The sequence below is a fragment of the Ascaphus truei genome, chromosome 1 (genome assembly GCF_040206685.1).
Source record: "Ascaphus truei isolate aAscTru1 chromosome 1, aAscTru1.hap1, whole genome shotgun sequence".
Lineage (NCBI taxonomy): Eukaryota > Metazoa > Chordata > Amphibia > Anura > Ascaphidae > Ascaphus > Ascaphus truei.
Window position 1 is genome coordinate 511210964 of NC_134483.1, and position 111724 is coordinate 511322687.

Sequence of the window (111724 nt, forward strand, 5' to 3'; positions counted from 1 at the left end):
CACAGCAAAAAGACAGGCTGGCGGCAGTGACTGCGTGCAAAAGCTTTATTCCGGCAACATTGCCATTAAAAACAGGACAGGTTCTCTGACGCGTTTCGTCTAAGAGACTTTTTCAAAGAGTGCTATACTGCAGCCAGGGATGTTCCCTAAATACCCACAGACACCCACGTGATCAATTAGAAATCCCCGCCCCTGGCCGGTAATTTACAGGCCACTGGATAATTATGTAAATTAGAAGGGTGCTGCCCATCAAATCCAATGGAGGGGAGTTTTAACCATATGGTTCCTGAATACATTTTGGGAAACTAATACTGTAAGGGTAGCAGGTCTATCCTCTGGCTGCCATAGCAAACTGATATGTGGAGAACATAACATGACATTTAATCTTATTTAAAATATATACATATTAATATACATTAATAGGTAATGCATCATCTGATAATATTAAGCATATTTAGAATGACCATTTAGCTTGCAAGAGATTATCCTAGAGAGCTAGATGTACTTAATTCACCTATTATGCATAAAAATAATACAAAACAAAAAACATGTTTAAGACATGTCACAAATCTAAATATTAAAAAATAAAATAAGAACAGCCACACAGAGAGAATATATAAATTGTCACATCATCCTAGATGAAAGTTCAGGCATCAGACAATGATGGATACATAGAAGACTGACACTGTTGCATTCTATTCTGCATTCTATTTTGTATCGTAGCAACAGACCACCCAATAATTTTGGGCATAACCTCATATTATTGTGATACAGAAGATTATATTAGTACAGCCAAAGTTATAACAATAATTTTTTAAACAATAATTTTAAAGCCTCTAAAAACAATAAAGGCAAGAAAGCAAAAGAGCAGCAGAACAACGGCAGAGAAATATCATAAGTACCGGTCTTATATTCAAACACCTAATATATAATTTTCCGTTTTTTGTTTCAATATTTCAGATTTAAGTATTTTAGTATTTTAGTAGACCCTAGGTACTTCAACCAGGGGACAAACAGTTCATCAGCCCATATATCCATATATCTCTCTCTATTCAGCAAACAGTTGACTGTGATACACAGGGCTAGCAGTCTATAAAAAATGGGACAGCTCCCAATCCACATTTAGACCTTGTGGGTGGAGACTGTCCGTACAAAAGATCCATGACATCTCTTTTTGGTTCAATATCTTAAGTCTATTACCACCCCTTATCATATTAGGGACATGTTCAAGTCCCAAAAAGGAAAAGCCATGTAGGCCACCTTGTCGACAGGAGGAAAAGTGTCGAGAGACCGGGTGCAACAAGTCCTTTTTCTTAATTAGCCGTACATGTTCCTGTATTCTCGTTTTTAGCGCTCTAATTGTACGGCCAATATAGGTCTTGTTGCATCCGCATTTGATCATGTAGACTACATGACTACTGTTGCAGTTGATGAACATATGTATGGGTTTTTTAATCTTTGGTTTTAGACAATCAATTACCTTAGTTGGTCTAGCATACTGGCACACATTACACCGTCCACATGGGAAGAACCCTTTAGGTATATTACTAATTTTTTCCACACTTTGGGATGAAAAGAGACTGGGTGACAAATAAGATGATAAAGGTTTTGCTCTACGAAAGACCAATTTGGGCCTTTCCTTTGTGATGTTTCCTAGGTCACAGTCTAGTGTAAGTGTTTCCCAGTGTCTGGCTATAATGGACCTGATGTCGTTTGATTGACGGCTCTGTCTGGTGATAAACAGGGGTACATTTTGGATGCGATCTCCCTTATTCCCTTTTGTTCTTGACAGAAGCTCCTCCCTTGACATTGCTTTAACTATAGTAAATGTTTTCACTAGATACTCTTCAGGATACCCTCTGTCCTTGAATCTGTTAATCATTAGATTTGCCTGGTTGATGAAATTTTCATCGGTTGAACACAACCTTCTGAGGCGCATAAGTTGCCCCTTTGGTATACCTTTCTTGAGGGGCAATGGGTGATTACTATTCGCCATAAGGTAAGTGTTCCTGGAGTTGGGCTTCCTGTACACGTCAGTCTGAATCTCTCCCATTAAATCAACATAAATAAGGATATCCAAAAAGTGTATTTGATTACTACTGTGCTCATGTGTAAAGTGTAGGTTATAATTATTAGAATTTAAAGACTGGATAAAAAGCTCCAGAGTGTGAGTGTCACCCTCCCAAATCAAAAACAGATCGTCGATATAGCGGCGATAAAACAAAATGTGTTTCCTAAATAAATTTAAATCGCTATAAATAAATAGTGATTCCCAAAACCCCATGAAAAGATTCGCATAAGAGGGTGCAAAAGACGTACCCATTGCAGTGCCAGTGAGTTGCAAATAAAATTGTGAATCATAGCTAAAGTAGTTGTGCGTGAGCAAAAATGTGATAGATTCAATTAAAAAAATACAAAGTGCAGGGGAGAGATCAGATTTGTTAAGAAAGTGCTGTACAGCCTCTATGCCCTGCCTGTGGTCTATGATGGAGTACAATGACTTCACATCCATAGTCACCCAGACACAGTTGGTAGTCCAATTTATTGTTTGTAAGTCTTCAATTAAATGTCTGGAATCTTTAGTGTAAGAGGGCAGGCTGAGCACTAGAGGCTGTAGAAAAAAATCAACATAACGTGATAAAGCATCTCCCAAAGATCCAATACCTGACACAATTGGCCTACCTGGAGGTTGCGTCAGGGTTTTATGGATCTTTGGGAGATGATAAAAAATAGGTATAATTGGGTCTGGTGTGTACAGGAAGCCCAACTCCTTAGGATCCAAAATATAGAGGACTTCACCCAATTCCAGGTGTGACCTAAGCTGGACGAGGTATCTTTGAGTAGGGTCGGAGGGAAGTTTTTTATATGTAACAACGTCTCCTAGCTGTCTGAGAGCTTCCTTGTTATAATCTTCCGAGGACTGAACAACAATTGCTCCTCCCTTGTCTGCTTTTTTAATGACAAGGGATTTATCTTTTTGTAAATTAATTAGCTCTTGTCGTTCAGTCCTCGAGAGATTATCCCCTTTGGGGTGACCAATCGTGATCCCCTCTGCCAGTATTCTAAGGTCCCTCTCAACAAGTTTCTCAAATGTAGAGATAAAGGGACCCTTAGAGTTATTGGCGCAGAAGATTGACTTTCTTTTAAAATTTGTATGTTCGTGTTGGAAGAAATCCATAGAAAGTGGATTGGGAGCTGTCCCATTTTTTATAGACTGCTAGCCCTGTGTATCACAGTCAACTGTTTGCTGAATAGAGAGAGATATATGGATATATGGGCTGATGAACTGTTTGTCCCCTGGTTGAAGTACCTAGGGTCTACTAAAATACTAAAATACTAAAATCTGAAATATTGAAACAAAAAACGGAAAATTATATATTAGGTGTTTGAATATAAGACCGGTACTTATGATATTTCTCTGCCGTTGTTCTGCTGCTCTTTTGCTTTCTTGCCTTTATTGTTTTTAGAGGCTTTAAAATTATTGTTTAAAAAATTATTGTTATAACTTTGGCTGTACTAATATAATCTTCTGTATCACAATAATATGAGGTTATGCCCAAAATTATTGGGTGGTCTGTTGCTACGATACAAAATAGAATGCAGAATAGAATGCAACAGTGTCAGTCTTCTATGTATCCATCATTGTCTGATGCCTGAACTTTCATCTAGGATGATGTGACAATTTATATATTCTCTCTGTGTGGCTGTTCTTATTTTATTTTTTAATGTTTAGATTTGTGACATGTCTTAAACATGTTTTTTGTTTTGTATTATTTTTATGCATAATAGGTGAATTAAGTACATCTAGCTCTCTAGGATAATCTCTTGCAAGCTAAATGGTCATTCTAAATATGCTTAATATTATCAGATGATGCATTACCTATTAATGTATATTAATATGTATATATTTTAAATAAGATTAAATGTCATGTTATGTTCTCCACATATCAGTTTGCTATGGCAGCCAGAGGATAGACCTGCTACCCTTACAGTATTCGTTTCCCAAAATGTATTCAGGAACCATATGGTTAAAACTCCCCTCCATTGGATTTGATGGGCAGCACGCTTCTAATTTACATAATTATCCAGTGGCCTGTAAATTACCGGCCAGGGGCGGGGATTTCTAATTGAGCACGTGGGTGTCTGTGGGTATTTAGGGAACATCCCTGGCTGCAGTATAGCACTCTTTGAAAAAGTCTCTTAGACGAAACGCGTCAGAGAACCTGTCCTGTTTTTAATGGCAATGTTGCCGGAATAAAGCTTTTGCACGCAGTCACTGCCGCCAGCCTGTCTTTTTGCTGTGCTCCAATGTCCTTGTTTCTCCCCTCCGTGTATTTGTAAATGAACACATAACGGCTTAATTAGTAGGAATTGGAAATATTAATACGGAAGTAAAGGTCGGGGGGCCTTTTCCTGGTGTGTCCAAAGGACCAGTTTGGGCCGTTTTTTCTTCCCCCATAGTCTTCTGTAAGAATTTGTAGCCGAAAGCAGCACGGGCGTACGAAGAATAACCACATAAAAGTGCAGTGCTTTTGTTTTAACTATTTTTTTTAATTTGCAATAAACCCGACCAGTATAAAATGTAAAAGCATAGCATGCGTTTATTATTATTGCCACATAGATATGTGAGAACATTCTTGAAAAATCACCTGGAAATGTTAAAAGAGCTTTGCCTTTTAAAAAAACAAAAACACACTGTCCCTCCCCTAGGTGTAAAGCGGGCAGTCTCCGCAGATGAAGCGCATTAATTTCCGCTCCGGGGACCCTCTGCTTCGTGAGATAATTACATCGGAAATGTGCTGCCAGTATCTGCCCTGTTTAATGAGCCCGCTGGGCCTTCACATGGAGCTTTTCTGTGCCCAGCCAGGGCGGCTACCGGCAGCCCCTTCTGATGCATGTATATCCGGAAGCAGGGGGTCCCGGGGCTGAAATTAACGTCGTTCAGCTCCGGAGACCCCCCTGCTTTAAACCTAGTAAAAGAAAACAAAACCTTCGAGGTGAAGCCACTTTTATGTCTGGGAGCAGGAATATTGCTTTCCGACTATTAGAAACGAGTCTGCATAGGGGATTGCTGCTTTTGTATGATACATGCATGATTGTTAGAAACTCCCCGCTCGTGGCTGTATTTAGGAGACAAAGAACAAACTTTACTGGATAAAATGACGTAGTCAAAATATATTACTGTTAGAACTTTACTGCATCTTACTCATTTAAATCCCATCTGGTTAAGTGAGGACAATCCCAGGAATTGATACGCCCACAAACAGCCCACCCATTTTTATAAAGTACAAACCCTTTTTTCTGTGTTTTTATCATGCAGCTGATTTACCTTAAAATGACGGCAATATTATTCCCTACGTCCGACTTCTGGCACCCTGTGGTGACACCGGCACTGACTTTAATGAGCCAGTTACTGACGAAGGTAAGCGTAACCTTTGCATTTATTTCATATAGCGCTCTTCTCCAAATTCAAGGCTCTTTACCAATAGAATTGTTGCGGGACGGAGCGCTGTGCATAGAATCACACTGGCCCAGTCACTGCCCCAACAAGCTTACCGTCTGTTTTGGTGTCTGAAGCCCAGGGCGATGACGTGAGATAAAGCCGACACCAGAGATTTTATTCCAGGCTTCAGTGCCATTATTTTCAGTCTGTGCGTTTATTCACTGAGCCGCCAGTCCTCATGTTCTGTGCACGCAACTCCTTATGTCCTGCGTGTATTTTCTCTGCTTGTTTCCATTGATAGGAAGAGCACCTCCCTTTTATTATTTTTTTTTTTTTTGTGATTGTGTTTTTAAAACAGTAGGAAGTGAGCAAAAAAGGCGGTGGATGCAAAGCATTATGGGAAACCACTTTGGAAGCTACTGCTGTAATTGACGGCTACCGTATAGCACCCACACTAGGTGCAGTTTGGGGTCTTACTAAGTGCGCTGTCCCCACCCAGGCTCAGGAACCCAGTATACTGTTGGATCTGCCATTACAGATTTTATTTTTGGCGACCCCCTTGGAGACAGCATGAGAGTCATTAAGTTATAATTAAGAGCAGATTGCCTTCAGCTTCTGTAGTATTAAAAGGTTAATTATCTGTTACAACTGCAGCCCGTTGACACGCTTCTGAACGTGGCTGCTTTTATCATTCACCTAGGGGTGCAGCATTTACGTGGTGCATGGCTGGACTCATAAGGGTTTTCTGCTCTTCACCGCTACAGTGAGCAGTCATTCTCTGACATCACGTACACTGAAGTGTGCTGCGTTCTGGGGTTTGTTTATGGAACACAGCTCCGCTCTGTTACTTGACACAAAATACCTGACTGCTGGTATTGATGTTGGGCAAATTGCCCACGTAATCTAAGCAGCCCCTGAACATGGGGGTGGGGGGGAGTGAAACAGAATATAATATTTGCAATACAAACCCAGTAATAATACATATGTGAGTGTATAATTAATGTCTTGTACTACAGCCACTAATTCATTTTATTCCTATATAATGAATACCCTTTTATTTTCTTGACCCTTTTGAAAAATACTAAATACACAAACGGTTATTAAAAAACAAACAAAAAGCACATTCAATCAGCGAGTATGTAACTGAATGCTATATTTAAATAATACAGGTGCTCCATTAATAAATATTCCTGCCTGTGTGTAATATGTTACAGCCTGTGCATGTGTTTTTATTGTGTGTTTGCTTTCTCTTATCTCTCAGTGCCAAGTCCACGTGTTAGAAGATGTCACTGCTGGGCTGTTTGTGTGCTGTTTGTTTCTGGAGTATGTGTCTCTCTCTCGGAGATTTATACCAGAGCTGGTGAACTTCCTCTTGGGAGCTCTTCACTTGGCTGTCCCAAGCAAAGAATCCGTAGGTATGTCCTCGCTTTACTACAGATATGCTACCAAGCCGAGAACCACAGTATCTTACGTCTGTTCCATAGCAGCTGCTTTAAATTGTGAGGGACATCTAATGCAGCAAAATCATTCACTTGCTGTAAGATTAGATTTAATATCACTGCAGATAAATTGGGGTCTGTTCCACTATAAAAATAAAAATTTAAAAAAAAAGGTTGTATGGAACCATTATTTTGAATGTTACTTTTAGGAAAATGTATGCATTTTGGATACATTGTACTATTCATAATTGCACCTTTCTCTTGGAAACGCTTCCATTGTATTCAGGCAGCAACCCCAGGGGCGTAATGTTGGAAGAACAGTTTAGATTTAGCAACCTGACTGCAGCAGGATTGGGAGTGATGTGTTTCAGAGGGAATGTTTACATTGCACAGGGTTCCGCGATCTCGTATTCAGGGGAGGAGAGCGGTAACCTGACAGGAAAGGGTAACATAAGACAAACTGTATATTACTCTCCTTGCGCATTACGTATGTCAGATGTTACACACTACAATGCGGCTGTCTTGATCATTTTTTTTTTCTGGGAAGTTTTTTTCCCATGTAGACCCAAATTGCACCGTGATGGGCAGTGATCTGTTTAATAGGCGACAAATAAGGGATTGACGTCAAGTAAAACATACACATATAAGTACATTTGAAGTAATTCCTTTTGGAAGCTTTTCTAACCTCCCGTTTGAGGTGGGTTTTACTTCCATTGTCTGTCCTCCGAGCTTGTAAGTGCTCACCTGGCAGAGAGGGTTCACCAGTTAACCTCTCGTAACCCGGTGGGTTCCCAGAGGAAGAGGAGCCAGGGCTGCTGCTGTCACACAGTCCTGCAGCTGTATGAAATCAGTATGAATGCAGGTCGTGGGCCTGGTTTCAATAAATCTGTATGACATGTTTAGACATTCCAATGACATTAGTGTGTTCAGAGTAATAACCATCCCGGTCCAATTACATTTGTTACTTTAAGAATGTCAATTGGTTAGGCATGTTTTCCCATGTGTGTGTACCGTGGGAGCGAGTGCCGCATATGTGTATGGGGGGGGAAGCATGTGCCGTATGTGTCCCCTCCACCCCATTCCCTCCTCCCCCCCCCCCCCCCTGCCCAATTCAAACCAAACCTCCATCCTCCTGGCAAGCAAGAAACCAAAGAAGATATTCAATGTAATGATGTCTCTTTCATATGGGGGTATCTCCCCTGCACGCTCCTCCCCAAACAGTTGTTTTCCTTAGATTTTGAAAGGCTGTTGCTGCATGTCCATCCTAAACTTCCTTGTACTTTACATGTATGTATGTCTTTATTTATATAGCGCCATTAGTGTACATAGTGCTTCACAGTAGTAATACACGTGACAATCATAAATAATACAAATATCAGATCATGCGAAGAAGTTCTTCAGACAAACATTTGCCAGAGCTTCTCTAAATTCTCTTTCTGCATTTAAAAAGGACCTTGAACTGAACTAGAGTTGTACTTCAATGAATGGTAATGGTTTCTTGTCACTGCAGTTTGGTCCATTTCATTTCTGGCTTTATGATATCCCCTCAGTGCCCCAGGTACATGCAATGCATGATTTTGCTTTCGTGTTAGTTCTTTACGACACTGGTTTTCAGGGGTACAAAGTCTTTACAGATGAAGCAGCACTTACTGTCTCTGGGCCCGGGCAAGCTGCGTGACTACGGAGGAGTATGGCTGTGTTTTATTTGCTGTTCTGGAAGCATGGAGCCCCCACAGCCATGTCGCAGCAGACACAGTCTCCGTAGTTTTTTTTGCTTTTTAAGCCGGGGCCCCTGAGACAGTGAGCCGTGCTGCATCTGTGGCTATGTAATCCTTCCTTACCAACAAAGGATCTGTAAGACTTTAAGGTGGTGGATAAAGAGGAATATGACCGCTTGGTTCTGCTTGTGTTCAGGTGTATGTACCAACACAATATTATTATTTTTTGTTGCCTTCAACTACACTGCAGTAATAACGTCTGCAAGCTCCTTGGTCTATTTCCTCAAAGTCTAGCAGAAGGGCGGCATGTGTTCGCACATTGGATGTTCACCTCTCTGTATCCGCGGTTCCTGACAGGTTACACACTGGTGCCGCCGTTTAAATCGCATGGGAGAAATTCAGAACTGCTGCTGGTTAGTGATAAGGAGGACACGCAAACCTGGGAGAAGAAAAGTCTGCCGTTAGAAGCAGTTCATTGTCTGAAGGACAGGAGTGAAACCGAAATCAATCACTTCAAGTGAGTCTCTTGTCTTGGTGGAGTGTGTTGTGTAAAACAGCTGCAGCTTTGTAGCCTATGTTGTGTTACATAACGATGTGTAAGGGATTGCAGGAGCTGCTTCACTAGAAGTTTAATACTTAAAGCCTTAAAGGAAAATATCCAACATGATGGATAACAGGCCTGGTATTCGTTTACAAACTTCAAATATCATTTAGAGTTTTAAATCGCTGGCCGCTGTGCTAGGCTATGGCCCCGGTAACTCCGCTGCAACGCGCGCCCGCGAGATGGGCAGCGCGTGCTGCCGATTCCCTGGTCTGCAGCTCACTGCAGGAAGAGAGACCGGGGGGGGGGGGGGTGCGTGGCGGGGGAGTGACGGGGGCGCGGCCATGACGTCACCCGGCAGGTTCGCCCTCATTGGCTGAACCGCCGGGGGGCGTGCCGTATCGCTCGTCGCGAGTCCTGCTCTCAATTCTATTGAGAGCAGGAGCAACTCTCGCCCCAGCGCTGCAGCCCCCCCTCGCAGCGGGCCCGGCGCCATTGAGGGGAGGGCTCTCGTCCATGCCGCTGTAGTAGGCAGCGGGGTCAAGGCCTTATGGTCTACATTGTACGAGCTAATGTAACACTGCCTCACAAGGGCAATTGTGCATGTTTGTTGAGAGAGACTTCAGTTTGTTCACGCTCTACACAGCCGTACACAATGTCAGGAAACTTGACTAATTTGTGTAACCAAACTGTTTTGCCCAGAGTCACTTTCTGCTGTGGTTCGTTATGTTTTGTCACTGATTGCACTGGGCCTGTAAGAGAAATGTTGATGGAAAGCAAGTCATTGAACAGTCAGCTGCTTGGTATTTAAAGTGTGAAGAAAATTTGACACAATCTATGGTGCTTAAGGGCTGGGACCCGCTGCGCTCGGCGGCGCGGATGGCCGCGCGAGTGTTCCCCACCAGCAGGGGAATCCTCCGTAGCCGGTCCCAGTCCCCCCTCGCTGACGGCTCACTACGCACTGTGACGCGTCAGCCGGCAGGGGATTCAAGAAAATTGTGATCCCGAGCGGTGACGCGTCACGTGGTGCGCTGATGAGCCAATCGGGGGTAGGAGCAGGAGCTGTCATCAGGCAGCTTCAAGGTAGTGTGTGTGTTTTGTGGCAGAAGGGGAGGGAGCTGCTTATCTTACAGCAGCCCATAGCAGCTCCCTCCTGCAGCCCGTGGAGGGAGGGAGGGGGGGGAGTAGCGGGTCCCTCCGCTCAAGCCACGCCCCCACTCCCGCCCACCTCCCGCTCCCGCTTCCTACAGACCGCATATCGCGGTCTGTGTCTGTCAGCGCCCCGCCTGTCTGCAGTGCGGGCGCGCTGACTGAGGGAGCGGGGCCTTAGCCTAACACATGATACATCTGTTAATCCTTTGGTCAACCTCCAAATAATCCTAATGAATCGCTTAACTGGCCAGGAATGTGTTATGTGCTGGTAACATAGTACAGTATATACCATTTTCATGGTCTCAGAACACAATCTTTTAGTCATTTTATATATGTTTTTATTTTTTACACGTAACTTTTTCAGTAAACTGGTTTAAAAAGAAAAGAAAAAAAAACGGCTCGAACGTTTACCTGTGATGCCGTTCATTTGCAGGTTGACGTGTGTGGCTGTGTGTTTAGATCTGGTAAGAAGGTGTGTGGATATTTATGGGTGTTTACCAGCCTTCCGAGAGATAATACATCCAATTACAACTCTCCTCAGTAGGCATCTGCCTGCAAGCGAATATCCCAGTCAGATTCAGGTGAGTCTCAAACTTGTGTGTATCTATATAACACAACCCTGATGAAGGTCTTACTCTAAGGACCGAAACGTTGTTTTTTGTGTATAATGCACTACTGTTTGTTGCATCAATCTGCGATGTGCTGCTTCTTTCTCTTCAGTCTGGGTAAGGTGCATTTTTTTCCCCCCTATGATACGTTCACTTGCTTATATATGCCAATTACATATATTGCTCCGCTGTAAGGTGGTCCTTGGGTGCTTGGATATCAGCCTGAAAGAAAGGATCTACACACTCAAATTCCTAATGTAAAAGTTTTCAATCAAGGTTTACACATCAGCACTGGGTTATAGCGCTTACTTTTGTTGTGGTGAAATCTGGTGTTACTAGTGCGGTCAAAAAGAAATACAGTGGAAGAATCCCTTTTGATGCACTCAGTTATACTGAATATCAAAATAATAAAATGTTATTGATAATAGAAAACAAACTAATTAAATCCTCAAAAAGTAGCGCCAATCTTTGACAGCCAATGGATATAGTGTCAGTTATCAAGAGATAGTAGCATGAGTGCTCATGATTATACATCCTATGTAATCCTACACAAATGTCGTATCACAGTACAATACGACCACAGTATGACATTTGTGTAGGATTACATAGGATGTATAATCATGAGCACTCATGCTACTATCTCTTGATAACTGACACTATATCCATTGGCTGTCAAAGATTGGCGCTACTTTTTGAGGATTTAATTCGTTTGTTTTCTATTATCAATAACATTTTATTATTTTGATATTCAGTATAACTGAGTGCATCAAAAGGGATTCTTCCACTGTATTTCTTATCTCCACTATCCATCCCTGATAGCGCCACTTTTAGTTTCTATCACTCATGTAAGCAGCTGAGCAGGGCTTTCCCAACCTCTTTCCCCGCCACCCTCTCATATCGACGAGTGCAGTCAACGCCATATAGATTGTTTGCCCCCCGGAAATGTATAACGAGTTTACGTGTTTTTACACCCTTCTCCCTTTTTTCATATATCATCCTGAGACAGACCATAAAGGGTTGAGCAGTGACGCCAAATTATTTTAGCAATAATTAATGGTAACTTGCAGTCCAGGAGGAGTAGAGATTTGAGTGTAACATTTTATATTTAGGACACTTTTTGTGTAGCAGCCCCAATGGTTTAATGGTCCATGTGTACTAAGCGGTGCTATTCTATGAGACGCTTCCTGGCGCCAGTAGACACTTTCCAGCCCATTCAAGTGAATGGTGTCTTATGAAGTTGTGACTGCTTAGTAGATGGCAGCCTGTATGTACGTATGCAGAAGTAGTTGGTCTAGCAGTGAAGATAACGGCTTAGATTGTGAGACCATTGGGATGGTTTTTTGTGGGAGGAAATAACCATTCTCCCAGCCGGGCATGCCCCAACACCATAAAAAAACAAAGAAAACCCTAAGAATTATTATCTTATTAAAGCAAATACCATACTTGTGATGTATGGGAATAAATATTAGCTATCAGTTGTGTAAATAGTTAATGGTTTATACCTTTTTAATACACAACAACTTGTACATTATCAGCTACGAGGACCCCCAACTCCTCCCGGGTTCCCGACATACCTATTGGTAAAGAGACCAGTGTTACTTCCTGTCTTTTAAATCTTCCATGTCGTAGGATGTTGGCCCTACTTCATTTATGGTTTTGCCCCTTGCGTCTTCGTATTGGCCTGCGTCATGCTGGGGATTTAGACCATTGGTGGGTAACGAGCCACCTGCGGGCCACATGCGACTGGCCACCCCAGCAGTCCACTCTCCCTCTCTCCCCTGGCCAGAGGCAGCGGAGATGTTGCTAGTGTGAATCATAGCTTCTTCCCCCTCTCTGTACTAATCACCAATGAGGTATATCATGTATATATCACCTACCACTGATTTTAGGCCTTCATAAGGTACCCTCCCAGGTAAGTATCTCCGCAAGAAAGGGGTCCCCGGATCTGAAATCAATGCGGTTCAGCCACCAAGACCCCCTGCTTTCTATATACATGTAAAAAAAAAAAAAAAGATTAGGTGAGACGGACCAGAAGCTATCCAACTCAATAGCAAACTCAGTACAGTTAGTAACATACCCTTCCACATGTCTTCATATCACAGTGTAAAACACAGCAGCACATGGGACTGGTACATGAGGGCAGTGGCAGATTTCTCGTTAGGCCCGGGCCTAGGGCGGCAAAAATATCCGCCCCATATACATTTGCCGCGCTCTCGGCCCTGGTGGGAAGGAGCTTACGTACGCCGGCCGCCTCCTTCTGATTTGTTGCGTCAAATTACGCCACGGGCGTCACCAACGTGGTGTCACACACGTCATCTCGTTGGCATGGCAATGTGACGTCGCGGCGTCAAATGATGTCGCTATACCATGGAAACGTGACGCTGTATGACGTCACTTTGGTGATGTCCGCGGCGTTATTTGAAACGGAATCGGAAGGAGGAGGAGGGCGGCAGAAAGAAGGCGGCCGGCATATGTATGTGCCATGGGGTGGGTTTTTCTAAATCCGCCGCTGCATGAGTGTGACATGCTGTTACAATATATATTATCTACACCAACTAATAAACCCTTTTGAAGGAGATTTCCCTGAATCAGAAGACTTAAAACTTCCTGTAGTCAGGTAGATTTGTATTTTTTCTTGCTGCCTTTCAGGATTTGCATAAAGACATATTGTCGGAGATTGAGAGAAAAGAGAAGCCTTACACACCGCTAGTGTTTGAGAGAAAGATGCCTGTGCCAATGAAAATGTTTACTCCAAAGGTTATGCCTGTGTGAGTATCTGCCATGGGGGGTTATGTTATTTAGTCTTCTGCAAGTTTTCCGACTTTTAACATCATGCTGGTCTCTGGTCTCTGGAAGGGGGCCAACAAAAGGGGAAAACCTGTTGGAAACTTGCACTGAGAAAAAGGGCGTAATAGAGCTTGCACTCCTTTAGTTATACACTGTACCGGAACAATTTAGTGATGCACCAATTGCTGTGAGGGGGTGTGATCCTGTGGTACATCCCGATGTGTGAATAGTTTCTATAGTAGAAAGGCAGCGGCACTCGTAGAGGTGAAGAAAACAGTTCTTTATGGAATTTTACATATTCCACCTACGCGTTTTGCTCCCAGCTGGGACCGAAACGCGTAGGAAGAAATATGTAAAATTCAATATATACATTTTTTCTTCACCTCTACGAGTGCCGCTACGTTTCTACTATGGAAACTTGAACTGTACATTTTTGCAAATAAGTTATGAAAAATTTTGGTTGACTATTTCAGACTTATTTGTGCTCCTCTAAAGGAAAAAGTTACTGCTTGAAACATATTTTATGGAATGGTTTGCAATCGATCTCCTATTTGCCCCCCTTATGTGTCTGTTTGAAAGCCAAAAATAAAAGGATAGATTGTAATAAATTTTTAGCGCTGGCAGGAACTAGAGTTTTTTATAGTTGGGGGGGGGGGGGAGTTTTCATAATGAGAAAAGGAAGAGGCACAATTCCGTCAACTCGAGCTTTTTCATAATACATAACAAAGTTTCAATAAACTAGATGGGATTGGACCTGTAAAAGAATATTTCCTGTGTTCTTGAACACAAATTTAAAAGATGCAAGGTAGATTGCAAGCTCTTTAGGGCAGGATTTAATTGAGTGTACTTGTTTTCTGGTGCTTGTGGATTACTCTGCAAGGCCTCATTGGGCCTGCACAATTCTGTGTATATTGCTGCTATATAAGGGGAAAAAATATACAGTATAAAAAAGAGGCAACTACAGTGCAATCTTGTCCTTGCACGGGATACATGGAACACGCAGGTACCAGCTTGTGTCTCTGTTTCTCATTGGTGAGAGACAATGTCACATGGTGCATTTCCGCTGCAGGCTTGAGTTTGGCAGAAACCAGGGATGCAACAGAGTGGAGCGAGAGAGGAAGAAGCTGGTTCACAAACATAAGCGGGAATTCAAAGGAGCCGTTCGGGAAATTCGCAGAGACAACCAGTTCCTGGCTAGAGTTCAGCTGTCCGAGACCATGGAAAGGTGAGCTAATCCCGGTCCGGTGACAGCATTGTTGTTCTTCCAGAAGAGGGGGGAAAACCCATTGCTTTTGTGCGAGTTCAATAACCCCCGTCCCTTCCAGAGGGACCTGTAATGCATTGCATCGTCTTAGAAGGGTAGGAGTTAGGAATGGTGATGGTAAGCGATGGAGACACACGACACACTATATTGATGGCTTCCCATTCCTTATAACCATTAATATCTCCCTTCTGTGTGTGGGAAGGACCCTTCTGTTGGTATGTTTCTCCCCTCCCCCCCCCCCCCCCACACTGCCATCTCTCCCTGTAATGGATATGGGGAATTTGGAGTTGCTTACGACAAACATTTCAGCCACACGGTTGCTCTGTAGATTTTGAATATTTTCAAGGCGCAACCTACTCTCTGTAAAACTTAATTATTTCCTTCTTTATCGTTGAAAGTCAGTCTGAAAGTTCTCGATGCCTGGGATAGAACACGGGATGCCTGGGATAGAACACGGGATGCCTGGGATAGTACACGGGTTGCCTGGGATAGAACACGGGTTGCCTGGGATAGAACACGGGTTGCCTGGGATAGAACACGGGTTGCCTGGGATAGAACACGGGATGCCTGGGATAGAACACGTGGCTGGAATTAAAGCTTTACCGGCTTCTATTCTGTTGGGTGAGGCCACTGCTCTCAGGGTGGGAGGGCGAGGCGGGCAGGGGCTTCCAGGAGAAGAAATAGCAACCAGAGACCCCTGGATGATAGCACAATGTAAAACCTGCTTGTGACTTGGTAGATATTGATATTATTACTAAGGGTAGTCTTTGTAAATGGCCACTGTTTTGTATCTTGTGTATAGGTTAATGAAGATATTGGATGACAAAATAAATCAAAAAGGGACAATTCATAAAAAAAATATGCATTTTATTTTTAAGAAAAAAATATATGGACTAAAAAAAAAACCCATTTCTATCCATAAAATAATTTTTTCCAATTAAAAACGACTTCATTTTGTTAGTAGGAACTAAAGTATACAAATAAACTAGAAAATATGCCCTAGTCGAATTGTTGCGGATTTTAATACTTTAAGGAATGGGTATTCAACTCCAGTCCTTGAGACCCCCCAACAGGTCAGGTTTTGAGGATATTGCTGCTTCAGCACAGGTGGCTCAGTCGAAGACTGCATCAGCGATACCCTCAAAACCTGACCAGTTGTGGGGGTCTTTAGGACTGGAGAAACCCTGCATTATGGAACCAACACTGGGATTCTTCATAAATGAAGAAGAGATCTGACATTTCGATTGATCTGTACGCTATTGATTTCATTTATTAAGAACCCTAATAATTTTACATTTGGTCTGCTTCAGTCAATCTGAATTGTGAGTGATAATGGCCAATATGCTTTTGACAACTGAATACCTTTGGGTTGACAAGCAGGGGGGAATAAACACTGCTAAATTATTAAAGGCCGCACTGCACAGTGCCATTTTAGCTGTGGTCCCAGGTCACCAAATAACTGCTATCAAACTGGGCTTTTCAATCTGACCCCTCTGTGGATTAGCAGAGGTAAAGTATCCTTGTAACCTTGAAAAGCTGCAGGTATAAGAAGACTTATTTGGAGGCTTAATCATAGCACTTTATAGCATCGGACATAAACACAGGAAGCATGCAAACCTGTTGTTATGCAAAGTCCTGCCCGGGATAAAGACCCATAACACTGAACAACCCACATCCCCCCCCCCCCATCCTCCTCCTAAACGTAACCCTCTGATCTTTATTCCCCAGGGACACTGAGCGGAAGAGGAAAGTGAAAGACCTTTTTAATAGTCTATCAACGCAAGAGGGTGAATGGAAGGCCCTGAAGAGGAGGAAGATGAAGGGGAAGTAATGTGGACGGACATTATTCATAGCATCAGACACATACGGCTAAATACTGAAGTAAAACGCTTCAACACAGTCATGGTGTCTGGTGGATCGTAATTTCCTCTCCATTATTGCAGAGAACGATATAGCCGTTTCCTCTTTGTGGGAACATTGTGAAGATAAATATATTTGTTTTCAAACTTCCTGTATATATATATTTTTTTTTTAACCTCTTACATTGAGCCTGTATGGAAATGTTGACGTGCTGCTTAAGTATTGTAATTGAAGGAGCGCTCACAGAAATGTTTGTACCAAACATGTACACAAGGGTTTTAGAGAGCTGGCACCGCTGCACTAATGTCACAGAACAGGCAGCAATAGAAAGTATGTGACGCCTAACGGGTTTTAATATCTGTTCAGTTATTGAAAAGAGAAATGTATATCAATAATACGCGTTACCACCTTTTATGTGTGGAACATATTGAAGTTCAAACTGCTACCAATGTGGTGCTTTTTCTTTCTCCCAAAACATTTGCATTCAGTTTTTAAATGAGTAGCTGGAAATGTTTACTGGCTTGTTCCTCCACTCCCCCCCCCCCCCCCCGGATAATTAAAAGAAATCTTTGCACAAGTGTTTATAGGCTGGTCTGACAATGGGTAATCTTGCGTCCAAGGTGTGGGGTTTTCGTTTGAGCAAATTAAACAAACCAACAGGAGCATGGTGCATGTCTCTGCCTCCCTTGTCCACTTCCTGTACTCCTGCTGTCAGCTCCTTCTCCTGTAAGGGATACAGAGTTCACACCTCCAGAGGCTCCCTGCTGCACGCCAAGCATTGGCTGACAACAGGAAACAAGCAGGCTACTGGTCCTCTTCAGACTAACAATGCGCTTTGTCAGGGGCCTTGTGTGAGTGAAATGTGTCGTTTCTTCCTGCAAGTCCATTTACGTGGTTATAATAGGGATAAAGAAGATTGGATCCATGATTTTTCACGGTCGGCACGTTATTGTAACTGCACTTTTCCCTCCAATCTCTTTAAAGACCGACTACACAGGAGGAATTCTGCTGGGGGACATAACTGCAGACCTTTTTTCAACTGAGTTCAACCTTTTCCTGCTTTTTAATTTTTTTACACCTTGTTTGGTGTTTGCCGTATAAAAAAAATATTACCTGCCGTAACACCAGAATGCTGTACATGTGGCAAAAAAATAATACTGTACACATGAATTTAATAGTGTATTGACCCCTTAGTAACGTGTGTATGCACAGGTGATTGCATATATAACCTTGTGTAAATTGGCACGAGTGCCCTAGTTGTATTTTTTTTCCATACACGTTACGCCTATATTGTGACCGTAAAATGTTTCCATGTGATCCCCATGTCCATCACTTTGCTGGTTTTCTTATTCTGTCTTATTTGTAAATAATTTTGCAGTGAGATGTTTCTCTTGGCTCCTCCTGGTTTTATGCTGTCTACACGTTAAGCAGGGACTCTCCTTGCCCTATGGCATGGGGTGTGGCACTCCGGGCCCTATGGCATGGGGTCTGGTCCTATGGCATGGGATCAAGCATTCCGGGTCCCTACGGTATGGGGTCTGGCATTCGGCCTTCTAGTTATTGGGTCTGGCACTTGGGCCCCTACAGTATGGGGTCTGGCACTCCGAGACCCTACGGCAGTGATTCCCAACCTTTTTTGTTTGCAGGAACCCTTTAAGTATTTTGTCAAATTTAGGGGAACCCTTATCTGGATGACACATGTTTGACAGGGGTAAATCACAAAATAGACGTGTAAAGCAGTGGGGGTAATAGATAATAATTAACTCATACTTTTGAATAAACATGTATATATTTTGTTGTAAACATCACCCCCCCCCCCCCGCATCTCACATCATCCCCCACTGATCAATCGATCGCCCTCTCTCCTCTCCCCTTTCTCCCTCCTCTTTCCCCTCTCCTCACCCCTTCTCTCTCCTCACCCCTTCTCTCTCCTCACCCCTTCTCTCTCCTCACCCCTTCTCTCTCCTCACCCCTTCTCTCTCCTCACCCCTTCTCTCTCCTCACCCCTTCTCTCTCCTCACCCCTTCTCTCCTCTCCCCGTTCTGTCTCCTCTTTTTCTCTCGCCCTCTTCCTTTCTCCCCCTCTTCCTCTCTCTTCCTTTCTACATCTCTCCCTCCTTTCCCTTCTCTCCTCTCTCCCACCTTCTGTCTCTACCTCTCTCCTTCCCTGTCCTCTGTCCTCTCTCCATCCCTCTACCTCTGTCCCTCCTTCTTGCCCCATCCTCCCTTCTCCCCCTTCTCTGCTCTTTACCTCCTCACACACACTCACTCACACTCACACTCTGTCACACTCACACAAGCAACGTTGAGCAAAAGAAGCAGCATCTCTTCCCCCTCCTCCCGTAGCTCACATGAAATGTTTACAAAAAGAAGCGGACACCACAGATCACCTCCCCTCTCAGCTCACAGGCACGATGCAGCGAGGACTGCACGTGCGCGCCGAGGAGGCGGGAGAGCCAGGGGCAGCAGTGAGTGCGGGCGGCCAGGCGGAACCCCTGGGACTGCTCCACGGAGCCCCGGTTGGGAATCACTGCCGTACGGCATGGGATCTGGCACTCCGGGTCCCTACGGCATGGGATCTGGCACTCCGGGTCCCTACGGCATGGGATCTGGCACTCCGGACCACTACGGCATGGACTTTGTTTTAGCTCGTTTTCTCGGAGAATGAGCGCTATCTAGCATGCCAGGAAACGGAAGATTCCTCTTCTGCCAACGTAATAAGTGACATACAGATCACGTGATCTCTCTGAGAATCATTATCGTGAGGGGCTGGAGGGGCTGTTCTGGTGACGCAGACCCTCCTGCCCTTAAAGGGTTAAACTACTTGTAAGCAGGGATGTGGAGAGTTGCCCCCTGGTTCACTTTGCGAAAGTCCATGATTTGCACAGCTGTGAACATTTTGTGCAGATTTTGTAAGGACATTTGCCATTATAAAAGATTGCTTCACTTCAATTTTATAAGAAGCAATTATTGCAAGCATTTCATACTTTTGCAAGAATAACCACATTTTGGAAAAGCTGCCAAAAAAACAAAACTCCAACAAAGCCCTGTGATTGTATGGGTAAATTTTAATCTCTAACTTTTTTAACCTTTTTTTCTGGTTAAGGAACCAATTGTGCGGAACCCAAACCCTCTCTAATAGCGCTTCTGGATCAGATGTATTGTAATGAACCCCAACCCTTTCTAATAGCGCATGTAAGAAATCCTGTTCAGTGATAATTACAGGCAGTCCTCGGTTATCCGACACAATGCGTTACTCAAAATGGTTTAAATGAAAGGTTCCGTTCCAGAAGGCATTTTTAAAACTAAAATACACCAAATATTTTACGCAGGCAAGATATGCAGCACACACATCTATATAAGTCTGAAATAATGTTTTTGTGTGTACAGGCATACCCCGCATTAACGTACGCAATGGGACCGGAGCATGTATGTAAAGCGAAAATGTACTTTGAAGCACTACCTTTGTCCCACTTCTCGATGCATGTACTGTGCTGCAATCGTCATATATGTGCATAACTGATGTAAATAATGCATTTGTAAAAGGCTCTATAGTCTCCCCGCTTGCGCACAGCTTCGGTACAGGTAGGGAGCCGGTATTGCTGTTCAGGACGTGCTGACAGGCGCACGCGTGAGCTGCCGTTTGCCTATTGAGCGAGATGTACTTACTCGCGAGTGTACTTAAAGTGAGTGTCCTTAAACCGGGGTATGCCTGTATGTCTTCTCTGCGTGATTGGCCCTGTGTTCCCCCTGTGTCATTGGCCACGGACGCACCCCCCGCCCCCCTCATCCCACCCCTCACATTGCACCTCTTGCCCTCACTTGGATTAGGAATCTCACTTAGCAGGACCATCCACACCACTACCACCCGCCGCTCCTCGGCGCCGGCCTCACCTCTCCCCCACCACCAACACCTCTCCCCCCGGTCACACCACTGTGTCCCTGTCTCCCGCTGAGGTCCCCTGCCCCTGGGTATCACCTCCACCTGCCGCACACCCCCATGCCCCCCCGGGTGTCACCCGCCCCCCATACTGCCCCCTGTGTCGGTCCACCCCGGACCATTACCCCCACCCCTTTCCTCGGTGCCCCTGTCACATGCGCGTTGCTGCGGCTCCAGCGGCCTGGCGGTGCGCACACACTGTGGCTCCAGCGGCCTGCGGCTGCTCCCGCTCATCAGGCACTTCAGCCTCCTCCCGACGCCGGCTCGCGCCCGCTCCGGGTGGCCGTGCACTCGGTGGCCTCCGCTGCATGCTCTGCCCCCACACCCGGGACCGACCGGTCAGAGCGCCCGCACAGGAGAGGCGCCTTCTGGACCGGTGGGAGCGCGGAGACTGAACGGAGGTGGCTGGTGTCCGCCGGTGGGGGGAACGGGCGGGTCCTCACTGCAGTTGTGGGTGCCCGAGGACATTTTTGTGTGTGTGTGTGTGTGTGTGTGACACTGTGTGTGTGACACTGTGTGTGTGACACTGTGTGACACTGTGTGTGTGTATGTGTCTCACTGGGTTTGTGTGTGTGGCACTGTGTGTCTCACGGTGTGTGTGGCACTGTGTGTGTGACACTGTGTGTGACACTGTGTGTGACACTGTGTGTGTGACACTGTGTGTGACACTGTGTGTGTGACACTGTGTGTGACACTGTGTGTGTGACACTGTGTGACACTGTGTGTGTATGTGTGACACTGTGTGTGTGTATGTGTCTCACTGGGTTTGTGTGTGTGGCACTGTGTGTCTCACGGTGTGTGTGGCACTGTGTCCTGCGCGGGGGGGGGGGGAGGACCGGAGCAGCGCTGGGGGGGGGGGGGAGAGGACCAGACCTGCGCGGGGGGGCGGGCCTGACCAGAGGGGGGAGGACCGGACCTGCGCGGGTGGTGCGGGGGGAGGACCGGACCTGCGCGGGGGGAGGACCGGACCTGCACGGGGGGGGAGGACCGGATCTGCGCAGGGGGGGGGGGAGGCGGAGAGAGACGAGGGGAATGGGGGGGGGGGGGGGGGAACGGGAGGTTTTGGTCCCGGGCAGCGCCGGGTCTCTCAGCGAGTACATTATATAGTGTATATACTGACATATATATATATATATATATATATATACTGTCATTAAGGTTATGGTGGGTAAAAAAAGTGACAAAAACCCTCCACAGTAAAGCATAAAGCAACTGTAAATATTACTGTATGTTCATTTGCATGTCTTAGACAGGTCTGCAACCCTGTCTTTCCCCATTGTCACCCAGCATATAGCGCTTCCACTGCAGCAAGGGATTCTGGGAAATGCCGTGCAAATGAGCACTCAGTGCCACCTTTTGTCTCAAGCTCATATTACACAAGTGTAATACGAGCTTACACAAGTGTAATACGAGCTTGAGACAAAAGGTGGCACTGAGTGCTCATTTGCATGTCATTTCCCAGAATCCCTTGCTGCAGTGGAAGTGCTGTATGCTGGGTTACAATGGGGAAAGACCGGGTTGCAGACCTGTCTAAGACATGCAAATGAACATACAGTAATGTTTACAGTTGCTTTATGATTTACTGTGGAGGGTTTTTGTCACTTTTTTTACCCACCATAACCTTAATGACAGTGGTGATTACCTAGTCTAGTCTCAAACCTGCAAGCCATTAAGACCAGCCTCACACTGATGATACCCATCAAGGTTGAAACATGTATGTGAGTAGGTCTAATGGCTTTGCATCTCATCCCAGCCTCTGTTTAAAAGCTGTGTTTAAAACAGCATGCATTGGCTTGAGGAGTGGCTTGTGTAATACGAGCTTGAGACAAAAGGTGGCACTGAGTGCTCATTTGCATGTCATTTCCCAGAATCCCTTGCTGCAGTGGAAGTGCTGTATGCTGGGTTACAATGGGGAAAGACGGGGTTGCAGACCTGTCTAAGACATGCAAATGAACATACAGTAATATTTACAGTTGCTATATATATATATATATATATATAGTGGTTGACAAATCACCAAAAAAATCTACTCGCCACCTAGTACCAAACGTGTGCTGCTTGGGCCAATATTTACTCGCCCGGGGCGAGCAAATGTATAGGTTTGTCGAACACTGTATATATATATATATATATATATATAACATAATATATAGTATAATATAGTATATATATACGCTCTTACGACGCTTTGCAACGTTGTTTATGTGTACACACACAAACAACGTTGCAAAGCGTCGTAAGAGCGTTGGATAAGCCGTTTTGGCGTTGTATAAATGAACATAGGTATGCATTACATAGCGTTGGATAAGCCATTCGTTGTAAAACGAAGCGTTGTATAACGAGGACTGCCTGTATAATTGTAATATGTGTGAATCTAGTTTCAAGACAAAATGTCAAAGAATACAGTATATCATATCTGATTTGCAATGATTCTTTAATACATATATCGCACACATGATATTCTAGTGGTGAGTTGATATTCTCTGTAGATTTTACAAGGATAATGTCAGAATCGTATATAGATCTCATTACACGTGAAGTATTTTAAGTAAAAGAGGTGTAACTAACGTATTCTAACAACCAGTTTGAGTTACAATCAACAGCCAGTGGCATAGTTGATAATAATTTCTGAAAATAAGCTTGAGTTCCTTATATGTACCTAAGGAGATATTGTATGACAAGTGTTAAGATGGAAGAACATGTTGTGTCTGTAAAGCGCTACGTAAAACTAGCAGCTCTATACAAGAACTATTATTAATACTTAAAGTTAAGATGGCTGACTGGGTAATTTGTCTGGATAAATGTCCAGCAGTTTTAGCGAGAGACACACAAGGATTACACCAAGATGAGAGGCACATAAGGATGGAGTCCACCATGAGGAGAGAAACCATTTAAGACGAGAGATGAGGATCACGATCCCAAGATCCAACGGAAGGATTCTACTCGGAGAACTATGCAACTATCTTTAAAAATAACATAACTTATTTGGAACGTCACCACCATTTTGTATGTGAGTATTTATCTTCAAAATGAACGTTTCTTTTTATGTGATGCTACTAGAATTACTGAGGGCTGTTATTCTGGAGTAATTATGAAAGAGATGTAAAGGACATTTTACAGCGTGTCTGAGGTCAGATGCATTATAAATTCTTTTCTATTTAGTACCATTTTCAAATGACCTGAAAATTGCAGGATACCATTTAGGGATGCACTAGAAACCCTGGTTGAAAATCACTGCTCTAATTCATATAGTAGCACATAGATGCCAATTTTGCTAATGTACACTAATAGTTCACATGTTATTCCTTCATGGGCATGCAACTTTACTTTATAGAACCAAAATCTCGAACACTGAATAAATATGCAGGACGCTAAAACGTATGGTGCCCTGGTCTGCAAAACTATACTTTGTGAAAAGCAAGCATTGAAATGTGTAATGACTGGCAACACAACAGAGCAGTGAAGATGGATACAATTTTCCAGATGGGTGAAACGTCTTTGATTTGGTGCTGATATCGTTGACTTTGGGAGCTTGTGACCACGTCGTGTCCGTTTCCACCCAACGCATCACAGCTGTTTTTAGCCTTCCGTGTTCTCGCCGCGGACTTTAAGAAGAAAAGGAAAACGCACACAAGTGAAAAAAAATCATCTTGGTCTGAAAGTAATGCTTTTACATGATACGTTTTTATGTTCAAGGAGGAGTGAGTACGACCAGGGGCTTTATGTTTGGGTTCAAGGAAGGAAACTGCGTTAAAGATCACTACAGGCTGGGTTTTTTTTATTGTGGTTTTTAAACAATTGGGATATTTGCAAAACATTTTTTTTAATAACCTTTCATTCAAGTCATTTCGCCAACAGTGAAGGCGTAATAGGAGGCTTTCTACTGCTGCGATATGTCTGCAATATTTGTAATGTGGTGTATACAAATGAGCCTATCCTATCTGTTTTGTAATAGCCACTGGATAACTATACACATTTTCATTGGTACACGGGTGGGTTCTGTAGATAGAACACACACTGACACATTTGTCCACAGTCATTTCCATGTGTTTACATATTACAAAGAGACCAGTTTTAACAAGCGAATGTTCAGCTATTGGGGAAGTAACAAGAGATTTTGGGTCAACATTGTAGAATCTAGGATATATCACTAAAAGATTTATATGCAGGCGTTTCTCAAAAGAATGAACACGAATTCAAATACATTGCGATTAACAGGCCACCACTGCTCAGTTTCAGACTAATTTTGCACCAATAAACTTTTTGATGCTGAATCTACTCAACAATTTGTATTACTTTGTGTGTGAATATGATAACTTTGACATGTCTTCCACATATTTTGCCATCTGTTTACATCCACAACCCAGCTCCCACACCCCTACTACCCACAACTTCGAGATTGAAAACTCTTTGGGGTTTTCAATCTGTCCTCCCTGTATTTGTTTTTATTTGTGGCGCCCTTACCCCTTGCATTGTATAATAAACGATTATTGAATTCCCTGTGTTTTGGGGTTTTGTAGCTTGTTGCTAATAAATAGTACACAAAACTCTTACCATCACTCTCCGGATTCATACCGAGCCGTTGTTCCTCTCCTTCCAGCAGTTTCCTGTAGACGGCAATCTCTGCATCCAGTTTGAGTTTGATGTTGAGCAGGTCTTGGTAATCCTGTAGGTACCGGGCTAAATCTGTCTTTGTCTCCATTAGTCGGCATTCCAGCTGGGTAATAATTTCCTGCAGCACAGCCATTTCTTCGAAATGCTTGGCTCCTATATCCTCCAGCTGTTTCTCCAGGACTTCATTCCGTACCCTCAGGGCGTCTATTTGGCTTTGAAGGTCAGAAACCTGAGAGAAGTACTTGCTAATATCTTCTTTCAAGGTCGTCACCTTCTCTTCGCTCTTGGACACTTCCCCCTTCAGACTATTGAACTTGGACTTGTACCACTTCTCTGCCTCTTGGATGTTTTTGGTGGCTGCCTGCTCAATTTGAACGCGCAAATCTCGCAGGGCCGCCGCCAGGTCGGGGCGACTGCTATCCAGCTCCACATTCACCTTGCACTCCTGAATCTGCTTCAGTAAGTCAGCAACCTCTTCGTCATGAATCTTCTTGAGGAACTCTATCTCGTCCATAAGCTGCTCAACTCTCCTCTCCAGGTCCAGCTTTTGAAGGGTGGCATCATCTACATCCTGGCGAAATTCTCTCAGCGTCTTCTCTGCCTCTCCTGTTAACATTAACAGGCATATGTTATTTGGGGTGTAACACTTTCTCTTACCCTTCCGGCCATCTTATAAAAACCTCAGGAGATCTGATAATTTTCTAAAGGAATTACGGATTTTTTTCATAGTAAAAAATAAAAAATGATATGTGTTTTAGTGAATTTTGATGATGCCTCCCTCAGTTATAGGAGCAGTGGGTCAGTATGCTCTTCAACTTTATCATACCATTTTTTCCTCTACTTTTTAGTATAGGTAGGTAGGGTCAACAAAGCATGGGCTACATCCTGTTGTTGACCCCTTAAGCACTAAAGAAGCTACACCCCAGTTAAGAAAAACCTTAAATGTTTTCATGTAAAGTGATACCTTTGTGCTTCATATAAAAAGAAAGGACTTAGTATCGATAACATAATAAAATAAGCTTCATCGTAACAAGTACTGGAGTTCATGGTGTTTCTATGAGTGCTGCCATGTTCAGTGATCTGCATCTCTCTGCTCTGTCACTTTGTCACTTGATGTCATTAATGGCTCTGCCTGTGAGAGGGACCATTAGATTACAGGAGGAGGGGTTACATAATAGATAAGGTTGAAAAAGAAAACATGTCCATCAGTTCAACCTGTTAAATTTAGGTGACCGGTAGTTATCGGTTATATTAACATCATCCAATGATGTCTCATAAATTCCCTCCCAATAATGGCTGTCGGGTTTCTCCTTGGATCAACACCCTTCCCGTGTTTGCTTATGTGGTTGTTTGAAGAGAGTGATTTTTATATAAAGTTTTCATTTGAGACTGAGTTTCATTATCAAGATTTATTACCAGGTTAGACATATCAATGGCGCTAGATAACTACCACAGATTGTGTCCATAACTGACCACCCGGGTGACATCAATGGAGGGGGAACACGATCAACCCCTAGAAAACGAGAACTTTTATGATGACATACACTGCACATGGGTCTCTGGTGTGGCGCGTCATTTGAGCACTCTAAAATGTAGGTTATATCGCATCTACTGTACCGGTCATCTGGGGAGAGTATAAAGTTATGTGAAATTACATTGATATCTATGATACTGGAAACTTCCTGTACCATAAATGACATTACCAAAGGGGCAAAAGGGCGGCCTGACAGAGGAATTCCATATTTTAGGGTGTTAACTACCTTCGAAATCTTATTCTCATACACCTTTTATCAAAATGACATTGAAAAACTTCAAACATGAAGATTTTAATAAACCTGAACACGTGTTGCTGATCAGCACGATCTACTGTATATTTTGGAAAGTTGTTTGTCTGGCCGCTATGCATTTGAACACCTCTTAAGATAACGTAGCCACATTTTGCATGATGGTTCCTGAGATCAAGGAGCAGGTTTTTGTATATGTTTGGATACAGTTGAATTACATTTTGAATCAAAATGGCAGACTGAACCTTTCAAAACTGCACTGATTTAACCAAATTCGGCAGGATTGTAAGTAGCTGGACTGAATTGACAAAATCCATGTTTGGCACATGGGCAACTTTATGTTGGATGCTCCAGAGTGGGAGCTAAAAAAAGGATTATGTTTTTGCACCTGATGAAAAAAAAATTACGATAGAAAATTGATACCCAATTTACCACCATTTTCTTTTCCTGTAGAGTCCATCCATGGCAGTGCTCACCAATACCCTCCCAAAAGTTATTATGTCTAAGATGATATTAATGTTTCTAGTTACTGTATATATTCAGCTTTTGTACTGAGACTACCTTGGGAGGAAGGGAGGGGTTCAGGGCTGCCAAGAAGGGGAGTCTGCCGGGGTTGGCGTCCCTGACCCGGTGAGTCAGGCCGCCCGGGCCGCCAAGAGGGGGGATAAAAGATAATGGCTGCCGGTCGCGGACGGGCCCCAGCTCTGCACCAGATGCAGGCCTTCCTGTCCCAGCCTCAGCTTCCGGTGCGCGCTGACTGGAAGCTCGGCGTGGGATACAGAGTGAGGAGGCCTGCATCTGATGGCTGGTCGTGGCCGTGCCCCGACTCTCTGCAGGACCCCGCAGCCACCGGACCCCACAGCCACCAGTCCCCACCATCCCCAAGGTATGTCTACTTTTTTTTATATGTATTGTGGGGGGGAGTGGGGTCATTTTATATGTATTGGGGGGAGTGGGGTCTTGTTATTTGTATTGGGGGAGTGGGGGTCTTTTATATGTATTGGGGGGAATGGGGGTCTGTTTATATGTATTGGGGGAGTGGGGGTCTGTTTATATGTATTGGGGGAGTGGGGGTCTGTTTATATGTATTGGGGGAGTGGGGGTCTTTTTATCTGTATTGGGAGGGAGTGGGGGCTTCTTTATATGTCTTGGGGCTTTTTTATATGCGTTGGAGAGCTTTTATACTGTATGCAGTGGAATTTTTTAATATGTATTGGCGGTCTTTTTAATATGTACTGTATTGGGAGGTTTTTTGTATGTATTTGGTGGGGTTTGTATATATTTGGGGAGGTGGGGGTTGTATATATTTGGGGAGGTGGGGGAGGTATATATTTGGGGAGGTGGAGGTTGTATATATTTGGGGAGGTGGGGGTTGTATATATTTGGGTGTTGCGGATTTTTTTGTATGTATATGGGGGTGGGAAGTTTTTTGGTATATATTTTGTGGGGGGAATTATGTGAGGCGGAGGAAATTGAGTGAGTGGTGTAATTGACGGAAGGCGGAGAGGGAGTGAGGAAAAGAGGGAGTAGAGGAGAGAAATACATGTGAGGCGGGGGGGCAGAGATTGAGTGACACTGGGGTAATTGATGTAGGGGGGAGTGAAAGGTGAGATGGAGGGGAGAGAAATACATGGGAAAAGGGAGGGAAATTGAGGGGGCTTGCGAGGAGTGAAATAGGGCTCGCAACACTGCCATTTAAGTAAGTAAGTTGCGGTAAGTATCTCTGGAAGCAGGGTGTCCCCAGAGCTGGGATGAATGAGGTTCAGCCTCGGAGACCCCCCTGCTTCAATCCTATAACAAAAAAGCAAGAAATGCAACCTGGATTGCTGCTTTAAATAATAACAGATAAGCACGGGGAACCACCTTAGCCTGATTCAAGGTGCCTGTTTGATCTCCTAGCTCCGAATGCATCTTCATTTACAATCCACTCCCATTCTGCTCTTATAATATTTTCTGCAAGAAAAATTATATTGAAGATAACGTCTAATCATAACGAGCTGGATTTTACAGCTGAACTTGGATAGCTGGTAGTTATTGATGTCGTGTAAAATCAGTTCTTCATATGTTTTATTGTATTGTATGTCTTTATTTATATAGCACCATAAATGTACATAGCGCTTCACAGTAGTAATACATATCATATAAATAACAAATAATATAAATAACAGATCATGGGAATAAGTGCTTCAGACATACTGTAAAAGTAACATTAAGGAAGGAGTCCCTGCTCCGAGGAGCTTACAATCTAGTTAATTTTTGTTATATATCTACTCTTTTTAATTGCTTCTTTTTTTTTTTTAGAATTTTCATGATATTTTACTTTAGTTGTCTATGTATTTGTTTTTCGTGGGAATGTAGAGGGTCTCTGGTCTATCATGATTAAAGCAGCCTGCAACCCCACCACCTTCTCTGCATATCCTTTATACCAAATGGCTAAAACCAATATACAGGTTCAATCTTGCTATGTCTAGGGTGTTAGTAGTCCTTTAAAATGAAAAAGTAAAGATGAAAAAGAAATGGGTTTGCCATACGTTTGCATAATTGCCCTTATGCAACTATTATCTTGACAGACAATAAATAACCTTGAAGTCGGATAAGTAGGAACTAAACTTAAAATGCCGATCAAGAATTATATCTCCTTTATAAATATGCACCACTCGTGATAACCTATATTCGTAACTATGGGAATGAGAATTTGAGCGTACTGTAGGCTGAGATTTTAATAGTATTCCAGACATCACCATGGACAGCCTATTCAAACATAGATGTTGTTAATCCATAGCTCAGGCAGTATTCAAATCAACGGTTTCTAGTATAAATCCCATATACCCGTGGAGGGCATTTTACCCCACAAGCAGACTATTTATTAATATCCCCTAGCTGGGTTAATAAAATAACAATAATAAGTCAATGCCATTTATTTTCAGCAAACAATTTACCCAATAGTCATATCCGATCATGCAATGACCCACATCAATATATATATATATATATATATATATATATATATATATATATATATATATATATATATATATATATATATATATATATATATATACATACAGTGGTTGACAAATCACCAAAAAATCTACTCGCCACACAAATAAAATCTACTCGCCACCTAGTACCAAACGTGTGCTGCTTGGGCCAATATTTACTCGCCCGGGGGTTAAATCCACTCGCCCGGGGCGAGCAAATGTATAGGTTTGTCGAACACTGCATATATATATGAAACATTCCTTGGGCAGTTTACCTCTCATTTACTGTAACTGAGGCTCTGCCTTTTACTACTGTATAATGCCGCGTTTATAGTGCCGACGGCGACGCAACTGATGACGTCACCCGTCACCATTGGCGAAAGTTGAACTTTAAGTTTGAGCATAGTCGCTGGCGACAAGGCCAGTGATGTCACCAAGGGGAGGGCAGCGTGCGATAGGCGCTCTGTGCTTGGTTTAGAGATAGTCATATGTGGCGACTGTCTCTCCCAAAATCAAATTTCACTGACTTCAAAATTTTTGGTTGCTCCGTTGCGCTTACTATAAGCGCGTGCGACGGATTCAATGTATTTGTTTTGCCGCAGCGTGGCCAGCCACTATAAGACCAGCCTAAGAGATGCTTGCAAGGCTACAATGAGAGGTTATATGATCAGATACACAGCTCTAAAGAAAAAGAAACAAGAGGAAGAATTAATCTCACTGGACAAGAAAATGAAAGATTTACTAAATATTGTTTTGCACACAAGGATGGGCTGTGTTTTACCTACTCTGGTGCTCTCATGACATACATTGCATCTCACACTCTTGTGAAGCCCTTGTGCCATTCACTGCATGCCATGCTAAATCTCCTTGTGTCTGGGGCTGAGAGACCGCAGCACTCAGGGAGCGAATGCAAGAGAGGGACTTCTTCTGTGTGTGACATCAGTGGGCAGCCTAAGGCCAGGGGATCGCTACCCTAGTGACCACATGTATGGAAAATAAATACAAAAACCCTGCGCTCCTCTCAAATTAGCTTGCAATTTATTAGTGAAATTCTACATTTTGATCCGAAATCGTTTAACGAAGGAGTAATTTAGTTGCATCTTTTGATTACAAAAAATGATTTAAGCCCGCTAACCCCATCAAGGTAAACTCAATATACGCACGTACCTACACTACAAGAGAAGTGTGTGCATATACTGTGAGTATATGTGTATATATAAATATTACTTTCACTAAGCAACTTGAGCACTCACAGTTTAACCTTCATAATGCTAAGTAAGGGAATTGTATTTCTGATTTTTGGCATTTTTTATTGCACTGAATATCAGATAACATAAATGCTTAATTTTAACTCTTTTAGGCACGTCCACATATTTCACGATGTTTAGTCCACAAGACAATAAGAAATATGTATTTAGTGCAGGTACTGTACGTGCTTAAATACAGTTTACCTTGATGGGGTTAGCAGGGCATAAATCATTTTTTGATCAAAAGATGCAATGACTCCTGTGTTAATAGACAGAATGAAAATGGAGAATGTCACGAATAAATTGCTGGCCAATTTGGGAGGAGCGCAGGGTTGGCGACCGAGTCCCTTTCCCTAGAAGCATATTCCACAAGGCTAGTGACCACATGACCCCGGCTTCCAATGTCCATCATTTCAAGTCGCAAAGCAGAGAAAAATGTTAAATCTGCATCAATTTGGCCCCTCGACATATGCATGAGGTTTGTAAAGTTTGCGTTTTACATTTCTCACAGATTTCTTAGGAGAAGAGATTAACGCCGTCTAAACCTGGCATATTTATTTAACACAGGGAGAGGAATACTGCACCAGTTACAGGCGCAACTGTTGATACATCCGATTATACCTTGTACATCAACGCAGTCATTCAGAGTTAAAATGCGGCAATTTTCACCTGTTTTGAAACTGCTCGGTTGCGACACATGTTACATATCCCCCAAAGTGATTTATGAACTCCTCACCTTTCAGGGACAACTCTTCTTCACACTTCACCGTCCAGATTTCAATCTCTTCTTCCAGATTCCCTCTCTCGATGTCGGCCACGCCTTTCTCTTGGCTCAACTTCTCGATCAGTTCCTTGAGTGCTTTGAACTCCTTCTCGTACTCCTCCCCCACGCAGGGTCCCTTGTCCTTGAAACGGCTGCTGAGTTCTTCCAGCTCTTCACGCAGGGCCTGGTTCTTCTGCTCCAGAGAGCGGACCTTCTCGATGTAACCCGCAAAGCGGGTGTTCAGCTCCTGGAGCTCTTCCTTTTCATTGCGGCGATGGAGGCGGATCTCTGTGCCAGCATCCACCAACGTCTCCTGTAACCCTGCCCGGCCACGGGCATCGGAGGCGAAAGAGCGACAACCATCCCGTGTAGGAGACGGGCTTTGAACACGCATCCTACTGGATTCGCTCACAGTCAGGGTCTTCTGGGAGAATGAAGTGGTCCTCATTTCCACTAACAGTGGTTCCACAAGGTCGCCTCTCACAACTGGGATGGCAATAGCAAGACAGGGCTTTTATACGGAGCAATGGAATGTGGCAAATACCCTGCAACTGTGCAGGTTTTAATGGATGGGTTCAATTAAGCAGATCCTTAGTGTCCAATCAAATGGTATTATAATGAAGGATTGGACAGAGAGCGGCATTCTTGAAGTTTTACACCGCAGTGCTACATATCTTTAGAGCTATGGCTTATGCTGTAATCATCTGCTCAGAGGAACCAATAACAGCAGCTTTATCTTAACCCGGTGAGAGCCGCAGGTGTTTGCAACGCCGTGCTCCGAAATGAGTCTTCCGTTCTTTTTCCGGCAGTGAAGGGGTCATTAGCGTTACAGTACTTGGTAATGGAAAATGTGGCTAATGGATGGCAGAAATTCCCTTGGTACTTACTCGATGCATTCAGTGGTCAGTGTGATGGTATTAAGGGGCGTGGGTCGGGGGGAGCGGCCAGTCAGACTGCTTTTTTTTTATTTTTGCACCCAGCGTGCCACTACTTATTTTTGTACTAAAATCTTCCATCTCGAATCTCTGTTTAAAGAAAAATTGATTTATTTTAGAATACTGCACCCCATCCTAATTTAACTGCATAAATGCTGCTTGCATCTTTATGAAATACAGTGCAGAGCTTTGCCCAAAAGTTAATAAATGTTTTATTTTATTTTGAATCCACTTTGCTCCCTGGATGTGTCCCTTGACATTTTTGTTTTAAAGTATACTTTATAAACTAAAATTCCAAGTATATGGATTTGATGGAAAGCAATTGTATACAGTTTCCTCTGACGGGTAAAGGGTTAATACATAGCAGACCTGTCACTTCTTACTGATTCCCTGAGAGTCTCACTGATTTGGGGTCAGTCTCCCTGATCTGATTTTTAGCATCAGTGCCCTCGTAGACTTTAATAGATTTTCACTGATAAAATGCAGCAATTTTCCACGAAAACACTTTTTTTTTTGCCCCAAATCTCACGGATTTCAGTCCGGGGAGGTTGCCATCTCAGACAAGGTGAGACATACTGTCAGTAAGTGGCCTGCATGTGTCTGTGAGCTGTGGCTTTGAAGCCATCTAAATTTCTAACCCCACCCAAAGAGAGCTGTGCGCACGTCCCAAAGGATATAACACAAGGACAAGCAGAAACACAATTGGAATTAAGTTTCTATTGCAGGGGTACGAGACGAGTTACCGCTGAAGAGATGTCAATGATTTTCTTTCCAACCAGTTTTCGTTGACATGCAAAAATTAGTTTACAAATACCAGTGCAAAATAACATCTTCAGTATAATATTAACATACAGTTATCAGAAATGTACTTGTAAGCTCTCTTGGGAAGGAATTTCCTTTCCTATTATTTGATCCAATTTGTTGCATTTTTTGTACTATAAGATCTTGTTCTGTATTGTCTCAAAGCGCCAAGTATAGCTGTAGGCACTAATATATATATCGCTTCTCGGCCTTTTGGCTAAGATCAAGTGTAGGGTCTGTCCTGTGAAGGATGGCCCTAGTTGCATCACTTGGTCCTCTGGTCATGGCCTGAGAGGGTGGATGCAAAGTAGCCCGGGCATTTTTAATCTTGCACCCCAGGCTTGGAACACCTGGGGAGCATCACTTGCTGCACTGTGGTTGGCTGTTTGGGCGGCGGCCTCCACTTACGAGCACTTGATCTGCACAGATGATTTTGCACCGTCCCTTATTTTTCCCGCACTTGGCCCCCCTTATTGCCTTCCGCTGAGGGGACAAGCCAATTATTTTTGTCACCGCCTGGCCTTGCAAAGGGCCGGGCGTGCACTCGTGCACACCCTTTTTGTGTTGTACGTTTCAGCACCTCCTGCACTGCATTGCACAGAGCACCAGAGCACTCGCACCATGAATTTGTTTGTTTGGTGTTGGGTTAACGTCACCCCTTTCTTCGGAGAGTAAAGACTGTAGTGCTGGCTAGTGACCGCCAATCCCTCGGGAGAAGATCACGGTGGGTTAGTAGGCGTCAGCCGAACACCCTAAAGACTTGGACCCTCCTGCGGCGTCTGCTGCACTAGGAGGGAACAGGATGGACATCGGATTCCTCGGATGACGACGTCAATGTAACAGCAGGACTCTTTCTGGCTTCGGCTGAAGAGGACTGTCTTTTGGTACGGACTGGCCTACTCTCCGGAGAAGACTTTGTCACATGTGGAGCGCACCTGGTCTCACTTGACCACGAGCATGGTTTTTGAGGTGGAATCACTTTTTCACCACCCGGGCTACAAAAAAAAAAAGCTGTGTAGCTGAGACTGTGTCTCCTTGGCCTTCGGGGACTAAAGACTCCTGCTGCTTTTGGGGGGGCACGCCATCTCGAGCTGAGAGGAGTGATCCTGAGCGAGCGGTTCTGAGCGAGCAGGTGCGGAAGTGAGGGGCCGGCGCCTTTGCCCGAAAGGGATTAACCCACCTGCTGCAATTAGGGTGCCGCACCTGAGCTTATTCAAGGCGGACGATGGCTTTCGGTGGGATGAGGAATACAGTCCGGTTCCTGGTCGAGGAAGCCGAGAGAGACCGCGTGAGACTGCAACATGTGGTGGAGAAAGTCCTTGGAGAGATGCTGGAGCTGGACGAGACGAAGGTGTACTGCCTCCAAGACTTCCCGAGGCAGGGCATTTATGACCTGACCCTGAATACAGATGTGGATTGCTGGAACATCTATGAAATGTGCCGTGAGAGGAAAGAGGATCCAAGGCTGTTGGGAATCAGCGTGGCCCCGAGCTTTATGCTGGAGGACAAGCCGCTTATTGTACATATGTATAACCCTTTTGTACAGAAGGAAGACATTGTGTGTTTCCTGAGGAGATATTGTTCTCTGGTAAGGGGAGGAGAAATGTTAAGAAACACTTATGGCTTTTTTAACGGAAAACGGCGTTTTTGGGTGCGTTTTAAGCCTGACCCAGAACGAGGAGGAGGAGTAATGCAACCGCCTGCAAGTTTTGCCATTGGTGGGAAAGGGGCTTCTTAAACTACCCTGGCCAGCCTGTTTATTGCAGGAATTGTCACAAATATGAACATACCAAGGAGGAGTGTGACAAAGTTGGGACTGTATGCCGCAATTGTGGAGAAGAAGGACACACAGCAATGGCTTGTCGAGTCCCAAAAAAGTGCGACTTGTGTGGGGAATGTGGACGTTTTGCACGGCAGTGCACAAAAAGAAAATCTTACGCCCAAGCGGCAAGGGGTAGTGAGCCTGGAGATACTGCAGAGTTTGTTGGACTGATCTTTGGGAATGGACAGACGGAAGAGGGAAGGATGGACTTACAGGAGGGGGGGATCTCAGAAGTGGAGGAAACCCCTGAGTTTCTACAAGGAGAAACTTCAGGAGAAGAAATTGAAGAAACTTTGGCGGGTTCTACAAGCGATATTTTGGAGAAAAAAGAGGAAGATCTCTTCCTGGACTCCTTGGCCCAGAAACCGGAGGTGGGAGGAGGGGAGGAGACGAGAGCAGTCCATCAGAAAGATGCGGGGGAGGGGGAAATACGGTCATTGAGTGTGGTGGAACCTAGCTGGGCGGAAAGAATGGAGTTTCAAGATGCACAAAGGGTGAGGGAAGGTCCACAAGATGTCTTGGAGGAGGAAATGGAAATAGGAGGGAAAAAAGCTCAAAAGCGTAAAAATCTGCAAGGGATAGAAACAAAGGAAGATAAGGATAGCCAGAGTAAAGTGGAGCCTAGAGAGGACGTGTAGAGGGTAAAGTTGGAAAAGTATCAGGGAAAGTAACCCTAAAAGAGAAGATGGAACATTTTGAGGACGCAGTGGGAGATGTTCTATTTTGGGTTGGTATTTTTCGGAAGCAGCATGGGGGGAGTAGTGAGGAACAGATAATAGAAAGATTAGAAAAAATTATGTACCAAAGAAAACAGCTGACAAAAGAGCAATATGAAGAACTAAAAAAGGAGCATGGGTTAAAATAAAAGAGGCTAGGGGAGAGGTGAGGGAGAAGGAGAGAAGTGAGAGCAATAGCTCGTCCTCACAAAATCAGATAAACGTGGAGGGAACTAAAAAACAGAGAAGTGTAAGTGGAGTAAGTGGGAATGAAAGTGAAGAAAAGGCAGGCCAAAAAGGGATTGCTCAGGCAAAAGAGGCAAATTCAGCAGGAGATAGTAAGGGGAAAGTGGTTGAGATAGATACAGAAAAGAGGGAGAAAGTAAGCAGAAGTGAGAGTGAATGAGAAGTAGGGAAGAGGACAGTTGTTGGTAAGAAAGAACCAAAGAAAAAGGAGGACTCAGGAGGGGAGGTGAAAGCATCTGAACATGAGGTAATGGGGGAAAGTAGGAGTGAGAGTGGAAGTGGAGAGAATAGGGAAAGTAAAGGGTGCCAGGGACAGAGAGAAAGAGCAGTGGAAACAGAGCATATGAGGAAGTATAGGAAAGGACTTGGTTTCGCTACATTAGAGAAATTTTATGAATTTATAAAGGGCATCGCACAGAGCAATGCAAAGGCACGGGGTATGTTAGAGCAAGTAGAAAGAATCCTTAAAGACAGGGAAATACAGAAAGTATAAAATGTAATGTTTCAGGTGGTTGTTTTTGTGTTTCCTTTTGAAAGTTACTTAGTATGAAATGGAAATTTATATTTTTTGCCGTTGTGTTGTTTTTTTGTCTTGGCAATATAAGAAATGTGTAGTGATGGTTTTTTGTTTGTTACCTTTTGTAAAGGGATAGTTACTGGTTGTTAATATGTGAACCGTTAATAAAAAAATAAAAAAACCTGTCTGTGGGTGGGTTTTCTGGGTATGCACATTAACCCTGGTTGTGCTCAAAGCTGTGACCATGCAGCAAGCTTAAGCCTATAGGGAACCATGTTAAAAATGGTTTTTGAAGCAAAAAGTGGCAAAAGAGTGTGCTCATTTGCATGTCATTCCCAGAATCCCTTGCTGCAGTGGAAGTGCTGTGTGCTGGGTGATAATGGTGAAAGGCGGGGTTGCAGACTTGCCTAAGACATGCAGATGAGCATACAGTTGTATTGACATTTGCATATTTGCTTTGCTGTGGAGGGTTTTTGTCACTTTTTTTACTCACCATAACTTAACTCAGTATGGTAAACCCCATCCTTTAGCTTCTCTGCATACCCAGTTTACCAACCCCACACTGATGAGACACAAAGGTCGAAACAGCTGTCTGTGGGTGCTTCTCGGCCTTTTGGCTAAGATCAAGTGTAGGGTCTGTCCTGTGAAGGATGGCCCTAATTGCATCACTTGGTCTGGTCATGGGCTGAGGCAGCGGATGCAAAGTAGCCCGGGCTTTTTAATCTTGCACCCCAGGCTTGGATCACCTGGGGAGCATCACTTGCTGCACTGTGGATGGCTGTTTGGGCGGCGGCCTCCACTTACGAGCACTTGATCAGCACAGATTTTTTTGCACCGTCCCCTATTTTTCCCGCACTTTGGCCCCCCTTATTGCCTTCCGCTGAGGGGACAAGCCAATTATTTTTGTCACCGCCTGGCCTTGCAAAGGGCCAGGCGTGCACTCGTGCACACCCTTTTTGTGTTGTACGTTTGAGCACCTCCTGCACTGCATTGCACAGAGCACCGGAGCACTCGCACCATGAATTTGTTTGTTTGGTGTTGGGTTAACGTCACCCCTTTCTTCGGAGAGTAAAGACTGTAGTGCTGGCTAGTGAACGCCAATCCCTCGGGAGAAGATCACGGTGGGTTAGTAGGCGTCAGCCGAACACCCTAAAGACTTGGACCCTCCTGCGGCGTCTGCTGCACTAGGAGGGAACAGGATGGACGTCGGATTCTTCGGATGACGACGTCAATGTAACAACAGGAATCCAAGGCTTCGGCTGGAGAGGACTGTTTCTTGGTACGGACTGGCCTACTCTCCGGAGAAGACTTTGTCACATGTGGAGCGCACCTGGTCTCACTTGACCACGAGCACGGTTTTTGAGGTGGAATCACTTTTTTCACCACCCGGGCTAAAAAAAAAAAAAAAAAAAAAGCTGTCTGTGGGTGCCTTGGCCCTTTGGCTTAGATCAAGGCGATATGAGTGCTCCTCTCGACCTGCACAGCTATGACCAAATGCAGTACTATCCTATCTGGGGTTTCAGTAGGAAAGGTCTGTGGCAAGCATTTGGCCCTCTAGCTCGTTGAGAGGTGGTGTCCAGGCCCCGGACCACAGAACCCCTGAGCCTTCGGGCTAAGGGGGGATGGCATTCGAACAACCAGCCCTTCGGGGCTGGGGTGCACCCGCACAACCCTCGAAAGAGGGGATATGATGTGAACTCCCTTGCGGGCCTCGGGCCAGAGGGAGGAAGAGACGGAAACTAAGGATTGTCCCCGCCAGAAAACCTGTGACCTGTGCGGAGAGACAACCCACATGTTCCGGGACTGCCAGCTGAGGGTCAGGAGCTACGCAGAGGCTGCGGCGAAAGGCGCAACACCGGGCGCGCCCCTGACAGCAACCCAGAAGGCAGCCAAGAAGCCCCCTGCAAACCAACCCGTAAAGGCACAAGGGGGTAAGTATCAGAAGGAGCAAAGGGAAAAGGAGGCCACCCAAGCAGCGCCCGCTGCGGCTCCTGAGCCCGCTGCCCCTTCAGTAGCAGCCCCCACCCCACCCCTTCCCACCCTCATCCCTGCAGCAACACTCCCTCCCACACCCACTGCTGCTGCAACCCCCACCCTCCCCCCTACCCCAACCCTCCCCGCCCACCCACCACCCCTTGCCCCCTCCTCCCAACCCTCCACTGCAGCCCCCCCCACGCTCCATGAGGCTGCAGCCCCTCCCTCTGTAACACCTCTCCCCAGCCCCGAGGCTGTTGCACCTCCTCCCTCTTCCTCCCTTGCTACAGATACCGCCCCCATAGCCCAGACCGGAACGGAGAAGCAGGGAATAAAGAGGAGAGCCCCTGAGACGGATAGCCCGCACCAGGGGCTGGAGCAGAAGAGAGCCCAAATGCAAATCGGCGACTCACCCACTTCCAGCGACGCTGACAGTGACCTTGAAAGCGACCTGGAGGAGGAGGAAGCAGAGATGCAGGAGGCAGCCATTGCAGAGGAGCAGGCGGCCATTTTAGAACAGCCACCTAGCGAGACACAAGTGACCGTGGAAGAGCTCATAAGAGAGGGGCGAGAGGCAGCAGAGACCCTCCTCCTCCATGACAACCTTGGGCAAACCATGGATCTGCTAGACCAGCTGTGCGAGGAGATCAACAAGACCACCCACGCCAGTGAGGATGGTAACTAGTATCACTGCAAGTCTGTCCAACCCTTTATCCCCAAACTAATGGCGTCTTTTAACATTTTCTCCATTAACGTAAGGAGCATAGGAGAGCGGATGAGACGTGCCAGAGTACTAACATTCCTTTCTTTACAGAAATGTGATGTGTATATGCTACAGGAATGTGCCTTACCTTTTTCTCGATCCTACAGGCACCTGAGCGGGCAGTGGTCTCACGGCCCCTCCTACTGGTCTGGGGGGAACGGGTGCAGGAACGCGGGTGTAGCCATTTTGATCCGGGGGGGATGTTTCACTGTTGATTCTGTCAATGAACTCGTCTGCGGCAGACTACTGGTCGTAGACGGTTCGTGGGCAGGGGAGCCGATTAGGCTCATCAATGTGTACGCCGCCCCCCGGAGAAATGAGCGCTTGGAACTTTTCCAGCACCTTCGTCCTTGGCTCGCAACCTCCAGGGCAGTGGTGATGGGTGGGGATTTCAACTGCACGATTGAGGTGGGGGGGCGCGTGCCCCCCAGCAAATCATCAAAGATAGATGTGACGTCCAGGCTACTCATGGCGATGATTGGGGATGCATCCCTGAAGGACGTGGTAGGATCTATGGGAGCAGGCGCCGCAAACTACTCTTGGTGCCACCCAAATGGTTCCGTGCGTTCTCGGATTGACTTCCTGTTGACCACCAAGCAGGTACAGCACAGACAGCACTCCATGGTCGCAGTACATTTCTCTGACCACAGAGCCATTCATCTCCAGGGGCGCCTGGGAGGAGGTTTCCCCCCAGGGCCAGGATCCTGGAAGCTGAACTGCGCACTGCTGGAAAGGGAGGAGATCATGGAGGAGCTGAGAACAGCATACACAGCATGGAAAGAAGAAAAGGCCTGTTTCCCCAGCACTGCAGAGTGGTGGGAATTCACGAAGATAAGGATCCGTTGCTTCCTGCAGGCAAAGGGCAGACGCCTGGTGTGTGAGAGGAAGGGGGAGTTCGAGGGCCTGCAGCGCAAGCTGCAGTCCCTGCATGACCTCAAACGCTGTGGATGGAACGTGGATGACGACCTGGAGGAAACCAAGGAGAGCCTGCAAAAGCACTTTGAGGAGGAATCCAGACGAATCATCTTCCGTTCCAAGGTGGAGAACCTTGAGAGGGGGGAGAAATGCAATGCCTTCTTCTTCAAGAAACTCCACTCTGCCCACATGCCCCTGAGGGAGCTGCGAGACAAAGATGGCAACGTGCAGCAGGGGAAGGAGGAAGTCATGGGAGTCGTGAAAGATTTCTATGAAGACCTCTACTCCCCAAAAGCATCAGACCGAGACCAGGCTGACAAATTCCTGTCAGGGATTACAAACACCATCGACCCGGCAGGAAAAGCAGCCATGAACGCCCCCCTGACGCTGGAGGAGCTCCACGCTGCAACCAAATCCTTTAAGAAGGGTAGGACGCCGGGCGGAGATGGTATCCCAGCTGAGTTATACACGAAGCTGTGGGACCTGATCGGCCCGGACCTGCTCGAGCTTTACAGGGAAATGGAAGCAGAAGGTAGGATGCCCCCAACGCTGAGGGAAGGAATGCTGACGCTCTTGTACAAACGGAAGGGGGAGAGGTGCGACCTCAAGAACTGGCGTCCCATCTCCCTCCTGAATGCGGACTACAAGATCCTAGCAAAAGTCCTAGCGAACAGACTGAAGAAGGTCATCAGCCAGATCATCCACCCAGACCAGACGTGCGGCATCCCCGGACGCAGGATCGCAGACAGCCTCGCCCTAATCAGAGACACAGTCCACTACATCAAAGACCGCCGTGTACACGCGGCCCTGGTCACCCTTGATCAGGAGAAGGCCTTTGACCGTGTCTCCCATGATTTCATGGGCAGGGTGCTGCGTGAGTATGGGATGGGGGAGATGTTCTGTTCTTATGTTAACCTGATGTACCTTGACATTTGCAGTGTGGCGATCGTGAACGGATGGAAGACTAACCCCTTCCCTGTCCTCTCAGGGGTTAGGCAGGGCTGCCCTCTTTCACCTCTCCTTTTTGTCTGTTGTATAGAGCTCTTCGCCCAGTGCATCAGACGAGACGCAGAGATCAGAGGGATCGTCGTGCCAGGACCCCAGAGACGCGAAGTGAAGTGCTCGCTCTACATGGATGACGTCACCATCTTCTGCGCAGATAGCCGGTCGGTGAAGACGCTGGTCCAGACGTGCGAGGATTTCGGGAAAGCTTCAGGAGCAAAAGTCAACTGCGGGAAGTCAGAGACCAAGCTATTTGGGCTTTGGAACCTGACTGCCGACCCCCTCCCCTTCCCCATCAGAGCAGGCCTCATTCAAATCCTTGGAGTCTGGTTTGGTGTGGGGAGCGAGGCCGCTGCCCTGAAGAGCTGGAACGAGAGGCTGAACAAGGTGAAGCAGAAGATCGGATTGTGGCGCCTCAGACCCCTCACCATTGAGGGGAAAAAGCTGGTACTGCTGAACGAGATCCTCCCTGTCCTGCAGTACGTGGCCCAGGCATACCCGCCTTCGACCAGAACCTGCCAGGAGATCTCCATGGCAGTGTTCCGCTTTGTCTGGGGGGCCAAGTTTGAGAGGGGAAAGCGCGAGGTAATGTACAAAGAGCCGCACAAGGGGGGTAGAGGAATCCCTGACATCCCCACTATGCTGCGCGCCTTCTTTGTAAGCAACTGCGTGCGGATCACCCTGAGAGACTGCGACAAAGACTCCTCTGGCTACTCCATGTCCCGCCTCCTACTCCTGCCGCTCTGGAGAGCACTGGGGTGGGACAAGTGGGACAGCTCCATCCCTTACAGCTGGCGCACGCCCTGGTTCTACAAGGACGTGAAGAAGTTTGTGAGGCAGAACAATCTGGAGGGAGTAAAACCAGACCTGTGGAAGCCCAAGGTCATCTACAAAATGATCAGGGCTAAAGACATCATGGAATCGGTCCCAGGTCTCCACCCCAACACCTTTGGAACGGTGTGGAGGAATGTGGCATCGAAAAGACTAATGAACAAACACAAAGACATTGCTTGGCAGGCCATACACGGGGGACTCCCTGTGAATGCGGACAAGTACCAGAGTAAACTCAGCCTCGTGAGGCACTGCCCCAGGTGCAACCCAGTGGAGGAAAGCATCATACACCTCTTCTGGAACTGCCCCTTCGCGCAGGCCTTGCTGCGCGCGCTGGACACTGACTTAAAGGATTATATACCGAGGAAGTGCGTCACGTACTACTCGGTGTTCCACGGACTTTTCACAGGAACACACACAGAGGACGCAATCGAAGCCGGTTGGCGTCTAATGTGCTGTTTCAAGGACGTTTTACTATTCGCCAGGGAACGCTTGATCAAGGGGAGGAAGAGGATGTCGGTACAGGACTGTCGCAGGCTGCTCCACAGCCTGCTCAAAGACTATTCCATCTTTGACGGCCCTGAGGAGGAGGACTAAACACCCCCCTCCCCACCCCCCCCTTACTCTCCCGCCCCAAAAGTTTTTCTGTGCAAAAAGTTAGAGATAATGTGTGTATGATATGTCATGTCTGTGGTGCGGTGCATACGTATAAATGCACTGCACCGCCGTGTTTGTCACAGTTTTTTTACTTTTGGGGAAACCATTAATAAAAATGTATGTGAGTTGTGTGGGATATGCACTGCGCCGTTGTTAACGTCGCGGTTTTTTTTTCGTTTGGAAAATGATTTATGTACTGTTATAATCTTGTTGTAAAGATTCGCTGCATAATAAAAGAATTTTCAAAACAAAAAGCTGTCTGTGGGTGCCTTGGCCCTTTGGCTTAGATCAAGGCGATATGAGTGCTCCTCTCGACCTGCACAGCTATGACCAAATGCAGTACTATCCTATCTGGGGTTTCAGTAGGAAAGGTCTGTGGCAAGCATTTGGCCCTCTAGCTCGTTGAGAGGTGGTGTCCAGGCCCCGGACCACAGAACCCCTGAGCCTTCGGGCTAAGGGGGGATGGCATTCGAACAACCAGCCCTTCGGGGCTGGGGTGCACCCGCACAACCCTCGAAAGAGGGGATATGATGTGAACTCCCTTGCGGGCCTCGGGCCAGAGGGAGGAAGAGACGGATGTCCCGAATCCTAACGGAGGAAGGCATCAATGTCCCTGGAGACCTAGGCTTTCGGGCTGAAACCTCCAGGGAAACTGGGCACTGAGGGCGGGTCTGACTTCGGTTGGACAGTCCAAGGGCAAGCTCCCTATCCACTGAAGTGGACTGGGATCCGATGAGCGAGAGGGTGTACCCTCTCGTGAGGAAAAAAAAAAAAAAAAAAAAGCTGTGTAGCTGAGACTGTGTCCCCTTGGCCTTGAGTCATCGTCCCTTCGGGGACTAAAGACTTCTGCTGGTTTTGGGGGGGCACGGCATCTCGAGCTGAGAGGAGTGATCCTGAGCGAGCGGTTCTGAGCGAGCAGATGCGGAAGTGAGGGGCCGGCGCCTTTGCCTGGTGGGATCGCCCGAAAGGGCTTAACCCACCTGCTGCAATTAGGGTGCCGCACCTGAGCTTATTCAAGGCGGACGATGGCTTTCGGTGGGATGAGGAATACAGTCCGGTTCCTGGTCGAGGAAGCCGAGAGAGACCGCGTGAGACTGCAACATGTGGTGGAGAAAGTCCTTGGAGAGATGCTGGAGCTGGACGAGACGAAGGTGTACTGCCTCCAAGACTTCCCGAGGCAGGGCATTTATGACCTGACCCTGAATACAGATGCGGATTGCTGGAACATCTATGAAATGTGCCGTGAGAGGAAAGAGGATCCAAGGCTGTTGGGAATCAGCGTGGCCCCGAGCTTTATGCTGGAGGACAAGCCGCTTATTGTACATATGTATAACCCTTTTGTACAGAAGGAAGACATTGTGTGTTTCCTGAGGAGATATTGTTCTCTGGTAAGGGGAGGAGAAATGTTAAGAAATGCTTATGGCTTTTTTAACGGAAAACTGCGTTTTTGGGTGCGTTTTAAGCCTGACCCAGAACGAGGAGAAGGAGTAATGCAACCGCCTGCAAGTTTTGCCATTGGTGGGAAAGGGGCTTCTTAAAGTACCCTGGCCAGCCTGTTTATTGCAGGAATTGTCACAAATATGGACATACCAAGGAGGAGTGTGACAAAGTTGGGACTGTATGCCGCAATTGCGGAGAAGAAGGACACACAGCAATGGCTTGTCGAGTCCCAAAAAAGTGCGACTTGTGTGGGGAACGTGGACATTGTGCACGGCAGTGCACAAAAAGAAAATCTTACGCTCAAGCTGCAAGGGGTAGTGAGCCTGGAGATACCGCAGAGTTTGTTGGACTGAGCTTTGGGAAGGGACAGACGGAAGAGGGAAGGATGGACTTACAGGAGGGGGGGATCTCAGAAGTGGAGGAAACCCCTGAGTTTCTACAAAGAGAAACTTCAGGAGAAGAAATTGAAGAAACTTTGGCGGGTTCTACAAGCGATATCTTGGAGAAAAAAGAGGAAGATCTCTTCCTGGACTCCTTGGCCCAGAAACCGGAGGTGGGGGGAGGGGAGGAGACGGGAGCAGTCCATCAGAAAGATGTGGGGGAGGGGGAAATACGGTCATTGAGTGTGGTGGAACCTAGCTGGGCGGAAAGTATGGAGTTTCAAGATGTACAGAGGGGCAAGGAAGGTCCCCAAGATGTCTTGGAGGAGGAAATGGAAATAGGAGGGAAAAAAGCTCAAAAGCGTAAAAATCTGCAAGAGATAGAAACAAAGGAAGATAAGGATAGCCAGAGTAAAGTGGAGCCTAGAGAGGACATGTAGAGGGTAAAGTTGGAAAAGTATCAGGGAAAGTAACCCTAAAAGAGAAGATGGAACATTTTGAGGACGCAGTGGGAGATGTTCTATTTTGAGTTGGTATTTTCGGAAGCAGCATGGGGGGAGTAGTGAGGAACAGATAATAGAAAGATTAGAAAAAATTATGTACCAAAGAAAACAGCTGACAAAAGAGCAATATGAAGAACTAAAAAAGGAGCATGTGCAGTGGGTTAAAATAAAAGAGGCTAGGGGAGAGGTGAGGGAGAAGGAGAGAAGTGAGAGCAATAGCTCGTCCTCACAAAGTCAGATAAACGTGGAGGGAACTAAAAAACAGAGAAGTGTAAGTGGAGTAAGTGGGAATGAAAGTGAAGAAAAGGCAGGCCAAAAAGGGATTGCACAGGCAAAAGAGGCAAATTCAGCGGGAGATAGTAAGGAGAAAGTGGTTGAGATAGATACAGAAAAGAGGGAGAAAGTAAGCAGAAGTGAGAGTGAAGGAGAAGTAGGGAAGAGGACAGTTGTTGGTAAGAAAGAACCAAAGAACAAGGAGGACTCAGGAGGGGAGGTGAAAGCATCTGAACATAAGGTAATGGGGGAAAGTAGGAGTGAGAGTGGAAGTGGAGAGAATAGGGAAAGTAAAGGGTATCAGGGACAGAGAGAAAGAGCAGTGGAAACAGAGCATATGAGGAAGTATAGGAAAGGACTTGGTTTCGCTACATTAGAGAATTTTTATGAATTTAAAAAGGGCATCGCACAGAGCAATGCAAAGGCACGGGGTATGTTAGAGCAAGTAGAAAGAATCCTTAAAGACAGGGAAATACAGAAAGTATCAAATGTAATGTTTCAGGTGGTTGTTTTTGTGTTTCCTTTTGAAAGTTACTTAGTATGAAATGGGAAAAAATTTTTTACGCTGTGTTGTTTTTTTGTCTTGGCAATATAAGAAATGTGTAGTGATGTTTTTTTGTTTGTTACCTTTTGTAAAGGGATAGTTACTGGTTGTTAACATATGAACCGTTAATTATGCAAATTAATAATATGTATGAAAAAAAAAAAAAAAGCTGTCTGTGGGTGGGTTTTCTGGCTATGCACCCTAACCCTGGCTGTGCTCAAAGCTATGACCATGCAGCAAGCTTAAGCCTATAGGGAAGCATGTTAAAAATGTTTTTTGAAGCAAAAAGTGGCACTGTGTGCTCATTTGCATGTCAATCCCCAGAATCCCTTGCTGCAGTGGAAGTGCTGTGTGCTGGGTGATAATGGTGAAAGGCGGGGTTGCAGACCTGCCTAAGACATGCAGATGAGCATACAGTTGTATTTACATTAGTGTGTGTGTGTGTGTGTGTATATATATATATATATATATATATACATATATATACATATAGTATCTATCTATCTATCTATCTATCTATCTATCTATCTATCTATCTATCTATCTATCTATCTATCTATATCTATATATACACATATATATACACACATAAGACAGAATAAAGATACAATTACTTTTACAACAGTATATACATTTAACTCAAAGTGGAAAATAAAGAAAATGCAAAAGGATAAATGTTTAAAAGAAGAAAAAGACTTCCCCTTTTTTTGCTGCATGCACTGACTAGATCTTAAGGTAAAGGAGAATTTCAGCAGAACAACAGAGGATGCAACATGATGCAGATAAGTAGGCGGAGGGCTGTGTAAGGGGAGGAGGAGGAGGGCTGTGTGTGTGACATCCTGATCACAGACCTGTGTGAGTCCCTGCAGGAAGAAGAGAAGGGTAAGGACAAGGAGGGGGCGCAGCAGGAGAGAGGGAGGAAAACAGCATCCAAGTAGGAAAGAGAGTGGGAAGGGTCATTTAAAAAAAAAGAAGAGGGAAGTGAAGAGGGAAAAATGAAAGAGGTCGAGAGAGGAGGCGGGGAGGTAAAGAAAGGGGGAGGGGAATTAAAACATTGAAAGTAAAACGGGCGGAGGAGAGCTGGAGGAAGGGGAAGGTGGTTCCTGGAAGTTTTCAGGGAGCTCAGCTGAGATGTGAAAGAGAGAAGGGTAAGAGCATGGACTGCAGGGTGTGATCTGCAGGGAGGAGACAAGCATCACGCTGCAGAGAGATTACAGGGGCACTGCCTCCTGGGACCAGGGTGTACTGATGGTGGTGGTTTATGGAAGGGGTTTAATTGGGGTGATTGATGACTTTTTAGCCAAAATGTGACACCGTCAGTGGATATTCACAGTTGAGTGCAAATAGCCGCACGGCTATTCGCACTCAGTAGGAAATCAAATGGAAAAAAAAATAAACATCCAAGCCAGGAATTGAACCCTGTTCCACTCTGTTAATGGGCTGGAGCATAACCACTGAGCTATAAGACTTTCTGATGCTTTTGTAGTGAATAAAGGCATAGAAAGTAGACAGAACACTCCCCTATTGACATTCTATACCCCCTGCATCTGTAATCAGGGCGGCTTTAGGCTGAGTCCCCAGTCAGCACTGTGACACGAGCCCGGCGGGGGGGCGGCGCATGCACAGCGCTAGACCGCGATCTGCGTTCTGAGGGGAGAGAGAACGTTTGCGACGGGAGGGGGCGTGGCGGTAGGTTTGCGGGGGCGTCTCCATGACGTCCCGCGGCTGGTTCGCCCTCATTGGCTGAACCGCCGGCCAGGGCGTGGCCACGCCTCCGTCGCAAATGCCAATCTCAAACTCCCCTGCCTGCCTGAAAACCTGTCGCGCACCGCTGGGGAAAGGTGCGCGACAAGGTAGGGACTGGGACCGGAGGAACTGGGTGGGCGGGGCTTGATCGCATAGACGTGCGCTGTAGTAGTTAGTGGGACCGCAGCCTTAGGAGCCACTTCCGCATGCGTGCGGAGGCGTGTGGAAATGCAGGTGACAGGCAAGTTTAAATATATGCGCTGAGGGGAGCGGAGGAGCGGTCACGTGACAGCAAACATCCAATGGGGATGAGGGACTAGCCCCACCTCCGCCATGCCTTCGCCCTGCCCCCAAAGCGCGCTCACTGCCTCACCTGTCAGGCCACAAAAAAGCACCAGCTTCTGCAGGCGAGGCAGAGCAGGAGCACGACCCGAGGCACCATGCCCGAGTCCTTAGGCCTCGGGCATGGTCATCGCTTAGGCGCTGACCCGTGCTGAGGCGCGCTGCTGCTCGGCACTGAGCCCCTGCAGCCGCAATGAGAGTGGCTTTAGCAGGGGCTCGCGCACGCATCCGCACGCCTGTGGAAGCGTGTCTTAAGAAATCTTTAGTTTCTTAGCTTGCCGGAGCGCAGGGCCGGTCACGTGAGCGGTTCGCCCAATGAGGGCGAACCAGCTCTGTGACGTCACTGGCCCGCCCTCACACACGCCCACGGACGGCGCGCACTCTAAGGCCAGGGAAAGCACCGCTTTCCCTCAGCCTCAGCGCGCCTCCGCACGGCTTCAGTCTCTGTGGACTAAGCCTTAGGCTGCAGCATGGGAGGGAGCGTGGCGTGCTGGCACACGAGCGCTGCGCCCTGCTCGGCTGTGCAATTTGTGGCTAGGTGCACGCTCATCTGGGGGCGCGGCCACAACGGCACTGAGCTGGTTCGCCCTCATTCGGCGAACCGCTCACGTGACCGGCCCTGCGCGCCGGCAAGCGGGGAAATTTTAAATTGCTCTCATTGCGGCTGTAGGGGCTCAGTGCCGAGCGGAAGCGCGCCTCCGCCCGCAAGCACTAAACATGGACGCGGCCTTATGCATAATGATGTATACCAATTATAAACTGGGTTACGATATATGTGCTGTACACCATTGTTCTTAATCAGGGCCGCCAACAGCGGGGGAGGAAGGGTACTGGCGTCCCTGGCCCCATGGGCGCCTGTTAATTAAAAATAAATAAAAAATCGCTGCAAAAAAAATCGCGGTGTCTCCATGTGGTAGCGCCGGAAGTAGTCTGGGCTAAGCTTCCGGCACGCCGGCGTCGGAGGGAGACCCGGTTCGCGTGGGAGCTGCATCGCGAGACAGGTGCTTCATAGCCGGTGTCAACTGCTGTGACCCCCCCCCCCCCCTATCGGGCCAGCATCGGCCCCACCCCCGCAGCTCACTGGTGCGCGCGTGAGCAGTGGCGTGGTGCCTGCAGCGGGGCTCTGCGGCAACTGCTGTGGCCAGCCGCCGGGCCCCCCGCTGCACCGCCACCCCTCCCCCCCCCCCCCCGCATGACAGGCCCTACAAAAGCATCAGAAAGTCTTATAGCTCAGCCCAATGCTCCAGCCCATTAACAGAGTGGACCAGGGTTCGATTCCTGGCTGGGATGTTTATTTTTTCCCCATTTTATTTCCTACTGAGTGCGAATAGCCGTGCGGCCCTGCGCATAATATGTTGGGATAGTAATCCCATAATGGGTTAATGAAGTTGTATGGATGTATAAGGTCTCGTCCAGGGTGGTGCTGAGCGCGCAGGCGAGCGAGCGCGCGCACGCCGGGCCGGGATGAAACACATTGCGGCAATATGTGTGGCCAGCGTGAGCCTGCGCCCGCTCGGCGCTCAGAGCAAGTAAATTTGAATTTGCCGCTCGCAAGTGAGTCACGTGAGCGGTTCGAACCAGCTCCGTGATGTCATGGCCGCGCCTCCAGGGGAGCCGCGCCTAGCCGGCCACGAATCGCCCAGCCTATCAGCGCATGAGCACCAGCGCTTCCATTCCCTGCCTGGCCGCAGCCTAAAGATCACCGGAACTGAGCATAAAAACATATGTATGTTATCATTCCCAGGTCTCTTAGTGCGGGTGTTCATATACAGGCATACCCCGGTTTAAGGACACTCACTTTAAGTACACTCGCGAGTAAGTACATCTCGCTCAATAGGCAAACGGCAGCTCACGCATGCGCCTGTCATCACGTCCTGAACAGCAATACCGTCTCCCTACCTGTACCGAAGCTGTGTGCAAGCGGGGAGACTATTGAGCCTGTTACACATGCGTTATTTACATCAGTTATGCACGTATATGACGATCGCAGTACTGTACATGCATCGATAAGTGGGAAAAGGTAGTGCTTCACTTTAAGTACATTTTCGCTTTACATACATGCTCCGGTCCCATTGCGTACATTAATGCGGGGTATGCCTGTATAAATATCGCAGTTCAAGTAGTGGGGAGCGCAAACGTGAATGAAAAGACAGATAGTGCAATATGTCTCTCGGATAAAGACAAATCACATTCTTGGTATCCTATAGAATGTGTACTCACATACTATCCATTCTTTTAAGCATATCCAGCAGTGGCAACATCGTGCCCAATGCATCCGGCTGTGTGGTGACCTTTTCAGAAAGAATAAAAAGCCCAAGTAGCGCAGACTGATATATAAAATTTACATGGTGATAGGATAACATATTCCCCCTGTCATAGTGTCACGATATACTGTATCAAGCAGGTAGTAAGAGAAAGTGTAGTCGCCGTCCGGGACCCTCAGCATCTCTCCGCTCGTGTCCTCCGCTCTCTCAGCGTTCACCCCGCTCGTGTCCTCGGCTCTCTCAGCGTCTCTCCGCTCGTGTCCTCGGCTCTCTCAGCGTCTCTCCGCTCGTGTCCTCCGCTCTCTCAGCGTCTCTCCGTTCGTGTCCTCAGCTCTCTCAGCGGTCACCCCGCTCGTGTCCTCGGCTCTCTCAGCGTCTCTCCGTTTGTGTCCTCGGCTCTCTCAGCGGTCACCCCGCTCGTGTCCTCGGCTCTCTCAGCGTCTCTCTGCTCGTGTCCTCGGCTCTCTCAGCGTCTCTCCGCTCGTGTCCTCCGCTCTCTCAGCGTTTCTCCGCTCGTGTCCTCCGCTCTCTCAGCGTCTCTCCGTTCGTGTCCTCGGCTCTCTCAGCGGTCACCCCGCTCGTGTCCTCGGCTCTCTCAGCGGTCACCCCGCTCGTGTCCTCGGCTCTCTCAACGTTCACCCCGCTCGTGTCCTCGGCTCTTTCAGCGTCTCTCCGCTTGTGTCCTCGGCTCTCTCAGCGGTCACCCCGCTCGTGTCCTCGGCTTTCTCAGCGGTCACCCCGCTCGTGTCCTCGGCTTTCTCAGCGTTCATCCCGCTCATGTCCTCGGCTTTCTCAGCGTTCACCCCGCTCGTGTCCTTGGCTCTCTCAGCGTTCACCCCGCTCGTGTCCTCGGATTTCTCAGCGTTCACCCCGCTCGTGTCCTCGGCTCTCTCAGCGTCTCTCCGTTCGTGTCCTCGGCTCTCTCAGCGGTCACCCCGCTCGTGTCCTCGGCTCTCTCAACGTTCACCCCGCTCGTGTCCTCGGATTTCTCAGCGTTCACCCCGCTCGTGTCCTCGGCTCTCTCAACGTTCACCCCGCTCGTGTCCTCGGATTTCTCAGCGTTCACCCCGCTCGTGTCCTCGGCTCTCTCAGCGTCTCTCCGCTCGTGTCCTCGGCTCTCTCAGCGTCTCTCCGCTCGTGTCCTCCGCTCTCTCAGCGTCTCTCCGTTCGTGTCCTCAGCTCTCTCAGCGGTCACCCCGCTCGTGTCCTCGGCTCTCTCAGCGTCTCTCCGTTTGTGTCCTCGGCTCTCTCAGCGGTCACCCCGCTCGTGTCCTCGGCTCTCTCAGCGTCTCTCTGCTCGTGTCCTCGGCTCTCTCAGCGTCTCTCCGCTCGTGTCCTCCGCTCTCTCAGCGTTTCTCCGCTCGTGTCCTCCGCTCTCTCAGCGTCTCTCCGTTCGTGTCCTCGGCTCTCTCAGCGGTCACCCCGCTCGTGTCCTCGGCTCTCTCAGCGGTCACCCCGCTCGTGTCCTCGGCTCTCTCAACGTTCACCCCGCTCGTGTCCTCGGCTCTTTCAGCGTCTCTCCGCTTGTGTCCTCGGCTCTCTCAGCGGTCACCCCGCTCGTGTCCTCGGCTTTCTCAGCGGTCACCCCGCTCGTGTCCTCGGCTTTCTCAGCGTTCATCCCGCTCATGTCCTCGGCTTTCTCAGCGTTCACCCCGCTCGTGTCCTTGGCTCTCTCAGCGTTCACCCCGCTCGTGTCCTCGGATTTCTCAGCGTTCACCCCGCTCGTGTCCTCGGCTCTCTCAGCGTCTCTCCGTTCGTGTCCTCGGCTCTCTCAGCGGTCACCCCGCTCGTGTCCTCGGCTCTCTCAACGTTCACCCCACTCGTGTCCTCGGATTTCTCAGCGTTCACCCCGCTCGTGTCCTCGGCTCTCTCAACGTTCACCCCGCTCGTGTCCTCGGATTTCTCAGCGTTCACCCCGCTCGTGTCCTCGGCTCTCTCAGCGTCTCTCCGTTCGTGTCCTCGGCTCTCTCAGCGGTCACCCCGCTCGTGTCCTTGGCTCTCTCAGCGTTCACCCCGCTCGTGTCCTCGGCTCTCTCAACGTTCACCCCGCTTGTGTCCTCGGCTTTCTCAGCGTTCACCCCGCTCGTGTCCTCGGCTCTCTCAGCGTTCACCCCGCTCGTGTCCTCGGCTCTCTCAGCGTTCACCCCGCTTGTGTCCTCGGCTCTCTCAGCGTCTCTCCACCCTCCACTCTCGTCCGTGATTGGATGGTTCCCGCACGTCCTGGTGTAGGTGCCCGGATGCAGAATCAGAGAACCAGCAGCAATGGGAACCGCGTCCTGCACAGCTGCGATCTTGTTGCACTCTACGCATTTCACTGGATTCCCAGTTTCCTCAGGAGTAATTGAAAACGGTTACTGGGAAAGGTCACAGACACCCTGAGGTTCTGGAACGAGGCTGACATAATACATAGATATACTGTACATACATACCATAATACATAGATATACTGTACATACATACCATAATACATAGATATACTGTACACACAACATAATACATAGATACTGTATACTGTACACACATAACTTAATACAGATGTATTATTGACTGGTAGGGGTAATGCAGGGCGTGATCTTTATTAAACGCAGTCACATTTACCCCGACCGTCACAGTGATGACTAAGCTAGCGGGGATTACAGTGCAGTTGATACCGGAGGGAAGAGCCACCAAATTAATAAAGGGGATGGAAAATCTAATTTATGAGGAGAGGCTAGTCGAAGAAAGAGTCACTGATAGAGCCACCTGTGCTGAAGCTGGGATATCCTTAACACCTGACCTGTTGGGGGGAGGTCTTGAGGACTAGAGTGAAGCACCCCTTCTTTACAGTAAGGGCAGTTACAATGTGGAATTCATTACCCATGGAGACTGTGATGGCAGATACAATAGATATGTTCAAAAAAAAGGTTGGGCATCTTTTTAGAAAGAAAAGTTATACCAAATAAGTATACATGGGAAGGATGTTGATTGCCAATTCCTGGAGTCAGGAAGGAATTTATTTTTCCCCTTAGATATCATTGGATAATATTTCACCCCCCCCCCCCCCCCCAGCCTCATCTACTATGTAACTGTCAAATCATCGCGATAATTATGTGAACCCAAATGACTGTGTCCCATGGGAATCTTTCTCTGTGCGTCAATTTTAGTGCCAACAAATAGTACAAATGTGTGTGTGTGTGTGGGGGGGGGGGGGGGCAGGTGTTGGGCTCTCCCTCTCTGTCACATGCGGCCGGAACAGAAACCGCGAGTAAAATTGCACCAAACTGCAATGAAATTAGCTGGGGCAGACAGTCCAAGAGCCACTGCGGCCTGGATTTGAGCCGTTGCGGGCTGGATTTGAGCCACTGCGGGCTGGATTTGAGCCACTGCGGGCTGGATTTGAGCCACTGCGGGCTGGATTTGAGCCACTGGCCGCAAGAAGAAGAGCCTTGATTGAAGGAGCTTCTTCAATACGCTTTGAAACTGGCTGAAAGCTCCTATTGACCTTACATTTGACAGCGGATCAAGCTCTGATGCCTCTTATCAGGGCTTAGCAAGTCCCAGCATTAAAAGCTTAAATTGTAGATCAAGTTGCCAAGATAAATGTCTATTTGGCAAAGTTGTATCCAAATTTAAGGTGTGCAGCTTTTCAAATGTATGCCAAAGGGACCAACGCCAAACAGTGTCAACAAAATATACAGTATAATATACTGACCAGATAGCCCTCTCTTATGACGAAGAAACCTGGCTTTTATGCTGAAAACATGTTTTCCTGGTGTGTCCCTGAAAATAATTCCCTCGCCGAAATGCAAGTTAAAGCACCAACGCCTTTAACTGCCCCCGCCCCCCCCCCCCGAGGTTTGAAACAGGGGTCTCTGGAGCTGAACCGCATGAATTTCAGCTACGGGACCCCATGCTACCCACCTAATTTATTTATTTTTTAAACGAGGTAGTAATAGAAATCTTTTGGGCATTTTCATCCCTAATCTGCCCCTCTCTCAAATGATGGGCAGTACAATATATTCTGCATTGTTGTTAGGTGCAGACATAGCCGATGTTCTTGCAACCCGCTGTGTGCTCCCGCGGGTGAAATGGCGTGAGAGCAGCCACCCTCTCTCATGTTTGGCTTCTCCCGCTAAGAATGAAGGCCGAGGAAGATGAGCAAACGGGACTGAACATTTAAAGCAGCTATACGGGTTCAACTTATTTTTTTTTTTTAAATGTATTACGGGATTGAAGCAGGAGGTCTTCACTGTGTTCATTTGACTTTTGGGGACTACGTTTCCAGAGATGGGGTACCAGTATCTCTGCTGTCAGTACCCGAACTGTGTCCTTAACAGAATGTATTTATTTATATAATGTTTTACCAGGAAGAAATACATTGAGTTACCTCTCGTTTTCAAGTATGTCCTGGACACAGAGTTATGATGACAAATACATGGTTACAAATACATAGTTACATTAAGTGAATAGGGTTATACATTATATATAAAAACATTGCAATTTAACATATTTGATCTTTTAGGCATATCAAACAGTTCCAGACCAGATTAAAATGTGAGACAGCTTTTGTTTTGAAAAAACTTAGACTGGTGGTGGATGTGAGTCTCCGGTAGGTTGTTCCAGTTTTGGGGTGCACGGTAAGAGAAGGAGGAGCGGCCGGATACTTTGTTGAGCCATGGGACCATGAACTGTCTTTTGGAGTCTGATCTCAGGTGATAAGTGCTGCATGTGTTAGTACACTTAGTTTGGCGTAGGTTTTGGATGTCTGTATCAATGTGCAACCCAAATGTTAAATGGAAGTCAAGCCATATGCCCAGATATTTAAAACTACAGTAGTAACAGGGGCTTGGATTGTATTAGAGATGGTTCTGATCTGTAGATTCATCATTGGAAGCATTAGAAAGCCTTGGTCCCAAATACCATTGTTACAGTCTCATCAGTGTTTAAAAACAATTTGTTTTGGTAAATCCAATTTTCAAGTCGCAAAAAATCAGATTGAAGTACGTGTCTAAGGTCGGAGAGGTTAGGGCTGTGTGCATATAAGATTGTGTCATCTGCTGCATGCATGTGTGTTCATTGTATGCATTTGCAATGTCAGTGGGATTTGTCAGAGTAATATCACCCTTAATGATATTACTTGGTTGTTGATAGCTGGAATATATTGTTGATAACCTTCCAGAAGTTAGCTGAGTTTGATGTATTCTGGTGGAGATTGTCAGAGTAATATTGTGCTTTTGCATGTCTTGTTTGCCTTGTGCACATATTCCTCAGACATCTGTAGTTATTAAGATCCTCGGTAGTGCCAGTTACTTTGTAGCTTTTCCACATGGCATCCCTAAAATGGCAGAGTGCTATATGGTCAGGTGTAACCCACGAAAGGTGGGCCCCCCCGTACTCTTATACTGCGACGTGGATAATGGCAGCGTTTAAATGTCCTGCGTCACGCGAGCCAATAGGAAGCCGTGACCATCCGGTGCGGCTTCCTATTGGCCCACGTGATCGGGACATTTAAACTGAAAAGAGATGCCGGCGCCCCCTATGGAGGTATCTCTGGATGCAGGGGGTCCCTGGAACTGAAATTAATGGGGATCAGCTCCGGAGACCCCCTGCTTAAAACTTGTAGTACACTTTTTGTTTTTCATTGAAAAAATAATTGAAACCCGTATTGCTGCTTTAGGCCAGACGAGGCCGGAATGATTATGTATATTTTATATTGAAAAAAACCCACCATATTTTGTGATTTTCAAAAACAGTTGTTATAACTCAACCTTGATCATTGCAGCTGTGGAATTGCTTTGGTTTGTTTTCTTGTGCTATAAAAGTCTTATACACTGCATGCTTTACTGGCCTGCTCATAACAGCCTGCTCGACAAAGCAGCGTGGGCCGGTACCAAGAGTTTGCATCTTTGCAAACATTACGCAACTAACAGTTGACATTATTTTAACCCCACTGCTTTAAAAAGGTAAATAAAATAGTGTGTGTGTGTGTGCGTGCGTGTGTGTGTTTCCCTCCGCACTAGCACAGTAACCCTCTGTAGTACTAGTCATTGCAGAGCTGTTGCACACGCGTTAACCCCTTTCACGACCAGATGACCGGCAACATTTTGCAGCGCCAAACTCGGTCTGCGCCTTCATAAGCGGGGAGGAAAGGGTTAAATTACAAGGGCCACAGTTATGCCAGAAGATGTAATAGGGTTGAGTGCTTCCCCCACTATGGCAGCTCGGGGTATGTTGCTTAATGGGAGTGTAACCTGCAAACTGTCAGAGCAGAGGTATCAGGCGTGAGTCAGCGCGTTTTTCCCTTGCTTCTGCGGTGTGTGGGAGGTGAGTGTTTGAAGGAAGTAAGAGAACTATGTAACTTGAGCAGCTTTTGCTTGGTGTTGCAGAGTGCAGCTGGATAAGTGACCCCAGGAGTGCAGCTTTTGCTTGGTGTTGCAGAGTGCAGCTGGATAAGTGAGCCCAGGAGTGCAGCTTTTGCTTGGTGTTGCAGAGTGCAGCTGGATAAGGGAGCCCAGGAGTGCAGCTTTTGCTTGGTGTTGCAGAGTGCAGCTGGATAAGGGAGCCCAGGAGTGCAGCTTTTGCTTGGTGTTGCAGAGTGCAGCTGGATAAGTGAGCGCAGGAGTGCAGCTTTTGCTTGGTGTTGCAGAGTGCAGCTGGATAAGTGAGCGCAGGAGTGCAGCTTTTGCTTGGTGTTGCAGAGTGCAGCTGGATAAGTGAGCGCAGGAGTGCAGCTTTTGCTTGGTGTTGCAGGGTACCACTGGATAAGCCCGAGCTCAGAAGAGATACGGTGAGAGGATGGAGCAGCCAGCTGCAGAGACACAGCCAGCGGCGGCAGCTGCTGCTCAGGGATCCCAGCGAGTCATCACTGTGGTGTTTCTGGCTCTGCTTCTTGACCTGTTAGGATTCACTCTGATCCTGCCACTTCTACCATCAATACTGGATCACTACGGCAAGACAAACGTGAGTAGTGTTACTTCACGCTGCAGAAAAGGTCATTCCATACCCTAGGGGAGCGCAATATTTTTTTTCACCCTGTACCCCCCTGCTGGCTGTTCCCTTCCCTCTGCGCCCCCCCCCCCCAACACTTTTACGGGATGGCAACGTGATGTCACATAACCTCGCAGCGTCATTTCATCTCCAGAAGCCGCCAGAGCCCAGGTAAGTGCGGTTTAGAGAGGCCTTCGCTGCTTCCCCGGCACTTAATTTAAATGCCTTCGGAAAGCGTGCGGGGTTTAACCCCGCGCCCCCCAGTTTGCGCACCGCTGCCGTACCCTACAACTGTACCTGTTTAGCCGGAACTGTGCATACGCTATTTCCTGTACCTATTGGTTGACGCTTGGAACCTGCAGCTAATTATTGCTGCTTGAACACTGTTGACTGATTTGATGAATGGTCGGCGTGTTCTCACTACTTCTATTTTATGTATAAATGAGTATATACAAATAAATCCAGAAGTCCAAGTGTTTAACTTTATCTTTGCGCATTATAAATTGGACGCTGGTAAGCTCATGTATCCCATATTTACAAAGGAAGAAAAGTGTACCAAGTTTCACGTGACCTTTTCTTGCAGGGCCTGTCATTTATTGCCTCTAAATATACAGGGGTCTTTTTATTTTTGTATCTTGAAGCCGTCCTATCTAGGACCGATGTGATGTCCAGTAGGTAGAACGGTGTGTACACTTTGCCAGTGAGAGGCTGCAAACCGTTCCAAACCGATAACGTGTAGTTCTTCTCCCTAATACAGGATAACCTTTATCAGACATTACAACACACTGTGGACTGGTTTGCAACATCTGTGGGGGTTCCCCAGGAGAGGAAATATAACAGTGTCTTGTTTGGGGGTATGTATAATGGTATAGAGCAGTGGAATCCAACATTTCAGAACTGTGGAGCCCTTTAAAAATGTCTTCTGACCATTTAAAGCTGCAGTCCAAGCAATATCCTACTTGTGGTTTTTTTTTTTTTTTTAAATAAATCAGTTTTGTACTATGAGAAAATACTTATAGCATTAAAGAAAAAAGGGAAAAAAGACCCCAACTCTGAATGATAATTCATGTATTCTAATGTAACAAGCATTTTTTTGTTTCAATAGCAACCATTTGCAAAGTCACATCCCCTTCCTCTTCTGTAACAGTCTCAGGCACACCCCTTTTTGAGCCCTGCCCTCTCTCTAGCAGTGCACCAATTGTATCTAGTGACGGACTGGTCACATGATCGTCACCACAGAACTTTGCATCTTTGGTCCTCTTCTGCTGCACTGTCAGCCATTTAGAGTACCCTGTGTCGAATCTTCGCCGATCGGCAACTTAGCTAATCACTTATCATTGTGTGGTTTGTATTGATGCGCATATTAAAGGAGGGGAAAAAATTAAATAGAAAACGGCAGCTTGGACAGCTGCTTTAAACTTCCTGTAATTTATTTCAGAATTTTTTTTTATTTATACATGATTTCCTCTCATATAAACAGGTGCTCTGCCTCGTTTTCCACCCACCGCATCTGTATACTGTGTAACCTCTCTGACTTGCACTGTGTGCCCTCCCTTCTGCATTGATTTCACTCGTCTTTTGGCAGATATGTTAAACATCTGGTTTAATAGTCACTATTTCGCAGGTCTGATTGGCTCCATCTTCTCCTTACTGCAGTTCATCTGCTCCCCACTCACTGGGGCAGCCTCTGATTATTTAGGAAGAAGGCGAGTTTTGATGATAACTGTGGTATGTGGTTTACATATAATTATTCCTTCTTTTTTTTTTTTTTTGTGGCAAAAATTGTATATGAAAAAATGTGTTACTTTATTTTTAACTGCAGACTTAGGGTGTGTGGTAATTGATTGAGATAATAAATATTCAAGGCTTTTAACCCATGTACCATATTCTTTTTTATTAATGCTATTCCATATATACACAGATGCGGCGGCCGTTATTGAAACACTTCACGCGGTGTATACCTCGGAATACCCACGTCATGGCGCGGGAATTCTTCCAACCTTACCGCCTTTAGACGCGAGAGCAGAAAATGGCATTTGACACAGTAGCACTGTACTGTACACATTGCAATCCATTCATTTCATTGCACACAAAGAAACAGAATCCATGAAATTCAAACAAAGCAACCGCGATAAACACGTGTGCCTGGGGCGATTGGCCACGTTCATGCCGCGTGGAGTATAGCAGCGCACACGAAAACGGCGCCGTGATTTGTTCGAATAACGGCCGCTGCATCTATACATGTGTGTTATGCACAATAATGTTATGTGATAGTGTCTTGATGTTATAATGTCATATTAATAGGGCAATGTTTTTAAAATTCATATAGCTTTCTCATGTTGGGACATAGTCTTTGCTAACGTATCTCTCTCTCTCTCTCTCTCTCTCTCTTTCTCTGAGACAGGTGGGCTTAATTGCATCCTACGCGTTATGGGCAATCTCGAGGAGTTTTGGGGTTTTCCTCCTGTCCCGCGTTGTTGGGGGATTAAGCAAAGGGAACGTCAGCCTGTGCACTGCTATAATTGCAGATCTGCCGTCCGTGAAAACACGCAGCAAAGGGATGGTGCGTATACCCAGCATGCACAGTACGGTAACAGCCCGTGTGGGAAGGAGCTGGTGCAACCATTACTACTGAAAGTCAAACGATTACGTATTTTTAATTAAAAGGGCCGACCTTTTCAGAAGTCATCAAGGGAGGTTTTATTAGGCTGCTATCGAATCATTGTGTAAGGCCGCGGGACATGTATTAAAAGGAGAGATCAAACACTTATTTTTGCACAAATAAGTATTGTATTGGAGATTGCCTCAAATGAGCAGCATTGTCACCTACTCTTGATTAAAAAAAACGCTATTATAGTTGGTATATCAATTACCAATATTTTTAATGTTTGCATCCTGATAACACACGTCGTAAAATCATATAGCAGCCCTCCAACCTTTTGAATATTAAAAGTATAAGAAAATATTTAAGTTGTGTGTATGTATATATCTATATCCAGTGGTCGACAAATCACCAAAAAATCTACTCGCCCAACAAAAAAAATCTACTCGCCACCTAGTACCAAACATGTGATGCCTGGGCCAATAGGAGCTCGCCACGATGTTAAATCCACTCGCCCGGGGCGTGCAAATGTATAGGTTTGTCGAACACTGTCTATATCTATGTCATTTTGGTTTTGTGAATTTTCTCAAACATTGCAAAATCATCATATAGTGGCACTTTCTTATTTCATGTGTTTCTTGTCATTTCTACAGTGGCAACATGGAAGGGGTTAAAGTGACCAGAGATTTAGCCTTGTGGCTGCCAGAATGCTCTGTAATGTAATGTGTTGTGTTGTGCTCCTGATAGCTATAAGGCTAAAGACCGTATTTACTAAGCAGCGCTTGGTCGTAGGGCACTTGAGGGCCTATTCACTTGTCTGAGCCATTTTTTTAAATGGCCGCTTGCCCTTTCCAACGCTGTTTTTATTTTTAAAACGCGAGGTTTTGTTCAGGAAATTTAAACGTTTATATATTTTTGTCCGGTGGTTGTTAAAATGGAGCTCGCCCAAAAAGCAAAGTGCAGTTTGAAGGTTAGCATGGTAACCTCAGATACTGGAAATGAGGGAAAACATTGTTTTTAACACACAAAAAAAGCATAGGTCATGCTCACGGAGCAAGATTGTAATGTTATGAGAAACTCAGAGGATTCTCTGGGGTGGGGGATTGTTGCTATAAAGACTTGATTTCTGAAGTGTTAGTGTGAAAGATTACAACACTGCAGAGCGCATTAAATGCCTTTCTTAAGTATATTGCAAGACCCTCTGGCTTCGGAAGGGTTTATCACTTATTGCAGCTTAGGCCTTAAAAGCCAAGGCCCAAATGACCAGTATTGTGGTCCAGTCCTTCCTCTAATGCACAGGGTTTCCCAACCTAGGGGGCTGGCCCTCAGTCACTTATAAGGGGGGGCCTCAGAGTCACAGGAGGGACACCGCAAGATACAGGAAGTGGCAAAGATAAGGCAGGACACAGAGGGATAAAGAGAGAAGTGACCGGCAGGACGGGCGTCTTCCTGCATCACTGACCCCATTAATATATTCCCCTATGTGGAATCCTTATTCTTTTAGTTGGGATTCTGACGGTGCCCCAAACTCCAAATCTTTGACATCTTGCACTAAATACAGAATGGGGAGTGGGGGGGGGGGAGGGGGGCGTCAAAACAAATTATTTGGGGGGCTCTTGTTTCAAAATGTTAGTAACCACCGCTCTAACATGTCAGCCTGTGTTACGTCACACATGCGATATGTTTATACCGCTTCCTTCTTGATTGGCCATTCACCAAATTGGCAAGAGGAAACCACCCATTGCATGTGGCACAATGAGACACGCGGCTTCCTCTGTCACATAGAGAAACAAACGGCCTCCTGTGCAGCTGAATACAAGAACCGCCTCTTGGCGTTATTAGGAAGTGGAGCAACCCCACAGTGTGAACGCAGCTTCCCCTATTCTGTGTGTGATGTCTGCAATGAAAATAGGTTCCCTAGTGTAGGAAATTATTCTCGGATTTAACCCCTCCTCTGCCAAAGATGGCTCTACCTTCATTAATATATATATATATATATATATATATATATATATTTATTTTTTATTTTTTTTTGTTTTTAAAGGTGTGCTGATTATTACATTACTGTCTTATATAGAAAGCCATTCGATTAATAGCAATAGCATTTAAATGTAGATTTAACCCATGCATTTTAAAAAGTTTGCCTTTTTAATGAGGTTCCTACTTGCCATATTTCTGAATCTCATTAAACACCTCCTGGGGTTTGCTTTCTATATTTTTACAGTTCTGCGTTTTCTGGCCATTACCATTATTTATTTATATGGGGGGAAAATAAAAATATCCAATAGAGATCCAGTGATGTCGCTAGTACCATCACAATTTAACAACCTAAAATCACCAATGATTAAAGTGGAATTATCTTTCAAAATCAGGGTCCCGTAGAAGATTTTTTTTGGCTGGCATAAACCAGCAAGACCTCGATCAGAAGAATGGAAAATGTCAAATCTTCCATCACTGACAGCTGCTTTAGAAAGGGTGCAGCCTGCCCTTAAACACGGAGGTGTGAGTGACCTGTTCTGCTGACTACGCAGACATATTTATCACATGGAAGCCAGTGTTCCGCATACTGCATATCCACAATGTAAACCTCTGGCTGGTTGGTAAAAGTGTGTTACATTTCTTTATTGATGTTACCCTTTTAGCATAGATATAAAGGGTGCTTGTGATTTTTATTTTATTGTACCATCATAAAACGTTACATGCTGTTTCATATCGGAAGAACAGTGTTTGAAGTGAGATACAGATGTCTCAAAGGGTCTTTGCTACAGTACTGGCACTTAATGGTGGGATAATCTGGGTTATTCGTCATTATGACGGTCATTCAATCTTATGAAAAATCTGAGTCATAACGTGATATTATCAGCGGGTGCAATAACCTTTGCAGAAGCACTGAGGGGTGTACAGTACTGGTACTTTTTGTGTTTACACAGAATACTTTATTTCCACACAGAATTCCACTTTCTTTTTAAAGGAAAAAATTATTAATTGTAACTTTATTTCATATAGCGGTTTTCTCCCAATGGAACAGAAAGCGTTTCACAAATACAATATAGCGTGTGATATGTATGTAGATCTTTATTTAGATAGCGCCATTCATGTACATAGCGCTTCACGGCAGTAATACACGTGACATAATAAATAAATAACAGATCATACAAATAACACATAATGGGTAAGAAGTGCTATCTGGTAGTGTTAGGTCCTGTGAACAGGTGTCTGCCTAGTCGTGGCTCACAGGCTTACAATGCTTTGGCCAAAGGGTTAAACTAAATGACCCTTTTTCAAGAGAATATGTAAGTATTTTACTGTGTATTCTTGTCATATTGGTTGTAGCATTGGGCTTCTCTGTTACAAGAAGCGCTTTCAGACATAAGTGACATTTAGGAAAAGGTGTCCTTGCTCTGAAGAGCTTGCAAAAAGACGCAGTGCATCGGATATTCACAGACACCGTAACATATTCTGTTTTTCGAGTATAAATTATTGTACAAACACTTTTTTTGTGTTTTTTTTTTTTTTTTTTTTAAATGTCATCCAGAGAGCTCTGGTTCGGGTGTACAAATTCTTGAAATCTAAGTAAAAATACTTCCACTATTAGGGACCGGTAGGAATCTTCATCACACGGTGTGTGTGTGTGTGTGTGTGTGTGTGTGTGTGTGTGTGTGATATTCAAGCCTGGTCCAATGAACCACAGGACGAGCTGCATCGTATTCAACATGAATACAACGGATTAATCTATTTCCCCCACACAGGCAATGATTGGCGTTGCTTTCTCTCTGGGCTTCACCGTGGGTCCTATGATGGGTGCTTACTTCGCGATGAACGCAGCCAGCGGGGAGGTCTTCTATGTCCGACCAGCTCTCCTCGCTCTCCTCTTCGCCGTCGCTGATTTGGTCTTCATCTTTCTTCTTCTTCCAGAGACCCTTCCCAAGGAAAACAGGGTAAGATCGGCTAGTGACGAGTGGAAATTTTAGGGGCGTAAATCGGCCACTTCAGAGCTTATAAAGTAAAGGAAGTCCCCCGGGGCCGTTTGGATATAAATGACTGAATTTTGAAGACGTTATTTAATGGGACTAATTGTATTAAAAAAATACACAAAGCAGCAAAAACGTGAAGAATCCTTAGTTCTGTAGTATTAGATAATACTGACTACTGCATTTATTATATATATATATATATATATATATATATATATATATATATATATATATATATATATATATATATATATATATATATATATATATATATATATACATTATATAATATGTTTTTTCAGCTCTAGCCTTCAGCAACAAAGTATCACAAACAGATCTGTTGCTGTGTTCCAGACAGCAGACTCTGTTACTCCTGAAAGCTGTAACAATAATGTGTTACGCTTAGTAATATAATTATCAGCTGCAGCATTTCACTGACTGCATCACAGAGTCAGATGGCGGCCATTTAGTTAGGCACACAATCGGGATATTTTTTTTATTTTTTTTAACAATCTTTTTCCTTTATTGGAGACTTGTAGCAGAAATACAGAAAATGGTAACATTTGTCAAATTAACAGTGAAGTCATAGGCATATGACTGCGGGTTGTACAAGTCAAATCCAATAAACCATTTTCTATTTTAAGAGGTAGGGTAAAAGGTAGACAAGGGGCGGGGGGTAGGTGGGAAAGACAAAGAGAGATGGGTGGGGTGGGGTGGGGGGGGGAGGCGTGGGAGGACTGATGGGAGATGAGAATTTGGGCGTCTCCGTTCCCTTCCGTTCATGTGAGTCTCAGTTCAGGGCCGGATCTGTAGAAGAGGAGGTGGGCCGCCGGCGCCAGGCCAAGGTTCCCTGGTTTTATAAAATTGGGGCATCTTCTGCTTTAGCATGGCTGTGAGCCTTTCCATGCTCATGACCGTGTTTATTCTGTTAACAACTGTTCTCTTGGAGGGGGCTTTTACTTGTTTCCAGGCCGCTGCGATTGAGCACCTAGCGGCTGTCAAGATAGCGGAGGTCAACCTTGATAGTGGTGAAGGGAGGTCTTCTATTGATTTTCCCAGCACATAGGTCAGAGAGTCCATAGGTACCTCGTGCCCTAGGGTTTCATGGAGAAGATTCTGAACTCTGGTCCAGAACCTCTGGATCTCCAGACATGACCACCAAATGTGGGCCATGTCTCCCCTTTGACCACATCCCCTCCAGCACAGGTCAGGTGTGCCGGGGAAGATCTGGCTCAGTCTGCTCGGGGTTAGGTACCACTGGAATAGGATTGTATAGATATTTTCATTTGTTATGGTACAAATCGAAGTTTTGGTAGCTGATTTCCAGACATCCTCCCAGTCCTCAATGTCCATTTGTAGGTTGAGATCCGCATTCCATTTTTGCATATAGGTATGGGACGGTGGACGGGGGGGAGGGGAGTGTCAACTCCACCCCTCTGTAGATCTCGGAAATTAATCATCTCTGGTATTCGCCTTTAAGGCAGAGAGGTTCAAATTTGGTCAGGGCGGGAAATTTAGAGTTTTGGGAGAGAGCTCGAAGAAAATGTCTGATTTGTAGAAATTTAAACAGATGAAGGTCATGTGAGTGATACTTATCTTGGAGCTCTTGGAAGGACAGACGTTCCTCTTTCTTCAGCAGATCTGCAACCATTCTAATATTTAGGTCTTGAAATTGACCAAATTGTTTACGGGAGCACCCAGGCGGGAATTCTGGGTTTCCGAAGATGGGGATGAGTTAAGAGGGGGATGATGGTAGGCCGTACTTCCCTTTGTTTTTAAGCCAGATGGACCATGTGCATCTCATTGCCCCCAGTTCAAATTTCCGTGGTCGCCTTTCTTTGTTTGCTTGGGACCATAGTATAACTGGGAGGGGGGTGGGGGATGCGTGGTAAGATACTATCGCCAACCAGCAGTTAGGAGATTATTCCAGACCACTGCCTGGTGTAGTTGCTTGATAATATCTGATCACGTCAGGTACGCCCAGTCCCCTCCTCGTTTTTGAGGATGGCATGACTGACCTCGGGACCCTGGGTTTGCGTCGTTTCCAAATAAATCGGGATATATGGGACTGTATGTTTTTTATTTACGATATTGGTATCAAAACTGGGAGGGTTTGGATCTGGGGAGGATATTCATTTTGTTTGGACTCCTGGAATAACCACCAAATATCTGTCGAGGAAGGACCATTTGATTCGGTCAAATGCCTTTTCGGCATCAAGGCTTAGTATCATGGCTTGGAGTTTGTTGAGATGCACATGGTCAATAATATCAACAATTTTGCGGGTGTTGTCAGAGGCCTGTCTTCCTGACACAAAGCCCACTTGATCAATGTGAATAAGTCTGGGGAGAATCGGGTTTAGTCTGTTTGCTAAGATCCTGCTGAAGAGTTTAAGGTCTGTGTTAAGTAGGGAGATCGGTCTGTAACTACCGCATTGTAGCGGGTCCCTTCCTTGTGGATGATCGCAAGTTTGGCGGCCGAGATTGTGCCTGGGATCGGTTCACCCTCCAGAAAGGAGTTGAACATATCTAGTAGGTAGGCGGAGAGAGTCGAGACAAACGTCTTATAATAGACGTTGGAGAAGCCATCTGGCCCTGGGACCTTGGCTAGTTTAAGGGAGCTTATGGCTTGGGTTAGTTCCTCTTGTGATATTTTTTGGTTTAAATTCTTTAGCTCCTCCTCCGTAAGGGAGGGCAGGTTGAACTGTGCCAGATATTGTGAGGCTAATCTGGCGCTATCTTGTTCTTGACCTGGGGTGAAGGTTATAAAGTTCTTCATAAAATTTTGCGAACTCCTGGGCTATTTCTTTCTCCACGAAGGAGATCTGGCTGCTTTTGATGCGTATCTTTGAGATTTGGGATTTAACTTTTTATGCCTCTCAGTTTTGCGGCCAATAGTCTGTCTGCTTTATTGCCCCTGTTGTAGAACCTTTGGTTGGTCCATTTCAACGCCCTCTCTACTTCTTCTAATTGTGTTGGTTTTAGGTCTGATCTTGTTTTGTCAAGTATTTTGTATAATCTTTTGGAGGGGGTATTTTTGTGTTGTTGCTCCAGTTTCAGGATCTTATCTGTTATCTTTTTTTGTATTTTGAGTTTCAGTTTTTTCTTATAGGAGGCCAATGAAATAAGATTCCCTCTTATGGAGGCTTTATGTGCTTTCCAGAGCATTGCTGATGCCGAAACGGATCCTCTGTTTATTTCGAAAAATGAAGATAGTAATTGTCTGAACTATTTTCGGATCATTAAGAAGTGAGTCATTTAGCTTCCATTTACGAAGGGCAGAGAGAGTGTTAATTCGACAGGGGCGTGATCCGACCATGTAATTGGGCCTATGTTGGACTGGGAGGCCGCCTGGAAAACATTATTGGTGCCTAGAAAATAGTCAATTCTCGAATAAGACTGATAAGGAGCTGAAAAGAACGTATAGTCCCTCTGACCCAGGTGCTATATCCACTAGCGAGAAACTTTGTAAAATTTCACAACACTTTTTAGCCTTTTTTTTTAGTTTGGGCAGTATGGGGGGTTGCCAGTATGGTGGATTTATCTTGGTCTGGGGAGAGAACCATGTTGAAATCACCGGCTAAGACTAGTGAGGCCAATGATGCCTGGTCTAATGAGTCGAGTAACTTTTGGAGAAATGGAACTTGGTTCTCATTGGGGGCGCATACGTTGACGAGGGAGATAGATGAGCCCGAGAGGGTGCCCTGTAGGACCAGGAATCTCCCATCTGGGTCTCGCGTTATTTTTGTTGAAGAGAAAGGGACATTGTTCTTAATCAGGATAGCCACTCCTCTTTTCTTGTTTGGAGAGGATGCGAAAAAAGCCTGGGGAAAGGTATTCTTAAACGTATTTGGGGGGTCGGAGGAGTTAAAGTGAGTTTCTTGGATTAATATGTCTCCTTTGTTTTTTTTAAGTTCTTGAAGTGTTAGTTTTCTCTTCTTAATCGAGTTAAGCCCTTTTACATTGAGAGAGAGAATTTTGATGGAAGACATCAGAAAAATGTTTTGTTCCCAGAGCTATATGCACTGGGCCCCGTTTGTGTCCTATGACGGGGGTTTATGGGGCATCTGTGAGAGGGACAGCGGGGAAGTCGTGAGACACCTGCTGGGTCCTGGGGGGGTGGACACAATCAGGATTTTTACAGATCTTTATAACAGGAGCACCCAACGACATTATTACATGCTTTACTGTACATATTAAAATGCTGCTTTAACCTCTTCACTAAAATAACACTAAATGGGTTGTATAACTAGTTTTTACATTATTAAAACACACACTAACTATAAAGATCATGTCGGCATAATAAAACACTTTAATACAGTGCCGGGAGATGTTTATTCTTAAACAGTAGCATATCTGTGATTATTTCTTACATGTGTAGCCCTCTTTCCTACGCTCTAGAGTGACTACGGGTACTGCACACACCTGTGGGCTCCAGTAGATCTGAGCCTCCGCTAACTGGGAGCCTGGGGTAACACTTATCTTAATGGCAGCGCCTCCACTTGCCCAGGATCCCCATCGTGTAAGATTCCCCTGGGCAAAAACCATAGCAACACATATATAATTGAAACTGTTTACTGAACCGCATAAATGAACCCTTATAACACTATATGGCAATAACACATATATCACATTCCTTAGATGATACTTATAACGATGGTGGCTCGGCCACTCTCTTGAGGAGTAATGTCTCTGTCCCGTCACCGCGTGCCCCACACCGTGTCCATGTACTATAATGTATATTAGGCTCAGTCCTTTGGCCACTCCTCTTAGTGTCCCCAAAGAGTGTTCCCTAAGGCGGGATCAGCGCCTGTTGACCGGTGTTGGTGCACTTTTGTAAATACCTTCCGGTCACTGCGGTGACCGGCAACAGCTTCGAAAAGGATCCGCCGATCCAGCGCCTTGCTTTCCGATGTCGCACTGTCCAGCCGTCTGGTCCCAGACGACTAGCAACAACCTTGGTTCCGCGCACTTTGTCCCTATCTGTTGTACAGAAAGGGGTGATATGCTATCACTACAGGGCGTCCCTGCAGCACACTATCTACTGTGACTCAGGGAAACTCCTAGGGCCTACAGGGAAGATCTAACCTATGCAGGTGGGTCACGGACCCCCTGCACCCACACTACCTCTTCCCTCGCTCCTCCGGTGCCCTCTGGCTAGCGTGGTCTCTCCCCCACGCTTCCCTTTCCTGCCTCCCTCTAATCCAGCCCTCCTATTGGCTCCCTGGCGTCAGGTGACTCCGCTAAGGCTCCTGGGAGTTGTAGTTACTGGCTGAGCCTCTATCTTATTGGCCAGCCGTTCGAGCGCTTGCACCGCGCATGCGTGACCTGTCTCTGTTCTGACCTTGCCCTTACTGTTGCGCAATCAACATGGCGGCGCCCTATACTGTCGGGCCGCCGCGGAACCTTACACCACTCCCTCCGGAGACGCACTGCAACAACAGAAGGCAACCTAACACATCCCTACACATGTACAGTATTGAATTCCTTAGCCTGAACAATAGTGAGTTTTCTGATAAATCTATCTGTACTATAATATTCCTGAAACAAGCCGCCTCCTTTTCTACCTTTTATACACAGCCGCACGGCCGCAGGTTTGTAGAGAAAGTGGGATATGTGAGGCTCCCGGGCTTTTCAGATAACGGCATTATTAAATCATAAATCCAGGGTGGCCTTGGGGTAAAAGTATAGGAATTGCAATCAATTTGATCGGTAATAATTTTTGTACTGCTCCTTACGAGGCAATCCAAGCCGAGTTTTTTTCTTAGTTTTTTTTCTCCATTTTTTAAATGCAGGATTGAAGCAAGGGGTTGTCTCTGGAGCTGAACCCCATTAATTTCAGCTCAGGGGACCCCTGCCTCCTGGAGTACTTACCTCGGTAGGGGGTGCCGGGAGCCACTTCAGGGTTCACTAAGTATGTCAGCATTTCCAAGCTTCTGGGCTCTGTGGGCCAATAGGAAGCTGTGATGTCATCAGGTGCTCGGCTTCCTATTGGCCCATGTAACCAGGAAGCTGAAAACTGCAGATACCGGCACCCCATTCAGAGGTTTGTATCTCCGGAAGCAGGGGGTCCCCGGAGCTAAAATTAAGGGGGTTCAGCTCCGGAGACCCCCTGCTTCAATTCTGTATTTAAAAAAAAATGAAGGGAAAAAAAAGACAGGAGGTGCATGTGTATTCATTTAAAGAGGTAATCCAGGCCTGTTACAAAACCCACAGTTCACCACATCTGGAAAAGCAGACGTTCCAGATGTAATTTAATCTGGGTGGGTTTTACCCAATGTAACAATACATAATCGTTCCTGAGTGATGAGAATCATTGAATGCTCCAGGCCATTGAAGAGCAATGTTGGCCCCTCTGAGGCTTCCACCGCGGCCCTCAAGTTACTGATTACAACCCTAGGAATACGCTCCCCCTCTCTCCCCTGGGCAGAGGGATTGGTGATGTTTGTGGTGGGATTCATAGCTTCTTCCCCCTCCCTGTACTAATCACCAATTCCCAGGGTGAGGAGAGGGATGGAACGGTATTCATCAGTGTGCCGGAGTGGAGAAGCTCATACCCATGACAGCAACATCCCTTCTGCATGTGCACTAGATACTGTATATCTATATCTCTCTATCGTGACCCTTTTTGAGGACTCATGCAGCCCTTGAGGTATGTCCTGTTACCCACCACTGCTCCAGATGATTAGAAAGCGCATGGAGTCTACTCTGTGACATTACCACTGTTGACGTGTGTCCTAAACCTTCAATGATTCTAGGTAATTATCTAGCAATTGGATTTTATTTGATCAATGGTTCATAACTAAGAGGGGAACAACAATAATAATTTATCCATGGATGGCTTCTGGTCTAAAATAGGTGTGCCTTGCCTTTAAACAGTGTGGTGTGGGTGAAATTATTATTCTACCTCTGTTAATATGTATGTGGGTGTTACATTGTAAGCTGTTCTCTGCTGGAGTTCGTGACAAAGAAAAAATTAGCTCCAGTCATTGACTTGTATTGAATTTGTTTCCTGGAATCTCATAGAACTGCATTTCCCATTCAGTTTGAGTTGTGCTGTTTTTGCTGACGGAGAATATGATCTGTGAAGGGAACGAATGGTTCCTCCCATGTGTGTCATGTTACACGTGGTAATGCCGTATATTAAATGCCACCCAGAGCGTTTGCTGGGGTCTGCTGTATATGGGGTCTTCTGTATATTAAATGCCACCCAGAGCCCTATTGCAGCAAAGAAGCTAAACGTTGTTATTAATTCTTGTATATATCATAACCTATGTTAATACTGGCAAATAGATGAGCCTTTTACTGTTTTGTGCTCTCGGGAGTTTGTAAAGTAACATACTTATAATAATAGTAAAAAAAAAACTGGCAATCTCTGGGTGTAAAATTGAGAAACATTTTATTGCGTCACATATTTGTAAATGGTTGCTAATGTGAATCAAAAATAAGATTGGAGCAAGTTGCAAACAATTGTATAAAACATTCGGAATAAAGCTTACGCTTATGGTCCCGGCGACGGTGACGTCTGGCTGCCGTCGCTGGAAAAACCAAATTGAGATGACTTCCAGCAATCGCGACCAAGCCGGCGTTCCGTCACGCTTACAGTAAGCGCGACGGCGGCAATGCATTTGTTTTGACGCGACGTCGCGCCGCCGGCACTAAGCGCAGCCTAATGCTGCATTTTATAGGCCAATGTTACCTGGGGTTGAGTAATCCTATGGTATCTTGTCTGAGCTGGTTTTAAGAATGTTTTCTTCTGTCAGACCTATCTAACATGAACGAAAATGATGTACAGTATTTCACTCATTTTATTAAACTACATTTTTAAAATGTGATTCCTCTCTCCCACCATAAGGCTAAAAAAAAAAAAAAAAAATCTCTAATCACTTTCATTTTCTTTTTTATTTATTTTTCACAAATGCTATGCACTTTTAATCGGCAAAACACTTAGTATTAAAAAAAAAACAAAAGAATTAATAACAAAAACTAAAGTGTACAAATAAGGGTTAAAAAAGAAAAAAAAACTATTCAAATAATGTCAGAGAAGGGAATGATTAAAGACGACATTAATCAAAAAATAAAAATTTCCCCCCCTCATTAAATAATCTCAAATTGTACCATTAACCTTATCAGGGCCAGAGGGGTCGGCAACGTCTTGCTCTGCAAGCGATAGAGATCTTAGCATTTTAGAGAGGAAAAAAGTGTGCGTGTTTTCCCACTGTTGCGCTTAAAGCACCGCTCCCTAGGTCACTCCTCAAGGTCATGCAGTGGGAATGTGGGTGTTGGGTTTCTCACATTTTTACCATGCAGGGAAGAAAGTCTATTCCTGACTTATCTCCAGTTCTGAAGTAGTCTCAGCCACTCCCTTCTGCAGGAATGTCAGCCACGGCAGCCATGTAGGGTGTGTGGTTATGTGTAAAATGCCCCATTCTCAGCAGCTTCCCTGTGGTTTTTAGCTCCTCCGTTGCTGGAAGGGTGTGCAACAAATGGCACAACTATGGCTAAAATAGTAGTCTTTCAACACCTCTGTGTTGGTGTTATTTCATATGTCATTCCCAAGTGTGTAATTATTTAACAGGTTTTATGTATTTACTATATGATAAACTGTATTCTGTGGAACCCTTCTACAAGAGGTTACCAGGTATTCCCTGAAAGTTGTGAAAGGTTGACATTTTGTTCTTCAAGACGCCTATTATTTTGCCATATATTTAAATTTAAAAATGCAAAAAGATTATTACGTGTTTTTCTGTAATATTATACAGTAAATACTATGGAAAGCTATTTTTTTATTATAGAAAATATAAGCACTAGCACAGTAATAGTATTTTTTTTACTTGCATAGAAGAAATGAGTTTGGGTTCCACAAACTTTTAAGGGGTTTCCATGGTGTCGCCATACAAATGTGTAGGATTCCACAGTTCTTTAAACGAGCAATCCAAGACGGCAAATGAAAAAAATGATATCGCATGGAATTCTGTCCAGTTCTAGACCTAAAGTGCATTTTTATGGGTCAGTCCCTTCCAGATGGAATTCCTAAAGTCTGTTCTCAACACACTCCAACTCGGGGATGTTCATGCATCAATGGACGATCATCTATATAGCCCTATAAAGATATCCCATCAAAGGTATTTGAGATTTTGTGTGATGAACACGCATGATCAGATTGTTGCACTTCCTTTCGGACTAGCCACAGCCTCAAGAACATTCACCAAGGTTCTAGCGACCGTGATGCACATCTCAAAACGATGGGCATCTTTATTTTTCCTTATCTAGGCGACATCTTAATCTGTGCTCATTCATATCCAGAAGCAAGATCTCATGTAAAGATAGTTCTGCAAGAACTTCAAGAAGTTGGATGGCTCATGAACATGGAAAAGAGCTGATTATTCCTTCCAATGAACCTGAAGTTTCTGGGAATGCAGTTGAATACCAAAATAGGCAAAGTCATTTTGCCACATGCCATATTTACGAAGCTGGGCTCTGATAGAAGACTTCTTCTTGTAGCCCATGCACTTGTATAGGTCTTAAGGAATTCACTGCCGGGTCATTATGGACTGAAAAAACGTCTATATGTGAATATCTCTGGAGGGCTACATACTAAAAAAGAAAATGTTTAGCCAGTGATACCATGTAAAAAAGCTTTCTAACAAAAGTACCCAAAAATATTTAATTTTTTTCACAAATGGGTTGATCCTTGAGAGGTCGTGCTCGTGATACCTCTTATTTTAAAATAGGGTTGCCATTGTATAGCACCTCTTCCCTCTCCCCCAATAGCTCATCTACAAAAATATCCCATTGGACAATCTAAGGTGGACTGGGGCTTTAAATGGTACGGGTGCCTACAGTATAAGATCTGAATTTACATCCGTGATTATCCCACTTTTCAGCAGAGATCAGTGTCTGTAAAGAAAAAGCAAGGGAGCCACATGATTGTGACACACCCCGTTAGTAGTGATCAAAGTAACGCTAGGTTTCATGGCAGCTTGGCACAGTATCAAAGCATAGCAAAGCTTAACATACGCCACTTTTAACATATTACTAAATGTTTTGGAGGGAGCTGTCTAATGTGCGTCCTATTTTATTTTAAATTAAGTAATCGTTTGCTGTATGTTTCTAAATAAAATTTAAAAAAAACTCTGTCCTACACACCCCATACCATTGCACTTCCATTACTACCCAAACCCAACACCAAATAGTTATATGTATACAGAACTTTAAGGACATTCAAATATAAATCATTATAATATACTACAGTGATAAGTGCATCACACGTAACTAAACATGTGAGCAAGCAATCCCCTGCCCCAAATAGTTTACAATTGAAGTGATACTTGGATATGTTGGGAGACAAACCGTAGCAGTGCGGTAGAGATGTGCGCTTAGTGGTAAGGAAGGAAGTGTATGTACATGAAGGTTGACAGGGCTGTTTGGAACTGTTAAAATGCCTTTATAAAAAGGTTGATGTTCAAATGGGATGTCCAGGTGGGGAGGGAACGTCACTGTGTGGATAACGTTTGGACTTCCCGTGCAATGACGGCTTCAATAGAAAAAGGGAGAATCACTATTTTAAAAGCAGCAATATATAAGTATTTTTATTTTATAAAATATTTTACCAGGAAGTAATACATTGAGAGTTACCTCTCGTTTTCAAGTATGTCCTGGGCACAGAGTAAAACAAATAATACATGGTTACAAATACAGTTACATAAATGAACAGGGTATACATTATATACAAGACATTGCGTGCACAGTTAAAGAAAATATATATTACTAGCTGATATACCCGGCGTTGCCCGGGCGTGGAAGGGCAGGGGGCATGGAGTGGAAGGGTGGGGGGAGGAGGGGCGTGGAAGGGCGGGGAGGGCAGGGGGGCAAAGGGCAGGGAGGGGTGGGGGGGCAAAGGGCAGGGAGAGGCGGGGGGGCCAAAGGGCAGGGAGGGGCGGGGGGGCCAAAGGGCAGGGAGGTGCGGGAGGGCTAAGGGCAGGGAAGGCAGGGGGAGGGAGGGCAGGGGGGCAGGGAGGGTAGGGGGGGCAAAGGGCAGGGGGAGTCAGGGACGCGTTAAATAACCCATTCCCCTGCGTTTCCTCACCTTGTACATGGCCGCGCTCCTCTTCCTCCGGGTACCGGCCGCCCTCCTCCTCCACCTCGGGCTCCTCCGCGGCGAGGCTGAGACGCTCCGGTGAGGAGGTGCTGTGCCTTTCGCGGGGAGAGGCGGAGACAGCCGGAGGAGCGCCCTCGGGGACGGGGAGCGGCCTGTGTGAGGGGAGAGCCGCGTGCTCTGTGTGTGTGGGTGGGGGGGGTGAGCGGGTGGGGGAGAGCGCCGGGTGAGGGAGTGGCCTATGGGTGGTGAGAGCCGTGGTGAGTTGAGAGTCCCCCGCTGTGTCCCGGGCGCTCGCTCCGCTCCCCCGCTGACTGTAGCGGCGCCTGGGGGGGGGGGGAGGAAAAAGCACGGGAAACCGGGAGACCCGGGGAGAGGAGGTGCGCGCGGGTCCCGATGAGCGCCGTGCACTGCGGCTGTGATGAGTTGGATTTCAGGCTGATGTTCGGGGAGGGACTGTGTGTGTGTGTGTGTGTGTGTGTGTGGTCACTCCGCCTCAGGCCAATGAGAGGTGTGCGGGGGCGGGCGGGCCAAGGGAGCAATCTCATTGGCCTGAGGGACACAGGCCATGCAGACAGACATACAGTGCTTTCAGAAATATATAGTAGATGAGCGTATGAAACAGTTACAGACCAGGTTAAAATGTGAGACAGCCTTAAATTTGAAAGAACTTAAACTGGTGGTGGATGTGAGGGTCTCTGGTAGGTTGTTCCAGTTTTGGGGTGCACGGTAGGAGAAGGAGGAACGTCCGGATACTTTGTTAAGCCTTGGGACCATGAGCAGTCTTTTGGAGTCTGATCTCAGGTGATAAGTGCTGCAAGTGGTAGGGGTGATGAGCTTGTTCAGGTAGCTGGGTAGCTTGCCCATGAAGAATTTAAGGGCAAGACAGGAAAGGTGAACTTTGCGCCTAGACGCTAGTGTTGACCAATCTAGTTCTTTGAGCATTTCGCAGTGATGTGTTTTGTAGTTGCATTGGAGAACAAAACGACAAATTGAATTGTAGAGGGTGTCAAGTTTGCTAAGGTGGGTTTAAGGTAAGCAACAAAAGAGATGTACCAGGGCATTGCGGATTTCTAAATGGAATTTATTACTTCAATAGCACACAACGTTTCAACCACAAACTGTGGTCTTTCTCAAGTGAAGATAAATTATCTTCACTTGAGAAAGACCACAGTTTGTGGTTGAAACGTTGTGTGCTATTGAAGTAATAAATTCCATTTAGAAATCCGCAGTGCCCTGGTACATCTCTTTTGTATTTTAAAAGCAGAACATGTATGTACTTCCCATGTCTTAACATGCTAGTGTTCCACTCCCATGCATTGAGCCCTCCTCTATACTATGCTCTCCTGTAGGTATCCTCGGTGATGTCCGGCTATCAGGGGGCTTCTGACCTGCTCAGTCCCGTCGCCCTGTTTCAGTTCTCGGCTGTCACGAGAAGAAAGGAGTCGCCTTCCAGAGAGAGTATGTTTTTGATCTGCGTCTCTTTTTGCAGGATCATTTTTGACAAATCAAATGTAATTCATTATTACCTTGCTAAAATGCACAAATACTTCAACTTTATTTTATAAATCCCATCAATTTCAGACATTCGATCGGTTTGGTCCTGTGCGGACCACTGCCTCTGTGAAAAGAACATTATGTACTAGATGAAAGGTGGATTTGTCAAAAATATAGTACTTAATGCTGCGGTTATTGCTTTGTACAGATTAGATGCACAAAGCTCCATGAAGTCAGGGCTCATAACGGGGCTTTACGTAAAGTAAGAATGGATGCCATGTTCCCAGAGGTTGATGCGTATCCTCAAAGCTAATTGCATGTAAAAACTTACATGCCATTAGCATACATTTAAAGTCAAGTTATTATCGCACAATGTTGCGTTATAATACGTGGTTAAGAAAGTGGTGTAGGAAGGAGGGTTTGGGGTTTTCATCACAGGACTTAGGCGTGTGATATAGTGCGCATGCATCAATTATAATTGGCTGTGGTAGCCAGACGTTTATATACTTGGGACGCACACACGGCTGTGAGTGATGGCGCGGCAGACCAGGGAAAATACAATAAAATTGTATTTTTGTGTTGCTGCCACGCCGCGAACCAATCACAGCGCGGCCTAACGCTGTGACGTCAGTCACGCCCCCTTAACGCACGCATTACCGCTTGCACCCTAGCAACTAAATGCGCACGCCACGTGCAACGCTGGACGCGCGCAGGCGCAGCAGCGAGGACTATATAACAAGCCTTAAAGTCCTTTTCTGAGAGGTGCTATCTTTATGTTAGGGACAGATTGCACCTCAATGAAGAGGGATCTTCTTTGCTCGGGAGTAGGGTATTTAAAAGATTGGAGGAGATTTTAAACTAAGAATGAGGGAGAGGAAATAGAAACAGATAATGAACTAGACAGAATAGATATGAATGGGGAAATGGCAACGGGCATGGAGGTAGTGGGGAGAAGTGGTAGTTTGGCACCAATATTAAATACAGGTAATACTAGTAAATGTCTAAAGACTGGATGCAATAGGAGTAGAAACGCAGGAGCAGATAAGATAATAGTAGCACAGACCACAGACTAGCAAAAAAAAAAACCTTAAATGCATGCTTGCTAATGCAAGAAGCCTGACAGATAAAATGGGGGAGCTTGAATTAATAGCTGCAAGGGCGCAGTATGATATCATAGGCATTACTGAAACATGGTGGGATGAAACTCGTGACTGGGCAGTTAATTTAGAGCAGGGCTGCACAACACGCGGCCCGCGGGCCGCATGCGGCCCGCCTGGCCTCTCTGTGTGGCCCTCGATGAGATTTAAAAAAAAAAAAAAAAACTTTGAAAAAAAATAAATTTTGAAAAAAAAAAAAAACTTTGAAAAAAAAAAACTTTGAAAAAAAAAAACTTTGAAAAAAAAAATGGCGCCAATTCCCTGCGGTCCCGGCGCGCATGCGCTAGGCCCGCTCCGTCCCCCCCCCCCTTCCCTGCTCCCAACGCGGGGCGGAAGGGGAAGCAACATGCAGCTCCTCTGCGGGCCCGCTCCCCCCCCCTGCTCCCAACGTGGGCCGGAGGGGGAAGTAATAATTAAATAATTCAGCTCCTCCAGCGGCCTGCTTCTCACCGCTTCCCTCCGCGGCCAGCTTCTCGCGTCCCCCACGAGCTCACCTCCCGTGCCCTCCTCCCACCCCTTCCCCCAACCCGCGCCCCCAAGCCCACCTCCCGTCCCAGGCAGCTGCCGCAGGGATATCGGGAGCAGGAGGAGCAAGCGTCCGGCGGCAACCTGCACCCACCCGGGTCAAGGTAAGTCACTGTCACTGTTAGTCACTGTCACCGTTAGTCACTGTCACCCAAGTCACTGTCACCCAAGTCACTGTCACCCAAGTCACTGTCACCCACCCAGTCACTGTCAAGTCACTGTCACCCACCCAGTCACTGTCACCTACCCACCCACTGTCACCCACCCACCCAGTCACTGTCACCCAGTCACTGTCAAGTCACTGTCACCCACCCAGTCACTGTCACCCACCCACCGACCCAGTCACTGTCACCCACCCAGTCACTGTCACCCAGTCACTGTCACCCACCCACCCAGTCACTGTCACCCACCCACCCACTGTCAGTGTCACTGTCACCCACCCACCCAGTCACCCACCCACCCAGTCACTGTCCCAGTCACTGTCCCACCCACCCACCCAGTCACTGTCCCACCCACCCACCCAGTCACTGTCACCCACCCAGTCACTGTCAACCACTAAGTCACTGTCATAGTCACTGTCACCCACCCAGTCACTGTCACCCACCCAGTCACTGTCACCCACCTATCCACCCAGTCACTGTCACCCACCCAGTCACTGTCACCCACCCAGTCACTGTCACCCACCCACCCAGTCACTGTCAAGTCACTGTCACCCACCCAGTCACTGTCACCCACCCACTGTCACCCACCCACCCAGTCACTGTCACCCAGTCACTGTCAAGTCACTGTCACCCACCCACCCAGTCACTGTCAAGGTCACTGTCACCCACCCACCCAGTCACTGTCACCCACCCAGTCACTGTCAGTGTCACTGTCACCCACCCACCCAGTCACCCACCCAGTCACTGTGTCCCACCCAGTCACTGTGTCCCACCCAGTCACTCTTCCCACCCAGTCACTGTGTCCCACCCCGTCACTGTCATCCACCCAGTCACTGTCACCCACCCAGTCACTGTCACCTACCCACCCAGTCACTGTCATAGTCACTGTCACCCACCCAGTCACTGTCACCCACCCAGTCACTGTCACCCACCCAGTCACTGTCACCCACCTATCCACCCAGTCACTGTCACCCACCCAGTCACTGTCACCCACCCAGTCACTGTCACCCACCTATCCACCCAGTCACTGTCACCCACCCAGTCACTGTCACCCACCCAGTCACTGTGTCCCACCCAGTCACTGTCACCCAGTCACTGTCACCCACCCAAGGGGGAGAGTGATGTGAGGTGCAAGGGGGGGAGAGGGATGTGAGGTGCAAGGGGGGGAGAGGGATGTGAGGTTCAGGGGGGGAGAGGGATGTGAGGTTCAGGGGGGGAGAGGGATGTGAGGTTCAAGGGGGGAGAGGGATGTGAGGTGCAAGGGGGGAGAGGGATGTGAGGTGCAAGGGGGGAGAGGGATGTGAGGTTCAGGGGGGGAGAGGGATGTGAGGTGCAAGTGAGGAGAGGGATGTGAGGTGCAAGGGGGGAGAGGGATGTGAGGTGCAAGGGGGGAGAGGGATGTGAGGTGCAAGGGGGGAGAGGGATGTGAGGTGCAAGGGGGCAGAGGGATGTGAGCTGCAGGGGGGAGGGATGTGAGGTGCAAGGGGGCAGAGGGATGTGAGGTGCAAGGGGGCAGAGGGATGTGAGCTGCAGGGGGGAGGGATGTGAGCTGCAGGGGGGAGGGATGTGAGCTGCAGGGGGTGGTGGGATGTGTGTGGGCTGTAGGGGGGTATTGTGTGTTTGATGTGGAGGGGGGTATTGTGTGTTTGATGTGGAGGGGTGTATTGTGTGTGGGTGAGGGGGAGAGATGGGGGTATGAGAGATAGATGGGGAGTATCGCAATGGTTGATAGTGTTGGGTTCTGGGGGAGATATGAGGATGATGATGGGTGCTGGAGGAGAGATGATGATGATGATGATGATGATGATGATGATGATGATGATGATGATTTTACCCGTGCGGCCCAATTTATTTTTCCTTGGAGCAGTTCGGCCCTTCGCACTTTACGAGTTGTGCAGGCCTGATTTAGAGGGTTATTCCCTTTTTCTGAGGGATCGAGCAAATAGAAGAGGTGGTGGAGTATGTTTATATGTTAAACCGATCTAAAACCTATTATAAGGGAAGATGTGTATGAAGGGAATGATGAAAATGTACAGACCTTGTGGATAGAAATTAGTAATGGAGGTAAAAGTACAAAGAAAATGCGCAAACTGGGGGTCATGACCTTTTCTAAGGGGGCACTGAACTGAGCCCCGTGCTTACAGAGGCCCTGCGCTCTTCTCCACAACATTTAAACTGACTCCTGGGGGAGAGTGTGGGGCCTCTGTAACTGCCTCTTACCTTCTCTTCGGCTTCTCCGGCATCTTCTGATAGCAATGACACGTCGCCATGACAACGCGGTGTCAAATTGCGATGCCATGTTGCTGAGATGGTGGAGAGCAGGTAAGAGGGGGGGGGGGGAAGATAAAATACTTCTGCATATGGAGAAGTATATGCACAAGAAAGGAAGGATGAACTTCCTATAGTAGAGCTCCGAAGGGGTGGATAGCACTACAGCAGTAAGCAGTAAAGTATAGTAGTATCAAGTCCACAATGTTTCAATCCAGAAACGATCCTATGTTAACTCCTATGGGGTTTTCTTTGCATATGGAGAAGGCAGCAAAAGTAGGTCATGTTTGCATTCTGGGTGATTTTAATTGTCCAGACATAGACTGGGACAATGAGATTAGCATTACAACAAAAGGAAATATTCTTGGGGGTGCTAAAAGACAATTACATGACCTAAATTTTTGAGGAACCAGGAGAGGGGCAATACTGGATTTGGTTACATCAAACAATGTAGAAGTAATAACAAATATTCAAATCCGGGAAAATTGGGTAACAGTGAGTATAACGTGGTCTCATTTGAAATAAATTATCAAAAAACTTTTTATATGGGTTCAACAAAGACTTTAAATTGTAGAAAGGCAGATTTTAATAAACTGAGGTCTAATCTAGTAGTAATACAATGGGATGATGTTTTTGCAGGGAAAAATGTAGAAGATAAATGGGCAGTGTTTAAAACATTTTTAGAAAAACACACTTATCAGTGTATACCCTTGGGTAATAAGTATAAAAGAAATAAGTCAAAACCAATGTGGCTAAATAAACAGGTAGGGGAGGAAATGGACAAGAAGAGGAAGGCGTCTAGATTCTTGAAGTCAGAAGGGACGAAGGCATCGTATCGCAATTATAAGGAATGTTGCAAAAGGGCAATCAAATTAGCCCCAATCTCCCGAACAACCCGAATCCGGTTTGGAAGTAGATGGCTGCAATGCCCTTCACAAAAAAGGATATAACGGACCTTTTTAGCAACCTAGAGCTCCTACTACAGGCTGCGGTGGCCGATCTGAGAGAGGATATATCCTCCCTGGACGAAAGAACGGACACTGTGGAATCCAAGATGGACGCCTCAATCACTAACCAAATCCTATGGACTACGATACTCTGGTCCATATAGTCTGAGCACGCTGGTATATTAACACACACTTATCCAAACCAGTAGTCTAGTTGAGCACGGTTCAAACAGTGGTACACTAACCAAAACCGCATGGACTCTGAACTGCAAGAGGTGAGATCTCAAATCAGTGCATATCGCGACAGACTAGAAGACGTGAAGAACAGAGATCGCCATAACAAACTCAGAATTTAAGAGGTATCCCAGAATCTGAGATGGACATAGAAGCGTTCGTGGGGAGATGGTTTACCTCAGCCCTACCGGATTATACTAGATAGATGCCAGAGAGCCCTTGGAGTGAGGCCCCCGTCCGGGAACCAGCCAAGGGATCTGATAATCCGATTTCACTATTTCAAGCCTAAGGAGGCCTTCAACGCAGTGGTCAAGGAAATAGGAGACCTAATATTTGATAACATCTCCCTGCAAGTCTTTAAGGATTTATCCCCCTCCACCTTAGCAAGAAGACGGAACCTCAGAAATATAAGGGCTAAACTAAGGGACTGTAACATCGGATATAGATGGGCCTTTCCATTCAAGCTAGTAGTAATATGCAAAAACGCACTTACACGCTGAGGGAACCAGAAGATGGTTTTGGAAAAACAGGGCCTAGCAGAGGCATCAGGCCAGAAAAGGCCTCGGTCGGAGATCAACACACCATAGAGCCCAGGCGGACTACAACGCGGCCAAGGAAGAATTTGCAGACGCACGTAACAACGTTTAATACAGAGAGTGTCGTCCCATTCTGTGTTATGGGAGGCGCACAAATCCACCATAAGAGGCAAAATAATTGCAATAGCAGCAAGCAGAAAAAAACGAGAATAGGTTTAATAAACCGAATTCAAACTAAAATGGATTCCCTCACAAAGTCCCGCAAAGAATACAATCGAATCTAACATTGGAAGCCTTAAAAAAGGCGAGAGCTGAGTAAAATATCTTTCTCACATCAAAGCGGACGCCCTCCTGAAGGCCAAACTAAGAAACTGCTAACCAACATATACCATTCAGGCAATTAGACTGCAATCTGGAGATCTAACATCAAACGAAGAAACAATGGTATCTGAATTTCAGAAATTCTACACCAAATTTTATGATTGGGGGTCGTGTGAGACTTTCCCCCCCCCCCCCCATCAGAAGACCAACTCAAAAATTCTTAATGAAGCCGATTTACCCAAATTAACGGCCTCCAAGAGGTCATTACTGAGCCCAAAAATAAAATTGGAAGAGATACACCAAGTCATTAAGGACCTAAAAACATCAAAGGCGACGGACCTTGGAGATGTTAGTAGAATCCTACTATAAGAAAGTCCTCACCCTACACCTACTGAACCTATTTAATTCAATCTTGTCTAACTCATCTTTGCCCCAAACACGCTCCCGGCAACAATATTTGGAATCCATAAAGCCGGTATAGACCCGACAAGTTGTGGAAGCTACCGGCCAATATCTCGGATTATTACGGATATCAAGATATTTTAAAAGATCCTGGGAAACAGATTGGTAGCGGTCCTCCCATTCATAGCCCACATAGACCAAGTGGGCTTTATCCCAGGGAGCCAGGCCGCTGACAATATATGACGGATCATAGGATTGACAGCTCTGGCAAAGAAGAATAAAATACCCTTGATGCTGCTTAGCCTCAATGCTGAACAAGCTTTTGATCGTATTGATTGGGTAGATATGCACGAGACTCCACTAATCCTACAAAGAGATATACCCTTAGATCCCTGGCTTTATCTCTTAAATAAACCCATTCAAAACGTATCACGAGCTGAAAACAAGCTAATTACACACACAGCTACAGCTACAAGATGGGAAATAGCCAGAGTATGGAAAATAAACAACATTAACTCTATCCCGAGTACTAGAAACAAATTGTGGCATATTTGCCAAATGGAAAAACTGACTAATTTCCTTAATGACTAATGTCATAAATTCCACACAGCATGGCAACCCTGGCTCTCTTATGCAGGCACCTCACAAGTAAATAGTAGCTCAATCCCGCTATAAATAAATCCACATGAAAATCTAATGGGTCTCGTCTAAAGACTAATTTACCTCTTTGTCACGAAAGATGTTTCTTGTTCCGACTACCATTGAACGAGTATATTTGACATACTGTATCTTCCCCTGTGATGTAAAAGCCTCCCCCCCCCCCCCCTACCAGGTGCTGTTTTTAAATCAAAATGGCAATAAAAATGTAAAATGGGTGGGATATTTAGATTTTCCATGTATGGGTTTAAAATAGTCTTATCAAACAAAACAACGTGCCTGTTTTATGCTAATGAGATGCATTTACTTACTTACTGTATCTGCCGTGTGGGAGCTGCAGTTCTTGCAGCAAAGGGTTTAGGATGTGTTATCCCATTACTAACTAATAGTATGGTTCCACACAGAGGTTGGTGTACAAAATCATGCAAATTGGACTCAGTAAAAATATATGTACCTGGATTGCAAACGGGTTGAAGGATAACAGAGGGTTGTCATAAATGGAACTTTTTCAGTTTGGGCTAAAGTTGGGAGTGGAGCACCTCAGGCATCGGTACTGGGACCCCTGCTTTTTAACTTGTTTATTAATGACCTTGAGGTTGGGATCGAGAGCAAAGTCTCCATATTTGCTGATGATACTAAATTGTGTAAGGTAGTAGAATTGGAGCAGGATGTAATTTCTCTCCAGAAGGACTTGGAGAGACTGGAAACGTGGGCAGGTAAATGGCAGATGAGGTTTAATACAGATAAATGTGAGGTTATGCATTTGGGCAGCAAGAATAAACAGACGACTTACAAATTAAATGGGGATAAATTGGGGGAATCCTTGATGGAGAAGGATTTAGGAGTGCTTGTAGACAGCAGGCTTAGCAATAGTTCCCAAAGTCATGCAGTAGCTGCAACGGCAAACAAGATCTTATCTTGCAATAAACAGGCAATGGATGGAAAGGAAGTAAACATAATTATGCCCCTTTATAAAGCATTAGTAAGACCACACCTTGAATATGGAGTACAATTTTAGGCATCACTCTTTAGAAAATACATTATGGAACTAGAGAGAGTGCAAAGAAGAGCCACCAAATTAATAAAGGGGATGGACAATCTAACTTATGAGGAGAGGCTAGCTAAATTAGATTTATTTACATTAGAAAGAGGCGTCTAAGAGGGGATATGATAACTATATACAAGTATATTCGGGGACAGTACAGGGAGCTTTCAAAAGAACTATTCATCCCACGAGCAGTACAAAGAACTCGGGGCCATCCCTTAAGGTTGGAGGAAAGGAGATTTCACCAGCAACAAAGGAAAGGGTTCTTTACAGTAAGGGCAGTTACAATGTGGAATTCATTACCCATGGAGACTGTGATGGCAGATACAATAGATATGTTGAAAAAAAGGTTGGACATCTTTTTAGAAAGGGAAGGTATACAGGGATATACCAAATAAGTATACATGGGAAGGATGTTGATCCAGGGAGTAATCCGATTGCCAATTCTTGGAGTCAGGAAGGAATTAATTTTGTTTGCCTTCCTCTGGATCATTATACTTTATGTACAGATATAGGATAAAGTATCTGTCGTCTACATGTAGCATTGGTTGGATGGACGCATGTCTTTTTTTTTTTTTTCAACCTCCATCATCTACTATCTAACTTCTATGTAACTGTCTGGGTTAGAACAAAAACTCTAATAGCCATTGCCAGCCACCTTCCACCATGGGAATATTCCATTCCAAGCAGCTCTGCAGTTTATCCCCCGTTACTCATGTAGTCGCTAATGCAGAACATAAAAATGAAAATAAATAAATAAAGTGAGGCTTTTGCTACGAATATCAGAGCTTACTTTATTAGATAATGCAGTACTTTTTTAGGGAGGAATAACAAAAGAATGGGCCGGTGGCCCAGAATAGCATTACTGCCTTTCGAGTGGGACAAGTGACCTGGCACATCTCATGTTCAGGACAGGGATGTGTTATGCCTGTAAATGCCGCATACAGTGCTGCGTATGTGTTGCATAAAGATAAAACTCCCTTTTATTGTTGTTTGCCAAGGTCTTCAGAACCTCCGGGTGCTGGGGCTGGTATATTTCCTGTACCTCTTCCTGTTTTCTGGACTGGAGTACACCATCAGCTTTCTCACTCATCAGCGGTTCCAGTTCAACAGGTAAGTCGTGTTCTGGCTTAGGAATTGGATATGCGGTGGGTGGGCTGTGCAGAACTGGGAGGTCCCAACATATAAAATGATCAAATCTTTAAAGAGGCAATCCAAGTGTTTTTTTTTTTTTTTTTTTTAATTTAACATTTTTTAACATCTTGAGTTATTTTGTTACATAGGATTAAAGCAGGGGGTATCCACAGCTGAACCCCATTAATTTCAGCTTCGGGGACCCCCTGCCTCCAGAGAACTCCAAAAGGGGTGCCGGTATCTCTCTGCTTTTTAAAGCTCTGTATCACACGGCGTAGCAAAAAAAGGGTAGAAATGGTGGTCACTGCTTCCCCGAATCCTCGGAATCAACCAAGCGCTAAGTTAATAAAAATATTATTTATTCATGAAAAAACGAGAAAGCACATGTGTATATAGAACCGGTTGTGCACGGTGCGTGTGTATATAGAACCGGTTGTGCACGGTGCGTGTGTATATAGAACCGGTTGTGCACGGTGCGTGTGTATATAGAACCGGTTGTGCGCGGTGCGTGTGTATATAGAACCGGTTGTGCACGGTGCGTGTGTATATAGAACCGGTTGTGCACGGTGCGTGTGTATATAGAACCGGTTGTGCACGGTGCGTGTGTATATAGAACCGGTTGTGCACGGTGCATGTGTATATAGAACCGGTTGTGCACGGTGCGTGTGTATATAGAACCGGTTGTGCACGGTGCGTGTGTATATAGAACCGGTTGTGCGCGGTGCATGTGTATATAGAACCGGTTGTGCGCGGTGCGTGTGTATATAGAACCGGTTGTGCACGGTGCGTGTGTATATAGAACCGGTTGTGCACGGTGCGTGTGTATATAGAACTGGTTGTGCGCGGTGCGTGTGTATATAGAACCGGTTGTGCGCGGTGCGTGTGTATATAGAACCGGTTGTGCACGGTGCGTGTGTATATAGAACCGGTTGTGCACGGTGTGTGTGTATATAGAACTGGTTGTGCACGGTGCTTGTGTATATAGAACCGGTTGTGCACGGTGCATGTGTATATAGAACCGGTTGTGCGCGGTGCGTGTGTATATAGAACCGGTTGTGAGCTGTGCGTGTGTATATAGAACCGGTTGTGCGTGGTGCGTGTGTATATAGAACCGGTTGTGCACGGTGCATGTGTATATAGAACCGGTTGTGCGCGGTGCATGTGTATATAGAACCGGTTGTGCACGGTGCATGTGTATATAGAACTCTCATCACTACAACAGAGCAGTGCAATTTTATTTCCCTGCGCCCCCCTGCCGGCTCCTCCCCTCTCTCCGCGCTCCTCCCCCCCCCTCTTACCTTGGCTCCGGCATGACGTCGCGTCTCCAGAAGCTGTCTGAACCAAGGTAAGTGAAGTTTACAGCGGCCTTCGCTGCTTCCCCGTCACTTAATTTTATTGCCTTCAGGAAGCGCGCGGGGCCTCTGTAAACCCTGAGCCCCCCGCAGACAATCTCGGGCGCGCCCCCCAGTTTGCGCACCGCTGCTCTACAACAAGGGTGCGCAAACTTTCCCCCCTGCGCCCCCCCCCCCTACCTTACCATGTCTCAAGCATCAAATGACGCTGTGGGGGTCACGTCGCTATAGCAACGCAACGTCACGTGACCAAATGACTTCGCGTTGCCATGGCGATGCATCGCCGGAGATAAGGTAAGTGAAGTATTTGTCCCCTGTTTGCGCACCCCAAGGTGCTGGGTCCAAGGTGCACCCCAAGGTACAAGGTGCTGTCAGGGACAGTGATGTTTAACGCTTGAATAAATCAATGTCTGCCGAGCAGTTATATTGTTCCAGCTGTAACCTTTTAGGAATGTTCCTGTGAAAGCGCGTTCGCCTGGCGCATGGTTTGTGCAGGCTACGCACAAAAGCTGCTCTGGAGTCAGCTTATTCTTTACATTCGCATTGAGCAGCCTCTTGTCACAGAGGGTTGTGATCTGCAGAAACGGGACCAGCTGATGCAGAACGCACTGTACCAACATTCTCGCCCATTAACTATGTTCTGACGGTGCGTTCTGTTCTGTACAACTACTCCCCCTCTGTTTCATTACAATGGATTTATTAGAACTCCATTCTTTCACTGCCTTTCTGTCCTCAACTCGTTCCATTATTAATATTCAAATTAAGGAGTCATTCCCACTTTTTTTTTTTAAAGGATTCCCTTCACACACAGTTTCCATTTGCACTGATAGGTTACCATTTTTAAATTAGAATTTCATTTGGGGCAAAATATTTCCTCCTCCAAATTTATTTTCTTTTTAAATCTTCCAAATTCTGCAGTTCTGATTTTTGCAGTCTGCAAATAGAGTCCATTAATATCCCAAATGTTAACTTTATTTTGGTTGATTCATTATTTTGCCAAAAAGGGTTACAGAGACAAATCTCACCACAATTACCCCCTCTCCCCCCTCCAGGGCAGGGGTGAGGAGGAATGACATAGAATAGCATTGGTAGCTTAGGTGATACAAATATTATTGTACATCAGAACAATATAAATAACAGCAGCATAGTCCGATGGCAGGCTGCTATTTCACACCCTGTAGCTACCTACAGTAAACGGGGCCCCTTAATCAGTCTTAAAGCTGCAGTTCAGGCTCCCGTTTTTTTTTTTTTAGGTTTTTTTTTAACTTCAATAGTTTCATGTGGGCAATCTCTACTTACCTAAAAAAAACTGCATAGCTGCCGGTCAATTCGTTCTCCGTCTATTGATCGGCAGAGTTTGGCGACATCTTTAAATATGGGGAATGTAAATCGTTGCTATAGGAACAGGCATGCTTGTTAAAATAGAATACAAGAAAATTGGTCTTTCAAAGTTGTTTTTTTTTAAAACAGAAAATGCTGAAAGTATTTTTTCTTACTACAGAACTGATTTATTAAAAAAAAAACACACATGCAGGATATTGCCTGAACTGCAGCTTTAATGTGCTTATATGGTAGGGCTGCCTACAGTATTCTCACCTCTATTGAATAGAGGCCATTCAGATATCATTCTCCTTTTTATATACTTTATGTCCTGGAAATGCATCAACATTTGTGCCAATTACCATCATCTCTCCTTTTTTTTTTTTCAATTAATTTCTTCTTGGTATAAAACCATATTGGAGTCGGCTTAAATTTACCTATCTTATAATCTGTGTCCTAAGTAAGAAAGTTGACCGACAAAGATGCGAGCAATGAGTCAGAGCAAATCCTATATACAGGCACCTCCTCCTTATGTTACTGTTAGAGCAGCAATGTGCGCACGTTTGTGCATTGACTTTTTTTTTCTCTTTTCAACGCATTTAAAGAAAAGAAAAAAGTTTTACTTGATGCTTCGTTCAGGAGATATATAAACATTTTGAAATATTAACTGGGAGGTTAAAATGGAGCTCTCCCTAGAGCCCAGTGCAGTCTAAAAGTTGCTATCAGATTAATTATACTTTTTTTGTGTTAAATCACGTTTTTTTTAAAGAACAGGATACTAATGGGACTGCTTTAAAATGATGTCCCCCACATTAGATCCATCTATATTTGTAATGGTATTTTTCCCTATGTAGTGCCGGCTGTTTACTCCCCACAAATTCCAGAAGGAGCAGGATCACCCAAAATAAAGAAAAACATATATATAGTGTGCACTGTTGTGACAGGTGGATCTATGTGTGGGATCTTGGCTCCTATAGATTTTCTACTTACAGGAAGTAGATATGTGTAGAGCCTATCTCAAACTGTGGCTTATCAGCTACTTTTCATGAAGATCAATGCAGAATATAACTCGGGGTGAAGCAGATAAAGGAGACATAGTGCAAATCAGTTTTGACAAAGGTCTATTAAAAGCATGTACTCACATTCTTTGCAATCACATTGGGCGTGGTAAGTAAGGGAGGGTGCAGGGCCGGTGTCGCTTGGCCAAACGTTTGGCTACTTTCAAGACTCCTGACTTCTCGTCCGAGTGTTTCTAGGAGGAAAACAGCTGGTAACTCTCCTGAGTCTCCCTCGCGGGCTCCCTCGGCGTCTGACGTCACGTCCGGTTTCGACTCGCGTTGCTAGAACGCTTGACTAGTCCATTTGCCATAAAGGACCCAGACCGTAAGCTTTTCAGGAAAGCGGTTCATTGTACCTGCAATTGTTAAACACTATGCACGCTGCCAGCTACCTGTATAATAATATATCATTATCCCTCGGTGTAAGCAAAGTGCACGCGGAGGAGATTTCGACATGTTCAGCAGCGGTTGGGTCACATCTGGATGAAATCAGCCCAAATGGAGAGCAAACAGAACATTGACACTACAATCTGCCCTGAGATGGTTCCCGACTGGGACATCTGCTCACAACCTGCTTTGCTTTTTCTTCGGCAGCATGCAGCAGGGGAAGATGTTTTTCTTCATTGGAATCACGATGGCCTTGATCCAGGGAGGCTACGCTCGCAGAATCAAACCAGGGAATGAAGTCAAAGCTGTGAAACGGGTAACTTTTTTTCTTTTCTTTGATGTGAACTGTTGTGTGTTAGCTTGATCAGCAATAGAAATCACAGTAACCCCACTGCTAGTGGAGGTACCAGTAATGCAATGCATGCTTTATAGCAGCGGAGGGGTTATAGGAGTCAACAAACCACCCAAAACCAATGGACTTGCTGGGGAGACATTTACTGTAACTAGCATTAATTGTGATACAAAGACAGTGCCCCGCACTCCCTGGGGAGCCTGGCTCCAACATCAATTGGTGGTCCCCTTATATGTGGTGGTCCAGTGACATCCAGGACGTTTTGGGGCTCCAGTGGTGGAGGGCCAGGAAGTGTAGCTGGGCGGTCAACTGTATGTCTGCCCGCCTACCAGATATTAATAATGGGGAATCCTGGAAGCCAAACTGAAGGACTGTAGATTGCTCTAGAACAAGCATCTGTGAGAGGACAGAAAGTGGTGACAAGCTCTAGAATCACCTTGAGACCCCTTGAAAAAGTGCTGTTTGGTGCAAAACGCGTGGGAGGACTTTGTCTGTTTTATGTTGGGTTTTTTTTCCGTTGGTATCTTAAGATCTAAATAAAAAATATTCTATTTTTCTAATTGTTGCGAGTTCCTGAGCAATCCTTGGCTTATTGTGCCTCCACGTACTTGCGATTTTTGTCTACTGTAAAAGCAACTACTTTTAAATAAAAAGCAAAGGCAAAAAAGGTTCAGGGTGCTGCTGTGCAGAGAAGACAAGGTACAATAGAAAAATGGTTATATAGTCCCTAATTCCTGGGCATCGAGAGGTAAGACGGACTGAGTCTGTCTCGGGAAACCCTCATTTATCAGTATGTTCGTCTGCATCTGGAGAGTCCCGGGCAGCATCGTCATTAATACACAGCATTTTCATGATGGTCTAATGTGTTCTATGAATATCTTCGGCAGGCAATTATTCTGCTGATCCCAGCGTTCATGCTGATCGGGTGGGCGAACAGCATATCCATGCTGGGAATTGGACTTTTACTCTACTCTTTTGGTAAGTTTATTTATTGCTGTGGATAAATTTAATTTTATGTATTGCAGGGGGATTCTGGAAAATAAATCAATGGCTTCCATTTGAATGCAGGTTACTGATATATATTCCTACTTATTATTGTTATTATTAGAGTTTATTTGTAAAGCACCAACATATTCCGCAGCACGTTATAATGGGGTACAGAGATTTGATAATGACATGAACAAGAGTTACATACAATTACGGACAACTGTGCACTTAAGATGGTTCAGGGTAAAATTTATGACAATGATCATGGAGAAGCTCAGGAACCTCTTAGGCTGTGATTATACCAAAAGTGGCCGGCGGCACACAGCTCAGAAACAAATAGCAACAAGACCATTAAAATGTACATACCTAGCGCAACGCGCGCGCAGACTGGAACTGCAGGGCAGCAGGCAGGAGAACAGACCAGGGAATTTGGTTTCTTCAGGTGACGGCCGCGTCACGTGAGCGGTTCAGCCAATGCGGGTGAGCCGCTCATGGCCACGCCTCCGCCACGCCTCCCTGTCTCCTCTGGCTGTCTCCTACCTGCAGTGCACATGTCACTCGGCCGCGTCGCAACTATGACGTCACCCGATTGCGCGTTCACCCAGCCGGAGCTGGTCTGATCGTAGCCTTAGAAGAAATACAGTCCAATTTTTCGAATATCTGGGGACCACGGATGTCACATACTGAACACCTCTGTAGTCTGGACTGACAGTAGGTTTGCTGACCAAGCAGGAAATCATGGACTCTCATGTCCTATATGTATGGAGGCGGAACCACCAAAAATGTTGTTACGAATTGCCTAATCCCAAGGGATGGTACAGTATAATGATGTTACCGAATGCACCAAATAAATTTGACACTAAGCTCAATGCGCCCATGTAATAATATAGCAGTCTAAGTCAATTAATGGACCCACTCTCTATGAAACTGTAATTTATGTAATGCAAGCGTACCTAACCCCCTTCCCTTCCGTTTCTTTCTGTGCCCCCAACTCCCCTATGCCTCTGAAAATAAAAAACTTTGAGTTGGAAAAAATAAATAAAATAAATAGCATATAACGTGTTAACATGGAGAAGTACATTAAGGAATGTGTGCAAGCCCAATTTCTTACTTGATTCTCTTTGTTAAAGGAATACTTAGATCCCTAATTCCTTTACAGTCCGTCAGTGTTGTGCTCCTGAACACTCTGCTTATATTAGTGACGCCTGAAAGACACTGTATAAAATGCGTGATGCATCGCCCTTCAGTACTGTAATTGACTTTTGCCTCCCTAATTTCTGGGTCCCATTATCAAAGCAATTGTTATGCTGACATGGTGACTGCATTTTGGAAGAGTGCCACTTGTATTCACAGCTTGACGTTGCATCTCACGCCCCGCTATGCTGCAATTTAAAACAGATGCCAAAGCGGCGTTCTGTTCTTTGTACCAGTTTGAGGGGCTTGTATGATATCCTCTTGTTCATTACATGCTAATTATAACCATTTTATATTTGTACAGTGACAATTGTTTACCATAAATCATGCGTTTCATTGTTAAATCAGAAAAGCGACCAAGTACAAGTAAAAGACATGACATTTGGCATCGGTAGTTCCTGTCCAGCCCCGGAGAGCTTCTGGTCTTCTTGCTGGGCTTGTGAGTTTAAGTAGATGGCCAGAGCAATACATGGGGGGGTTCAGTAGGACAGGGGTGCGTAAGCTAGGGGGCTGGGGGCGTGAGCTTTTCTGGTGTGGGGGGTCGGCGGTTAAAGAAGCCCCGCACTTCCCTGTATGCATTTAAAGTAAATGCCGGGGATCGCGCGAGGCCTCTGTAACTTTACTTGCTGTAACTTTCCAGTGACGCGTCGCCTTGGCAACCCGGCGTCGCGGGGTCACGTGACGTCACATGACCCCGTGGCGTCATTTGACGCCGGAGCAGGGTGGGGGTGGAGGGCGAAGCAGGGGCTGAGAGCTGGTAAGGGGGGCGCAGGGAGAAGAGTGTGCGCACCCCTGCAGTAGGACATGCAAATGTATGGTCAAAGCAGAAGAGACGGCAGCAGACGGCAGCAATCGGGGTAACAGGAGTATTAACAGTTAAGAAAATGGTGCAGACAGCACTACCAACAATGATGTCAAAAGATAGATCTTTCCTGAAATCATAGTGTAGGTGGAAAATTGTGCTCCCGGTAAGGACAAATAATTGCACTTAATAGCAACAAAGACCAAGTTATGTCAGAGAAAATACATTCTTATTAGGTAATCTAAATAATTTCCAGAGGCGCATAGTTCATCCAGATAAATCCATAAATATATGAAAAAAGGTCATGGTAAATCTGGAAATTACTGCGTCTGCAGCCGCAACTGGCAGGGACTGTCAGCATACAGAAATGGATGATCTCAAACCTTAAAAGATCAGAGGGAAGAAGCAACATACTGTAATCTGTTTACTAATTATGCCACGCGCTGAAATGCACTTCCAAAATGCCCAAATATTTTTTTTTTTTAAAGACTGGGTGTTACATAGGGACACCCGCACCCATCTACTGAGTTCTGTTTGATATTCCTCCCTGCTTGCTGGCTCCACAGATCTTGTATAACAGAGACACTAGCGCGCAGCGTCTTAGCTAAGCAGTGGAGGATTGAAAATTCCCTCCAAAGGTTTCTGCGGAACGCTCAAAGTCCCAGTTTGAAACTTCAAACCCTACTCGTTCCGCCAGTAATTCGGGTTCCTCGGGATTTCCTGATTAAGTGACTTGGTGTGTTGCCACAAAACGCTTTGCAATTCTTTCTGAGGAGCTTCCAAGGTTGAAGTCTAGCTCCATCCTTTGAAATAGACTCAAAAGTATAAAGACTTTTGCTCCCTAGGGTGGACTCTGACGGACTTTGGAGAGACTCTGCACCACTGGAGCTTGCGGTGATTACCAACATGCGTACATCCTTGTAAGCGTAGAAAACCCTAAAGCTACTTCATAGAATACCGATTGTTTAAGCTTTTTAGGATGAGCTTATTTTTAATGTACTAATTTTACGCGCAATACTTACCTCTGTATATCAGCATACCTTTGCAATACAGGTCGATCTGTTATCCGTCGAACAGATTATCCGGTGCCGTATAATGCATTCCACAGAAAGCATTATCCGACGCTCAGTGTCGCCGATTAACATTGGATCCACAATCCGACGGTGGTTTGCGAGACAGATTCCGGCGGATTACCGAGGACCGCCTGTAACATACTTTAATATGAGTGGTTGTACGCTCTTCTTTTTTTCGTTGTTGCCTCCAATGGCTCCAGGCTATGGCCCGCGTCGGCGCGTGCACCAGTCTCGGACGCGGCCTATGGTCTTTAGTTGCGCTTCAAGAGATTGGGGCGGGGGCACGGCCATGACGTCACGCGGCTGGTTCGCCCTCATTGGCTGAACCGCCGCCGTGATGTAGCCACAGCTCGGCCTCGTCACGTTATCATTGAAGATGGGTTTTATGCCGTTAAGTCAGGCATTAAGTTATGGTTAAACTCTGGTGCGCCGGAGTTAAGACGATGCAAAAATTTGTTGTTTGCTTGACTTTATAAAAACTCAATAACAATTTCAAGTTGGAAAAAAAAAAACGACAAAAAGCTTTGTCTCAGCTGTTTTGGAGGTCAGTGGCTCCTCCCGCCCAGGGTTTAAGCTCGCCCCTCCCCACTTTCCAAGTAATTAGTTTTTTTTTTAATATTTCATGCAGCTGGTTGTGACGGGTCCAATGCAAGGACCATTCTTCCTCTAATTATAGAGGTAAATAAGAATTTTAATCAGTTGGTGTTAGGACCTGTGAATTTGGTCATGCCTTGATGTGGCTCGCAGGTTTAAAATGCTTTGGCCTAAGGGTTAAACTAAATGACCCTTTTTCAAGAGATATATATAGGTATTTCACTGTGTATTTTTGTCACATTGGATGTAGCTCTGTGCTTCTTTGTTCTTTGGGCAAAGGCATCGCGCTTTGTGCAGGCGCGCACACACGTCGACTGGGGCCTGTACTTTGTGTGCGGCGTGTGCGAAGGCGTGCGCGCTGCCACTGGGGACTCCGCTTATAGCTCTGCTCCCATGCACAAAAGTTAAACACGGAATAGTCTGAAAAAATCTGTAACACAAATAAGTGTACAGGTGCGCCGACGAGTATTGGCATGTATATAGCATGGCTGGCTTTAAACTTATCCATCAGTGGAGAGGTTCACAGACTATCACATGTTATGTCCTTTCTCATTTCAGCTGCAGCTATTGTTGTGCCTTGTTTGTCCTCGCTGGTGTCCACCTACGGTATGTAAAATGGATTGCTATAGGATTTCTGGTTTTTGCTCATTTAAAAAAAAAAAAGACTTTACCTGCAAAACAGCGCGACAGAAGCATTTTTTCCCTGCCAGTTATATAAACACAATGCCAAGTGCTCATATTTTTGTAAATCATTTGTGTTCAATTGATGTCCTAAATCAGGGGTGTGCAAACTTTTCTGTTCGCGCCCCCCTATCTGCAACCCCCTCCCCTCCCTACCTGCTTTCTGGCTTTGGCGGCGTCCTATGACTTCACAACGTCATGTGACGTCGCGTTGCCATATGACGCCTCGTTGTCATGGCTCTGCATCGCCTGAGAGCAGGTAAGAGAAGTTACGGAGGCCTCACGCCACCCCACCCCCCCCCGGCCTCCCCTAGATAATCTCGCGCCCCCCCAGTTTGCGCACCGCTGTCCTAAAGAAAGGAAAATCTCCCATGAAATAGTCCTCCACATCTTTACATCTCTTCGTTTCGAAGGGATCTAAAGGAAGCAACTAAAAAAAATCAAGCAAAAAATACATTGATTACAAAAATCCTGTGTTTGAGTGCAAATCATTTTGAAGTGCCACCCCATACGAAAGTCAAGAACATTATATATAAATAATACAAAGTATATCCAAAAGGTTAATCAACACAAAATATATATAAAAAAGTGATTTAGAACTTATTCACAGCCAACTTTTCTGATTGGTAAATTCTAAATAGTGTGTGTGTGTTGTGTATGTGTGTATGTGTGTATTGTGTTAAACACTCCCTAATCCAGTCTGCATTTCAAACATGCTGCTCTGCTTCTATTGTCTGTTTTGATCCTTTTGCTCAATGACTTTATCTCCTTTTAGCTTCAGCGCTACTGAGAGCTGATATTATGTCAGATGGACGCACACCCCAGTTTTAGTATGCTTGTCTTTTGCAGTACAGCACTTCTTAACTATCTCCGTACCACACGGGTCTGTATGATTTCTGGTGATGTTTCACAGCACTGCTGTCCTAGTCCTGGGTGTAAAAAATAACATATATCTGACCTGAGTTATTTTTACAATTCTAAGTACATGGAGGCCCACTACCGGAGACATTTCCAGCTGCTCAGCAGTGGAATTGAAATAAACATGCTCTTCCTGGATATATACTGCCACTTCTATGCATTTCATATATAGGCTAATGTATGTGTGTGTGTATATAGGCTAATGTTGAATATTTATAGGATTGGCCAGTCAGAAAGGAACCGTCATGGGAATCCTTCGCAGCCTGGGAGCCCTCGCGAGAGCTGTGGGACCTGTCTTATCAGCAACATGTGAGTGCCCTCTCTCTATAATTATCAGCAACATGTGAGTGCCCTCTCTCTATAATTATCAGCAACATGTGAGTGCCCTCTCTCTATAATTATCAGCAACATGTGAGTGCCCTCTCTCTATAATTATCAGCAACATGTGAGTGCCCTCTCTATAATTATCAGCAACATGTGAGTGCCCTCTCTCTATAATTATCAGCAACATGTGAGTGCCCTCTCTCAATAATTATCAGCAACATACGAGTGCCCTCTCCCTATAATTATCAGCAACATACGAGTGCCCTCTCTCTATAATTATCAGCAACATGCAAGTGCCCTCTCTCTATAATTATCAGCAACATATGAGTGCCCTCTCTCTAATTATCAGCAACATGCGAGTGCCCTCTCTCTATAATGATCAGCAACATGTGAGCGCCCTCTCTCTATAATTATCAGCAACATGTGAGTGCCCTCTCTCTATAATTATCAGCAACATGTGAGTGCCCTCTCTCTATAATGATCAGCAACATGTGAGTGCCCTCTCTCTATAATTATCAGCAACATGTGAGTGCCCTCTCTCTATAATTATCAGCAACATGTGAGTGCCCTCTCTCTATAATTATCAGCAACATGTGAGTGCCCTCTCTCTATAATTATCAGCAACATACGAGTGCCCTCTCCCTATAATTATCAGCAACATACGAGTGCCCTCTCTCTATAATTATCAGCAACATGCAAGTGCCCTCTCTCTATAATTATCAGCAACATGTGAGTGCCCTCTCTCTATAATTATCAGCAACATGCGAGTGCCCTCTCTATAATTATCAGCAACATGTGAGTGCCCTCTCTCTATAATGATCAGCAACATGTGAGTGCCCTCTCTCTATAATTATCAGCAACATGTGAGTTCCCTCTCTCTATAATTATTAGCAACATGTGAGTGCCCTCTCTCTATAATGATCAGCAACATGTGAGTGCCCTCTCTCTATAATTATCAGCAACATGTGAGTGCCCTCTCTCTATAATTATCATCTTAAAGCCACATGTGGGAGATTTCCATTGTGTTAAAGTATGTGGGCCATAGCCATGTTAAATTCTTGTACCGACATAGGAAAACTGGCACAAATGCATTTAATTCCAGCCCGCAGAACCTGGGTTGTCACGCATTTAGAGGGAAGGAGGGGGTTATGTATAATACGGATGGGTGTGTATGTACTGTATAATACATAGGGGTATGCATGTATAATATGGAGGGGTGTGTATGTATAATACGGGGGGTGTATATATAATACGGACGGGTGTGTATGTACTGTATAATACATGGGGGGGTGTATGTGTTATACTGAGGGGTGTGTATGTATAATACGGAGGGTTGTGTATGTATAATACTGAGGGGTGTGTATGTATAATACTGTACACCAGAAACTCAGTCACTTTGCAGGACATTAGACAAAGCAAAGAACTGTAGGCAACTGCATAGTAACTAAAATACTAAATAATACAGTCCCATATATCGCACAAAGGTTCCTTAAGCCATCTGTTCTGAGTCTTCTGAACCGCAGAGCGTGTTTATAATAAGATTCTGGACATGCAGATGATTACAGCCACTTGTAGAGAGATGTAGAGATAAGTTGCAGCTGGGTAAAGGCAGTATACAAATAAAGCCTTGCAAGCCCCATGTGGTAAACCTTACATCATACAGGATACACACACACACTAATATCCAATGCCTCTCTAAAGACGAGATTACTCTCGTATGTTCTTTAAAAACGGTGTGATCAGAGAGACTGGAATCATCCTGAGAAACGAAGGCTGGTGTATATGTGTATGCTACTCTGAAACCCTCTTAAGGCCTGGGACATAGTAGTGTGAGCAAGGCTGAGCCGTGCTGAGCCGCGCTCACACTCGGCACTGAGCCCCTGCAGTCGCAATGAGAGCGGCTTTAGCAGGGGCTTGCGGAAGCGTGTGTCTCACCAAGTTTTCAGATTTGGCGCTCGAAGGAGCGCAGGGCCGGTCATGGGAGCGGTTCGCCCAATGAGGGCGAACCAGCTCCGTGACGTCACTGGCCCGCCCCCGACACGCCCACGGACGGCGCGCTGTGTAAGGCCAGGGAAAGCACCGCTTTCCCTGAGCCTCAGCGCGCCTCCGCACGGACAAAATGTCTATGTCCCAGGCCTTAGCCTCGTCCAGGGTAGAAGCGAGTGCGCTGGAGCTCAAGTACAAAAATATTTGTCTCACCAAGCATCGTGCCTCTGCACGCGTACATGCTTGCTCAGCATGGACCCAACAATTTACTTTAATTGTTTTACGAGCGCGCAAGCAAACTCTCAGCCTGGGTGCGGCATTAGAATGTGTGTGTATATGTGTGTGTGTGTGTGTGTGTGTGTGTGTGTGTGTGTGTATACATACACATACACATACACACACATATACATACACACACACATGCTATTATTATTATTATATATTAGTTGGTATGGTCGGGTGCTACAACCGGTATGGATAGTTAATGTTAAACTCAACTCTTTTAGAGACATCAAGCCCCGACGGGTGATTATTTCTCTATGATTAGGTAGCCATCATCTGATAGTGATTATTTAGTTTTATCACGTATTTGTAACATTAGTTAGCAGTCTGTGCACTATATGTCCCACCTTATTGTATTATTATTCCACCTGAAAGATGTGATGTTGGAATGTATAGCAGTCTGTGCACTATATGTCCCACCTTATTGTATTATTATTCCACCTGAAAGATGTGATGTTGGAATGTAGAGCTCGCCGTTGCTGGCACAGGGTCCGGTGCTGGCACAGGGTCCGGTGCTGGCACAGGGTCCGGTGCTGGCACAGGGTCCGGTGCTGGCACAGGGTCCGGTGCTGGCACAGGGTCCGGTGCTGGCTCTGCCGTACCGGTTTCTTTTTCTTGAGTTTAACACCCCTAAGAAAGCCGGCTCCACAGGTTGGGAAACACTGTACTACGGGGGTTCTCACTCCAGCCCTCCCCCCACCCCCCAAACAGGTCAGGTTTTCAGGATATCAATTCTTCAGCCCAGGTGATTCAACCAGTCACTGCTTCAGCACAGGTGTCTTCGACTTAGCCACTGATTGAGCTACCTTTGCTGAAGCAAGGATATCCTTAAAACATGACCTGTTGGGGGGGGGGGGGGCGGTCTTGAGGACTGGAGTTGAGCATCTCTGCTGTACTAAGGTTTTGTTGTTAAATTTTTATTATGATTATTATAACCAGGGCTCGACAAATTGCACAAAATGCTCCTCGCCAGACAAAAAAGGCACTGATCCTCCGCAACATTTTTTAATCACACTGTACAACTGAGCGTGCACTCCCTCTCACCCCCCACCTTCTCACCCCTTTCCCTCTCCCACCTTCTCTCACTCCTCTCACCCCTCTCCCTCTCAACCCCACCGTCTCACCCCCTTCCCTCTCCCACCTTCTCTCACCCCTCTCCCACCTTCTCTCACCCCTCTCCCTCTCTCACCCCTCTCCCTCTCTCACCCCCTTCCCTCTCTCACCCCCTTCCCTCTCTCACCCCCTTCCCTCTCTCACCCCCTTCCCTCTCTCACCCCCTTCCCTCTCTCACCCCCATCCTTCTCTCACCCCTTCCTTCTCTCACCCCCTTCCCTATCTCACCCCCTTACCTCTCTCACCCCCTTCCCTCTCTCTTTCTTTCACCCCTCTCCCTCTCCCACCTCTCCCCACCTTCTCTCACCCCCCTCCCTGTTTTCTTTTCTCACCTCTCTCCCTTTTTCTTTTCTCGCCCCTATCCCTCTTTCCTTTTTCTCACCCCCTCCCTCTTTCCTTTTTCTCACCCCTCTCCCTCTTTCCTTTTTCTCACCCCCTCCCTCTTTCCTTTTTCTCGCCCCTCTCCCTCTTTCCTTTTTCTCGCCCCTCTCCCTCTTTCCTTTTTCTCGCCCCTCTCCCTCTTTCCTTTTTCTCGCCCCTCTCTCTCTCTCTCGCCGCCCGCTCTCTCACACCCCTCTCCTTTTGTTCTCAACCCCCACCTGTCACCTACCTTGCTTTGGTGGAGCTGGGCAGCAGAGGGGGGTGGCGGAAGAAGAGGACGACTACGGGAGCAGAGCAACAGCAGAGGAGGTGAACTGCGCGGCGGAAGAGGACCGAGGAGGACCACGGGAGCAGAGGAGGAAGACGGCACGCGGCAGGAGAATTGAATGGTGAACCATGTGAGCATAGCAGGAGCAGCACAGGAGGCCTCCGGGGAAGAGCACGCCTCTGAGGTCCGACCCAGAAGGCTTCAAGCCTTCATTCACTGTTCACCGCCACTGCTGCTTCGCTCCCGTAGTCATCCTCTTTTGCCGCCGCCCGCTTCCAAACTCGCCAGCTGATCATTTCAACTCGCCCTAGGCGAGCGGGTTTGTCAAGCCCTGATTTATAAGGATAACAGGAGACTGACTACCAAGGGTGCGACCAGCTGTGTGTTCCTTTTTAGCATTGCAAACTTCCCAGTGTCCTCTGTGAGCCATACGATGTGTATTTAACACTTGAATCATGCTCTTCTTTGCAGTATACTGGGTGGCCGGAGCTGAAGTCTGCTTTAGCGTGTGTGCTGTTTCATTCCTGATCCCACTGCTGCTTCTAGGGAGAGTGAAAGAGCATTCCAAAGAGGATTAAGGGAGAACACGGAGGTGTGGTGGCCGCTGTTACAGGGTATAACGAGCCTCAGACACGGAGGTGTGGTGGCCGCTGTTACAGGGTATAACGAGCCTCAGACACGGAGGTGTGGTGGCCGCTGTTACAGGGTATAACGAGCCCCAGACACATTCCTAATAATGCTGCACTGTCAACCATGTAAAGCCAATGGGCACAATGTAATGTACTGTAAAACCAATGTGTCTGTTAAGTGTCCATTATAGGAGCACATTTTGACTACCTTGTCAGGGGGTTGGAAGTTCCTTGTTGCTTTGCGTTAAACTGAAGCCAGATGTTATATTAAAGACAGAATTTAATTCGGAGTGGCAAAAGTAATAAGATCTAAGCAGGGCCGAAGAGTGGGTTCGGGCCCCGGTGAAAAACGACTTTTTTATGAGCTGTGACGTCCGCCCTCCTTCTCTTTCTGAACCGCAACGTCGCGCAATTTAATGCTGCAACGCCACGTTGCCATGGCAACGAGACACACCGTATGACGACGCCGCGGTTCAGAAGGAGGAGGAGAGCGGCAACAAAGGTTGATAAATAATGATACCACCGAGAGACAACAACATATGCAACATAGCCGGGCCCTGCGCCTCCTACCGGACCGCCGGGCCCTGGTAATTTGTACCGTCGGCCTTGGACCTAAGACTGAAACAAGAACTCTCAAGTGTGTTTTTCACCTATCACTTATTCTCACTTGGTGTGACACAGGTGGACTTTTGACTCTCTGCCCTCTCCAATGTCCTCCTAATACTTCACGTCTGATAGGTTGTAAGTACAGTAACCAGCATGTACAGCAGCTCTGTTTGTGCTAACTGTGTATGGTACATTTTAGAAATGTTCCCGCTCTTACCATTTGTGTATTTGGTATAAAATATCATGCAATTTGTAATATCTTCCACTGACTTTGACATCAACTCCACAGATTGTGAGGTTGTTGTTGTGCTTGCAGGTTATCTCGTATTTTTATTTTTTTTAAAGCACTGACAATGGCGGCCTTTTTCTCAGGTATGACTGAACGTGCCTTTCTAAGCTGACATCCAGAAGTATTGTATATTGTTTACTTTTTGTGATCAGTCCATATCACGACTATAAAGAAAGCATGTTTTTGTTTTTTGTAACCCTTTTGATTTTCAATTTGTAGCAGGACAAAGTTTTTTTGTTTTTTTTTCTTGCTTTAGAAAATGCTGCTTCTTTAGATACAAATACTGTCCAATACTTTGTTTCTTTAAGACGTATGGCTATAAACCTATCCATGTGTGTAAGCACATTGCAGCGACATTCCTGAAAAGGCTATTTTTTTTGTAGCTAAATGTATATTTTGTTGCATTGCTCCAAATTGTACTTTCATTTAATGGAATATGGAATCGCATGTATGGTTTCCATGCTGGTTCTATGTTGAAAAGCTATGTGAAAGAGCAAGGCATTCTGGGTGCAGCTCAGCAAATGAACACAATACTTGGGCTTTATATGTAAAGAAAAAGAAAAGGGTGAATGTAGTATTCTTGCTTTTAAAGAGGCAATCCAAGCAACTGGAAAAAAATTGTTTTAATATATGCAGCCTTTGATTACTTTTTATTGAAAAGTAATTACCTAAGTTGCCGATCGATCAGCAAAATCCTGTTTCCCAGGGTTCACTAAACGGCTGCCTTTCAGTTTTAATCAATCCTTCAGTCGGTGTAACTCAGCAGCTACAATGTATCTTTATATTACTAAGGTAATATTATATATTGTTACAGCTTACAGCTCAAACTGCTGGGAACATAGACAACAAATTCTCACAATTAGGAAAGCGTTACAAACATCTTGCATGGCTGGGGATGTGGGCTAAAGCCTGCTCTAGAAATCAAAGGATACTCCGTATATTAAAACTCATTACAAGTGGCATTAAGAGTTTAATTTTAAAATTAAAAAGGTAGTAAGTATCTCATACAACAGAACTGTGTTTTTTTTTTTTGTTTTTTTTAAATCAGCTCTGTAGGATATTTCTTGGATTGCTCCTTTAATTAACAAGATGTGCACTTTCATATCCTACATTGGGAAACCCAGATGAAGCTCACTAGCGCTCTGTATGTGAGTTGATACTTGGTGGTAACATACAATAAATCCATAATGTTTTGGATACACTGTGCTGTTCCATTTAGCAATATATGCTGATGTAGTGTAAAAGAAACTCTACTATTCTGTACCCATTGTAATGTTTGCCATTATTCTAAATAGCTTTAATTATTTTATCAGTCATTTACATGATTCTTAGGACTAAATTGGAATATTGAATAGTTTATTACGAGGTCAGACACCCTAATTAGGTTTTTTTATTGCAGTGTAAAAAGTATATTCTACAATACCTAACCTGAATTATGGTGAATTAAGATGTTGTTTTCTAATATAGCGGTCGTTAAGACTTCATATAGTTAATAGACACAAACTTACGTTTACACAATGCATGTCGTCATTGCACTGATATGCTTTACACCAGCGATGGCCAACTCCAGTTCCCAAGGGCTACCAACAGATCAGGGCTTCAGCACAGGTGGCTCAGTCGAAGACTGATTGTGCTGCAGCAGGGATATCCTGAAAACCTTACCTGTTGCTATCTTTTTGGACTACAATTGGCAATCCCTGGTTTGCACTGTGCAAAGGGAACATCTAGAACATATGTGAAAACACTCCAGATTTCTAGTAGCCCCTCTGATTATTTATCACCTTTTGGAGAACAGATATAAAAATAACAAAAAAACAGTTTATTGTTGTGCTGCATTGTTTCATTCTAAAATATATATTTGCACCATCAAGTAAAATGTGTTACATACAAAGAACGACAACTTGAAACAGGACGTGCCACCCAATACTTAAGCCAGCAACCTACGGTCACACTCATTTCTGGGAACCCCTATATTTCAAATAAAAATTGGACAGCAGTCAGTTTTAATGCTGCAGTTCAGTCAATATCCTGCATGTGTGTTTTTTTTTAATAAATCAGTTCTGTAGTAAGAAAAAATACTTTTAGCATTTTCTGTTTTAAAAAAAACAACTTTGAAAGACCAATTTTCTTGTATTCTATTTTAACAGCCATTTGCTAAGGCACTGCCCCTTCATGTCCTGTCACAAGCCCTGGCACACCCCTTTGTCAGCCCTGCCCTCCCTCTAGCACATGTCAGTGCAGGAGTGCTCATGAATATTCATGAGCTTCCACTGAGAGACAGAAGCTGAAGAAAAACAGATCCCTTCACTAATTATGTCACCAAATTTCACCGATCAATACATGGAGAACGAATTGACCTGCAGCTATACAGTTCTTTAGGTAATTAGAGATTGCACACATGAAACTATTGAAGTAAAAAAATAAATTAAAAAAACAAAAGACTGAACTGCAGCTTTAAAGCACTCCCAAACATTTTAGACAGAGTAAATGAAAGAACATCTAAATAGATCCCGTATTTTTACATTTAACGGCTAAAATAACTTATCAGTAAAGTCCTTGTAGGAAAGATCAGCCACTTGAGCAGCTCGGCCCCAAATAGCCTAAAGGAAAAAAAACTTCTCTCTGTGGAGTGCTGGAGAACAGAGCTGGCACATACAGAAAATGCAAATACGTTATTAAAAGACTAATAGACTCAATCACGAGTTGCACCTTCAAAGCCTGCAAACCACACTCCAGTCTTTGCTCCGAAACCATCTAGATATATATTTTGTATTTTTCCCATTGATGCATGTAGGTGGGAATAGCAATGGAATATGTAGTTCCCGTTATTTTCTCAGGTCACATTGGCAGCTGTGGTCATTTCAATTTTTTCAAACTTGCTATTGCCTCAGACTTAACACACTCCTGTGATACCCACATGTTTCTATAGTCACTGTATCCATCCGCTGCAGCTTTAAATGCCTGTGCAGCGGGGACATTGTAATCCATTGACTAAACCAGCCCTTTCAAACCCACACAAGCAGCCCTCACATGATATGTTCACTTGTGTGCCCTGTTGATTCTTTGATATTTTTACTATGTGCGGGTTTGATCATGATACTGTAGTATAACAATGTTTTCTAAAGTATGAATAATGTATTTTGTTACTAATAAACCTGTATTTCAAATACATACTGTGTGCAAGTTTTTGTCATTGTCCCTTATACAAAGTAGACACTTTAAAGTTGGTTAATCTACTCTACAATTTTTGGATGCAGCCCCTTAAAGCAGCAATACTGTACCATTTATTTGTTTCATGAACAGGATTTCTTCGGTGGTCCCCATGGATCCTGAGATAATTGGTAGTTGGTTTTCATTTTGGAGGGGGGGGGAGGGGGGAGGAGGTTTATGCCAGTTTTGACACACACACAAACTATAAATACAGAGGCGGACTACAAACATGGCCGTGATGCCCTCATTTTTTTTGATGAACGTCGGGGCGAGTCCAGGCCAGGTCGCCATTTTTAATCTTCCAGCTTGCCCGATGGACCCGGGGTTTTTGCTGCTTCTCAACTTGGGTGTGCGGATGCCATGGGACCACAGGTCAGCTCTTGGGGAACCTCCCAGTTCAGGGAGGATTTAAAACAAATAAAGTAACCAGGCGGGATTGCTCGTTCAGTTGTTTGGAGAAAGGCGATCTATAAAATAATTTCTGGCAAACTTATGCCTGGCTTTTATGTATCCGCGGTCATGTGCCATATTTACGAAGATGTGCTCTTCCACAAGGCCTGTTGTGGCAATGGAAGACCTCTTGCAGCCATCCACTGTTTCTTATATTGTCACCAGTTTTAAGTATAACTTACATACCGATGCCATAGAAATCTCTCCACGTCAATAAGTATTTTAGCATGTCTTGATGTCCCACCCTCATCTTTATATCAGGAATTCTCCTGGTCTTCCCAGCTGAGCTACAGTCCATCTCTTTTGCCATCACAGTAGGTAGCACAGATCTCTATCCAGTCCCCCACACATTTGTCTCTCATAATGACCTTGTTTCTTCTACTCTGGGGGCTCCTAAACAATATTATCTAGACAACCACTGATCCTTAAAACCTTCCAAAATTTAGACCATTCTCTGCCAGTATCTGCGCTGAAGGCTGATTTCTACATTTTGTGTTTCTTTTAAAACATTGTTCGACAATACTACTTTTTTACATTTAGTTACACAGTCAGTCAGTGAGCATGGCAGTACTTTGCATGTCTACTGACATTGATATAGTATAGTCTACTAAAAAGCAACGTTTAGGAAAGCCTGTTCTCCATTGGGCGCGTGACTGCTAAATAGTTTGTGCAAGATTACATTTATCTTTGATAAAGCGCCCTGTGTGTGAAACATGTCAGAGGATCTGTCAGGACTCTACCTGTATGTTTTTTTAATTAATAAACATTTTTCAAGTGGACATTTCCGTCCAAGTTGCATTTGTCAGCTGTGTACCGGCTTCCTTTTTGTACTCTACTCTCTCTGACTGCCTGTCTGGGAACACGCTTTGCTCGACCCGCTGTTTGCTGCATGCTTTGGCGTTTGGGATTTATTACCTACCCTCCGGTTGCCTCGAGTGAAGCTGTTCACTCTGCAGAAGACCATGCCACGCTAAAGCTGTCGGAGTCCGCTTCTGTGTACTGTGGTATCGTGCTTCAAAGTGTTAAGCCAGTTGCTTCTTGTCTATATCCTCTGTAGAGTGATGTGAAGACTGACGCTCAATATCAGAGTCGAATTGTAGAAATGAATGAAGATAGGAACTTGTCATAAATCCATAACATGATATATATGACAGAATTAAGGGGGGGCACAATAAAAGACCTAGCGGTCAGTCAGCCAGACTACCGCAGATACGGTCCAAAAGCACACCCCACTTAACAAATACACTTCCCCATATAGGGTCAAAGGTAAGAATATGAGGGCTATAGCCCATTACCTGCCCACGGGGGTACATTGAAGTCCAGAAGTCATCTGTAGAGGTAGTTCCACTGCGTGCAATCCTGGTAGTGTAGACAGCATAAACAAGAAGAGCAAAGGAGCACTGCTGGCAAGAAGATCCTGAGGAAAAAAATCCTAAAGGAAAAAATAATGGGAACAACTCCAGACTAAAAACTGAGAGTATTTATTCCATGAACTCACAGGGACATAAACACATCCCACGCACCACAGCGTGGTGCCAGCAGTGCTCTTCTTGCCTGCAGTGCTCCTTTGCTCTTCTTGTCTATATCCTCTGCTGAATTCACAAGGCATTCTCAATCTATTCCCCTTCCGTTATTAACGGTTATATTGGGGCTTCACTATATGTACACATGAAGAGATGAAGATACAAAGTGCTTTATTAATAATGAGCCCAGCTAGTGTCCAGCTCAAATTTTAACTATAAAAGTTTTTAGAGCACCGGGCTGGTGGATTACATTGTAGCCCACTACAACTTTTATAAATTGCTTGTGCACATCGTCATTATTTTCCACTTTATAGTAAGACTGGAAGTTGTTAGGCTTGAACCTGAGTAATACTTTTTATTCGTTTAGTGGCCCGGTCTGACACAAAGCACTTGCATGTTTATTGCATAACAGGTCAGTTGGGTTTACCGATCGAACAGAGGCTGTTCTCCGACAGGATCAGGCGAGTTCTCAGCCACAAGTTTTCAAAATAGAAACTCTGGAGCAGTTGGATCGGGCCCACCAGAAGGTCCCTAGTCCAGTCTCAATCCAATAGATATGGTGAGGTAGCTGGTGCACAGAGTGACGGGATACTGATCCCTACAGATAGTGTACTCCCACCGACAGGTCCTCAGTAAGCTCCTGATCTGTTAAGTATAGAGGAAGAATGCCGCCCACAGTAAAGGGATACTGATCCCCGACAATAGTGTCCCCCCCCAACCAGGGTCCACCAGATACAGGGTATTGAGGAAGCTATGCAAGAGATTGCCAACCCAACATTACTAAAGGACACAGGTCTAAGTACCTCCCCAGCATATGAGTGGAAGCTACCAAGGGCATGATCTCATAAAGAAGTCTTAAGTACCTCCCTAGTGTAAGAGTGAGAGCTACCAAGGGAAAAAGCACAGAGTAACTATATTATTTGACACCAGTTAATGTCTATGAGAAGTATGTCCTATGCAAGTGGAACATTATCAACGGAAGTGAATAAAGCTCTTTGTTTGTACTATAAAAGTTCCTAGCAGCCTTCATTCTACCATCTGCATATCTACACCCAGCCTGCGCGGATCCAGCACCCTACAAAGGTAAGATACATTTGGCGCACAACGCAGGGCTGGGCATGCAAAATAATTTTGTGTGTTTTTGCTCGTTTTAGAGGGCAGAGTATGTTTGTGTGGTTTTTAATATTTGTAAATTGTTACTGTGAAGAAAAAGACATTGTTACAGAAATGGTGTTGCGGCCAAGACAAAAAGCAATTTTGCAAAACTGAATATGGATACAATCAATATGCAGTGCTTCTGCACAAAAGTGACGTGAAAGCATGGCCATGCCTGTTCTGGTTTCTTCTATGATAATCACTTAAAAAGAGTCGTTAGGGGAGGGACTAATGTTGCTAAATTAACAGCACGTGTGGGTATGTGGGATAAGAGACACCCTGCTGAGTGATCCAAACTGGACTGTTTGATTGCTACCATGTGAATGTGCCATGTTCTTTCTGTATTTAATTCAAGCTCTTAAATACTCTCTAATGACCTACCTCAGTTCTGTGATGACGATAGTGTGCCATCTGTGACAGTTACGCTCTATGAGATCCCAGGCGTGGTTTTGCGATATCCGTACAGGGTCAAGAATTCTTCTAGGCTGTGTTTGTTATCTGTAGGTGCCCTGGGGAAGAACTGTCACCCACTGCAAGGTGTGATGAATGTGATACGTGGTACCTAAAGGACATGAAGCCTAGGGATTTTCGTACACTCCTTAAAGCTGATTCTGCTACATTAGACAGTGAGACAGACATCTCAACTCGTTTCCAGGAGCCGATATGGAGCTGCCTCCTCCGTACTGCTGACGAGCTATGCCCGTGGAGCTCAAAAGCATCCTGGATGTTCACAGCAGGGAGGATGGGATCGCGAGCCCCATGATATCCCTTAAAGAGGACCAAGCCACGATAATTGCTCCAGTTGAAGTACCTTAAGAAGCAACGGTGCCTAAAGTGAATGAGGACGTCCCGGCGATTCCGTCCCCAGCAGAGCTCAGCGACTACTGTCTAAATGGCGCAGATCATCCAGCTCCCCGAGTCGTTTGTGAGGATGTCATGACTAATAACCCCTGTGCTGTGCAGTTGATGATTTGCCATGTGCTGGATGCAAAGCTCGAGTACGATGATGATGGAAATCATTGACCTGCACATATGGTGGACCTTGGATCCACCATTGCTTTGTCTGAATGGTCTGCATGAAGTGGTGGTAAATAAATCGCCACAAGTTGAACAGACCCTAATGACTGCTTCAAGGAGCAGTAAGGTTGATCATAGATGGGGATGGACCTGACATGAGCATCTGTCCGAAGGAGCAATGCGGGACCCAAGGCCTTACCAGCCTCCCCCCAGAGTACAGATCCCACCTTTAGCAACACAGCTGTTCATATAATAATGAAAAAAATCTGCATGCAATACATTTCCTATGTAGCAGTATACAGAATCTGTGCAAGACACCTAATCTTAAATCCATTTTAATGAGAAATGACGGGGTTCGACTAAAGTCCCTAAGGAAGTGTGCGAAGGTGGGAAAACTCAGTTTTTACCCAAAAGAGCTTCCGTTTGTGAAGGGGTAAACCCCTTAAGATATAGCCCAGCTCTATCCACAGTTTATGTACCCCATCATCAGGTAGGGGGTGGAATCAATTAGTATTCATAGGATACCTTTAGTCCGTATGAAACCTGTTCACCCGCTAAAGTATTTTGAAGGGGGGTATTTATCAGAACACCAGAGGGTGGTTTATAATGTTTCAACAATACATTATAGATATAGTGTTTTCAGTTAATGGATAAAGCCAGAATATGAGGAGTGTTAATACACTAACCGTTTTAAGATAGCATGAAGTATATATGTATTTGCGGTTAACAGACACACTATTCATTTATACAAAAACATGGATTATATATCGTGTGTTCTACTTCCTTGTCTTATACAGATCGTTCGTCTGTTTACATCCATGCTGGGTTCACTAAGCTCCGTGATCCATCCAATTAGATACTATTGGGCGGGACTACGAGTTTGTGGGCAGTCACTTGCCTTGCTTCTACTGACGATATAGCCCATACCAAATGCCTCACCTCGACATGGGGGGCTGGTACCAGGCTCTTCAGTCCAATCACGATCAAGTCTACGACTTCCCACTCTCCATCTCCACCGGGTAAAAGTGGGCAGGACTAATGACACGCTGTTACGCATTGATGATAAAAGAATGCACCAATGGGAAATTGACCTGTTTAATCTGCCGCTATCACTAAGGGTATAAATATGTTGGAAATCCTCCAGTAAACCGCCCCCCGTGAAGCCATTTGGTGAAACGTACGTCGGGTACGTGTGACATCAGCTAACCAGCGACGTCGGCTGATTCGGAGAAGCAAGGGCGTCCCTCTGTCAGAGCGTTTCGGAGACTGGCCGTGGACAGCAACCACGCTCTGACACGTGTATTAGTGTATCTTTAATAATTTACTTGTATATTGGTGGTTCCATATACCCATGTTTTTTTTAAAGCGGCATAGAGCTGAGTACTGGATTTAACACTTCTGATAAACATCCTCAAGAAGTGTATTTCCTAGTACTATCCAA

General features: G+C 45.5%; 3 protein-coding genes across 7 annotated transcripts in view; 2 read left to right on the top strand and 1 right to left on the bottom strand.

The window, feature by feature from the left end:
- NOP14 (NOP14 nucleolar protein) overlaps positions 1–16958 on the top strand; it is a 37496-nt gene extending 20538 nt beyond the window's left edge. For both annotated transcript variants that reach the window (XM_075570439.1, XM_075570432.1), the window contains exons 12-18: positions 5321–5422; positions 6705–6858; positions 8958–9117; positions 10727–10874; positions 13551–13669; positions 14758–14913; positions 16681–16958. In XM_075570439.1, coding sequence (XP_075426554.1) covers positions 5321–5422; positions 6705–6858; positions 8958–9117; positions 10727–10874; positions 13551–13669; positions 14758–14913; positions 16681–16783 — 942 coding nt within the window. In that variant the 3' untranslated portion in view covers positions 16784–16958. The remainder of the gene's footprint in view (positions 1–5320; positions 5423–6704; positions 6859–8957; positions 9118–10726; positions 10875–13550; positions 13670–14757; positions 14914–16680) is intronic.
- Positions 16959–23172: 6214 nt separating this feature from the next.
- Positions 23173–32612, bottom strand: LOC142465957 (vimentin-like). The gene is made up of 3 exons (XM_075570453.1): positions 32114–32612; positions 25306–25971; positions 23173–24356 (listed from the first exon to the last, which is right to left on the bottom strand). The coding sequence occupies exons 1-3, from the start codon at positions 32586–32588 to the stop codon at positions 24331–24333; spliced, it is 1167 nt and encodes a 388-aa protein (XP_075426568.1). The 5' UTR covers positions 32589–32612; the 3' UTR covers positions 23173–24330.
- A 13523-nt stretch (positions 32613–46135) lies between these two features.
- SLC75A1 (solute carrier family 75 member 1) lies at positions 46136–105367 on the top strand. 4 transcript variants are annotated; one of them, XM_075570497.1, is made up of 14 exons: positions 47500–47607; positions 57541–57750; positions 58535–58631; positions 59402–59505; positions 60182–60340; positions 64129–64317; positions 76801–76909; positions 86200–86311; positions 90657–90765; positions 91689–91779; positions 96010–96057; positions 97270–97359; positions 101876–101996; positions 102043–105367. In XM_075570497.1, exons 2-13 carry the CDS (start codon positions 57586–57588, stop codon positions 101980–101982), a joined length of 1380 nt encoding a protein of 459 aa, XP_075426612.1. In that variant the 5' UTR covers positions 47500–47607; positions 57541–57585; the 3' UTR covers positions 101983–101996; positions 102043–105367. The 4 variants fall into 4 exon arrangements, with proteins under 4 accessions (XP_075426601.1, XP_075426590.1, XP_075426612.1 ...); XM_075570486.1 differs by lacking the exon at positions 47500–47607 and adding an exon at positions 46136–46156 and having other exon boundaries at positions 101876–105367; XM_075570475.1 differs by lacking the exon at positions 47500–47607 and adding an exon at positions 47221–47341 and having other exon boundaries at positions 101876–105367.
- Positions 105368–111724: the final 6357 nt, after the last annotated feature.

Bases quoted from the DNA above. Each gene is read 5' to 3' on its own strand.
- SLC75A1 (XM_075570486.1), top strand. From the start codon at position 57,586: ATGGAGCAGCCAGCTGCAGAGACACAGCCAGCGGCGGCAGCTGCTGCT. The intron at 86,312-90,656 runs GTAAGTCGTGTT...TTTCTTCGGCAG, and splicing joins CAGCGGTTCCAGTTCAACAG to CATGCAGCAGGGGAAGATGT. The intron at 91,780-96,009 runs GTAAGTTTATTT...TTCTCATTTCAG, and splicing joins ACTTTTACTCTACTCTTTTG to CTGCAGCTATTGTTGTGCCT.
- LOC142465957 (XM_075570453.1), bottom strand. From the start codon at position 32,588: ATGAGGACCACTTCATTCTCCCAGAAGACCCTGACTGTGAGCGAATCC. The intron at 25,972-32,113 runs GTGAGGAGTTCA...TAATGTTAACAG, and splicing joins AGAAGAGTTGTCCCTGAAAG to GAGAGGCAGAGAAGACGCTG. The intron at 24,357-25,305 runs GTAAGAGTTTTG...TTCTTCTTAAAG, and splicing joins TATGAATCCGGAGAGTGATG to TCCGCGGCGAGAACACGGAA.